At 41.8% G+C, this 144,179-nt stretch overlaps 1 protein-coding gene across 7 annotated transcripts; it reads left to right on the top strand.

Annotated features, from left to right (window-relative positions):
- Positions 1–36,580: 36,580 nt before the first annotated feature.
- Positions 36,581–112,093, top strand: SNX10 (sorting nexin 10). 7 transcript variants are annotated; one of them, XM_076006344.1, is made up of 8 exons: positions 36,581–36,957; positions 46,643–46,758; positions 83,349–83,395; positions 99,109–99,195; positions 102,895–102,995; positions 103,515–103,613; positions 109,619–109,831; positions 110,287–112,093. In XM_076006344.1, exons 3-8 carry the CDS (start codon positions 83,372–83,374, stop codon positions 110,366–110,368), a joined length of 606 nt encoding a protein of 201 aa, XP_075862459.1. In that variant the 5' UTR covers positions 36,581–36,957; positions 46,643–46,758; positions 83,349–83,371; the 3' UTR covers positions 110,369–112,093. The 7 variants fall into 7 exon arrangements, with proteins under 7 accessions (XP_075862459.1, XP_075862461.1, XP_075862462.1 ...); XM_076006346.1 differs by lacking the exon at positions 46,643–46,758 and having other exon boundaries at positions 36,581–36,757; XM_076006347.1 differs by lacking the exon at positions 46,643–46,758 and having other exon boundaries at positions 99,051–99,195.
- The last annotated feature ends 32,086 nt before the right edge of the window (positions 112,094–144,179 follow it).

The following is a 144,179-nucleotide window of genomic DNA, read 5'->3' as shown; positions in this document are numbered from 1 at the left end:
GATTGTCTATTTCTGATCTTCTTGCCTTTTGGTTATAGGCATTTATGGAGATAAACTTTCCTCTCAGAACTGCTTTATCTGTTTCCCAGAGGAGTTGATAACTTGTCTCTCCATTGTCGTTTTCTTCACAGAATTTTTTTATTTCCATCTTGATTTCTTCATTTATGAAGTAATCATTTAGTAGGAGGTTGCTTAATTTCCACGTTTTTGTGTAGAAATGTGAGTTTCTGTTAGGGTTGATTTCTAGTTTTATTCCACTGTGATCTGAGAAGATACATGGTATGATTTCTATTTTTTTAAATTTCTTGAGATTCACTTTGTGTCCTAGGATATGGTCAATCTTAGAGAATGTCCCGTGAGCTGATGAGAAGAACGTATATTCAGTGGATATGGGGTAGAATGTCCTGTAGATGTCAGTCAGACCCAATTGTTCCAGGGTTTTGTTTAAGTCCATTATTTCTTTATTAATTTTCTGTTTGGAAGATCTTTCTTGTGCCGTCAGTGGGGTGTTGAAATCTCCGGTGATTATGGAGTTGCTATTAATCCATTTGCTTAGATCCAGTAAGGTTTGCTTTATGAAACTGGGTGCACCTAAGTTGGGTGCATATATATTTAAAATTGTTATCTCTTCTTGTTGAACTGTGCCCTTCACCATTATATAATGACCCTCTTTGTCTTTCACTACTTTTGTTGATTTAAAAACTAAATCGTCTGAAATTAGAACTGCCACACCAGCCTTCTTTTGGCTTCCACTTGCCTGGAATACTGATCTCCACCCTTTTACTTTTAGTCTATATGCATTCTTGCAGGTTAGATGTGTTTCCTGAAGACAGCATATACTTGACCTGTATTTTCTTATCCATTCAGCCAGCCTATGTCTCTTGAGTGGAGAGTTTAAGCTATTCACATTTATTGAGAGAACTGATAGGTAAGGTAGATTACTGTTCATTCTGTTGGGTTGGATGTTGTTGCTTTCATTTCTCTCTTTAGCCATTGTATTATCTGGCCTTTAATCTTTGGGTTTTGGTTGTTTTCATATTCGTGAGTTTTTATTATGGGGTTCCGTGCGTAACACTGTTTTGAGTACTTCTTGTAGGGCTGGTCTTGTCTTGGTGAATTCTCTGAGACTTTGCTTGTCTGAGAATGTCTTTATTTCTCCTTCATATATGAAGCTTAGTTTTGCAGGGAATAAGATTCTAGACTGGGCATTGTTTTGTTTCAGAAGAGTGAGAATGGGGCCCCAGTCTCTCCTTGCTTGTAAAGTCTCATTAGAGAAGTCTGGTGTTATTCGAATTGGCTTTCCCTTGTATGTCACTTGCTTCTTTCATCTTACAGCTCTTAGAAGGCCCTCTTTAGTTGATATTTTGTTCAGTCTGATGACTGCATGTCATGACGTCTTCCTGTTTGCATTGAATCTCCCAGGGGTCCTCTGAGCTTCTTGAACTTGTATATCGAGATTTTGAGCAAGGCCTGGGATATTTTCCTCTATTATATCTTCAAATAGCTTGTCCAACCCTTGAGTGTTGTCTTCTTCCCCTTCTGGTAACCCTATGACCCTCACATTAGGTTTCTTCACATAATCCCACATCTCTTGTAGGCTTTGCTCTTTTCTCTTGTTTCTCTGCTCTATTTCTGTGACTGATTTATTTAATTGGAGGGTGTTATCTTCAATCTCTGAGATTCTTTCTTCTGTTTGATCTACCCCGTTCTTGAGACTTTCCACTGTATTTTGTAGTTCCCTGAATTGATTCTTCATTTCCAGGAGTTCAGTTAAACTTTTCTTCATTGTGTCTATTTCTTTAGTGAACTTTTCTTCTAGGTCCTGGAGGCTTTTTGTGGTTTCTTTGTGTTGGTTATTGAGTTGTTGTTTCAGCTCGGTGAGTGTTCTTATGATCCACATACGAAATTCCTCTTCTGTCATTTTGGTTGCCTGATTTGGGTTGGTGTCCATTTCTAGGGGGCTGGTGCTCCTCTTTGGTGGTGTGTTTTCCGTTTGGTTCTTCATATTTCCTGAGTTCCTTCACTGATTTCTTCCCATGTCGATCAGTTGTTGTTTCTTTCCTTTAGGTTTTTGTTTGGGTATTCACACACCCTGTTTAATTTCTGAGCTGTTAGGTGGTATCTGTGGGTGAGATTCGACTACTCCCTGTATAATGAGTCAGTGGGTGCTGTGAAAAGGCTGTGCAGGATGCTGTCCCTGTCAGTAGGTGGCGCTTGCTTGGAGGAACAGGCTATGCTGTTGATTTTGTGTCCTGTTATCAGCTCTTGTTCTGGGCGGAGCTGGTTTGGGTAAGCCTGCCCTCAGGCACCACCAATGCCGTTAGCAGGGGTCAACGTTCTGTTCTCTGCTTCCAGGAAAATCTGTCAGGGCGGGGCTGGAATGGTCCCGCTCAGCCAGAAAGTCTGCGTGTGGGGGTGGGGCTGTCTGAGACCCTCAGTCTGGAGCGGACCTCGCTTGTTTCCACCCTCCCCAACTCTGCAGCTACTCCTCAGCCTCTGCCAGCAGGCCAGACCACAGGCCACCAGGTCTCCCTGGACTGTGATGCCGGCGGGGAGGTTCCCTGCGCAGGAACGCCACCTGGGCTGGGCGGACGGCCTCCTTTTGGGAGGAGGGTTGCCCTCTAGGACGCTGATCTGCCCCTGAAGGCACACACACCTCAGTAGGCTGTTCACCTATATCCCTTCTGTGCCCCGGGCAATGCTAGCCCTCGGTGCAGGGGATCTGGTCTGCAGGTCCGACCCCTGGGTCTTAGAGTTCAAACTATATCCCCACCAGGGAGAGGAGTTCCGGTCCCAATTCACCCACAGGGAGCCCAAGGTGGGTCTGTTTCTCTCAGCCTCTGAGTCTACACCATTCTCCTGGGAACACCGTGCCAGCAGCACCTGGGAGGGCTGGCGGGTAGGGAGGTCACAGTCTGAGTTCCCCTTAGTCAGCTGTAGGGTCCCAAAAGGGAAGGTCCCATTCCCTGGAGGTGCCTCCGGCTGGTGGCTGTATTGTCTCTCTGGGTAGCCGCGGGTAGGGTCGGCGGAGGGGAGGAGGAGGCAATATGGCGCCTGCCGTGCTGCTCGGGTCTGTGCACACGGAGGTGCCCAGAGGGAGTTGGGAGCCTGGTGCCGCATCCGCTACAGGCTCACTGCTGGCTGGCGGCGGCCATCTCTGGGCTGGAGTCTGCAGGTCTCTCCACCCGCTGGGGAGCCCACCAGCAGTCCCAAATGCAGGGGAGGGGAAATGGCAAATCCACCTACCCTTGCCGCTGGTCTCCGGGCTGCTCCGGTGTTCTTAGCTTCCAGTTCTCCTCCGCAGCCTCCTCCCGTGGAGTCTCCTGGGGTCTCAGGTACCCCTCCTTCCGGCCCTCGTCTGCTGTATGCTCGTCTTCTTGCTTCTTTTTTCTAATTTCTGCTAGAATCTGTCTTTTCTGCAGAGACACTCAGTCTGGCGGTGTTTCTCGTCCGCCATCTTGATCCACCCCCTCATGTAACTGCCTCTAGGATCTTAATGGAAGGGGAATGACAATGTATCAGACTTTTAGCTACATTTGCTCAACATGAGCAAATCCCAATCACCCCCAAAAGAGGGTGTTGTCTATGCATTCTGAAATTATTAATGGAGACATTCAAAGTGTCCACGAGATCATGTCTAACCTATGCTCATTGATTGAAAAAAAGAGAAAAAAATTATTAAAAAAAAATAACAACAACAAAAAAGTGTCCACGAGGTATTGAGAGAAGAGTGTGGAAAGGATCATATGATAGAAAGGAAAGATTCCCTGGATGAAAGGTATGTGGGTCCTCTAAGAAGGACCACCAAAAATTTGTTCTGCCTGGTAGAAAAAAAATTGCTGGGTGTACCAGCTTCAAATCTTTACACAAGTTTATATTTGGCACCAGAGCTCTTCCATACTGCAGTCTGGGTAACTGTCCTGGCTACATACCACTCCTCTTTCTCAGCCCTACATGAAAGGATGGGGTGGCGACATTTCATTTTCTGGCAGGCCCACTGCCCTGGGAGGCCTGTGCACAATGCAGATTTTAGCTAATGGCATCATGATTTCCCTTAGGTTACTCTAGGTCACTTTCTAAATCCTATCATGCCTGGGCTGGGGAATTCCCAGGTTGAGAAAGCATGCCCTCCTTCCCCAGGTGTAGCAGTTGCTCAGGATAGTATTAAGGTTAGGACAACACCAAAATGGAGTGCCTGCTCTAATCCTTCTTCCCAGGTGGAGCAATTGCTGTAGACAGCACCAAAGCAGGGCACCTTTGTTCTTAGAAGAGCCGGAGATCAAATCTACCTAACACTACCTCTCCAGCATTATGAGAACAATATTCTTCTCCTCTGAAATGACTGCTGAGTAAACACCTTACAGTTAGCCACAACTGTCAAGTTAGACTTCTAAATACTTCTTAAAACTTTCAATGTTCTTCACACTCAACGTCCATACCCTACCCTAGTTACCATTTGTAATCACTTTCTTCTAACTAGTCTCCTTGCATTCACTCTCCTTCCAAATGCTATTCAGAGAAATACTTCTCAAAATGGAAATCTGATCATATTCCTGTTCTATCTAAAACTTCTCACTGGCTTCATGATGTTTAAGGATTTAGTCCAAGATCCCTACCTGGCTACAAGCCCCTATAAGCACTTTTGTAGTTTCATCTCTTATAACCACCTTCGCAATTTTGTCTCCAGCAGTCCTCCCAAGCCTATGCTGAAGCACAGGGCATTTGCACATACTATTTCAAGTGCCCAAAACACCAGATAGTATGTCAAATCTCATTCGTCAGTGAAACCTTCCCTGATTCTGCCAGACAAGGTCAGTACTCTTGGTTTTTACATTCATAACACTCTATATTTTTCCTTCATAGCACTTAAAACACATTAGACTTCATTGTCCTTGTGGTAATTTGATTAACATCCATCTCTCCTAATAAATTGTTAGATTCATGAAGAAAGGGACCATGTCTAGTGAAAAAGCTAGCTCATGGGCTGAAACTAAATACATGTTCAATAAGTACCTGCTGAATGAATGAACAAAGGAAGATAAATATAAACCAAAGAAGGAGCTAAGGAGAGATTATGATGGTCTACGGTTTTAGGTTTACTGTGATGGCCTTTCTTACACAGAAGGAACTGTGAAGAAACAAGAGACATGTTGATGTGTTTTAAATGCAAGTAAGGTCCAGGAATGGTGGCTCATGCCTGTAATTTCGGCACTTTTGGCTGAGTGGGAAAGATTGCTTGAGCCCAGGAGTTCAAGACCAGCCTGGGCAACATGGTGAGACTCTGTCTCTACAAAAAATAAGCCGGGTGTGGTGTCATGTGCCTGTAGTCTCAGCTATTCAGAAGGCTGAGGCAGGAAGATTTCTTGAGCCCAGGAATTTGAAGCTGCAGTGAACTCTGGTCATACCACTATACTCTAGTCTGGGTGACAGAGCGAGACCCTGTCTCTAAAAAAAAGGAGAAGAAAACACAAGTAGGTATGAAAGTGAATTTTAAAAAATTTTTGGTTTTGTTTTGAGATGGAGTATTGCTATTTTGCCCAGTCTGGTCTTAAATTCCTAGGCTCAAGTGATCCTCCCACCTCATTCTCTGGATTAGCTGAGATCACAAGAATAAGCCACCATGCCCGGCTTGGAGGTGATGTTTTACACTAAAATATTGATATATAACTGAAGCACATTTGATTTCTGTATAGGGAAAATACTCCAGAATAGCTCATGATTGACTTCCTTTGGTCCACACTAACTTCCAGGAAAGGTGAATCACAATGAGACTAAAGAAAGGTAAATGATCCAAATGAGCCACTGAAATAGGACACATGGCAATTCACTTCATCCTACTATTTCCTCACACAATTAACTGCTACCCGTGTTGATTACAAAGGAATGGAATATTTCTTTCTTTCTTTTTTTTTTTTTTTTAATGAGATAAGGGCTCGCTCTTGCTCACTCTGGTCTTGAACTCCTAAGCTCAAGCAATCCTCCTGCCTTGGCCTCCCAGAATGCTAGGATTACAGGAGTGAGCCACCATGCCCACCCTGGAATGAAATATTTCTATTGTTAATTTTATTTTCTCTCAACTGGAAACTGAGACAGTCTCTCTAGATAGTAAAATTTTAAAATATTCCAGGCCGGGCGTGGTGGCTCACACCTGTAATCCTAGCACTTTGGGAGGCTGAGGCGGGCGGATTGCTCAAGGTCAGGAGTTCAAAACCAGCCTGAGCGAGACCCCATCTCTACTAAAAATAGAAAGATATTAATTGACCAACTAAAAATATATATACGAAAAATTAGCCGGGCATAGTGGTGCATGCCTGTAGTCCCAGCTACTCGGGAGGCTGAGGCAGTAGGATCGCTTGAGCCCAGGAGTTTGAGGTTGCTGTGAGTTAGGCTGACACCATGGCACTCACTCTAGCCTGGGCAACAAAGTGAGACTCTGTCTCAAAAAAAAAAAAATTCCAGAATCAAGCTATAATCGCCTTAAGGCTTCACCACTGTGTTCCTGGGGAAGAAGAGAAGAGGCCTTTTCTTTGGATGCTTGGTGCACAGATACGGGCTTTTTTCTCATAAAATTTGTGTTTTTCTTTTCACAATTCTCTTTGCTTTATGAAATAGATATTACAGGGAAAATTCACACATCCTGTCTGTCTTCTCCACACAATCCTTTTATTAATTTGGGGATTTATTTCTATAGAAAAAAGATTGCCCTTAGGATCAGCCAACTGGGGCTTTCTTGGCAGGGTTTCTTCAAGAGTGTTCCTTTCAGCTTGCTCCCTCACTTCCCCCTCACTGTGGTGCTATGATATACATATTGGTTTTCATCCATGGTTCCTGGCTCATAACTCCCAAAGTCCTTATTATAATGTTGGGGAACCTTAGGCCTCAGGACTAGGTCTCAGGAGATGGAATCTCTCTTTCTGACCTTCTCCTGTCCGCCTTTCACCTGCCCGAGACAGGACTCTAATCTGATTGTGAGTCAAAAGACCCTCATTCCAGAAAAAGTCCTGCCCCATACCATGGAGGAAGGAAAGCTACTCAGAGAGGCCAGGAAAAATCTAAACACAGAGGCCTTGTTGGGTTAACATCATGCACTCTTTTTTTTTTTTTTTCCATTTCTTTTTTTCTTTCAGTCTCAATAAGTTCAGAGGGATCATGTACTTTTTATCCAATCACATTTCTACACGTGCCTAGGTAATGAAGCCACCATAAAATCCAAAAAAGACAGGGTTTGGAGAACTTCTGGAGAGCTGAACGCATAGAGGCAGACAGGAAGATGAACAAGAATTCATCCACATACTGGGAGGGTGGCGCACCCCAGCTCTATAGGAACAGAAGCTCCCATGCTTGGGACCTTTCTAGACCTCACCCCATATAGCTCTTCATCTGGCTGTTTATTTGTAACCTTTAAGATACCCATTGTAATAAACCTGTAAATGTAAGTAAAAGTTTCCCTGAGTTCTGTGAGCTGTTCTAGCATATTAGTCGAACCCAAAGAGGAAGTTGAGGGAACCCTACTCTGAAGCCAGTTAGAAATCCCAGAGGCCCAGACTTGTGACTGGTGGGAAGGAAGGGTCAGTCTTGAGGACTGGCCCCTCAACTCATGGGACCTGACTCTATCTCTGGGTAGACAGTGTCAGAATTGAAATAGAGGATGCCCAGCTGGTATCTGCTGGAAAGGGTATGGGGAAGACCCCCACACTTGGTCACAGAAATCTTCTGTGTTAATTATTGTGGTGTGAGAGCAGGGGAAAAACACAGTTTGAGACTTTTTTCGCATCCTCCCATCCTAATGACTATTTACTGAGGACCTAAAGTCTGTGTAAGGCACCGTATCTGGAACTTCAGCTGTCTACAGGAACAGTCCTTGCCCTCAGGAAGCTCCTAGTCTAGTGAGGAAGGTGGACATCAGCCTTGTGGTGTTGTTGGGACTTCAGGGATCTTTTCAGACTAGACTTATCTTCAAAAAGTTTTTATCTTTCCTTTCTGGTGTCATGATGACTACCTCTAACATTTCCTGTCCCCTTATGTGTTCTGTGCTACCAGATAGTCCAGAATTTCAGTTTTTGGGGGTTAGGGTTGAGACATGAGAACCTCAGGAGTGGGACAGGACTTTGCCAGAGAGCAACTGTGGACATGTCAGTTCACTGAGAAAAAGCTGGTCGACCTTCAGGGGGATATTCCACCAATCAGGGATGTCTGCAAATAGACTCTGCCTTGAAGCCTGAAGGCCACATCCTGGATGTCTGCAAAGGGACCAGGGCTTGTAATCTGAAGGTGGAGAGAATGATCAAAGATGTCAGCCCAGCAGATAAGAGCAGTTTGCTATTCTAACCCTGAGGCAACGTTCCTATCTCTCTCTTGAGTTCATGTCTCAGTAAATGAGGAACTAGATAAAGTAGAAAGAAGTATGTGGTCTTTTTGTTCCCATTTGGATTATATGCTTTACTGCTGACTCATCGTTTTATCTTTAATTTGTGTATACTTAGCTAGTTTATTGTTACTTTGGGAGACCTCAAAACTTAAACTCATGATATGTACATGTAAATAGGTGACTGACAATAATTGGCTGCTAGAAGAATAAATACTGATGCAGGACTCCACTCGTGGCCTCCTGGCTCACAGGAATGCTGGAGAACCCTTGATTTCCCCATCACTTTAATATAAACTTTGTCTCTGTCTCCTTTATTTCCAATCTCTTGCAATGTTCCTGCCTGGGTCCTGATTTGTTGGGAGAGTTGTGAACTCCCGGCATCAGTAAATAAAAGGAAAAGAGGTCTGACTGTGAGTTTGGGTCTCCATATATGTGAAGTATGGGACTTTAATAATGGGCTTATACCACCTTTATAATCATGGCTACGAATTTTGTTGTAGGCCATTATGGGTAAGCAGGGATGTTAATCTTTTTTTATCTCATCTCTTAATAGAAAATTTGTAACATTTTATTCTCCAACAATGTCAAGTAAATGGGTTACAGCAGTGGCAAAGCAATATATAACAGGAAATGCCTGTGTTTCCCCTTATTAAACATTTATGTACTTTGACCACTGGTGTGGCAGGAGTGTTGAAGGATTAAGTAAGATGATATATAAGAATATCTGGCACATAGGCCACCGATTCATGGCAGGTGTTAACAGATCAAAACAGATATGTTTTCTCAGCAACAACTAGTCTCATTGTGAGCCAGACCTCTGGCCGCCTCAAGAATCCTTTCAGAGGAACTTGGTGCCTCTAATTTTCAGATTGTTGTCCCTGTTTTACCAGATTTTTATTTTTTATCTTTTGACCATACATGTGACACAAATTCAACTAATGTCATTGTGAAAAACATGGGAAGAAAAGCTTAGCACCTGATAATATCTCTATACACTTGCTTTTGCTGGACATTCTATATAATTGGAATCATGCAATATATGGTCTTTCATGACTGGCTTCTTTCACTTAGTGTAATGTTTTAAAGGTTCATCCATGTTATAATGTGTATCAGTACTTAATTCCTTTTTATTGTAGAATAATGTTTTATTATATGGATGGATATACCACATATTATTTATTGTTTATTATGAATACATCAGTTGATAAACATTTGGGTTGTTTTCAGTTTTTAGCTATTATAAATAATGCTGCTGTGAACATTCATGTACAAGTTTCTGTGTAGACATGTTTTCATTTCTCTACAGTATATATCCAAGGGGTCATATGATAACACTAAGTTTAACCTTTTGGGGAACTTCCAGACTGTTTTCCAAATGGCTACACCATTTTACATTCCCACTAGCAGTGTATGGAGCTTCCAATTTCTCCACATCCTGACCAGTATTTGCTATTGTGCATCATTTTGATTTTAGCCACACTAGTGGTTATGAAGTTTGTGGCTTTGATTTGCATTTTCCTAATGACTAGTAATATTGAGTATCCTTTCATATGCTTATTGGACATTTGTATATAGGCATACATTGGAGATATTGCGAGTTCAGTTCTAGACCACTGCAATGAAGTGAATATTGCAATAAAGCAAGTCACACAAACTTTTTGGTTTCCTAGTACACATAAAAGTTATGTTTATATTCTACTGTAGCCTATAAATTGTGCAATAACATAATGTCCAAAAAACAATGTGCATATCTTAATTTTAAAATACATTATTGGCCGGGCGCGGTGGCTCATGCCTTTAATCCTAGCACTCTGGGAGGCCGAGGCGGGCAGATTGCTCGAGGTCAGGAGTTCGAAATCAGCCTGAGCAAGAGCGAGACCCCGTCTCTACTATAAATAAAAAGAAATTAATTGGCCAACTAACATATATAGAAAAAATTAGCCGGGCATGGTGGCACATGCCTGTAGTCCCAGCTACTCAGGAGGCTGAGGCAGCAGGATTGCTTGAGCCCAGGAGTTTGAGGTTGCTGTGAGCTAGGCTGATGCCATGGCACTCATTCTAGCCTGGGCAACAAAGCGAGACTCTGTCTCAAAAAATAAATAAATACATTATTGATAAAAATGCTAACTATTATTTGAGCCTTTAGCAAGTTATAATCTTTTTGCTGGTGGAGAGTCTTGCCTTGATGTTGGTGGCTGCTGACTGTTCAGGGTGGTGGTTGCTGAAGGTTGAGTGGCTATGGCAACTTAAAATAAGACAACAATGAACTTTGCTACATTAATTGACTCTTCCTTTCATGAAAGATTTCTCTGTGGCATGCAATGCTGTGTGACAGCATTTTACTCACAGTAGAACTTCTTTTAAAATTGGAGTCAGGCTGGGAGCGGTGGCTCATGTCTATAATCCTAGCACTCTGAGAGACCAATGCTGGAGGATGGCTTGAGCTCAGGAGTTCGAGACCAGATGGAGTTAAAGTGAGACTCCGGCTTTATTAAAAATAAAAAAAATTCTCTAGGCGTGGTGGCGTGTGCCTGTAGTCCTAGCTACTTGGGAGGCTAAGGCAGGAGGATTGCTTGAGCCCAGGAACTTGAGGCTGCAGTGAGCTATGATGACACCAGTGCATTCTAGCCTGGGCAACTGAGTGGGAGCCTGTCTCAAAAAAAAAAAAAAAAAAGAAAGAAAGAAAGAAAGAAAAGAAAAGAAAAGAAAAGAAAAGAAAAGAAAAGAAAAGAAAAGAAAAGAAAAGAAAAGAAAAGAAAAAGAAACCATAATTGGCATACCTTTTATAACCTGCCTTTTTTTCACTAGATGCTATAGTATGAACTTCTTTCCATCCTTACATATTTTCTCTTGCTTTTGTTAACTTCATTTTGTTAACAAATGAAGTTTTATTTTGTTCATTTTCAGATTAGTTGCTCCTTCATTTCCCCCATTTTCTCTTTATCCATTTTTGTTTCTTTAATGAACTTGCTTGAGGGCACCCCAATTTTGTCCTGTGGAGGGAAGCTGGAAAGTGTGCCCCAGCAGGCCTGTCCGTTGCTATGGAGACAGAGATGGAGATTTGTCTCATAGTGCTAGTGCCAGCCAGGGGATGGAGAGGAGACCACAGCTGGTGGGACGTAAGCCTTGCAGAAAACCATTCTGAAGCTGCCAAGCTGTCTGATTCCCTGAACTGCTCCTCAGGGCCTCCTTGTATCAGAGAAAGGGCCTACCAGTCCCCTCCTGCACAGTGCCATGGCAGTGTGCGGATTTGACGGGGGCCATCTGTGTCACGCACTGGAGAGCAATGTGGGACGACATCTGGGCTTGACCAGGGCTGAAGCTCACATACTGGGAAAGAGACAAAAGTTTCTCCCCCAATTTGCCTCCAATGACTGGAAACTTCTTTGAAGTAACTTTACGGGCAGTGGACATCAACATGTGATTGTTGGGGCAGGAGAGGAAGAATATGGTGGTGGCTGAGACTGACGAGTTTATAAACACACATGGGGACCCTCATGGGGGCTTTCAAAGATACTGGGGAGGGGTCTGGGGAGAGGGAAGCCGAGGTTCTGCTCTCACAAAGGTGACAACTCAAAGCATTATGATTTGGGCATTAATGCAGATGTACCTTTTTGTATACTTACAGATCAAGCTCATTTGTGGGCCTTCATCTAGGGTTATTTTTAAACACTCGTGCATCTCTAAGAATTTGAGACAAGTGGCATTTGTTAAGGGTACATGCTATGGCAAGTCGGAAGAAATAGTATGGACCCCTCCTTAAAATTTGGTTGGGATGTTGAGACTGATCCCCTCTCAAAAGGGCATGCAAAGGCTTATTACTCACACAATGAGACTTTGTGGGGAGAGTAGGGGCTCCCAAGCAGGCCCTAAAATAGCTTGAGAGAGTAGTGAAAAGAGACCAGCCTGGCGGTATAATGGAGGTAGGGCCAAGTGAAGGCTCTCTGTGTGTTTGGACTTCCCACTGGTGCCAAAGGGCAGAGAACCAGCTTTCCTTATCAGCTCGCCCACATGTGAAAAGAAGGGGAAGAGGAAGGTGTGAGACTTAAAAGCTGCCAGCAGTCGAACATGAAAAAAGAAAAAGGAGCCAGACTATATGTGACCTGTTATTACAGAATGTGACCCTGTTAACATAATTGTCTTGATGGCAGCTAGTTGCAGCTGAGGTTGATGTTTTGACCTGACATATTTTCATACAGACAAAATAACAAACCATTACATTTCAGTTTCCTTTTTTAAAAAAGGACTGAGTCATATACATAGAGACTCTCTCCTCCATCCCACCCCATCCCTGAGTCTTGCTCCATCCTACATTCTCTGCCTTTTGACTAGCTCCAAAAAGCTGTTTCTGCTGCTGCCCCTAGTAATAGTGACAATGATGCCACCATAACCTGCAACAGGGTACCATCGATTGTCTTTGTGGATCAGAGTGGCTTGGCAGTAGTTCAGGTTACTGCACACAAGGTGTGTTTAATGAGAAAAATGCATCACTCTTCAGGAATTAATAGTCACATCTAGTTGAGATTGTAGAAAATTTGCTCGCAAAGACCATTCCTCTTTGATGAATTCAGCCAAATAAAATCCTTTATTGTTGGCTCAAGTGTATTTCTAAGGGCTGTCAAGTCAGATTATGTTGGCCCAGGGAAAATCTGCCTGTGGTGAATGAAGACCCTCATGGAAGTTATATTCCTTAAGTTCTTGTTGTAATTCATGCTTATGCAAATGGGGAGCAGAGAAATTCTTGAGGTTCCATCTGTATTTTCGAGTGATGCTTATCAGGACACTTGAGAGGCAGGAAAAAGAAGTTGCCAAACACCTAGTAATGAAAACATGATCTTATGAAGGGGAGGCCAGGATCATTGTCAGGTCCAGAGGAACCACAGACTTGACCTCAGTGGTTATTCCAGGGTGCTTTTGTGTGTTTTGTATTTTATATACTCTTTGTGTTTGGCTCCTTTATCTAAACACCATGCTAATGAGAGTCACCCACACTGTTGTGTATAGCAACAGGTGTAAGTTCACTCTTAGTGTTATATGAATTACCACAATTTATTTATCTCTCCTGATGTTGATGGTCATTTGGGTTATTGACAATTTGGGGATATTATGAATAGTGTTGCTAGGAACATTCTTATACATGTTATGTAGTGAACATCTGTGTACATTTCTGCTGGGCATAAATCCAGGAGTACATTTACTAGGCCAACGGGTATGTATATCTTCAACTTTAGTAGGTCATACCAGATGATTTTCCAAAGTGGATTGTGAGTTCCAGTTGCTCTACATCCTCAGCAAAGTTTGGTATTGTTAGTCTAACTGTGGTTAGTGGTTTTAATGTATATTTCACTGATAAATAATAAAAGATTGAACACTTTTTTATATGTTTATATACCTTTTTGTTCATTATAATATCATCTTCTGGGGAATTCAAGACTTGGCCCATTTTTCTATTGAGTTACCTGGCTTTTTTAAAAAAAATTGATTTTTAAGAGTTGTTTTAAGCGGGGAGTGGTGGTAGACACCTATAGTCACAGGTACCTGGGTGGCTGAGGCAGAAGGATTGCTTAAGCCCAAGAGTTCGAGGCTGCAGTGAGCTGTGGTTGTGCCACTGTACTCTATCCTGGGTGACAGAGCAAGACCCTATCTTGAAAAAAAAAGTTATTTAAATATTCTAGATCAGGAGTGGGGAATCTTTTCATGTTGGAAGGCACCGTTAATTTAGCTGTAATCAAATAAGCCCGAATTCAAGACACTTCAATTAGATATACTTAAAAATGTACATTATTTTGTAAAAATCAAACTACTATGTACTTAGTAATTTGGGAAAGAATAAAAACTATCTGTTAAGTTTAAAGTTAATTAACCTTTTAAAGACTTTGTTGTGTCTGCTTTTTGTTGGAAACCATTTGAGTATTTGGTTGCAGCATGGAGGTCTGCAGTTTTAGTTGATCCTCTAGATGGGTGTCAGTCACTTGTGACCTTAAGGGCGTCTTGATTTGGGTCAGGTAGGGGAATGTAGATTCGAAGCAATAAGTGGTTGAAATGCAAGAAAGCACTTTTCGAGCATGTTGCCGAAGACGTGGGTGTTCTGCATTTTTCCATATTTCAGTTGGATCTTTCTTGGCAACAAACAATGACTTTAAAATGTCATCTTCTGAGAGCTCAATCAATTCCATTTATAGTTCTTTAGGTTCCTGGTGATATCAACTAAGTGAGGCTGAAATGCTAATTTGAGTGTGATGTCATGATTCTCAAAGTCAGGGAAACTTTCATTATATTCTCCGATTAATAGGTCTATAACAGCTATGTATTCTTCAAATGATTTGTGTATATCATCCTGCTCATCAGTGACCTTTGCTAACTGGGGAAAATGTGCAACTGAAATTTGCTTTTGAAGGAAGTGTTTTGAAAAAACATAACTTTCTTCGAAATGCTGGGATCTTTTTGTCAGAAGCGAGAGCATCTGGATATGTTAATATATTTTTTTTATCCGTGCAATAAAACCGCCATGTTTTCCTGTCATGGAAGGTGTACCATCTGTACATATACTCCTTAAATTTACCAAATTCAGTCCAACTTCTCAACATTTATTTTGCAAGTTGTTGAAGATACCTATTTCCCATGTTCTGTTCAGAAGAGTGCCCAAAGTGAGTAACTCTTCATAGCAAAGAAGGTCTTCTGTTTTGATTCAAATGAAGTATAAAACCTGTGCTGAATTAATAGTATTGATTGATTCATCTAAAGTGATTGAATAATATATATTTTCTTTTTGAGGTATTGCATGAAGTGGCTCTGTTGAAAGCTAAGTTGAAAGCTAATGCCACTAAACAGTTATAGTTCTCCTTGAAAGAGGCAATTAATTGTTTGTACTTTGAAAGGTTATCAGGGTCTAAGCATTCTACAGCTTTGGCAATGCATTCTTTCACAATTTCTACATCACTGAATGGCTTCCTTTTTCCCCTGAGTATATAAGCTACTTTGTAAGTCGCTTCAGTGGCATTTATTTCCAGGTCTTATTGCTGCTTGAAAGAATTGACTTTGCTTTTGCTTTTCATCTTTTAATTTCTGCAATGCAACCTTTCACACCTCTCCCTCTATTTTAAAATAATTGTGGTCCTTATGAGTGTTATAATTCTGATGAGCACTGGATTTCTTTAATGTTGATATTACAGTATCACAAAGCAAGCAAATCATCTTATCTTTAGCAGAAACAAGATAATGTTGCAATTGCAATTCCCAATACTCATTTAAAAAATCTGTTTTCTTCCTTCAGTGTTCTCTTGGTCTTCTTTGACATGATGGGCTGTTAAGTATTCAGAATTAAAAAATACTTTCGAGTTGTGCAAGTATTCACAAATTCCACTTCAAACAGAAACAGTACACCGTTATAAAAAAGCTGGTAACAGACTGGCATACTTGCTCCTCATAAACTCTTGCCAACCAGCCTCATGAGGTAGTGGCACCAGTCAGGCAGGAAAAGTTAGAACTTAATCATGAGTGTAGCAGCTGTCAATTTAGCCCTTATGGCTTACTAATGTTCTAATTGTTCCGGTCAATCTGGGAGGATTATTTCATTGAAGTTTCTTTTATTCTTTGGTATTTTAAATATGCTCATTTTAAAAATAAGAAATAAAAGATGAACAAAAATGTATTAATAAAAATAAAAGAATTTGTTCTGTAAAATTTGGGTTTAGTCAAAAGGCCACACTTAAGGACCTAGAAGGCCACATGTGGCCTTAAGACTACAGGTTCCCTACCCCTGTTCTAGATACAAATCCTTTGTCAGATTTATATATTGCAAATATTTTCTCCCATTCTGGTGAGTTTTTTCACTCTCTTAATAGTGTCTTTTGATGAACAGACCCTAATTTTAACGTGGCCCAATTTATCAAATTTTTCTTAATGATTAATGCTTTTTATGCCCTATTTTAAAAACATTTTGCCTGCCTCCAGCAAATAGCTCCCTAATTTTTCATCTAGAAGTTTAATAGTTTCAACTTTCACATTTAGATCCAAGATGCATCTTTAAATGTTATTTCTGCATCATGTGATATTAATTATATATATATATATATATATATATCTTCATAAATGTGCCTCTAACATTTATAGATCCTGGGACAAGTATAAAATGGAGACATATATATCAAATGTCTAAATATATACAGGTTATAAATCAAGCTGAAAAACTGTTAAATGAAATGTAATCTCTTCTCCTATCTTGATTGTTCTACCTTCATAATGTCAAAATTGAAAAATATATTCATAGTCATGTTTTTATGTGATTGACATTTGGTAAACTATCAAAGGTGACTGAATTTAATGATTACTGGGCATGTCTGGGTGTTATATTGATGGACAGGTGATATTTGTATGAGTGATAAAATAAATGAATTTATAATTCATAAATCATTATATATTTATTCCATAAAGTTATTTTTCTTAACTTTACCTAAGTCATTAATTTTATTGTTATAAGCAAGATTTCACATAATTTGTCTTCTATTGATAGTAATGATCTAAAGAATTACAAATAAGTTGTAGCTATAGTCAAATGAACAAAAGTTTTTTTTTTTTTTTGAGACAGAGTCTCGCTTGTTGCCCAGGCTAGAGTGAGTGCCGTGGCGTCAGCCTAGCTCACAGCAACCTCAAACTCCTGGGCTCAAGCAGTCCTCCTGCCTCAGCCTCCCGAGTAGCTGGGACTACAGGCATGCGCCACCATGCCCGGCTAATTTTATATATATATATATTAGTTGGCCAATTAATTTCTTTCTATTTATAGTAGAGACGGGGTCTCGCTCTTGCTCAGGCTGGTTTTGAACTCCTGACCTCGAGCAATCCGCCCGCCTCAGCCTCCCAGAGTGCTAGGATTACAGGCGTGAGCCACCGTGCCCGGCTAACAAAATTTGACTATAGTGTCAGGGTGGATTTCTTCCCCCAGGTCTTCGGCTCCTAGCTTGAAGGAATTGCAAGCCAGGGTTGATGTGGCAGAGAGAAAAAGACAGATGCTGAGTACTTCTACTTAAGCAGCTTTTATTATAAGATAGTATGGGAGAGGAAAGCAAAGGTATTTCCCAAGGAGAAATGGGTCTGTTTCTGAGACTGGAGAAGACCTTGTCTACTCCTATGTTTTTCTTTTTATATGCTAGTAGTTTATGTTTAGGTAAGGGTTGGTTATAATTAGGATTGAATTCCTTTCTGTGTTTGGACATGACTTTAAGGTTATCTTATATGGGCTGTGGGGAAAGTTCCATAACCTGGCGGTCAATGTTCCATGGCTGAGTTACCCCATTCTTTAAGACCGAAATAAGTGTCGGTTTCCTTATTTTTCTGTAGTCATTTCCTCCTTTTCGTTTTCCATAACTGCTTCCTCCTTCTTGTTTTTCTGCCCCTATCATTCCCCCCTGAGAGACAAGTAGGCCTGAATTCTTTCAGGGAAAAGAGACAGACGACCCATCTTCTGTGGCTACTTCCTGCTGAAAAGGGGTGTTGTCCCTACCTATGGTCCTCTTCTTGTCTCTCTTCTCACCTGTCCCTACACGGTATGTTCCTGGAGTCTGAAGGCAGAACAATGGAGGTCTAAAGCCTTCAGCAGTTGAGAATCTTGTTCCTGAGGAAGTGGTTGGAAACCTCTCACCATCATCAGTTTAAGATGAAACTGTTGAAGTCTGGAAGATGTAAATTTAACTAGAAGATTGAACAGACATGGGCCAAATATTAATAATAGTATAAATAATAGCAGGAGTCCCAGTAGTGGCAATAACCAAGTCATATTAGGTAAAAATGATGAAAACAGGTTCTCTGATTTTATGGGGGCATTGAATTTATGAAGCCATTTTGCTTGTCCATAGATTTGCTTAATATCAGTTTCTACTAGACCAGAATTGTTTATATATGTACAACATGTTTTATTAATAATAATGCAAACTCCCCCTTGTTCTGCCAGAATATAATCAAGAGCAATGCAGTTATCTAACACAACTCCAGCCAGTGAATCAAGCAATTTAGATAGTTCAGACAATGTGACAGCTGTTTTGGAACCAATCTCCTTCACCATCTTAGTGATACTTTGTAAAGTGTCCCCATGATAGTCAAATCTGGCCAATGGTGCTAGTGCCATTATGGCTTCCACAACACTATTATCGATCCTATATTACGTTTAGAACAGCTTAAACTGGTGGTAGATGGTGGGATTTCTTTAGTATTGTTCCACACAGAAATTCCCAAGGGAGTGATTCATCCTACCGTGCATTCTCCTCCATGTTGGCTTTTATCCAAGTGGGATAGAGCCAGGGCTTCTATTGGTTTTCCCTCAAGGAGGTTGTTGGGGGTGCCACAGAGCTAAACCATACCTGAAGGAGCTGCTATGAATGTTTTATTTGGGGTCAAATAGTGTTTCTTCCAAGGGAGTGTTACGTTCTGAACACATTTGCCTAAAGGGCTGAGGGTTAGAGGAGCGTTGTTCTGATAGGCTGGAGGTATCTGAAAGTGTGGTATGTGGTATGTAAATGGTAAGGTTTCTTCAGTTTCCAAGCAGCACAACTGGGAAGAGTTTTATTGATTCCCCGGGTTACGGGCATAATCCCAACAACAGTGGGGTTCGTTTGGGTGACAATGAGAGCCATAATTTGGCTTGCATACAAAGTGAGACCAGTTTATAGGCTTGAAGATATTTTCAGGTGTGAAAGTGGAGCTGTTTAAGTTTAGCATATTGCCTGGTAGGGAACTGAGATTGACCTGTGGCACACGAGTGTCATTATAACATGGAGTACAACCCGAGTGGTTACAGATAAGGGATGTTGTGGAAATATTAAGAGGAGTGTAAGTTTTGGAGGTTAGTTGGAAGCATAGAGGGGGAGGCATCTCCCATTTTAAGAGTTGTGTAAAAGTTCTACGGGGTACCTTAGGAATTGAGATGGTGAAATTCAGCTTTTGTATGAGAGTTTGATTTAAGGGGTTTCACTAAGAGGGAGTGGTAGGAGTTGTAGGATTGTTATGGCATACCCAGCAGTTAGATAGATTCTCCCCCTTCGCTATTACCTATGAGATATTTACTAGAAAGTTGTGACTCTAGTCTTTTCCCTTTGTAAAGGCTGGGATTAAGATAAGGAAATAAATCCACATTATATTAGTTAGGTTTCACCTTTTTGAATAGGAGTTTCAAATCGTCTGTTGGTTTGCAGTAGTATAAATCCATGGTCTCAGTTTTGTTGTTGGTTTCTGGTCTTGAACATCCAGCAGCCTGACTCTGGAGATATGTACCCTACTCTCAGTCCCTTTTAATTTGACTCCTGTGGGGGTAGATAAAAGGACTTGACAGGGACCTTTCCATAACGGTTCCAATTGGGTTTGTGGGCCCCTTTCTCTTCAATCTTTCAGCAATACCCAGTCTCCAGGTTGAATAGGGAAAACCACATCCTCTTTTTGGGGACTAGATATTACTTGCTGTCCAAAATCTAATATAGCTTGTCGTACCTTCCCCAAGTCTATAATATGTGTTAGAAGACAGCTGGCTTCTGTACGTTCTCAAAGTACTTGGACCTGGAAAGGTCGGCCATATAGAAGTTCAAAAGTGCTAACTTTTAGTGTCTCCTCAAGAGAGACCTGAATTCTCATTAAGGCAATAGGAAGGTTTTGAACCCAAGTGGTTCGGGTTTCTGGCATAGCTTGGCTAAGGTTCTCTTTAGAGTCTGATTGGTCCTTTCAATCTTACCTGAGGCCTGTGGCTGCCAGAAGGTATGTAAATGATAATCTCTTCCCAAAGCAGTAGCTAGTCCTTGGGTAATTTTGCCTATAAACGCTGCCCCATTATCCCTTTGAATACTTAGAGGAAGGCCAAAATGAGGTATGATTTTTTTTTTTTTGAACAGAGTCTCGCTTTGTTGTCCAAGCTAGAGTGAATACCATGACATCAGCCTAGCTCACAGCAACCTCAAACTCCTGGGCTCAAGCGATCCTTCTGCCTCAGGCTCCTGAGTAGCTGGGACTACAGGCATGTGCCACCATGCCCGGCTAATTTTTTCTATATATATTAGTTGGCAAATTAATTTCTTTCTATTTATAGAAGAGACGAGGTCTCGCTCTTGCTCAGGCTGGTTTTGAACTCCTGACCTTGAGCAATCTGCCCGCCTCGGCCTCCCAGAATGCTAGGATTATAGGTGTGAGCCACCGCGCCCAGCCAAGGTATGATCTTAACAATATCTTCCATACCTCTGTTGCTTCTTCAGTTTGGGTTGGAATGGCCTCCACCCATTCTGGGGAGGTATCCACTAAAACTAAAAGATATTTATAGTCTTTACATTTGTTCATAACAGTAAAGCCCATTTGCCAGTCCTCTCCTGTGAACTGGCCCAGTCATTAGACTGGTTCTAGCAATCGAGATAGCTGAGCTCCCCCTTGTGGAGTATTCTAGATACAAAGGTAACATGAACTGGTGACCTGTTTAACCAGTTTGTCCAATTTTTGTATAATAACTATTCTCTTAGAGCATCTTTAAAGATTTAGCCCCTACGTGGAAGGACTGATGAAAACTAGAGACTACTTTCCAAGAGATGTTAGAAGGAATAAAAGACTTCCCGCCATGTTCCCACCAACCAGTGGGGGTGAAAGAACATTCCTTTCCTTTGGCCCATTCTCCCTCCTGTTTGGAATACACTGACCTGTCCAGACTCTCTAATGGGGTAGGTATAACTGGTAACATGTATAACAGGTATAACTGGTAGATATAGGCTCAATTTCTTGGGCCACCCTTTGGCTTCTTGATAAGCTTTATTATTTCCTTGAGCCACGTATCCCTCCTTCTGGTGGCCCTTGCAATGTCTAACAGAGATTTCCCTAGGTAGATAGACTGTTTATAATAGCCTCTGCATTTCTTCTCCATGTTTTCCTTTTTCTTTTTTTTAAATAGAGACGGGGGTCTCACGCTTGCTCAGGCTGGTCTCCAACTCCTGATCTCAAGCGATCCTCCTGCCTCGGCCTCTCAGATTGCTAGGATTATAGGTGTAATCTTCTCTATGTTTTATGGAAGAGTTTCTGGCTGAGCGAAATCCTCTGTCTCTCCATATTTGACCATGAGCATGTAAAACCATGAAGGCATATTTGCTATCAGTATAGATCTGGATCCTTTCGTCCTTAGCCAGCTCTAGTGCCTGCCTTAAAGCAATTAATTCCTCCTTCTGAGCAGAAGTATTTGGTGGTAACGGGCCACTTTCAAGAATTTGAGTATGGGAAACAACAGCATAACCAGCCCTTTGGTGCCCATTAATTTACCATCAGTAAACTAAATGTCCTCTGGATCTGTCAGGGGGGTACCTTTTAAGTCCCTTCTCACAAATAGGGTTAATTGGATCTAGCTTTCCTAGTTCAATGGGGGTGAGAGTGGCTAGGTTTAAGATAGTGTGTGTTTCCAGAGTAATGTCTAGGTGTTCTATTAGAAGGAGTTGGTATTTTAACACCCGATTGTTGGAGAACCATCTCACTCCTTCCTTAGTGAACAGGAGTGCTGGGTTATGTGGGGTACAGACCTTAAGAGTTCTGGAGAAAACTAATTTCTGTGCCTCTTCAGCTAGGGTAGCCACAGCTGCCAACACTCTTAAGCAGTGAGACCAGCCTTCGGCCACCAGATCCAGGTTTTTAGAAACATAGCCCACCGGTCACCAATCTCCTACAAATTCTTGGACTAATACTCCCACAGCTACTTTCTTTTTCTCATCAACATACAGAATAAAGAGCTAGTCTAGGTTTGGTATCCCTAGGGCTGGTGCTTGAGTAAGAGCCATTTTTAAGTCCTGGAAAACCTTCTATTGTTCTTTTCCCCACAGTAAGATTTCATCCTCATTCCTTTTTTTTTTTTTTTTTTTTGAGACAGAGTCTCGCTTTGTTGCCCAAGCTAGAGTGAGTGCCGTGGCATCAGCCCAGCTCACAGCAACCTCAAACTCCAGGGCTCAAGCGATCCTACTGCCTCAGCCTCCCCAGTAGCTGGGACTACAGGCATGCACCACCATGCCCGGCTAATTTTTTGTACATATATTTTTAGTTGGTCAATTAATTTCTATTTTTAGTAGAGACGGGGTCTTGCTCTTGCTCAGGCTGGTTTTGAACTCCTGACCTTGAGCGATCTGCCCACCTCGCCTCCTAAAGTGCTAGGATTACAGGCGTGAGCCACCAGGCCCGGCCTCCTCATTTCCTTTTAAAGCCACACACAGAGGTTTGGCAATTTCTCCAAATGGGGGAATCCACACTCTACAGTATCCAGCCATTCCAAGAAACTCCCTCAATTGTTTCCTGGTACTCGGACTTTCCAGGGAACAAATAGTCTGTATCCTGTCAGAGGAGAGTCTCCGTTGTCCTGGATTAATGATAAACCCCAAATAGGTCACTTCAGACATACACAATTGAGCCTTTTCCCTTGAGACCTTGAAACCCGCTTCTCCCCCAAATTCCAGGACTCTCTTAGCATTTATAATTGACTCTTCATAGGAAGAACTGCAAATAAGAGTATCATTCATATATTGTACAACAGCATTGGGAGGTTCTAGTCTTAGCCTTATAAGTAGTTTTTGTAATGCTCCCTCAAATCAGCGACGGCTATCTTAAAATTCTTGGGGAAGGACAGCCCACATTAACTGTCTAGTTCTCCCTGTGGTTGGGTCCTCCCATTCAAAGGCAAATGGAGGCCTGGTGTGGTGGCTCAGCCCTGTAATCCTAGCACTTTGAGAGGCTGAGGCGGGTGGATTGCTCAAGGTCAGGAGTTCGAAACCAGCCTGAGCAAGACCAAGACCTCGTCTCTACTATAAATAGAAAGAAATTAATTGGCCAACTAAAAATACATAGAAAAGAATTAGCTGGGCATGGTGGCGCTTGCCTGTAGTCCCAGCTACTTGGGATGCTGAGGCAGGAGGAGTGCTTGAGCCCAGGAGTTTGAGGTTGCCGTGAACTAGGCTGACGCCACGGCACTCTAGCCGGGCAACAGAGTGAGACTCTGTCTCAAAAAAACACACAAAAAACAAAGGCAAACAGAAATTGACTGTCTGGGTGTAAGGGGATTGTAAAGAAAGCATCTTTTAAATTAAGGACTTAAAAGTAGGCTGATTCCAGTGGGATTTGGGTAATAATTGTATGGGTTGGGGACCACCGGGTGTAAAGGTATCACTGCCTCATGAATTACCCTTAAGTCTTGAACACGTCTGCACTTTTCACTGGGTTTCTTTATAGCCAACACTGGCGTATTACAAGGGGATGAACTTTCAATTAGCATTCCAGCCTCCAGTAGTTGCTGGACTGTTGGAGCAATTCCTTGTTTTCCTTCTGGGGACAATATTGTCCCTTATGGGGAAAAAGGATTCTTGGTTTGAAGGAAACCTGCACCAGCAGAACCCTTCACGGCTTTGCAGCAGCCCAGACCACAGGGTCTAAGTCCTCCAGACCTGCAGGCAATTTTTGTTCTCCATCAAAGTTGTTTCGAGGGTGCCCATCCATGTAATGGCATGGGGAAATAATTGTAATTGGAGACCCAGTTTAACTAGGAAATCTCTTCCCAATCAAGATATTGGGACTTCTGGCATAAATAAGAATTGGTGATCAGTATTCCTTCCCAGCTACATAACAATGTAGGAGCATAATATCTCTTATTTTTTATTTATTTTTTTCAGCATATTATGGGGGTACAAATGTTAAGGTGATGTATATTGCCCTTGCCCTCCCTCCCCCCTCGAGTCAGAGCTTCAAGCGCGTCCATCCCCCAGTTGGTGCACACCGCACTAATTATGTATGTATCTACCCATCCCCTCCCCCTCACCTGCCTGACACCCGATAAATGTTATTCCTATATGTCCACTTAGGTGTTGATCAGTTAATACCAATTTGCTGGTGATATAATATCTCTTAATTGGGTGTCCATCAATGCCTACGCCAAAGGCTTTGATGACTGAATAGGTGGCTCCCATATCGAATGAAAAGGATATTTGCTTACTGGCCACATCCAAGGTTACCCAGAGTTCTTCGTGGGAGATGTTGATGGTAGGGGCAGGAGCCTGTGCTGAACCTGGGCCCAGTCAGGCCTGGTTGCCCTGCACCGCTAGGGCCAGGGAAGTCCCCCCCGGTCCCTGGAGGCCAAAGGGCAGACCCTACCCCAATGGCCAAATTGTCCACATCTGGGACAAAGGGTCTGGGGCAGCACAGCTTTCCTCGCCCTGTTTCCTGCACAGCCGTCAGCCTCCGGGCATTCGTCCCTGAAATGCCCGGGTTTCCCGCATTGCTAGCATGTCTTTCCACCTCCCCTCGGGCCCTTTGGAGTGGCCAGGCCCGCCTGTGCAGCAACAGCCACGCCCAGCAATTTCGCCTTTTGGCAGTCCTCTATGTTACCTTCAAATCTCTGTTATTGTAGACAGTGGAGGCCACTGGGTAGGATCAGTTTGAGGTCCCAGGGCTAGTTTTTGAAGTTTCCTGTGGATAGTGGAGAAAGATTGCTTAACAAAATGAGTATTAATCACTACCACTGCCTCTCTGGAGTCTGGGTCCATGTTAGTGTATTTCCGAACAGCTTCCTTAAGTCTCTCTAAACGCTGCTGGACTTTCTTCTTTACCTTCTTGTACCACCTCAGTGAGTTTTGAGAAATTTGTGGGTTTTATTTGAATGACTTTCATTACCCCAGTTAAGCAAGGCAGCATGTGGATCACAGAGACATCGCCTGGGCCGATCTCATTGATAATTCCACCCAAGGTCTGTCTGGAGTACTGGTTGGTATCCTACTGGAAGATTTTGGTTAACAGAATGGAGCTGATCTCCATGTACCTGTACTGCCACTCAGATTCTATTTCTCTCATCTATGGCACAGCAATGTGACATCAAAACCCACACATGCTTCAATGTAAGGTCAAAGATGACCGACAAATGTGGAAATTCTTCTATACGCCTCCCTGGATCTGCTGAAAAACTTCCCAGTTTCTCCTTACATGTTTTTAAGTCCCCTATGGAGAAGAAAACATGTGATCTTACCGGCTATCTGGTTGGTCCTGACACCTCCTGGAGAGGACATATTGGAGGTGGGTGAGGAGTAGGTGGGTAGAGAGGAGGTGGAATGTGGTAACCAGGTGTCCCGGGGCCTAGGGTACAGTTTTCCCCTCTGCCTCCTCTGTGCCTTTTTTGCTCTCCTGATGGAGTGGCTGGTGCCCAGAAGGAGCCTGGCACTAACTCCCCGCCCCTTCCTCCTATCTCTTAATCTCACACCTCTCCACACAAGACTCACAGTATTGGGGATTATCTCTCAAATATATAAAAGCCCAAATATACGGGACCTCTGACCATTTCCCTTCTCCCTGGCAGAACAAATCTAATTGTAAAATGGTGTTACAATTTGAACTCCCATTTACTGGCCAAGATTCACCATCCTAGTTGATATTGAGGCCAGGCAGTGTTGCACAGAAAAACTAGCTTCTGTTTACAAAGGCCGTCAAATCCAAGGGTCTTCCAATTTTGTAACAGGCATCCCTAGGGCAAATTTGAGGGAATTGACACGCCTTGTCCCATGGCTATTTATGAGAAGAGAAGGGGGTAGACTACCCAAAGAAGGGTGTCCCTGTTCCTGTTGGGCCTCTCATCAAGGCTGTCCATGAAGGTGTCCCACTCTTGGACAGTAAGAATATTTCACAGGGAGATGTTGAGGCCATTTCACATGCCTGGAGCCTTCCTTGGCCCAGTATTTTCCCTCTGGGGTCCCTCAACTGACCTTGGAGGCCAGAAGCAGCACCTGGCTTGATATGGCTTGCTTAGTTAGGCCATGTCCCATGCAGGTGTGTGCCACCAATCTACCCCCTTCATTTCCTAGCCAGGACTCTTGCTGGCTGGGGATGCCACTTCTTAGCCTTCACCTCCCAAAGTCTCCTAGCCCAGGTGGCCTCCCAATCTGCCTCAGCTTTTACCAGGGACCACAGGGAGAAGGTGGCCCATTGACTCAACCTCAAAGGATTTTTTGGTGCCTCTGGGGTGGGGGGCAGCTTAAGGCAGCTAAGAAGATTTAAACCTATTCGCTTTCCTCAGGTGGAGAAGGGTGTAGGTGGAATGCCCCTGGAGCTCATAGTAAAGTGGGCCCGTAGATGTTTAAAGAGAGCATCTGTGAGCTGGCAAGTAAAATCCCAGGTTAAGAAAAACTCTGTCCAACTGTTGGCAAGAAATGAAACAAAAAGGGCAGAGGAGGGGTTAGGTGTTCCAGGCTTCATCCAAAGGCGAACACTGTCCAGGGTGGCCAGCGTCCCTACCCGGGGAAAGAGGAAAGGAAAAGGTTATGATGGAGAGCCTTCGTAGCCAGGCAGACAGTCTGCATTGCCCCAAGCTCCAGGCAAAGCAGAGAGAAGTAAAGAAAACCAAAGAAAAAGCAAAGAGAAGCAAACTCTCCATTGCCTTACCTGTCCAGCAGGTTTTCTATCCCAGGGTTTCAGCACCAAAATGTCAGGGTGGATTTCTTCCCCAGTTCTTCGGCTCCTAGCTTGGAGGAATTGCAAGCCTGGGCTGATTTGACGAAGAGAAAAGGACAAATACCGACTATATCTACTTAAGCAGCTTTTATTATAAGATAGTGTAGGAGAGGAAAGCAAAGGTATTTCCCAAGGGGAAATGGGTCTGTTTCTGAGAGTGGAGAAGACCTTGTCTACTCCTATGTTTTTCTTTTTACATGCTAGTAGTTTATGTTTAGGTAAGGGTTAGTTATAATTAGGACTGAATTCCTTTCTGTGTTTGGACATGACTTAAAGAGGTTATCTTATATGGGCTGTGGGGAAAGTTCCTTAACCTGCTGGTGGTCAGTGTTCCATGACCTGATTACCCTCTTCCTTAAGACTGAAGGAAGCATTCCTTTCCTTATTTTTCTGTAACCATTTCCTCCTTTTTGTTTTCTATAACTTCGTCCTCCTTCTTGTTTCTCTGTCCCATCAATTGCTTTTTATTAAAAGGTCCATATCTGTTTTCCAAAAGTTACTCTTCTTCTAAAACATTCAATATCACCTATTAAAATTAAACAGCAAAAATAAATTATAAAATTGTTAAAGGAAATTATTTAAATAGACTGACCTTTTTAACGTGATTTTTGGAAATATTCATGATGTATTATTTAATATTTCTATACAAATAAAGTTCTTCACAATTCTAATCTATAAAGAATTGGTATCATATTTCACCCATTATGTTTAAACCCACATATATAGAAATTTAATGGTATTTTGTTTTGTTTGTTTAGTATTTTTGAGACAGAGTCTCACTCTGTTGCCCAGGCTAGAGTGCAATGGTATCATAGCTCACTGCAACCTCAAACTCTTGGGCTCAAGTGATCTTCCTGTCTCAGCCTCCCCAGTACCTGAGGCTACAGGTATGTGTCACCATGTCTGGCTGTTTTTACATTTTTTTTAGAGCCATGTTGCCCAGGCTGGTCTCAAACTCCTGTCCCCAAGTGATTCTCCCCCTCCCAAAGTGCTAGGGTTATAGGTGTAAGCTACTCAGCCCAGGCTTTAATGGTAATTTGAATTGTTTAATGTTGCAAAACCTTTCTACTATAAGATGCCATGAGCGATTGCTGCAAATACCTTACCAGTTCTTCCTGTCTCCAAAACATGACTTGAAACAAAATGCAAAGAAAGTGGATTCCTGGTACTGAGAAATGACACTTTCTTATGCAAGAATTTACCGCTTTCCTGCTATCTGAAAGGAAGGATCTGAGAGGTAATTTGTCTTTTCTAGTACCCAAGCATGCTGCTGCCCAAATCTTCCCTGCACTTGGAAGCAGTGAGTATCTGATTTCAGCAATGATATAACCCACAATATAACTCACAAACCTCATCTCATTGAAACTTAGCCACCTTTGCATACTGAAATGTTACATAATAAATTTTAACACATTGAAAACTAGTGTTTATCCATATGGCCACATTAACTTATTTTGTATACATCTCAGAATAAAACTTGATCTAGATCTCATTGTAAGTTCAGTCATTACAGATAAAGAAAATATCCTCTAGGTCCACAGAGTAAGATTGAGCAGGTTGTGGATTTGAGGGTGGTCTGGCTGTGACATGTCACCCCATTGATTGACACGGTTGATTGTGTAGGTTGTACCATGAACAACCCCAGGGGGCACTATTTAGATGGTAGTAAATTTTTACTTTTTTTTTTTTTTTTGAGACAGAGTCTCACTTTGTTGGCCAGGCTAGAGTGAGTGCCGTGGCGTCAGCCTGGCTCACAGCAACCTCAAACTCCTGGGTTCAAGCAATCCTGCTGCCTCAGCCTCCCAAGTAGCTGGGACTATAGGCATGCGCCACTATGCCCGGTTAATTTTTTTTTTTCTATATATATTAGTTGGCCAATTAATTTTCTTTCTATTTATAGTAGAGACGGGGTCTCACTCTTGCTCAGGCTGGTTTCGAACTCCTGACCATGAGCAATCCGCCCACCTCGGCCTCTCGGAGTGCTAGGATTACAGGCGTGAGCCACCACGCCCGGCCAATTTTTACATTTTTTAATGATAGTTTTCCAGCAGATGGCAGTAAATTGTTTGGAAGAAAGGGAGCTTTTATTTTTTTTTATTTTTATTTATTTATTTTTTTTTGAGACAGAGTCTCGCTTTGTTGTCCAGGCTAGAATGAGTGCCGTGGCGTCAGCCTGGCTCACAGCAACCTCAAACTCCTGGGCTCGAGCCATCCTTCTGCCTCAGCCTCCCGAGTAGCTGGGACTACAGGCATGTGCCACCATGCCCGGCTAATTTTTATATATATATATCAGTTGGTCAATTGATTTCTTTCTATTTATAGTAGAGACAGGGTCTTGCTCTTGCTCAGGCTGGTTTTGAACTCCTGACCTTGAGCAATCCGCCCGCCTCGGCCTCCCAGAGAGCTAGGATTACAGGCGTGAGCCACCGCGCCCGGCCAGAAAGGGAGCTTTTAAAACATTCTCACAAAGGTATATGATATGGGCTAGTAGGAGTGTTGGGTCATTCTTCTCCCCAGAGGTAACCTCTTTTAAAAGCTTGAAGTTCACCAGCAAATTGGTATTAACTGATCAACACCTAAGTGGACATATAGGAATAACATTTATCGGGTGTCAGGCAGGTGGGAGGAGGGGATGGGTATTTACATACATAATGAGTGCGTTACACACAAACTGGGGAATGGACATGCTTGAAGCTCTGACTCAGGAGGGAGGGGGGGCAAGGGCAATATACGTAACCTTAACATTTGTACCCCCACAATATGCTGGAAAAAAATCTCAACAACAGTGCACAAGACTTAAAAAAAAAAAAAAAGAAAAGAACTAGATGTAAATGAAAAGCTAAAAACAAAACAAAACAAAAAAACTTGAAGTTGTTTATTCAGGAGAGATGAGACATGCATTAAAAACAATTATATGTAAATAATATTTATAAAGCTCTTTCTTGCTACTCTGCTGCAGTACTAGGTTAAGTAATTTATATCTATTATATTATCTCCTAACAACAAACCTATTGGATAGGTACTATTTCACCCACCCATAAAACTGAGGCTTGGAGAGTTGAAGTGACTTACTGAAGGTTCTCTGCCTACTAAGTAGAAACTCTGGGCTTAGAAGGAAGCTTTTTGGCATTACAGCCTGAGCCCTAACTATTGCACTCTACTACCTCCACTTGGTTATTGATTGTAACACACCCAATATCCAGAACTAGTACCTTGTGTGTAGTAAGTAACTTAAAGGCTACAGCACATGTAGAGCATGAACCCTGAGCTGCTCTATCCAAGTGGATGGCTCTCTGCTGGTCTTGTTCTTTGGTTGACTGATGGTGCTAATTCTACCAAACCGCAATTTATATCAGAGGCCTAGACATTAGATGATTGGGACTGGGTTTATGTTCCATATGCTCAGTAATGCTAGACTTTGTTTTGTTTTTGTCCGTTTTAATTAACCAATTTATTATTTTTAGTTGGTATAATAATAATAAAATAAAATTTCCCATTAAAACAAATGCTTTTAAAATGCAGTTTTGATAATGCAAAGCTTATTTTGGTTTTATTCCTTTCTTCTTCTTCTTTTTTTTTTCTTCTTTTAAGGAATGAAGCTATTTTGATAGAGCAAAAGGGACAGGACATCACTGCAGCATGCACCCCATGGGTGGGTCCTGGTGGGGCAAGGTACCTACCCCTCTACATACAGAGCATGTATTCCTGTTGTCGTGTGAGGAAGTGAACACACAGCACATCTTTTGGTGATAATTCCCATTATAGACATTTTAGCATTTAAAATAATTTGTCTTCTTACATGCATTTTCTCTTTGTGATAAAATGTGAGGATGTGTTAGATATTCTTAGTGCTTCATCTTTGAAAAAAATTTCAACTACTCCTCTTTCAAATTTATGAATAGTTTAGATTGAAGAAAATCTTAAACTGTTTACAAACTGTTACAACCGGCAACTACTCCTTTGATTAAATTAGAATTTTATCAGTGTTGAGCAATCAAATAGAGAAAAAAATGAGATGTTGGCCAGGCCCCGTGGCTCACGCCTGTAATCCTAGCACTCTGGGAGGCCAAGGCGGGTGGATCGTTTGAGCTCAGGAGTTCGAGGCCAGCCTGAGCAAGAGCGAGACCCCATCTCTACCAAAAATAGAAAACATTAGCCGGGCATGGTAGTACATGCCTGTAGTTCCAGCTACTCAGGAGGCTGAGGCAGAAGGATTGTTTGAGCCCAGGAGTTTGAGGTTGCTGGGAGCTAAGCTGACGCCATGGCACTCTAGCCTGAGCAACAGAGTGAGACTCTGTCTCACAAAAAAAAAAAAAAAAAAAAAAAAAAAAATTAGATGTTGACACTGATAGGAGATTCCAATGATCATTCACAAACCCCTACTTTCAAATGCTGGGGTTCACTGAAACAGTTTCCAGTGGTCATTGATTTCTTTACAATAAGCAAATGCAACAAAATTGAGTTCATCAAATAAATGTATAGTTATGAAAAACTATTTTTTTATTTTATAAATGGGGTTCATTCGACCAAAACGTCCTATTACTAAACATGTTTAAAAACTACTGAATTGAACCACTGAAGAAAGGCTGTTGTACGATTCTGAGAGTTGAGAGCATCCACAGAGGATGGAAAGCAGAAGGTGAGTTCCACGTTGACCTTGTTAATGAACTTGCAATGGAGTTTCTGTTCCTAGGCTCAGTTGCTCACTACACAGAAAGCCAATTACTGAGACAATGAGGATTGTCAAGGAAGAAAGGAAGTTTATTGCAGAGTATGTCAACTGGGAGGTGGGAGATCTGCCTCAAATCCACCTCCCCAACTGATGGTTTTTCTAGAGATGTAATGAATCATGCTTGAAGAGAGTAAGCATCATTACATGTTTGGGATGGACTACAGAGTATGCAAGTGCAGCGAGAAGTCATACTGGCACATACATCACGTGACCAATAAATGGCAGATAAACCCCTCCCAGAGCAGAGATTTTAGGGTTTAATGAGCTCAGGGGTAATATTTGGTCATCCTTTCAGTCTTGTGTACATGTGGGTTGTGGGAAGTAGGTTGCTCAGCGGGTCCTTGAGCAAGATTTTTCGGAGGAATGTTGCTTATCTTCACTTCTCTGAGCAATCAGGTGGTGTAAGTAAGGCTTTGTAGTTATCTCATGGCTTCAAGATGTTCTACCATTTCAGCAAAAACAATTCAAAAAGGAATGGATCAGTGAAACAGAAAGTTATAAAGTTCTGGTCAGCAAATCTTACTGGCCTGGAACTTAAAACATTAAGAAAACTGCAAAAAGGTGTTTTTGTTCATGGAGCTGGTTTTCATCTGGCCAAGCTGAAATGAATGGGGCTTGGACCAGAGTGGATCAAGGTAAAGGAATGCGTCAAAGGCAGTGCTAAAGTTAGCAGCTTTGGGGCTTTAACTGGGAGAACAGTAGTCCACTAACAAAAATAAGGAAGACAGGGGAGGTAGATGGATGTGAAGTCTAAATCTGTTTATCTTACAAATAGGTAAGCTGGCTCAAAACTTTTTTCCAGTCTTTTTTGGGGAGGGGTGCATAGGATAAATATTTTGAAAAACCACATTAGATTGACATTCAAGAGTAATTATTTTTAACCACATTAATCTATACATATTCATGCTTTTTAAAAAAGAATGATTATGATCACAAGATCAGACATCAAAATTCAAATTATTTGTCAATTAAAACATTTTTTTCACATCCCATTATTTTATGGCGAATGATAAAAACTATCTTCTGTACATTATAAATATCTCCTGTGATAGTGTTTCTCAAGAAGACAGGACCATTCATGTAAATTTAAAGTGTTTTAAATATTATGTTATATATAGTATCAGTTAATTATAATTTCTGAACACTGAGTCCAAACATTGAGTCCATTTTTACTGTCCATTTTTACTGAACACTGAGTCCATTTTTACTGTCTGTGGATTTTGCAATTTTCCCAAGAGATGGAGGAAGGACAGAGAGTAGAGGTGGCTTTCTATAATGTGTGTAAGTGCACTTGGCTTGGAGATGGTAGAGATTAGAGAAGAGGATCAAGTTATAGTAACAGCTAAAATTTACCAGACACTTACTATGTACCCAGCACAATTCTGAGAGCTTTACCTGGGCTATTTCATTTAACTTCCACAACAACCTGGTGAAGCTGGCGCTATTATTATCATTCGTCTTTTTCAGGTGGGGAAATGAGGCACAGAAAGTTTAGGTTATTTTCCCATGGTCTCATAGTGAGCGGTGGCAAAGCTAGGATTTGAACCCAGCTGGCCTGACCATGGAAGCCACACTTGAGGCAGGATTTCAGCAGGTAAAAGGCTGAGTGAACGCTTGTCAGTGGTATATCCACCACAAGCATAACAAGGAAGGAAGTTTCTCGAATGCTTCCATTACAATCCTAAATACAAAGAACTGAGAAAGTATTATATCAGACATAGATATAAAATGCCACCGATCCCCAGCATAAAGAAATTATGCCCAGAGACACAGAAATGGTAATTATTGTTATGTGAAATTTTTTGTTTTTTGAAACAAGGTCTCACTCTGTTGCCTGGGCTAGAGGGCCGTGGCGTCAGCCTAGCTCACAGCAACCTCTAACTCCTGGGTTCAAGCAATCCTCCTGCCTCAGCCTTCCGAGTAGCTGGGACTACAGGCATGCGCCACCATGCCCGCCCGGCTAATTTTTTCTATTTTCGGTAGAGATGGGGTCTCGCTCTTGTTCAGGCTGGTCTCCAACTCCTGAGCTCAAACAATCTGCCTGCTTTGGCCTTCCAGAGTGCTAGGATTATAGGCGTGAGCCACCAAGCCTGGCCTTGTTATGTGAAATTTTTTGTGCCTCTAATAGTTTTTGTACACAGAAAATATAATTTTAATGTTATTTTATTTATTTATTTATTTAGGACGGAGTCTGCTCTCTTGCCCAGGCTAGAGTGCAGTGGCGTCATCATAGCTCACTGCAACCTCAAATTCTTGGGCTCAAGCGATTCTCCTGCCTCAGCCTCCCTGGTAGCTGGGACTACACACACTTGCCACCATGCCTGGCTAAATTTTTCTATTTTTAGTAGACATGGGGTCACACTCTTGCTCAGGCTGGTCTCAAACTCCTGAGCTCAAGCAATTGGCCTGCCTAGGCCTCCCAAAGTGCTAGGATTACAGGTGTGAACCACTATGCCTGGTCTTGATGCTATTTTTAGAGTATTTGATTTATTAAAGTTACAAGTTTAACAGCATAATTTTTCCTTAGTTTTTAAAATTTGGTTTACTGTGTGGAAAAATAGTTTTTCCTCTGTTCTCACCCCATGATCAACAGAGAAGACTTCTGTGACCAAATATATGTGGTCACGAACAATCAAGTCAATTATACAGCAGACAGCAGCGGAGTGTCCTCCAACCCAGTTCAATTTTGACACTTTCAGGAGATAGCATCAGGTCCTGCAGGTTGAAGTTCAGTCCCACAGATCACCCCTTACTTCTGCTACCAATTGAAATCACTCCAGGTTGTTTCACCGGTGCTTGTGACTGACCAGCTATAAATCGGGGATCCCACGACCCCCTTCTTGGGTTTGATTAATTTGCTAAAGCAGCTCACAGAAATCAGGGAAACACTTACTTACACTTAATGGTTTATCACACTTACTTACACTTAATGGTTTATCGTGAAGGACATTACAAAGGATACAGATGGAGAGATGCATAGGTAGAGGGACAGGAAGGGGCCTGGAGCTTCCAAGCCTTGGCGCGCTAACCTCCAAGAACCTGCACATATTCAGATATCTGGAAGCTCTCTGAACTCCGTCCTTTTTGTATTTTTATGGAGTCTTCATTACATAGGCATGATTGGTAATCGAGCAACTCAATCTTTCAGCTCCATGTAGGATTTTAGGAGTTGTATGCCAAATATATATTTTACAATATCACACTAATCTCATTTTCTATTTATAACTCCAGGATATTTTAAGAAGCAAAGAGCCATTGGATTAATGTTTGATCCCATTAACAAATATACTCACCTCTAAAATGTTAAACTTCATTCATGAATATGTTTCCTTTATTAAGCTCTTTGTCTGATTAACAAGTAATTCCATATTTAATTAAATTTATAAATGTAGTAAATCTGCTCCAGTATTGTTTATTAACTTAGCAAGACTTTATCTTAAGATCATTAGCATATAGGTATCTATTAAATTACACATTTTTAAACTTAAAAGTGCAAGGCAAATGGTTACTCCAGTAGGCCAAGTTCTCTTTAATATTGTATGCACACAAAATTCCAAATATGCTCAGCATCTTTAAAACAAAGTATTAATATTATGGGCTTGACTCAGACATTTCATACTTAGTTTAGTCTTTCCAGGATTAAAATGCACATCTACTAAGAATTTTGATATTTCTTCTTAAAAGCAACTTTTATGGTGACCTTATCAGTAGGCAGGGTTTCTTAACCACCATTAGAATTCCAGTTTTTACCCATCCTCACTGATAGTAAAACAGAAATGCCTCAAGCTAAAAAAGACAATGGTCACTTGAGTCAGTTCCTTGGATTTGGGTTGCAAGTTATTATTCTTAAACTAGAAATACAACCCAGCTGCTGAATTGGATTAAAATAATTTCTTATTGCTCCATTCTATTCTGAAGTGTTTTCAAATTCTATCTTTCTGTTAGGACTATAATTTTAACAGATATTTAAATGACTTCCTTTAGACTCTCCAAAGGTTGTTTGTTGCTCTGTCTACAATTGTAAAATCATGCACTTGACAATAAACTCAGAAGGATTTTAATTTTGCAGAATCTCTGAGGATCTTCAATACATGCTGCATTTTGTTTTCCAGTCAATGCTTTTCTTTGTGGAGCATAGGAACAAGAATTTAGAAATACATTTTAATTTGATTTTCAAAAGTAATCAAGGTTACGTTCACTTGTGTGTTAAGACTTGGGTGCAATTTTAGGAAATTAAATACCAGTGATTCAGGGTTCAGCGGTACAAGTTTGGGATCCAAGATGTTAAGATACAACATTGCATATTTATAAGTTTTATTATGGAGTCAACATAGATGTTGAGTACAGACATATATGTTTTCAGGTAGGCCTGGAATAGATCCTGAATAATAATCAGCAGCAAGCTGTGTCTAATGGGAAAATTCATGCTTGAAAGGTGATATATTAGGCTACATTTATTAATTCTGTGTCATTTAGTGATTATTGCGATTTTCCATGTAAACAGGTGGGCCAGACCCAGTACAAGGTGACATTTGGGGAATGCTTTATTGCTTCAGGTTCCTTGGCAGATCTCAGTCCCCCCCTCCAAATGTTTTATGAGAAATTTTAAACATACAGAAAAGTTGAAAGAATTTTACATTAAACACCCATATGCCCACCACCTGGATTCCATTATTAACATTCTGCTCTCTTGTTTATCACGTTATTTATCCCTCTCTCTCCCCATGAGCAGTCCTCTCCTCTAGTAAAGGGACCAGGTTAGGAAGCTCAAGGTGGCTTTCAAGTGGCGATTCCCAAAGGTGCGGCTCGCACACCTTCAGCTTCTGCGTCCGGGCAAATGGGGTTATTTCCTTCCCCTCCATCGCGATTTCAGGGACGAAGGCCCCCGGCTCCGGCTCCAGAGCGCCGCGCGCCCCCAGGCGGCCTCAGCTGCTGCCCTGCAGGAGCCGCCGAGGGCCGGCCGCGGGGCGGGGGCCACACCTGGGCTGGGGACGGTGGAAGCGGGAGGCCGGGCGCCGGGCGCGGGCGCGGGGCCGCTACGTGCGCGGGGAGCGCGGGGCTGCGCTCGGGTGCGCTCCTGGGCGCTCGCCGCCGCCGCCGCCGCGCCTTTGAGTCAGCAAACTCGGCAGCCCGCCGGCCCTGCTCTGCCGTGCCCAGTCCTGCCCCGCGGGGAGGAGGAGCTGCCCGTAAGTGACAGGGGACCTGCCGGCAGGCCTCCCTGCGCCGCCCCGGTGGGGACCGCGGCCGGGGGACGAGCCGGCCGCCCCTTCCTTTCCAGAGGTGCGGGGCCCCCTCCCGCGGCGCCCGGGTGCCCGCTCCCCTGCCGCTCCGCGGAGGTTTGGGGCCCTGGGATCGGCGCCGAGGAGCTGCCGTGGTTCCAGCAGAGGTGTGCAGGGGAGGAGGAAATGGTGGGCTTGTTTGCTGGGGGTGGGGTGGGGGTGGGAGTGGAGGTGGGGAGGGGGAGATGGAACGCGTCGATCCAGGGGTTCCTGGCTAAAAGCACCTGGGGAGAGGGTGGGGCAGACTGAAATTCTGGATTCCAGAAGTGGTGCTGTGGCACCTTACACTAGGCCGGGTTTGGGTGTGTATTTTATTATAATAATAATAATTATTATTATTATAATCATTCCCAAAAGGGCAGCTTTGAGTTTAGAAATTAGGAGGGGTAGGCAGGGGTTTTCGTGGGATTGTGGGATTGAGGGAAAAGGCCTGAGGGAAAATTCGCAGTGACAGATTATCAGATTTGGTGACACGAAAAGCAACAGCCTGTTTTTCAGTTATGGATGCATGATACTTTTCTAAAATTACACTGATTATTGAGGGGGGGTGGTCACGGAACAGAGAGCAACATGTCCTGTTCGTCTGTTTCTGCAAGACACGTTGACAGTTAAGAATAACAGAATTAGAAATTTAGAGCGGGAAGGAGGCTTTGCACATGATCACCATCAAACCTTTCATTTCACAGACAGGGAGGCTAAGGCCCGGCGAGCGGAGACTGGAGACTGGGGTCATTCGGCCAGATGGCAGGAGAAACAGGCCTAGAACCCCGTGGGCTTCTGACCCCCCACTCCAGAGTTCTGTGCACTTGTTGGGTGGGGCTGTGTCACCTGGGTTTGGATTGCATGAACTCCCCCTGCTCTCCTGGGAGTAGGCTGGACCAGAGGGCGCTGAGCTGGTGGCCAGTGAGAACAGGGTACCACCCCTAGACTGCTGACCACCTCTAATGGGACTCCTCAGTGAGAGAGTGGATGGAGGTGAGGGACTCGCTGTCACTTCCAGCGATGTCTATTCCTAAGGCAGGTGTGGAGCTGGACCTTTATTTATTTATTTATTTAAAGGAATGATAGACTTGAGATTGGCTGATAGGTCTGTATTTATTTATTTACTTATTTATTTATTGAGACATGGTCTTGCTCTGTTGCATAGCTCACTGCACCTTGAACTCCTGGGCTCAAGCGATCCTCCTGCCTCAGCCTCTCGAATAGCTGGGGATCACACCATGCCTTGCTAATTTTTAAAATTTATAGAGATGGCATTTCACTGTTGCTCAGGCTGGTGTCAAAACTCCTGGGCTCAAGGTGCTAGGATTACAGGTGTGAACCATCGTGCCCAGCCAGGGCTGTTTTTTAAAATAAAGATACAAAAATAAAATACATTTAGAAGTAAATATGTGAAGATGTGAAAGGACGTGATGAGCACTGACTCAGCTACTCATCCTGTTTCTTCTGCCAGTCCATTTTATTCTTACTTCCTGGTTACCACATCAGGCTGATGTTGAAAGAGTCGGACCTGCTCAGGCTGCCACTGCGCCTCACGAGGGGGTCTCTTGACTGGCACACTGCTTCTCTGCCTACCCCTCTGGGGTGTGGTACACACTTCCTCTTATTTTACTAATGGGAAGGCCTTCTGAGCTTGCTATCCTGAAACTGGAGATAAATACCTTCCCTTTTTTTTCAAACAAAAGTGTATTAATTAAAGAGTAGTGCCAGTGTTCTACTACAGCAATTGTACTTTGCGTACTCTATATCTTTTCTAAGCCCTTAGATCGCTGCTTTAATTTTAAGAGTTCACTTTGCTAGTTAAGCTAGTGGGGGAGATGACTTCTTTTTCCTCTTTTGGTGTCAGGGCTGTGGTTTCACAACCACTTATGAAAGACAGAGAACCCGGTTCAGGGCAGGGTCTAGCCTACGTAGGGTTTTATTTGCTTAAGGCTTTGTGATTCTGTATATTTTTCTGTTGTATTCTCTTTGTTTTTAACAGTTTGTAGTAAGCCTCAGTGATCTAGACCCTAGAGATAGGCTTTAGGGGTCTGCAAACCCCCACAATTATGTGATTTCATGTTCACGTGCAAAAGTGCATTATTCTGGGGGAGAGAATCCCATAGCTTTCTTCAGATTCTTAAAGGATCACCCAGGGTGGGAAGGTTAGTAATGACTATTATATTCCAATAATCTCATTCTACATATTAGGCCACTGGGGTCTGGTGGAGAGGCAGAATAACTTAATCTGAACTGCATAGCCGATAAAGGTAGAAAGGGACTGAAACTCAGTTCTTCTGACTTCTAGTCTCATCTTCTTTCCATTATACCCCGATAGTTCCCTGTGGAGTAAGTGGTGCCAGGTGAATAAATTATGAAATGCCAAAGACCCCCAGCTCTCCCACCAGGCTGCCACAGCACGTGAGAGACTGTCGAAGCTTTCTGGAAGCACCTATCAAAATACAACATCTTTTGGCATGTTATCTTATTAGCTGAGCCACTGTACTCTGATTTGGGATAGGAATCTACAACTCTGAGATAAGCCAGGAGAATGCAAATTGTTTGGAGGGAAGGGGAAAGTTTCAGAGCATGCATTCGTTGAGGCACAAGGCAGCCATTCAGATGTCTTGGTAAACTTGTTGTGCTGGAATGCTTTTGCTGAGAGATTTATAAATACACATGAAATTCCCTGAACTCTGAGATTTCTGTGTAGCGTGTGACACACTGGGAAGTAAGGCCATCTCCTGGCGACAGGTTGATGCTCCAGCGACAAAAGAAGACTGAATAGGTCATGAGACCTTGTTTAGTTTAGGCCAGCTCATTAGTGTGGATTAAATTTTACAAACTGATAATAAGGTTTACCTAGAAAAATAGATGCGTAAAAATAGGCAATACATTTTGAAAGAGTACTGAGGAGGGGCTTGTGCAGCCAGCTATAAAAATATATCACCTGGGACCAGTATTACGAAGTCCAGAGATGGTTCCATTGTAAACATAGGAATTGAGTGTAAGATAAAATTGATTGTGGTACAGTCTGTTGGGACAGTTGGCTGTTCACTTGGGAAAAAATAAGATCCCTGCCTCATACCATTCACAAAAGTATTATAAATTCCATTTAGATTAAAGATTAAATGTCAAAATCAAAATTATAGAAGATGGTTTTTAGGAATAACTTTGGGGTAGGAAAGCCCTCAAGTTTAATAAAACTCAGAAACCATAAAGGAAAATATGGATAGACCTAATTTCATGAAACATTATACTTCAGTGAGGAAAAAGATGCCATAAACAAAGTTAAAAGGCAAATGACAAAGCAGTAGGGCAAATAGTTGCAATAAGCACAAAGTTTGAGAAATCGATAGGAAGAAATAATCTAATAGGGATGTGGACAAAGGCTATTAATAGGTAATTCACATATGTATACAAAAATTACTCAACCTCAATAATCAGATAAATGTGGATTAAAAACAGCCATAAAACCATTTTTGTTTAGGCTGATAATATCCAGTGTTGGTGAAAGTGTGGGAAAGTAGATTGTCATCATATATTTTGGGGCGAAGTATAACTTTGAACAATCTCTTGGAATGGCACTTTGAAGTGTTTATAACATTTTAAAATTTATCTACTTTCTGAACAGTACTTCCACTTCTAGAACCGTATCCCTCAGAAAAACTTGCCTACTTGAAAAAAAGAAGAGAGTTGCTATAAATGAGCTGATATGGAAAAATGTCCATTGTACATTATATTAGTCAGTTTGGGCTAATATAACAAAATACCATAGACTGGGTGGCTTAAACAACAGAAATTTATTTCTTACAATTTTGGAGGCTGGGAAATGCTGGCTGATTTGGTTCTTGGTGAGGGCTCTCTTCCTGGCTTGCAGAGAGCTGCCTTCTTGCTGTGTCTTCATGGTAAAGAGAGAAAGAGAACAAGCTCTCCGGTGTCTCTTCTGACACTAATCCTATCACGAGGGCCCCATCCTCTTGACCTCATCTAAACCTAATCACCTCCCAAAGGCCCCATCTCCAAATACGAACACATTAGGGCTCTACCGTATGAATTTGGAGGGGACACAGTCTATACCATGCATTAAGTAATGAAAGCAAAGTGTGGAACAGGAGGAGGTAAATGATCTCAATTTTTGAAAAAATAAAATCTGGAAGGATATGTCCTTAATCGTAGACAGTCATTACCTATGGAGAGTGCAGTTAGAAAGGGAATGGTAATATAGAGGATTTCAGCAATATGTTCCTATTTTTAAAAAATTTAAAATTTTAAAATAATTTTAAATTTATAAAAAGTAGCAAAATAATAAATCTTTTATTAAAAAATGAGTATGTAATACTGAAAAACAAAAATAATACTTAAGAATGCCTGTGAAAAAAATAATAAAAGTTTTATTAAAAAATAATAAAAGATTTAAAGTGTTAATAGGGCCCTCCTGCCTAGAGCCTCCCAGCGAGGCTTAATGGGCAGGGCATGGTCTGCACCTGAGTGGAAGACCCGGCCCTCTGGGTTTCCAGATGAGTATTCCCAGCTGCCTTTTTGGCTACTCATTCCAAAGGTTTGTCCCAGCCTCCATTCCTGAAGGTAGAAGTTGTATGTATTAATAGCAAGGATATTGTTTATTTCAAAAGGGTGTGTACCCAAGATAATGTGCTCCTTAAGCACTTAAAAAAAATCAGCGTGCATCTCTCAATTTAGTTTTGTTTCCTGGGTATAGCACAAAACTAGTTCTGTTCCCCTTTCATAGTTGGTGGTTTCTCAGCATACCTGCCCTCGTCCCAACACACACGCACGTGTGCACACACACATACACGCGCACACACACACATACACAGAGGGATTGTCTAACCTGGGCTTTCTGGCATTAACAGTCTAGATAGCATGTTATTCACCTGTGTAGTTAAAAACGTGTATATTCTCTTGCACTCAAGAAATCTGGGCCGGGCGAGGTGGCTCACACCTATAATCCTAGCACTCTGGGAGGCCAAGGTGGGCAGATCGTTTGAGCTCAGGAGTTTGAGACCAGCCTGAGCAAGAGCGAGACCCCGTCTCTACTCAAAAAGTAGAAAGAAATTAGCTAGACAACTAAAAATATATAGAAAAATTAGCTGGGCATGGTGGTGCATGCCTGTAGTCCCAGCTACTCGGGAGGCTGAGGCAGGAGGATCGCTTGAGCCCAGGAGTTGGAGGGTGCTGTGAACTAAGCTGATGCCACGGCACTCTAACCCAGGCAACAGAGTGAGACTCTGTCTCAAAAAAAAAAAAAAAAAAAAAAAAAAATCGGGCTGGTTAACAGTTGGACTTATGATGAACTAAATATATAGATAGGTGTCCTTGTGGTCCCCCCCCTCCCCCCGCCCCAGGCAGTCTGGATCTCTTAGTAAGATAAAAAAGGAAACTCTTGGGTCCCTTTCAGACTCAGGCTGGAAATTCCTATTAAATTCCTAATCGATGCCAAGGTGCCCTCCATTAGGAAGCTGTGGATTCCTGGTGGTGGGGGAACAGAAAAGGGGGTGAAGGGAACAGAAGGGGCACCAAAGGCCAAAGACAGACTTTGCTGAGGACCAGTCCTGTGTCCAGGGAGTGATAAAGCTTTCTGACTTGCTTCCAGGAACATTTTATATTAATATTTGTTTGGCATGCTGACGTGTTTTAGGAGAGAGAGGGGGACACCTGTTTGGTACTCATCATGTACCACGCACTGCCCTGGCCACTTTGATTTACATTGTCTCATTTAATCTTGTGAAATAGGAATTTTTGCAGCCATTGTCTCCAGTTCAGAGATATTTTGTGACTTGAACCCACAGCTGTTCCCATGCCCATTTTTTTCTTCAGCACTCTGTCTTAAGATTCCCACCATTGTATTTGCTTTAAGAGCCAAGATGACACTTTCTTGATAGAACTATTAAGGGAAAATGTAAAAGCCATACTGGGTACATTATTAGGTATAGGACTCTGAGGTTTCCACTTCTGATCCTCAAACATAATCCATTTAGGTTATAAAAGGCTATAATTTGGGGGCCGGGGTATACATTTTATCACTGATGTCATGGACAACCAGGGCTTTATCTTGGTTTATTTAGAAGAACCATGAGGTAGATGCAAAACTTTAGAGATTCTAACTTGAAGATCAGTGTGGCAAGGTTATTTTCATCTCCTTTCCTCCATCCTCCTCTCCTACTTTTCTGTCTCAGATAAGCATTTTCCTTCTTTGCGCCTCTTTATGCTTTTTTGATTCTCCAAAGGCCCCTGTAGCATTTGGCTGTAATTCCGTTGGTATCAGAGAAAATGTGGAAAGCCACAACTTAAGCTTCCTGGGCCCAGAACCTTATACAGCTGTCATCTGTGTGAGGCACTTGCCCTAAAATGGCCTTGGGAGCCACCTCCTTTGCAGGCAGGACACAGACCCTACCCAGCTTGACTCCAGCAGTGACAGGGGCAGGTACCTCCTCTGCAGCTCTGCGGCAACCCCACCTTAGCACTGCTTTCCATTCGGGTGGCCTCCTCTGCCTGCAGCCTCCTGTTTCACATGTTGGCTCGTCTCTTAAGCACAGAAGAACCCAGCCTGGCCTGCCTGGCCACTGAGTACGGCCCGGGCCCCTGGCGTGATCTCTTACTCATCTCGTGTGTTGTGTACTCTTGTCCTTCGTTTTCACCAGCGTGGCTTCTTTCCACACGTTTTCTGCTGCTTCCCCGCACCTCGGCTTTTGTGACCACTTTTGCTGCATACCGACAAGGGCTGAGCTTGGAGCCCTGACACCAGTTTTGCCATCTCTAGGCAAGATCTATTTCTGATAGTCTGAGGAGAGAGAGAGAGAGAGAGAGACAGAGAGAGAGAGAGAATGCTCAGGGGAGATCAGAGGTACCACTGTGGTTTGGATTCTCCTCAGCTAAAATCAGCTACTGAGAATCAGAATGCATTAGCATCAGCTCTGGTGGTGGCAGATCACCAAAAGACTTTGAAGGGCTTTTTCACTATTCTTTCATGATTTACAGTATTCCTGATCATTCATCTCTTTGTGCTTTAGCTGTGGCTGGTTATAAGGAAGAGAGACCCCCTGTCTAAAGTTAGCATCGGCGATGGGGGCTTATTGCAAGGAAACCACAGGCAACTCAGAGGCAACTATGTGGACCTAGAAAGTCAGAAACCGATGTTGCTCTTTCCCTCATCTCCCAAGGGCTTCTAGGTATCTAACTTCCTTTCTCTGTGCCTCTCCCTGGGGTTTCTCTGCTCACATGTGGCTCAGTGTGGCCTGCCTGGCCCTGACTTCATGTGACTTTCCATTCAAATGGTCATTGTCCTCTGATACATCTCTCAGGGCTCCACCCATCCCCCTTCTTTACTTTCTGCCTGTGTGACTCTGAACTCCTCGCTCTCCTCTCCTCTGGCCACTCCTGCTCCGTACCCTTGCTGGTGCCTCTGATCCCTGACCCTTCCAATTAGCAGCTCCTCAGGGCTTGTCCTGGGTCCCCTTCCTCTTCTCTGCACTCTCTCCCTAGATCTGTTTTCCAACATTTTCATGCATAGGAATTATCTGGGAAACTTGTTAAGGCAGATTCCTGGGTTTCAGTATTCTAATTCAGTAGATCTGGAAGGAGACCTGGGAATCTGTATCTTATTCCAGAGGCCATGACAAACACACACTGGACAAGCTGGTTTTATCCTTTTGTTAAGTATTGTTGATAAACCACTAATTCCTGGATGTAGATGTCTACCTGTCTCCCAAACTCCAGATTTAGATGTTGAACACTGAATTTGACTGTGGCTCCTTGGATGTGTCACCCAGATCTCAGATTAACTCGCCCAACGCTGTTGATCCCCGCCTCCCCTCCCCTGTTTTGTAGGGCCTGACACTTAGACCCCACAGAGTTCTTTCCTGTAAGGAAAAGAACACAGAATTGAGAAGACAAAATAAGGCAGGGGAGCGTGGAGGTGCCCGTGCAGATGTGGACTCAGACACTTGGCTTCTGTGGACCCTGGTCATTCCTCCTCTGCCCCAGTACCGTCTCCCCCACCCTTTCCTGTCTGAATAGAGGCCTCCTCCTCCATTCATTTGTGTGGGCTGGAAACCTAGGAGCCATTTCTCAGTTCTCATCTTCACCCCACACCCGAGCCCTCTCAAAGTCTTACTTGAGTCTCTGGTTCCGACCCCCTGTCGCCTAATCACAGGCTGCCCTCATTACTCTCCCATGGAATCTCTCTTGTTCGACTTTGCTCCCCTCGATCCATTTTCCCAAAGGCAATCATGGGAATCGAATGCGGTAGTCCCCAACCTTTTTGGCACCAGGGACAGGTTTCACGGAAGACAGTTTTTCCACAGACTGGGGGGTGGGGGGTGTTGAGGGGAGAGGCGGGGCTCGGGCGGTGATGCAAGTGATGGGAGCAGCTGTTGCATAGATGAAACTTCGCGTGCTCCACCGGTCACTCACCTTTGTCAAAGGGGGTGGTGCTGGCAGAGGTTTGTTCCTTGGTCCCTAATAGGCTGTAGACTGGTACCTGTCCACAGCCCAGGGGTTGGGGACCGCAGTTCTAAAGGACATACCGCTCCCCTGATTTGCTCCTGTTCTGCTGTGTATCGTGTAAATGGCTGAGCCTGGTGGCTGGGCCAGGGCTGTGGGCAGATGGGAGAGGGTTGGGGTGGGATCACACTGCACAAGCTTGACTGGGGACCAGTTTGAAAGAAGCAGGGGTGTGTCTGGGAGGCACACCAGAATTATCGCTTGCATTTGTTTGTCGCAGCCCCAGTTTACCACCTTTCCCTGGAAGAACTTGGGGCTGTGTGTGACCCGGGAGGTGAACACAGATGTGAGTGAATGCGCCTGACTTCTTTGCTTTTCAGTGCATTCCTATGTGTGGTGTTTAGATGTTAAATAGAAGAATCAGACTATGTTTAATTACTTTTGGGGAAGAAAGACACATTGTCTTTTAACACAGGTGTTATCTGGGTTCCTCAGAGAGCTTATTAAGCCCTGCCCAGGTTTTCTGCTAATTCCTTGGGGTGTGGGGGGAGGGTTCGTGTGGTCTTTGTCTCTTACCCTGGTGTCAGCCCTGACACAGCCTCAGCCCCTTCCCTAATTGATGGAGAAATGCACCCCACCATGTGACTTTACTGGGTTAGGGGAGGAGTCACCATGTAGGGTGCCTGACCTTGGACAGCCTCCTGTCCCTCTTTTCCCTGCCCCTCACTCCCCCCCCCCCCCGTCACTTTTCCCTGAGCTCCAATCTTTCCTTCTATAACCGTGGCTACTGCCCAGTTCCTCTCTTAGACTTGGAAATCCACATTGATCAAAGTACAGGGCAAAACAAAGGGCTTTGTAGGGAGCTTGCATTCCTTGGAAGATAACAAACACACAAGAAAGTTTTTTACCACACCATAATATCTTCCCCTTTCTTAGTGATACGGCAGCTCTTACTGTAGAGAGCCCCTTGGAAGAGCTGGGGAGGAGGTGGGCTGTTCTGCTGTCCCCAAAAGTCGAGACCTGGGTTGGAGGGGGCAGCGTTACCATAGCTCTGGTTCTTATCTTCGGATGATCAGATCCTGAGAAACTGAGCTCCTTCTGCCCAGACACACAGGAAAGTTCCTATTCCGGGAAACCGATTTAATGATTTACAGTCAGGTGCAGACTGGATGCTGGTTGGGAAACACAGTTGAAAAACTGTGACCTCTGTTTTGAGAACTTTGGCAAACTAAGTCTGTACACAGACACATGTCAGCTGCCCTTGGATTATGGTTAATATTGCCAGGAAATAAGAGATTAAGAATAGTAACTGGCATTTCTCTTACCTTTTTTTTTTTTTTTGAAACACAGTCTTGCTCTGTCACCCAGGCTGGAGTGCACTGGCGTCATCCTAGCTTACTGCAACCTCAAACTTCTGTGATCAAGCAATCCTCCTGCCTCAGCCTCCTGAATAGCTGGGACAACAGGTGCATGCCACCATGCCATGCATGGCTAATTTTTCTACTTTTTGTAGAGACAGGGTTTCACTCTTGCTCAGGCTGATTTCGAACTCCTGACCTTAAGTGATTTTTCCACCTCAGCCTCCCAAAGTGCTAGAATTACAGGTGTGAGCCACCACACCTGGCCTTTCCCTCACTCTTAAAAGGACTTTCCGTATGACTTACCTTAGGCTTCTTGGATCAAGGCCAGGCATTGGACAGCCACGAGTAAATGACCTGACACTCACAGGTGGCCACAGTGTGTGTTTCACATGCGTGGGCTGTGTTTCAGAGCACGTAGATTTGAAATATTCCGTTCTCTAAAAATTATTATCCCATCTGACAAAAAAAAAAGATACTTGAAGAGAAAATTTTTTTAAAGGAATAAATGCTCTGTGGTCATGAGGAAGGCACCTCAGCATTGTTCACGATGGGTAGGAGCCTGGAACAGTCTAAGGCAGAGTGTGAGCAGTGACAGCTTCTGGCACAGTGGGGGTTGGGCGCATGCTTCCATGTTTGCTCATGTCATCCTTAGAGCAGATCCATAAGGTAGGCAGTTATCCCCCTCTTAGAGATACAGAAATTGCAGCACACAGAGATTAAATAATTTCCCTTGGCAAAGGGCAGACTGTGAATTCACAGCCCGGCAGTTTGCAGTTGAACAACTCTCCCCCCTTTCCCATGCATTGTGCCCTTCCTGCGCATTTTTAGGGGGGAGGGTTCCTTGCTCGAAAGTGAAGTCTTCCTTCTTATTTGTCCCCCAAACTGTGTGCCAGTTCTTCGTATTTGGGCTGATGTCACTTTGGGTAGATATGATCTTGACAAGAAGATCCTACATAACTGCCCATGGTTCCTGTTCTTACAAGTAACTGAAACTGCTCCCCATCAATGGGTTACGACACAGACAGCCAGGGTGCTCGAAAGAGTGTTATTTCCAGTGTGCTGCAATGCTTTTCCTTTTTTTAAAAGAGAATTTCCCAATCAGTTTAAAAGCGGAACATATCATGTTGAATTTTTTCTCTCATCTGCATACCTGTCCCCTTTCCTTATCTCATCCCCAAGCTGTTCTCCAGGTGCCTGAAGACGGCTCCCTGTGGCTGTCCTCCATCATCCTAGCATGTTCCCAGTTGAACCTCTAAAAACAGGCCTCTCTTTCCAACTTCCCCAGTCTGCTGGGGACACCAGGCTTCTTCCAGTCACCAGCCCCATGAGTCACCTTTGACGCCCTTTTCTCCATCACGCCCCGTGTCCAACTTCTTCCTGTTATTTATTTTAATAGTCTTTATTTTTTAGAGCAGTTTTAAGTTCATAGCAAAAATTGAACAGAAAGTACAGAGTACTTACCCATTATCAACATGAGCACCAGAGTGGTACATTTGTCACAGTTGAAGATCCTGCATGGACACATCATTATCACCCAGAGTTTGCACTAGGGTTCATTCTTGGTGTTGCATGTTCTAAGGGTTTTGGCAAATGTGTAATGCCGTGTATCCAGCATTGTGGTATCCTACAATAAGCAAGCAACCGATTCTACAACAGACACCAGCTGGGTGTCCCCCATTTCAATTCTGACACTATCTACCTGGAGATAATGTCAGATTCCCCAGGTGGAGGCTCAGTCAGTCCCACCAGACTGCCCCTGCTTCTGATGCCAATTGCAAACCCCAGGTTGTTTATCCTGTGCTTCTGACCTATGGGCTATAAATCAGGGGTCCCAAGACACCTCCTTGGGTTTGAATAATTTGCTAGAGCAGCTCACAGAACTCAGGGAAACCTGTTTGCTGGTTTATCATAAAGGATATTACAAAGAATGCAGATACAGATACATGTAGGGTGAGGATCGTTTCACTGCCTAGAAAACCTCGGCTCTGCTTCTTGTTTTCAAGTGTGCTTTTCCATTCTTGCTGCCCATCTGAGTCCAGAAGCTCTTCCCTGGCTGGTGTGTTCAGGCAGCCCCTGATGGAGCTCGTGGCCTGTAGTTCTCTCCCTGGCAATCCATCCTCGCCATCACAGATCCATCATCACCATCATGTCAAGCTTCTGCTTACCCCATCCCTGCCTTCCAACAGCATAGAAGTCCATATTCCTCTTCTCATCCTTCAGGAACTTCCCCATCCTAAAATGCCCATCACAGCCTGTGATACGATGAGAGATACACACCGATATAGAAATACTATAAATATATATAGATGTTCATCCATGGTTCCTGGCTCTGAACTCCCACAGCTCTTGTTATAATGTTGGGGGTACTTTAGGCCTTGGGAACAGCCTCAGGAAACAAAATCTCTCTCTGACCTTCTCCTGCCCTCTTTTCACCTGCTCCTTTTTCTCTCCACTGCTAATCTTCCCCATCCTTTCCATAAAGAAATTCTCTGACCTACCTTGTCTGAGTGTAAGTCGTAAGACCCCTATTTTAGAAAGGGTCCTGCCCCGTACCCTGGGGGAAGGAATGCTGCAGAGTGAGGCCAAGAAGAATCTGCACAGATAGTCCTTGCTGGGCTACCCCTGCCCAGTCTATTAGTGTTGGATCGTACCCTTTTTGTCCAATCACGTTTCTACACGATTGTCAATCATGACTATCCAATGAAACCTCCATAGAAGGTCCAAGAGGATGGGGTAAGGAAAACCTCCCGATAGCTGAACATGTGCAGCAGAGGAAGACACGTGCTGTTTAAGGCATTCCACTCTCCGCTGTCGCTGTCTAAACGCTTTCTTTCCTCACAGGATGAGTGACTAAGCGTGTGGGCTCGTGAGTGGGTTGGTGGGAGGCGGGGTATGTTGTAAGAAGGCCAGTCTTGTCACCCCACGTGGCAGGGCTGCTCAGAAATTTGATGGTGATGCAGAAGTGGAGAACATTAGCGGGAACTAATTCAATCAAATTAATTTAATTTACCCCATATTTATTAGGCACTGATGGTATGCCAGGCATTGCACTAAGGGCTAGGGTTATAAAGCATAAATAATTTGGACAGAGTCCCTGCCCTCACAGGACTTTTGAGGGGACACACAATTCACAAGAAAATAGATTAATGGATAAATAATAAAATAATACCCACTGTGACAAAGTCTCAGGAGAAAATCAAAGGATAGAGCATTAGGAGCATTGCTGGGGAGTCTGCGTCAGTGGGTGGTCAGGGACTGGACTCTTTAAACCAAGACCTGAAGCATGAGGGGGAGCCGGCCTTGGGTATTGGGGGGGAGGGAGCAGTCTGGAGGGAACAAGAGGCCCAGAGGGCCTGAGGTAGGAAGTTTAGGAACTGACCTGGTTAGTGCCAATGGAAGAGCCCAGAAGAGTTAAGCCAAGGGGCTGGTTGGAGAACCCAAGGGATGTGGTTTGTGGGGATTGCACAAGTGCAGACCCTCTCCTCTGGAACAGTGGTGTAAATATTTTTCCATCATCGGCACAGTTGAGGGGCATGCAGCATGCTCCGGCGGTGGTGGGGTGTGCTGGGGTATGTGTCATTTGAAAAGAGGCCCCCTGTGATTTGGATACACCTTGCTTTCTCCACTTCCCCAGTTGAGAAGTGCTGCTCCTCACAATCCACTCAGAATCGCGGGGGGATCTGGAAACGTTCTTTGACTTTTCAATTTCATTTTGAAAGGCTATATATACAGGCACACTTTAGGAACATGGAATTCTGTCAATTGATGGGAACGTTGGCTTGGACCTTTGAAGATGAGTCACTGTTTAATTGGATTGCTGTTGGTGGCCCACTTAAATAAATACTGTTTTTGAATAGAAAGTTATTGTTCATATTCTCTTGAAGTTATTTGAAAAAGACTTTGGAGATGTCCTCTAAGATTTTAATGCATGTGGGTGTTGTCCTTTTGTTGAGAGAGGCAGCATAGGGGAGAGGAGAGACTTCCGGCGTTTAGGAGTCCTGAGTTTGTGCCAGTGCTATGTGGTGCGGCTTTGGGCAGTAATTTAACCTCACTGGTAAAATGAGACAAATAAATCTTGCACTGCCTGCCTTACCAGCCGTTGTGGGACAGTGCTTTATAAACTACAGAATATCAGAAAATAAGAATTACCTTAAAAAACTGAATTTAGTTTTCATACATTATGGCCAACAGCACATTGTGGGCAGGATTCATGACCATAGAACTGAACTTTTCACTGTTCACAGATGACAGGTCTCTCAAAGAATCTAGATGGAGTATATTTTTTATAACGTTGGGGTAGGAATGGTCTTTGTAAACGCACAAAACCTAGAAGCCATAAGGAAAAGCTTAATAAAATTCATTACCTAAAAAAAAAAAGAAAAAAAAATTGGCATAGCAAAACCACCATAAGCAAAACAAAAGAGATTATAAACCAGAAAAATATATTTGCACTTAATGTTATGTATTAAGTATTCATTTCCCTAATTAATACAAAAAGAACTCCTACAAATCAGTAAGGAAAAGAGCAAGAATTCTGTAGGAAATGTGATCAAAGGATATGAACAATTTGTCTAAAAGGAATTAGTAACTGAAAAATGCTTGACCTTATGCATAATTGAAAAAAATACCAATTGAATCACACTGAAAGAGGCCACTTTTTGCCTATCTGGGATTGGGAAGGATAAAACATTTTGAAAACTAATCATGTTTGGGAAGATAAGGGAAAACAACTCACTCATATGTTTGGTGAATATATATATTCATTCCCTGCGGAGGGCACCTACCAATATCTGTCAGGGTTAATAATTCACATGATCTTACTGAATCCAGAGATTTTCACTTATAGAAATTTATCCTTCGGATATACTCACATGAGTATTCACTGAATACTGTTTATAATAGTACTTCAGTGTCTGTCAGTGGGAGCTGGTGAAATGAAGTGTGATAGATCCACACAGCAGAATAGTATGCAGCCACAAAAAGAGAACAAAGCCAACTAGAAAACCACTTAGCAGGTCCCTCATCTTTTTTAAAAAAATTTACTTTATTGTGTTAAGAACATTTAACAGGAGATCTACCCCCTTAACCATTTTTCAGTGTATAATACAGTATTGCTACCTATAGGTACAGTATTATACAAAAGATCTCTAGAACTTCTTCATCTAGCAGACACCTGATCTTGTTAGAGCCTGCAACTGAAGTCTTCTCTTCCCAAGGCTATTGCTTCACTCCACCCACTGCACCTGTCTTGGTGAAGAGTTTGCTTAACTGAGCTTTTCATGCTTGTTTGCCAGCATGGGCGGACCTGCTGTATCTGGGACTCTCTGAAAAGAATATTCAGAGGATTTCTATGCCTGTAAAGGCTTCATATTAACAAAGGGTTAAATAATTTAGGCATTAGACGAATTTGGGGCCCTGCCAAACCAGGGTGGCTAAGTCTGTCTCTTTCTCGAACATTCATGTTAACAAAACCCCACCTCTTGTCTTCACATTCTCCTCTTAAAGATCATTGTTCCCTGTGGCATAAAAAAAAAAAAAAAAATTGTGAAATCAATCCTGTTATCAGACTGATAATCAAATCCTGAGCTCCTTGAGAATCTGAATTTGTAACAGGTAGCAAATATCCTTTTCTTTTTAAAAGAGTTATTCCTTTGTGTTTTGTTAGGCTGAAATGGCTTGTGGCTGGATATGTTTTCAAAGGGTAGTCCATTCTCATAAAGGACTTAATGCTTCTATTGGCTCAACATTTTTATATATGTGTGTCTTGTGTGGCTTGTTTAAAATATATTGCTCTGAAACCCTTGGGCTTTTCCTTGTGACACTGGCTTGTTGTGAGGAAGGGCTGAGATTTAGTAACTATTTTTGTAGTATATAGTTTCCTTTATTTCCAGTGGCCTTTAGTTTTGAAGTTGAAACTGTGAACTGCATGTGATTCTACTTAAAGTATTTTAAGAAAAAAGAAATCTGAGGAAGGGAATAGAAAGTAGATTAAAATAGCCGGAAGAATAATCAAAATAGAAAAAGCCATCTTTGTGAAAAGAGTCAACCAAAATGCATCGGAAAATCGATTCAAACAAAACGTGTTAATTGGGTTGATTAGGAGTAAATAACAAATCTGTGTGTTTGGGAGCACAGAAAGCTGTATAGATTCGATCATGGGAATATTTGTTTATAAGAATTCAGACCTAGGAACAAGGCCTTCTTCTATATAATGCCATTATCGCTCCAGGAAATTAAATTTTATACAATAAGCATCTAATAAGCATATCCACATTAAAATATCTTCATTTGTCCCAATAATGTCATTATAGCTTTTTAAAAATCACAAAATACTTGGTAACATTTTTAAATTGCAGGATAGCTAATATAATACAAAATTAAGTGAGTTTATATTTTCTATTAGGAAAGAAACTTTAAAAGGGGTGCTTTCTTTTACGCAAATGGAACTGAGGCTGCCAAATTTGAGGTTTTGATCCTTGTATCAAATTTATATTTAGAATATATATTTTTTAACAACTGATTTGCTTAATGTTATACCTAGAGTTAAAAAATAGAATCTTATTTTATCCCACAGATGATAGTTTTGGATTCTTGATCTAGCTTAAGAAGTAAATTGGCTTGGAATCACATGATTTCAGACCTGAAAGTTACCCAAGATTTTCCAGACACCCAGGGTATGGATGGGAACAATGAATCACTGATATAATTACATTATCTTTTAACCGTAATGGGTTTGCCTTGTATTAAGTGGCCAGAGGGAAAGAAAGCCCTTGTTCCTTAACTCTTGTAGCCTTTCAACAGCTATGTTCACTGGGCTTGTTCCAGTGGGGGGGGAAAATGACACACTGTAGTTCTTTTCTTTTTTATGATTTTTTTCCAAACCTAATAGTAATCATTAGCAGCAATTATTATGTGCTTGTTATAAACTAGGCTTTTGTCTAGTTCTTTTTCATGTATAGTTTGTCCCTCACAATAACCATATAGAATTATGCTCTGTTGTCACTCACTGTTTTATAGATGAGGACATTGAGGCGCACAGAGGGTAAGCAGGTGGCCCAGGGTCACTTAACAGGATTTGAGCCCAGGTGGTGTGACTCCAGAGGTGGTGGCTAAGCCCATCCTTCAAATGTGCAGATGCTGCTGTGTCTTACCACTGGGAGGTTTTGTATTTTGAGATTCTCTTCCAGGCCCCAAGAACACCTTTGCCTCAGCATCCTCTTGCACATGTGGGCAAATGTGGGGCGGCCTGTGCTTCCTTAGTGCAGTGTTACGTGCTTCTGAACACTGTTTTTCTCCATTTATTCATTCAATCAGTGTAAATGTGCATGGGTAACTGATCACATGCTTGATACTATGATAGGAGCTAGAGATCTTAAATAAACAAGAACAGTGAGGAGCTGGGTTGTCCAGAGCAGTTTGGTGAGGAGATAGATGTTAATTCAATATTTACTTGCATAAGGGTAATGATATTTTTATTCTCAGAATAACCTGTTATTCTTATGATGAGAGGTACAGAGGAGGATGATGGCACAAGGGAGGTCTACCCAGGGGGATTTGATGTTGTCGGAGGGAGTTAGGGCAAACTCCCCTGGGGTAGTGAGATTGCAACCCATCTGAAAAGTGAATATTGTTAACTAGTGACAGGTGAGTTTGAATTGCAGCATTGCCCTTGAGCAAGTTGGTGACCTTGTAGTGATGACCTTGAGCAAGTGCCTTCATCTCTTTTGTCTCTTCAGTTTGTAAAATGGGTGGCCGTGAGAATTCAATGAGGCAGTGCACATAACATACTCAGAACCGGGCTGACACATAGTCATGAATGGTAGCTGTTTTTATACAATTTGTGTTTTCTGGTCATTTTACTGGACACTTTAAAAAGACACTTATTTAAATCTTCTCTTATTCTGTAGGAAGATCCACTAAATACCTGGGAATAATTAATATGGAAAATGGGAGCCTGAAGGGAGATGTAATGATCGTCTTCAAATAGTCCAAGTGTCCTCAGCGTCTAAGATGTGGGAAAGGCCCATATGGAGCCATTGGCGTTAAGTCACATTCAGAGTGGGGCTTTCTTGGAACCAATTGTAATACATCTGTAATATACTAGAATTTTAAGACATAAGTGTTTTTGGATCACATCTTCTGTATTTCTTGTGGCAGTCAGTCATGAATAGCCAGGCTAATGCATATTTTCTGTACCAGTACTGTACTCCATTTGCCTAGTGATTTCTGCTGCAGTATTTGCAGTTATGTATGGCTATTTCTTATGGTTAAATGTGCAGGAATCCCTGTGCATCCTTTCAGAAAGGCAAGTCTTGCTTTTCTCTCTCTAATTTGTAGAGATGCACATGTGTATGCAAATATCCAATCTAGCTTTTTTTTTTTTTTTTAATTTTTTTTTTATTTTGGCATATTATGGGGGTACAGATTTTAAGGTTTCAATAAATGCCCATTTCCCCCCCTCCCCCCAAAAGACTGAGTCTCCATCATGACCATCGCCCAGATGGTGCACATCTCACTCATTATGTATGTATATACCCGCCCCCCTCCCCCCTCCCACCTGCCCAATACCCTATTACTGTAGCACTTATGTGTCCACTTAGGAGCTACTCAGTTAATACCAGTTTGCTGGAGAATATATCTGGTGCTTGTTTTTCCATTCTTGGGATACTTCACTTAGTAGTATGGGTTCCAGCTCTAACCAGGAAAATATAAGATGTGCTATATCACCATTGTTTCTTAGAGCTGAATAGTACTCCATGGTATACATATACCACATTTTATTAATCCATTCTTGGATTGATGGGCACTTGGGCTGTTTCCACAGCCTTGCAATTATGAATTGTGCTGCTATAAACATTCGAGTGCAGGTGTCTTTTTTGTAGAGTGTCACTGGATCATTTGGGTAGATGCCCAGCAATGGGATTGCTGGATCAAATGGTAGATTCACTTGTATCGCTTTAAGGTATCTCCATATTGCTTTCCACAGAGGTTGAACTAGTTTGCAGTCCTACCAGCAGTGTAGGAGTGTTCCTCTCTCTCCGCAACCACGCCAGCATTTATTGTTTGGAGATTTTTTGATAAAGGCCATTCTCACTGGGGTTAAGTGATATCTCATTGTGGTTTTGATTTGCATTTCCCTGATGATTAGAGATGTTGAGCATTTCTTCATATGTTTGTTGGCCATGCTTCTCTCTTCTTTAGAAAAATTTCTGTTCAAGTCCTTTGTCCACTTTTTAATGGGGTTATTTGATTTTTTCTTCCTAATTTTCGTGAGTTCTAAGTATATTCTAGTTATCAGTCCCTTATCGGATGCATAGGATGCAAAAATTTTCTCCCATTCTGTAGGTTGTCTGTTTACTTTCATGACTATTTCTTTGGCTGTGCAGAAGCTTTGTAGTTTGATCATGTCCCATTTATTTATTTTTGTTGCTGCTGTGATTGCCTTTGGGGACTTCTTCATAAACTCTTTGCCCAGGCCGATGTCTAGGAGAGTGTTTCCAACTTTTTCCTCTAGAGTTCTAATAATTTCATATCTTAGGTTTAAGTCTGTTATCCAGCGTGAGTTGGTTTTTGTGAGAGGTGAAAGGTGTGGGTCCTGTTTTAGCCTTCTACAGGTGGCTATCCAGGTTTCCCAGCACCATTTATTGAAGAGAGATTCTTTTCCCCAGCGTATGTTTTTGTCTGCTTTGTCAAAGATGAGATGGCTATATGAGGATGATTTTATATCAGGATTCTCACATCTGTTCCACTGGTCAATATTCCTGTTTTTGTGCCAATACCATATTGTTTTAATTACTACAGCTTTGTAGTATAGTTTGATATCTGGCATATTAATGCCTCCCATTTTGTTTTTGTTGCCTAGAATTGCTCTTGATATTCGGGGTCTTCTTTGGTTCCATACGAAGCGTAAAATTATTTTTTCTATATCTGTGAAGAATGCTGATGGGATTTTAATAGGTATTGCATTGAATCTGTAGATCAGTTTGGGTAGTATAGACATTTTGATGATATTGAGTCTGCCGATCCACGAGCATGGTATGGATTTCCATCTGTTTACATCCTCTGCTATTTCCTTCCTCAGTGTTTCATAGTTCTCCCTGTAGAGGTCTTTTACCTCTTTGGTTAAATATATTCCTAGGTACTTTAATTTCTTTGTTGCTATTGTGAAGGGAATTGAGTCTTTGATTTGGTTCTCAATTAGATTGTTGTTGGCGTATATGAATGCCTCTGATTTCTGTGTATTGATTTTGTATCCTGAGACTTTACTAAATTCATTGATCAGTTCCAGGAGTTTCTTGGTTGAATCTTTGGGGTTTTCTAGATACAATATCATATCATCAGCAAACAGTGAAAGTTTGATCTCTTCTGCCCCTATTTGGATACCTTTGATTCCATTTTCCTGTCTGATTGCTGTAGCCAAGACTTCCAGCACTATGTTGAACAGAAGTGGAGATAGTGGGCAGCCTTGTCTGGTTCCAGTTCTAAGTGGGAATGATTTCAATCTTTCCCCATTCAGTATGATGTTGGCTATGGGTCTGTCATATATGGCTTGTATCATTTTTAGGTATGTCCCTTCTATGCCTATTTTCTTAAGTGTTCATATCATGAAAGGGTGTTGAATTTTGTCAAAAGCTTTTTCTGCATCTATTGAAAGAATCATGTGGTCTTTGTTTTTGCTTCTGTTTATGTGGTGAATTGCATTTATAGATTTACGTATGTTGAACCATCCCTGCATCCCTGGGATGAAGCCCACTTGGTCGTGGTAGATTATTTTTTTGATAAGTGTCTGGATTCGGTTAGCTAAGATTTTGTTGAAAATTTTTGCATCTATATTCATTAGGGATATTGGTCTGTAGTTTTCTTTTTTTGTTGCATCCTTTCCTGGTTTTGGTATCAGAGTAATATTCGCTTCATAAAAGGTGTCGGGGAGGTTTCCGTTCTTCTCGATGTTGTGGAATAGTTTCTGCAAGATAGGTACTAGTTCTTCTTTGTAAGTATGGTAAAATTCAGGTGTGAAGCCATCTGGACCGGGACTTCTCTTTTTAGGGAGATTTTTAATTGCTGTTTCTATTTCAGCTGTTGAGATTGGTCTGTTCAGGGAATCTATTTCTTCCTGGTTGAGCCTAGGGAGGCTGTGTGTTTCTAGAAATTTGTCCATTTCCTCCACATTTTCCAGTTTGTGTGCATAAAGATTTTTGTAGTATTCGTAAATTGTATCTTGTATCTCTTTGGGATCAGTTGTGATATCTCCTTTTTTGTTCCTGATGGAGCTTATTAGAGATTTCTCTTTTCTGCTTTTCGTTAGCTTAGCCAATGGTGTGTCAATTTTGTTTATTTTTTCAAAGAACCAACTTTTTGTTTTATTAATCTCCTGAATAGCTTTCCTGTTTTCAATTTTGTTTAGTTCTGATTTGATCTTGTTGATTTCACTTCTTCTGCTGGGTTTGGGGTTGGTCTGTTCTTCTTTTTCTAGCTCTTTGAGTCGTTTCATTAGATTGTCTATTTGTGATCTTCTTGTCTTTTGGTTATAGGCATTTATGGAGATAAACTTTCCTCTCAGAACTGCTTTAGCTGTGTCCCAGAGGAGTTGATAACTTGTCTCTCCATTGTCGTTTTCTTCACAGAACTTTTTTATTTCCGTCTTGATTTCTTCATTTACGAAGTAATCATTTAGTAGGAGGTTGTTTAATTTCCACGTTTTTGTGTAGAAATGTGAGTTTCTGTTAGGGTTGATTTCTAGTTTTATTCCACTGTGATCTGAGAAGGTACATGGTATGATTTCTATTTTTTTAAATTTCTTGAGATTTTCTTTGTGTCCTAGGATATGGTCAATCTTAGAGAATGTCCCGTGAGCTGATGAGAAGAACGTATATTCAGTGGATTTTGGGTAGAATATTCTGTAGATGTCTGTCAGACCCAATTGTTCTAGAGTTTTGTTTAAGTCCATTATTTCTTTATTAATTTTCTGTTTGGAGGATCTGTCTCGTGCCGTCAGTGGGGTGTTGAAATCTCCGGCGATTATGGAGTTGCTATTAATCCATTTGCTTAGCTCCAGTAAGGTTTGCTTTATGAATCTGGGTGCACCTAAGTTGGGTGCATATATATTTAAAATTGTTATCTCTTCTTGTTGGACTGTGCCCTTCACCATTATATAATGACCCTCTTTGTCTTTTACTACTTTTGTTGGTTTAAAAACTAAATCGTCTGAAATTAGAACTGCCACACCAGCCTTCTTTTGGCTTCTATTTGCTTGGAATATTGATCTCCACCCTTTTATTTTTAGTCTATATGCATCCTTGCAGGTTAGATGTGTTTCCTCAAGACAGCATATACTTGGCCTGTATTTTCTTATCCATTCAAGCCTATGTCTCTTGAGTAGAGAGTTTAAGCCATTCACATTTATTGAGAGAACTGATAGGTAAGGTAGATTACTGATCATTTTGTTGGGTTGGATGTTGTTGCTATGATTTCTGTCTTGAGCCATTGTAATATCTGGCCTTTAATATCTTTGGGTTTTGGTTGTTTTTATATTCGTGGGTTATTATTATGATGTTCCATGCATAACGCTGTTTTAAGTACTTCTTGTAGGGCTGGTCTTGTCTTGGTGAATTCTCTGAGCCTTTGCTTGTCTGAGAATGTTTTTATTTCTCCTTCATATACGAAGCTTAGTTTTGCAGGGAATAATATTCTAGACTGGGCATTGTTTTGTTTCAAAAGAGTGAGAATGGGGCCCCAGTCTCTCCTTGCTTGTAAAGTCTCATTAGAGAAGTCTGATGTTATTCGAATTGGCTTTCCCTTGTATGTTACTTGCTTCTTTTGTCTTACAGCTCTTAGAAGGGCCTCTTTAGTTGATACTTTGGTCAGTCTGATGACTGCATGTTGTGACGTCTTCCTGTTTGCGTTGAATCTCCCAGGGGTCCTCTGAGCTTCTTGAACTTGTATATCAAGATTTTGAGCAAGGCCTGGGAAATTTTCCTCTATTATATCTTCAAACAGCTTGTCCAACCCTTGAGTGTTGTCTTCTTCCCCTTCTTGTAACCCTATGACCCTCACATCAGGTTTCTTCACATAATCCCACAGCTCTTGTAGGCTTTGCTCTTTTCTCTTGTTTCTCTGCTCTATTTCTGTGACTGATTTATTTAATTGGAGGGTGTTATCTTCAAGCTCTGAGATTCTTTCTTCTGTTTCATCTACCCTGTTCTTGAGACTTTCCACTGTATTTTGTAGTTCCTTGAATTGATTCTTCATTTCCAGGAGTTCAGTTACACTTTTCTTCAATGTGTCTATTTCTTTTCTCATATCCTGGAGACTTTTTGTGGTTTCTTGGTGTTGGTTATTGAGTTGTTGTTGCAGCTGGGTGAGTGTTTTTATGTTCCACATACGAAATTCCTCTTCTGTCATATTGGTTGCCTGTTTTTGGTCGGTGTCCGTTTCTAGGGGGCTGGTGCTCCTCTTTGGGGGTGTGTTTTCCGTTTGGTTCTTCATATTTCCTGAGTTCTTTCGCTGATTTCTTCCCATGTCGATCAGTTGTTGTTTCTTTCCTTAGGTTATTGTTTGGGTATTCACACACCTGGTTTAGTTTCTGAGGCGTTAGGTGGTGCCTGTGGGTGAAATTGGACCACTCCCTGTATATTGAGTCAGTGGGTGCCGTGGAAAGGCTGTGCAAGATGCCGTCCCTGTCAGTAGGTGGCGTTTGCTTGGAGGAACAGGCTATGGTGTTGATTTTGAGTCCTGTTATCAGCTCTCGTTCTGGGCGGAGCTGGGTTGGGTAAGCCTGCCCTCAGGCCGTTAGCAGGGGTCAAAGTTCTGTTGTCTGCTTCCAGGTAAAGCTGTCAGGGCGGGGCTGGAATGGTCCCGCTCAGCCAGAAAGTCTGGGTGTGGGGGTGGGGCTGTCTGAGACCCTCAGTCTGCAGCAGGCCTCGCTTCTTTCCACCCTCCCCAACTCCGCAGCTACTCCTGGGCCTCTGCCAGCAGGCCAGACCACAAGCCACTAGGCCTCCCTGGACTGTGATGCCGGCGGGGAGGTTCCCTGCACAGGAACGCCACCTGGGTTGGGCGCACGGCCTCCTTCCGGGAGGAGGGTTGCCCTCTAGGAAGCCGATCCGCCCCTGGAGGCACACAGACCTCAGTAGGCTGTTCATGTATAACCCTTCTGTGCCCCAGGGAATGCTAGCCCTCGGTGCAGGGGATCTGGTCTGCAGGTCCGGCCTCTGGGTCCCAGAGTTCAAACTGTATTCCCACCAGGGAGAGGATTTCCGGTCCTAATTCACCCACAGGGAGCCCAAGCTGGGTCTATGTCTCTCAGCCTCTGAGTCGGCACCGTTTTCCTGGGAACACAGTGCCAGCAGCACCTGGGAGGGCGGGCGGGGTCCCAAACGGGAAGGTCCCGTTCCCTCCGGCTGGTGGCTGTATTGTCTCTCTGGGCAGCCGCGGGTAGGGTCGGCGGAGGGGAGGAGGAGGCAATATGGCGCCTGCCGCGCGGCTCGGGTCCGTGCACACGGAGGTGCCCGGAGGAAGTTGGGAACCTGGTGCCACATCTGCTACCGGCTCACCGTTGGCAGGCGGCGGCAGTCTTTGGGCTGGTGTCCGCAGGTCTCTCCACCCGCTGGGGAGCCCACCAGCAGTCCCGAATGCAGGGGAGGGGAAACAGCGAATCCACCTACCCTTGCCGCTGGTCTCCGGGCTGCTCCGGTGGTCTCAGCCTCCAGTTCTCCTCCGCAGCCTCCTCCCGTGGAGTCTCCCGGGGTCTCAGGTACCCCTCCTTCCGGCCCTTGTCCGCTGTATGCTCGTCTTCTCACTTCTTTCCTCTAGTTTCTGCTAGAATCTGTTTTTTCTGCAGAGACCCTCTGTCTGGCGGTGTTATTCATCCGCCATCTTGCTCCGCCCCCCCAATCTAGCTTTTTATCGGAATAATATAGTTTTTTATCCATTGTCCTTACATTTTGAAGAAAAAGGTACCAAGAATTCAGCCAGTGGTCATACTTCATTTTTGTTGCATACTTGCTAAGAGCTGTAAGTACATTATTTGATTTAATCCTTATAAGCAACCCTATGAAATAGGCACTATTAAGATCCCTTTTTTCCCACATGAGAAAACTGAAGCTCAGAGAGATTAAGTCACTTGTCCAAGGTCACAAAGCCATGAGTGGCATAATTGGAATTTGAACCAAGATGTGAGTGACTCTAAATCTGAGCTCTAAGCACTTTGATGCTGCCTTTGAAGTTTGTTATTGAAGATGATCAAACCCCTGTGTCAATGGAGCAAGGGAGGTATGTGGCAAGAGGATTATTATTCCTTTATGGTCATGACAGTGGCTTATGAAAAGGTCAGAGGCCTCTAAACGATATAGGGAAGCTTGCTGAATTTAGATTTAGTTGCCTAATCAGTAGATGCGGGTACTATAGCAATGTCTTTCAGGATTGTTATTTTCCTGATTGTTATAAGCTTTGGTTTCACAGTGCAGACCTTAAGAAGCTCTGGTGTATGTCAACCGAAGATTAAATAGGCTCATGAAATGTTAGGAGTTTATATTTAAAATAGCGCTTTTATTTCTTCCTCATTCTTGCTATTTCTGTACCTCAATTCCTAAGTTAACAGCCTTACCATTTTCAGGTCAACTGTTGTTTGTTGCCTTAAATCCATTTGGGAACTGCTTCAAATCCATTTGGAAGCCATGCGAGGATAAATTGGAAATAAATGGGACATTCAGAGATGGAAGTAGGCAGTATGGGCGGAGTTGGAAATACTGTCAATTAGGCCTGAGGCCGGCCGAGCTTTGTCTGTTAGCACCTGACTCCACCACTGACGGGTGTTGGGCTGGGCTGAGCTCGCTTCTAAATAACCTGGATTTGCTCCACGCTTCTTATTTTGTTTTTCTTCTAATGTGAATCCTGCTTCAAAAAATAAGTGTGGATTTTGATTTATCGGAACTAAATAAAAATATAATCTCATGTGCCAGCTAAGGCAGGGAGAGATGTCAAAAGCCACTAGAAAGAGGAAGTCAACTGGTCACTTCCCCAGGGCATGTTTCCTTTGCTAATAATAGGTTTTTTCCTTATTCAGCAAAAGAGGAATAAAGATGACTGTGGGAGCTCTTATTTATGTTATATATTTCAATGTATATGTTATTTGTATTTATATATTTGTTTATATTTTTAAGTCACAAAAGTAATACATTTTTTTGAAAAGGTTGGGGGTTTTTTTGTTTGTTTGTTTGTTTGGTTTTTTTTTTTGAGTCAGAGTCTCACTCTGTTGCCTGGGCTAGAGTGCCGTTGAGCAACCTCAAACTCCTGGGCTCAAGCAATCCTAATGCCTCAGCCTCCCGAGTAGCTGGGACTACAGGCATGCCCCACCATGCCTGGCTAATTTTTTCTATATATTTTTAGTTGGCCAATTCATTTCTTTCTATTTTTAGTAGAGACAGGGTCTCTCTCTCTTGCTCAGGCTGGTTTCAAACTCCTGACCTTGAGCGATCCTCCCACCTTGGGCTCCCAGAGTGCTAGGATTACAGGCGTGAGCCACCACACCTGGCCTGAAAAAGTTGTTAATCGAGGAACGTACAAAGTAAAAAAAAGTCAAAATTCCCCCTTACCTGCAATTCTTATTCACTTTGGCATATGGCCTTCTGGAATCTTTTTCTGTGCATTTATAAGCATAGACATATGTAGACACTTAACAGAATCACACTACATATTGTTCATCCATTTGCTGTTGCCACTTTGTGTATCGTGGACATCTCCCCACCTCAGCACTTGCAGATTTACCTCTATCTTTTGAGCTACTAGGTATTCCATGAATGCGTCGTAGTTTATTTAACCATTTCCTTACTAATGGGCATTTGGGTGGCCTTAGCCTGTCCAGTTGTAAACTGGGCTCCGTGAGCAGCCTTACACAGGTGGCTTTGCCTCAGGGTGTGAGTTTTTCTGCAGGTTACCTTTCTAGAAGTAGGGATGCTGAGTCGCTCACATCTGGATAAGGGGGGAAGCCTGACCGGTTTCTGTGAGGCAGGCAGAGCGGTATGGAGCTCAGAGCCCCGTGCCTAGGTAGAATTACTAGGGATGATGATTGCCAACTGTCTCATCTTTTCAAACTTATAATTTAAACCTTGAATCTTGCTTCAATCCAGCTGAGCAGAGACCTCAAATATGTCAAGTCTGCTCCTGGGTTTTCTTTTCCCCTCCCCAAGTGCATTTGTTTTCCTTCTTGGTATTTTGTTAATCTTTGGACTTTGGATTGCTGACAAGATCACAGGATCGGCTTTCATTGAGGAAGATTCCCGCTGGCTTTGTTTAATTTGGTCAGTTTTGTGACTCCTTCCCACTGAGCCTTTTCCTGGCCAACCTGCTGTGGCCACGTGTTCCTTTCTAGGTGTATTGCAGACCCTCCACGTAATGGATTTAGCATTGACAGCATCCTGAGGTTTAGTTGAGGCTGGAAATGAGTCATGTACCAGGAGGGAGAGAGTGAGCCCCATTGACCACATGACTTCATTGTCCTCTCCTTAAAAGACTGAACACATCACTATTTTTTTTCGGTTATATTTTACCAAATAGTTTTGATATTGGGTCTGACATGTTTTAGGCCAGGGGCAAGGGTTACCTTTGTGAGATGCGTTGATCATGCCAATCTCCCTTGCCTTCTTCCCCCGTTTCTCCCTATACTCCTCCCCACCATGGCAGACATCACTAATTGATTGATTCCTTTTCCAGTGAGCTAGACAGGCCCTCAGGATCTTTCTTAGCACTCCAGGCAGGCAGCCAGTCCTACCAGACTGGAGTTGGTACAACTAGGGTCTAGGAAAACCCTTTCATAGTGCACACTTGGGAGGGGGTGTGGGGAATGCTGAGATGAGTGGTACCCAGATCTGTGGAAATCTTGGATTGCCTAAAATTTAAAAAGGAAGGTTGAGCGTCTTGTACAGGATTGATAACTTTTTGCTTTTTATGTAAAAGACGTAAATACCTTCCAAACCTATCAGATACACTCCCTGTCATTTTATAAAAGAAAGAATATTTCGGCACCCCCAAAATAGGAAAGACATAATCTCAGAATAAAGGGAAGTTCTTTAAAATTGAGAGATTTTAGCTTTACAGAAAGTTTGAAGCATAGTTTTTCTTATTTCCATTTTGCTGTGGACCTTTAAAAATTTGATCATGGACCTAAGTAGCATTTAGGAACCTCTGTTATCTATCTCAGGCTGCTAGAGGTTTTTTCCTTTATGTTTTGGGGGTCTTAAAAAGCAAAAATTTAATTCCTTGAATCCTGGTGATATTGCTTATTGGTGTTGATGATGTATACTCAGATGAACATTTTATTTTATTATTTCCACTTAATAGTACTAATTGGTTATTTTCCAGAATAAACAAAAAGGTTTTTATGATGCTTTGAGGATGGAATAAGGATCTATTCTCATAGTGACTCTCTTATCTGGTGTTAGCTCATCCATTCTGGAGGTATTTGTTGCCCACCTACGATTATGTGCTGGGCACTTGGGTGCCACAGTGAACAAGCCAGAGTCTCTGCCCTCTTGGAGCTCACAGTACAGGAAAAATACATAAAAACAATCAAATAATATAGATTCAGTTTGTGTTAAGTGCTTTCAACAACAACAACAAAAAAAACCAGGGTGGTCCGAAAGACAGTGACTTACGGGAGAAAACTTTGGTTAAGGTACTGCAGCAAAGATGATTTTGGAGACATATGAGCTGAGGACATACCCAGAAAAAAAATCTAGGGGAAAAACATTCCAAAAAGAGTGGGGAATAGTAAGTGCAGGGACCCCGGGATGAGAATGAACTTGGCATGTGTGAGGGATTATCTAGAAACATGGAATGATATTTTTGTTGTAATGAGGATTGAAGGAAATAAAATGGGGGCTTGTAAACACACAATTATATGGATAGAAAATATGCACGTGAGAAGAAGACTGTAAGGAAATAAACCAAAATTGTGATAATGATTGCTTATTGTGATAATCTTTGGGTAGGGTGACCAGAAATAATTTATCATCTGAATCATGACACTTCTGAGCACTCTTCAAGTGTCTGTGAGGGGGAGGGGAGTGCTATCACACAGTGGCAGGTGAGAACCAGGACTGCCCCAAGCAACTAGGTCTATGTGGTCACCCTCGTTATGGGTGACATTTTCACTTTCCTGTTTTTCAAACTTCCTGAATTATATTATTTTAAAATTAATTCAAATTTAAAAAGAATGATCTTGCTTTAGAATATTTACTTTCAGAGGTCAGAGAACATGTCTGTGGCTCTTTCACCCGGCACTTAAGTGTCTTCTGCTTCTTGATGTGGTGGGGATGACCATGGGGATCTTGGTGTCAAAGGATGGCTGTAATCAACCTGAGAGGCTTTGAAGCTGTGGTAATTCCCTCCCACCCCAGATTCTCATGAAGGAAGGGACTAGAATAGCACTTGCACAGACTCCACCATGACTTTTTCCTGTAACTGATAAGATTAGGATCCTAGTAGGTTCAAAATGACCCAAAGGCTTGTTTACATTACGGGGCAGGCCTGTTCTCTTTTGCCTTTCCCAAAGCAATATTAAAGCTAAAGGTTAGTTTTCAGGATCAGCCTTTTAATTTTTTTTGTACTAAACTTTGCCGAATCTAAATTTATATTTGATGGACTTGCATGTAGCTTCGTAGTAGTGGGGCATACAAATGACAATTTAATTGGTTCACATTTGAAGTACTATGAAACAAAGTTAGAGATTTAAGAATAAAATGGTATAAGTAGTCTTTTAAAACTAAAACTGTATTAAAAATAAGTGCCAAGGTTTTCAGGCCCATCAGAGCTGGGAGGAAAAAAAGGGAAATAAAAGAGAAACAAATGCGGAGAGGTCAGGGTGCTGCTATTTATCTCCATGGACTGTGGGGAGGTTGTGCCAGTTAGCTGATGGTAAGACCTTGAACCAATCAGTTATTCCTTTGCTTTTTAGCTTTTCCACTTTCAAATATGAGAGAACTAAATACTTTGGTTAAGAAAAGAGAGCGAACACTCTATTCTAACTGTTCACTACCTTGTGAAAGAGGGAGGCACTTTAAATATCAAACAAGACAGGCATATGGGCCCCAGTGGTTCACACCTGTAATCCCAGCACTCTGGGAGGCCAAGGCTTGAGGCCAGGGGTTTGAGACCAACCTGGAAAATATAGTGAGATGCTGTCTCTCCAAAAAATAATAATATAAAAAATTAGCCATGTGTGGTGGTGTGTACCTGTAGTTCTAGCTACTTGGGAGGCTGAGGCTGGAGGATTGCTTGAGCCGAGGAGTTTGAGATTGCAGTGTGCTATGATCGTACCACCGTACTCCAGCTTGGATGACAGAGCAAGACCCAGCATCCAAAAAAATAAAAATAAACAGGCCTATGGCCCTGCACCAGGGGGCAGAAAGCCTTGTGTCTGATCCTATCATTTCTCTGGAGTCTCATTTTCCACCACCCCCTTGATCCAGGCACAATGAATCACCTCCTGTCCACAAACATGGCTTGCTCCTTCTTGTCTCCCTGCATGAAGTCATATTGTACTTTGCACCTGGAATGCCCCTCTTCCCGTCTGACCTCCTTCATTAAGGCAATAAAACATAAGGTTATAGGGATGACCAACAGGGAAACCAGAGCAAGGCTGCCTGGGTTCAAATCCCAATTCTGTTGCTTAGTAGCAGTATGACCTTTGACACATTAACATTAACTTTAATGTGCCTCTATTTTCTTTTTTTTTTAGTTGGCATATTTAAATTTAAATTAAATTAAACTAATTTATTTTTTATTTCGGAGTGTTAAGGGAGTACAAATGCTTTAGTTATCTATATTGTCTTTGCATTGCCTGAGTCAGAGCAACAAGCATGCCCAATCCCCAGACATCATGCACAGCACCCATCAGGTGTGAATTTACCCATCCTCTCCTCCCACCTGCCTGACACCTGATGAATGTTACTTCCATATGTGCACATAAATGTTGATCAGTAGTACCAATTTAATGGTGAGTACATGTCGTGCCTGTTTTTCTATTCTTGTGATACTTCACTTAGAAGAATGGGCTCCAGCTCCATCCAGGATAATACAAGAGGTAGCTTTTGTATTATCATTCTTGTATTACCATTCTTTTTTTGTGGCTAGTAGTACTCCATGGTGTGCATATACCACATTTTGTTATTAATAATTCACTCATATATTGATGGGCACCTGGTTTTTTTTCACATCTTTGCAGTTGTGAATTGTGCTGCTATAAACATTCAAGTGCAGATGTCTTTATTATAGAATGTCTTTTTTTCCTTGGTAGGTACCCAGTAGTGGGATTGCTGGATTAAATGGTAGTTCTACTTTGTGCTTCTGTTTTGTTTTTTTTTTTTTTTTCTTTTTTTTGAGACAGAGTCTCACTCTATTCCCCAGGCTAGAGTGCCATGGCATCAGCCTAGCTCACAGCAACCTCAAACTCCTGGGCTCAAGCAATCCTCCTGCCTCAGCCTCCCATTTGCCACCATGCCCGGCTAATTTTTTCTATGTATTTTTAGTTGGCCAATTAATTTCTTTCTGTTTTTAGTAGAGACAGGGTCTCACTCTTGCTCAGGCTGGTTTCAAACTCCTGATCTTGAGCGATCCTCCTGCCTTGGCTTCCCAGAATGTGTGCCTCTGTTTTCTTGACTGTGAAAGGGGGATAATGTTAACACCTACCATTTTTATAGGTGTATATATAGAGTGCTTAGAACAGTGACTGTCCATCAGAAGCACTCTGTGTGTGTTAATTACCTTTTGAAGCGTGACCCTTCCAGTAAGCCTATGTCCGCTAACCAGCATGGGTTATGTGATGGATGACTTGGCCAGTTACCCGACTTATTTGAATATCAGTGTCCCCATCTAGACTGCAATATATCATGTGGCTGCTGGGTGAGCTGCGTGGGAGACTGTGTGTGAAGTACCTGGTTTAGTATTTACCAACTGGAAGACACTCAGCAGGTGTTAGTTTCTGTCCTCCTCCCCATGTAACACACGCTTTGTCACCTGATGCCTTGTACCTGCTTGGTTGCGTCTTCTCCATCAGGCTATATATGCCTTAGTTTTCTTTGTCTCTGTACAACATGCGTTTTTTCTTTTGTTTATTTATTCATTGATATCCTCACTCATTTGCGCACTCATTTTATTCCTTCAGTTCTTTTTCTCGTTTATTCAAAAATCACATACGGAGCTCTTGTGTGTGTTGGACCCCACCCAGGGAATCTGCCATTACTCCAGCTAGAGTCCAGAAGGGAACGGGTGACAGCTTGACCTATGCCAGTATGTTTGCGGCTGAGAGAAGGGAATGGACTTAGGAGGCATTTAACGAGCGGATTGTCAGGGTTTGCTGACCAATTGGATTGGGAAAGGAAGGAATCAAAGATAGTTTCTAGGATTCTCACTTGAGTCACGGTGTGGATGCTGACATTATTGATTAAAATGGCCAACACAGGAGTTGGGAGAATTGGCTAAGCTGCTGAAGGGCTGGGAAAAGTTATCATGTGGCAGCCAGCCTGGTTTCAACACAGTAAGTTTGAGTTATCTCTAGGATTCTGGATGGAGACGTCCACTAGTCTAGTTTCAAAGGCAATTCGCATTCTGGCCACCTTTGGACGTGATGTGGGTAGCCAAAACAGAGAATGAGTGTAGAGTGCAGGAGCAGAGGGCTGCCAGTGGCCTGTTGGGGAACTGCCCTGATCAAAGTGGAAGGTGACAATGAGTCTGTGGCTTCTGCTGGGAGCTGCATGTGGTGCCTCACCACTGAAACTGCACCTGTCCCCCACCAAGGACGTGCTGCTGTCTGTGCACTTCAAGGCCAGCCATGGAGAGGTAGTGTAGAAGTGAGGAGGATGCCTTCTCCTGGCAGCCACCCATGATCATTTTTGTCCCCTCCACTGGATGAGCACAAACAAGGGAACACATCAACACCCGCTTCCCCTTATACACACCCTGCTGCTGCTCCTCTGTCTGAGCCACCATCTCCTCTGGCACGTGCTGTTAGTAGCTGCCACAGTGCTCCCTGCTTCTGCCCTGGCTCCCTACAGTCTGTTCTCCCCCCAGCAGCCAGAGAGATCCTGTTAAAACATGTGTCGGGTTAGCTCACGCACATGCTGAAAATGCTCCAGTGGCTTCTAGATTCCTCACTGTGGTCCGTAGGACCAGTGTGACCAGGCCCTGCTTCCTCTCTGAGCTCCTCCCCTCATCCCCCATACTCCTGCCACACGGGCTTCCTTCTGTCCCCCAGATAGCCCAAGCTCCTTCTGCCTTCGGGCTTTGGCATTGGCTGCTCTCTCTTCCTGCAGTGTCCTTTCCCCAGACTGCCTTGTCACTGGCTCCCTCTTGCCTTTCAGGCTTCAGCGCAATGTCACCTCCTCTGAGAAGCCCTCCCTGATCACCCAGATCTGAATTAGTCCCCACCAATGTCACCTCTTCTGAGAAGCCCTCCCTCACCATCCAGATGTGAATTAGTCCCCACCAAGTCCCTGTAGTCACTCTGAGTCATATCTCCCTATTTTGTTTTCTTCATTAAGCTCATTCATTATGTTGTTCACTTATTTGTTTACGTGTTTACTTTGTCTCCTCCCACTATGATGCAAGTGAAGTCAGGGCCCTGGTCATCTCTGACGTCTGCAGTGTCAGGTACTAATAGGTACTCAGCAAATCCTGGTTCAATCAGTGAGCCAGGCTGCCCATCTCTGCTGGGATGAGAGGAGCCTGAGCTTGTTTGTTGGGGAAGGAGGAAGGGCCTAGACGTTGGGAGTCCAGGAGAAAAGCTCTTGGAGGTGGAGTTATTGAGTGATGAGATAATTGATGGCTCGAGGTTTTAGAAGAGGTAGGGGACAAGATCCTGAAGAGGGGTTAGTTTGGTGCTTTCCTTTGAGACTGAGGGGAAGAGGGTGAATATATGGGTAGATTTCAAGGAGGCAGAAAACCAAGGTGGAGAATATAAACTTGGTTTCTTACTATTTTGAAGAAGTGGGAGGTGTGGTTGTCAGCTAGGGGGAGCTGGGTACTTCTGGTGAGGGGAAATGGGGGTGGGGAAGAGGTGGGAGGCTGGAGGTGAGAGGTAAGGTCCAAAGCTACTGGCATGAGTGGAAGGATTCCTGACCCTGGAGAGCCCCATTGAGGTTGGACCCTGCAGCCTGGTCCTGGAGCTGGTCACAGAAACGGTGGGACTTTTCTTCCACGGTGGGTGGCACGAGAGAGAAAACAGAGGAGACAAAGGTTAGGTGGGGTTGTCAGGTCCAAGCAGCTGGTGTGTCTGTGGGGCAGGAGACTCAGGGTGCCACGGAAGGGCCTTTGTAATGGTGGAAGGAAAATGAGAAGGTCAGAGTTCTGGTGGCTTCCTTCAAGTGGAAGAACAGATTGGGTGAGAATGAGGAAGTGAGATAAGGCCGGGTGGGCTGGAGTCAGAGGGGACTTCTAGCTTTACATTTCAGAGAACTGTAGTTCCTGGCCAGGGTTGTGGCCCTATGGGGGGTGGGGAACAAAAAAAAAAAAAAAAAAAAAGGCTAGGTAACAGGTGAGGGAGCTAGGCCAAGGCCAGCGGGAATGCTAGGTCATTACTCAAGAGGAAGGTCCTCCTTGCAGTAGATGAGGAAAAAGTGGGGAAGACAGTGTGAAGGGGTCGGTTAAAGCAAGGGACCAAGAAGCTGGGACCTGGAGAACAGCAGGTCCTGCTGGGAAGGGAGGAGGAGGGAGCTGGTCACACTCTGAGGTTCCAGGTTCTTCTTGGGTGGTTACTGTCTAGAGATAATGATTACATGGAGATTTGGTTTCTCCCGTCCTGAGTGCATGAGGACTTGCGCAGTTTGCACTTGGGAGGGTTCCAGGGAAGGGGAGAGGCTGGGGCCAGCTAAGATAAAGTGCTGAGATGGGGGTGCTCGTGGGCGTTTCCTGGATTTAGGATGCGTTCTGAGGCATAGTGGAAGGAAGGATTAGAAGAGGAGAGCTCAGATAAAGGCTGGGGTGGTACCCAGGTAGGGATGGGAGAACCCCAGAGGATGGGTGTTGCCTGGTGGCCATTCAGTTTGGACGGATTGGCTCTGAGGGTGAGGGAGTTCTGGGCGCCACGCATGAAGTGGGGTGCGCCCAGAGTTTCAGGTGGCACTTTTTAAAAACAGCTTTATTGTGAGATGAGTCACATACCATGCAATTCACCCATTTGGAGTGTACATACAACTCAGTGGTTTTTAGTATATTCACAGAAGTGTGCAGCTACCGCCACAGGCAATTTTAGAATATTTTCGTTACCTCAGGAAGACATAACTCTGTGCCCTTTAGCCGTCACCCCCATTCCTCTAAATTTTTCCCCTTTCCACCCCTGCCCAGCCCCAGGGAACAGTCATCTGCATTCTGTCTCTGGAGTTGTCTCTGTTTTCACCTTTCGTGTGAATGGAGCCATATAATATGTGCACTTAAGTAACAGGCTTCTTTCACTGAGTGTGATGTTTTCAAGGTTCATCCAAGGAGTAACATGTATCAGAACTTCATTCCTCTGTTAGGGTGGAAAGGCCAGTAGGTGCCATGGCGCAGGTAGAGAAAGATTTCTCACACAGAGATTAGAAATGATTTAGTTTTAGTCCCTGTGTGGGGACATTTCCGCCAAATGTTAGGTCGGAAATCCCGGTGCATGCGGGTTTTGAGAAAGATTTCTCCAGCCAGAGATTAGGATAGAAAGAAAAGATTTATCTACTTTTCCCTGGGGGAAGAGAAAAGGACCAGCACAGAGGTGGAAAGAGGAAGAATGTGCTGGATAGTTGAGAAATCGCTGCATCCACTTCCACTCCTTTCCTTCTTCTTGGCAGCAGGGCAAAAACTGCAAGCATGTCTTGTTGGGTTCCTGCCTTCCTTGGAGAAGGGATTGTCACAGGAGATGTGACTGTGTTCTCGAGATGTGTTTGAGGCTGTAGCTCGTTCTTCTGCTGTTTACTCAGGAACTCTGTAAAAGCAGATTCTCAAGAAAACAATTTTGAAAGAGAGATTTACCTCGTTTCTGTCCATTAAGCTTTTTCAGAAGTTGTGTAAAACAGAACTCCTGCAGGGTGCCTGTTAGCGAGAGAGCTCATAGGATGGATCTTTAACCATTACTGGGGAAATTGTAGGATTAGGTATTTTCCTGTTATTTTTGCAAGGCCGCCCCTTTCACCTTTGTGTTTTTTAATAATAACATTGTATGTACCATAATTTTGTTAGGGACCGACCTTCCACAGCCCCACCGGACAGAAAAGCAGAGACATTGAGGATGCAATCACACAAGAGGAGGTTTATTTTCTGGCTAGCCAGGGTCCAAGCCCCAGAGCACCAACGCAGTGGCCACTCTCGCAGGCAAGAATCCCGACTGGAACAACAGCATGCCTTTTATTCCCATGGTGCACAAGCTGACAACGCATGATCCATGCGTAGACCTTTAAAATGATTGGTTCCCCACTATTGCCTTTTGAAATAATTGGCGGGTTGGTTGCCCTCTATTGCCTGATGGGCCAGTCGCCCATGCTTCAATGACCTCATCCCATAATTCCCCTTACAGCAGTGTAGCAAGCAAGCAATGACCAGAAGCAAAGGTTTGCGGTTAGCTCATTGCCTCACCCAAGTAAATTCCCAACAATTGGAAGAATTCCTCTGCCCTTCCTCTGTCCTACAAATTCCTCTGCCCTTCCTCTGCCCTACAATTTGTTTGCCTGTTGATAGACATTTGGGTTGATTCTGCTTTTTGGCTGTTATTAATTATGCTGCTGTGAATATTCATGTGGTCAAGTTTTCATTTCTCTTGGATATATACCTAGGAGTTGCTAAATCAAATGATAACTTTATATTGAATCATTTGAGAAACTGCCAGATTGTTTTCCAAAGTGGCTGCACCATTTTACATTTCTACAGTTATGTATGAAGGTTCTGATTTCTCTATCTTCTTGCCAACATTCTTTATTATTTGACTCTTCTCTTTTTTCTTTTCTTTTCTGACAGTCTCGTTCTGTCACCCCAGGTAGAGTGCAAGTGGCATTATCATAGTTCACTGCAACCTCAAAAACTCCTGGGCTTGGTTGGGCACTGCAGCTCACACCTGTAATTCTAGCACTCTGGGAGGCTGTGGAGGGAGGATCGCTTGAGCTCAGGAGTTTGAGACCAGCCTGAACAAGAGTGAGACCTGTCTCTAAAAAAAAATAGAAAAATTAGCTGGGTGTGGTGCTGTGTGCCTGTAGTCCCTGCTACTCAGGAGGCTGAGGCAGAAGAATCACTTGAGTCCAGGAGTTTCAGGTTGTTGTGAGCTACAATGATGCCACTGCACTCTAGCAGGGGCGACAGAGCAAGACTCTGTCTCCAAAACAAAACAAAACAAAATAAAGAGACAAAACAAACCATCCCCCAAAACTCAAAACCAAAAACCTCCTGGTATATGATGTAAGGTAGGAGTCCAACTTCATTCTTTTGCATGTGGCATCCACTTGTCTCAGTCCCATTTGTTGAAAGACCATTCTTTCTCCATTGAGTGGTTTTGACACCCTTGTTGAAAATCAGTTGACAATCAGTGGGGCTGGGTTTGTTTCTGGACTCTTCATTCTATTCCATTGATCTATTGTTTTATCCTTGTGCCAATACCACCCTGCATGAAATACTGCAGCTTTGTGGTAAGTTTTGAAATTGGGATGTAGCAGTCCTAGTCCTCCTACTTTGTTCTTCTTTTTCAGGATTGTTTGGCTATTTTGGGTCTCTTGAAATTCCTATCAATTTTAAAATTGGCTTGTCAATTTGTACAAAGAGGTCAGCTGGGATTCTGATAGCAGTAGCATCAAATCTGTAGATCAGTTTGGGCAGTATTGTCATTTTAACAATGTTAAGTTTTCCAATCCATGAACGTAGGGTGTTTTTCCATTTATTTAGACTCCTTTAATTTCTTTCAACAATGTTTTCCAGTTTTCAGAGTAATATATTTTGTTAAATATAATCCTAGGTATTTTATTCTTTTAATGCTATCATTCAGATAGCACTTTGATGGGAAGTTGTGATAGTACTTCTGCAAAGTCTTCTTACCAGGTGAAGAGGTTGAGTGAGTAGAATTGAAAAACCATCTTCTCGGTTGTTGGCAGGACAGAGGCCAGGGCACTTTGTGCTGTCCTTCAGGAGGCTGTGTTTCAGGTCTCACCATCCTGGGGCAGGATACACCCTCCTGCAAAGAACTCCATGCACCCAGCTACAAATGGTTCCCTCTTTTCCATCCTGATCAGAATCCTGTTGGGGCGGGGAAGAGGGAGGAGGTGCTGGGGAGTGAGCAGTTAAAGCTAGCTCTCAGTTAATAGGAAGGCAATCCCATTGGACTAACTCACACTAATATTTGAATTACTAATACCACCTCTCCAACTTCTGAGCTTTATCTACCTTTCCAAAAGAGTAAAATTATTTAGCCCAAACCGGTCACTAATTAAGAGAACTTTGGTAGCATAAACAGAGAAGTTAGCAGTGGGAAAAAACACTTTTGGATTCGATCTGGGAGGTTGGGGCAGTTTTTGAGGAGAGAGGATGTCACAATACAAGTTAGGAAGTCCTATTACTCATGTGCCTGCTCCAGTGGTCAGTTCCCCTCTCCTCTATCTACTTTTTGTGGCTTCTTTCCTTCTATTCTGTTTGTTCTAGTAACGGTGGTGGCTCTCCTTAGTGTGAGCAGGAAGGGAGTTGAAGTCAGGCCTGACATGCACGGGCAGTTATGTCCCAAGCATCTGCAAGTCTAAGGTAGCACTTTTCCTAAATGACACTTGTCAAGGGAAAAGAAGGCAAACTCTAAAATAATTTAAAGAGATTTATCCTGAGCTAAATTTGAGGACTGTGGCCTGGAGCCACACCCAAGGACTTGCTGTGGTTGGGTTACAGTTTGGTTTTCTACATTTCGGGGACACAGGAATTACAGGTAAAGTCATAAATCAGTACGTGGAAGGCATACTTTGGTTTGGCTGGAAAAGGTGGGACATCTCAAATCCGGGGGCTTACGGAATCATAGGTGGGTTTAGGGATTCTTTAGCTGACAGTTGGCTGAAAAAGTTAGGCTTTGTCTAAAAGACCAAGAGTTAGCAGAAAGGAGTTAAGATAAGGATCTTCTATCTGTCATGTGATGCTATACTGGAATCAAGTTGGGAAGTAAGCCACATTATGTTGGGTTAATAAAACCTGTTTAGTGAGACTTTGTCATTCATAGGCATGACTCATGAGGCCCCCTTAGAAAGGAATTTGGGCAAAACAAAAAGATCAGAGTTTGGTTCTCACACAAAAATAAATGTGAGGTTAAAATTCTATAGTTTTTTTTTTGTTATTCCCGGATTTTAAACCCTAAATTTGGCCTACCATCATGTTTATGACCATAAATGGAATTCATTTGTTGTAGAGATTAGCAAATTAGTAGTTTCATGGATTTGTGTCCTATGAACCCTCACCAGTATTTTTCCCTCGCCGGTATTTTTTTACACCGCTAATAAGCCTTAAAAAAAGAAATGTTATATCCTCTTTATTCTTTTCTTTTGTGATAAATGGTGGAGAAACTTAAATGCAATTTTATTTGTATTTCTGACTTTAGCTGAATTTCGGAGTTCTGCTTGTTTTTCCATCTTAGTTTGTCTTCTTTCAGTTCTAAGCTGGGACTGAGGGAGACAGTGTGGGTCTGGTTTGGAGATGATTCTGCGTGTATTGCAGACCTTTCCCCAACGCGCATGGCTGCCCAGTTCAGCCCAGCTTAGGTGTTTTGGTGCAGCTCTACTTTCTTTTCCTTTTTCGTTGTGCAACCACTCTATGAACAATTTCAATGACCCCTATCTATTTTTTAATAATCCTTTCCCTTAACTAACTTTTGACCTTTTGAGTTGTTTACCAGGAATGGTGGATTTTCTGCAAGATGAAAGAGCTGAGATTCAAAAGGCCCCAGGGCAGAAATCCTGAAACCAAGGTTGGCCATCCCCCCACAACCTGCCCCAAGGCACATGGCTGCTCCTTTAAAAGCCCAAGGTCTCTGGATTTGAGGCAGCTTCTCACATTCTCCCCAACAAGATGACAAGACATCTGTTGTCTGTCATATTCAAAATTCCTTTCTGGCAGTTGCCATGGCTCACGCCTATAATCCTAGCACTCCGGGAGGTCAAGGAAGGAGGACTGCTTGAGGCCAGGAGTTCAAGACCAGCTTCAGCAATATAGCAAGACCCTATATAAAATAGAAAAAGTAAACAGGCATGGTGCTATAGTCCCAACTACTCGGGACATCAAGGCAGGAGGATCCCTTGAGCCCAGGAGTTTGAGGTTGCTGTGAGCTAGGCTAATGCCATGGCACTCTGGCCTGGGCCACAGAATGAGACAATGCCTCAGGAAAAAAAAAAAAAATTCCTTTCGTCCTTGGCAATCCTCATTGTCTCATTAATTGGATCTTAGTTCAAGGAGCAACTGGGCCGAGGCTGGAATCCCCTTGTGGTTTCCACAACAGTCAATTTTTTCGATTGCACAAATTGGGGTTTCCCTCAAGGACCACTGTGCGTCAGAGCCCAGGAGATGCTGGACACTGGAGCCACTGGTAAAGTGAGATCTTTGGGTGCTGGGCTGGCCCCACGCAGCCCTGTGGACTTTAGCAACTGAAGCCGACTCCTATAATTCAGCTTTTCTGGGGGCCAATTTCTTTGGTCTTTAATATCTTTTACCTGCATCATGTATAACCTCTGGTCCCTCAGAACTCCAGCTGCGACAGCATTATCTCTCCAATTTCTGTTTCATCACTTTCCATCCTCAGTTCTGAAAGAGCTGCCGAGTCTCACGGTGTTTTTAAGTTCAGATACTAGGAGGGAGCCATTGCCCAGCCCTTTCTTCTTTTTGTGCCAGGCTGTGCCTTAGCCACCTGCAAGCCTGTGGATTGGCTTCCCTGGAGTCTGACGCCCATCCTTGATGTAGTCACCTGTGTCTGGGGAGGGTTACAAAAATAGCTCACCTATAGAGCTGCCGCAGGAGAGATCTGGGAGGGCTCTGGCACTGCCACAGCCGTGCCTAGTGGCCTGCAAAGGGCGTAGGTCACATCTGCTATCGAGTAGATATGAGAAAACCTGGCACTCAACTAAATCTTGAATTTGAAATAAACTCGCTGATGGACTCTCCTTGAGAGCTGAAAGTAAAAGCCAGTGATTTTTAAAATTTAAATAGAAAAATAGCTGAACATTGTGGGAGGAAGTGAAACACATCAAGAGCGAAATTAACTTAGCTGTTCGTTTTTTTGAGAGAGGAATAATAAAAAGTACTTGAGCACTTTGGGTTTTACTTTCTTTTTAAAAATGTGCCTTTTTTTTTTAGTTTAAAAGTAATAATTGCATCATAATCTTTTAAAAATATATAGAAAAGAAGGAAGTGAAAATCAGTCATAATCCTACCATTCAGAAATGACCACTGTTAACTTTGTCATAGGCTCCAGTTCTTAAATGAATAATAAATACATATTTTAAAAAATCACTTAACAATACTGTTTTTAATTTTTTGAGGAACTGCTATCCAGTTTTCTATAGCATGTGTACCATTTTATTTTAGTTGGTCGTTTGCCTTTTTTTTTTAATCAGAAAAAAGATGGTCTTCATTCACGATTTTGCATTCCCACCAGCACAAGAGTTCCAATTTCTCCATATCCTCACCAACACTTTTTTTTTTTAAGTAGCTATTCTAATGGGTTTGAGGTTGGTTCACATTGTGGTTTTGATTTACATTTGTGTACTGATTAGTGATGTTGAGTGTATTTTCATGTTCTTGTTGACCATTTATATAACATCTCTGGAGAAATGTCTATCAAGTCCTTTGCCCATTTTTTAATCAGGTTATTTGGTTTTTATTTTGTTGTTGAGTTTGATCTTGTCAAAAGACAAAGTTACAACAAATTTAGTTTAAAAATATAATTAGCTTTTATTAGTGATTCATGAAAAGGCTGTAACTGGCTCTATGAACAAATTTCAATAACCTTTATGTGTTTTTTATAATCCCTTCCCTGTCCTGGTTTAGATTCTCAGGTCAGTAGGTCAACTCTTGACCTTTCTGAGTTGTTTCCCAGAAATGGGGGCATTTCTGCAAGACGAGGAGCTGAGATTCTGAAGGTTCCTAGGCAGAGTTCCTGATGCCGAGACTCACCATCCTCTACAACCTGCCCCAGTGCCCGTAGTCCCTTGTTAATTACACCACTACCTACCCCAGTGCACACAGCCCTTCCATACAAAGCCCGGCCTCTCCACTAGTGGCATAGACGGATTTGAAGCAGACGGATTTGAGAACATCTTGTTCTCCTCACAAGATGTCCTTTGTATTAAAACTTCCTTTATTCTTTGTCCTTGTCATCTCAGTAATTGGCTGTCTGTGCAACAAGTAACGGGACTTAGGCTGAAAAACCCCTTGTGGTTTAGATAATAAAGCCTTTGCCATTTTTTATTTTATTTATTTATTTATTTATTTATTGATTGATTGATTGATTGAGACAGAGTCTCGCTTTGTTGTCCAGGCTAGAGTGAGTGCCGTGGCGTCAGCCTAGCTCACAGCAACCTCAAACTCCTGGGCCCAAGCGATCCTCCTGCCTCAGCCTCCCGAGTAGCTGGGACTATAGGCATGCACCACCATGCCCGGCTAATTTTTTTTTATATATATATATATCAGTTGGCCAATTAATTTCTTTCTATTTATAGTAGAGACGGGGTCTCGCTCTTGCTCAGGCTGGTTTTGAACTCCTGACCTTGAGCAATCCGCCCGCCTCGGCCTCCCAGAGAGCTAGGATTACAGGCGTGAGCCACCACGCCCGGCCCCATTTTTTATTTTAAAGAATTTTGTAAACCATACTTGTTATTACTTATTTGAAAAATAAGAAAAAGTTTGAAAAATATGTTATCGTTTGAAAAAACGTTTGAAAGGTCATTTCTCACTGTGCTCATATATATAGTCCATACACTTTCTGTCAGTAGTTTCCTTGCAGAGAAGAGAGTGCCCATAGGCTATCGACCAAGCTTAGCATGTTTCTTTCTGTTGATCTCAGAAAGGGCTTTATTAAGGTTTAGTATCGAAGGCACAATACTCGCTTGCTATAGAGCAGAGGTCTGCACACGACTGCTGCCACTTTTTGTAAATAAAGTTTTATTGGAAGCCAGCCATGTTCATTCAATTAGGCATCATCTGCGAGTGCCTTCTCACTAGACATTGCAGACTTGAGTGGGTATTGCAGAGACCTGTGGCCCACAAAGCCTCAAATATTTCCCATTTGGCCCTTTATAGAAAAGGTTTGCCCACCCCAGCTCTCTAGGGTCGGCAAATATTTCCTTGCTTCACAGACATTGTGCATTTTATAGAAAAAAATATTCCAAGATAGAAAATAGAGGCAATTTTCGGCTGAAGATCTTGGATTTGGCAGACCTGTGTATCCTGCTCTCAGGCAGTGGTGCAGTTGTGCAGAGACACATCGAGTCTCTTAGATGAGTCTTCAGAACTGCCATGTGTCCCAGTGAGGGGACAACCCCTGTATCTGTCATCTGTGTGTATCCAACTGTAACGTGGCAAGCAGGTTTGAGAAATCATCCCTGTTGTTTGATATAGCTGGGAGATTTAATAATTCTTGCAGTGTAGGTAAGAGGGGAAGAGAATGGTGACCATCCAGGTCGATGTAGTTCCTCAGTGGTGGAGGGGAGATACAGTACCCCAGAGACAGCCTAGCCGTAGTCGCTGGGAGGTAGACCACCATACTTGTTGGCGTAAAACTCTTTCACGGAGACAAGAATTCTCTATGTACATTATTATGATAGACATATAGACTCGTCTGGGAAAATTGGGAATGTAAACAGATCTAAAATTGTACAACCGACCTAAAGGGCAATAGTTTTGTCAGGGGACAGTTTCTGATGGGCAGCTTTGGCTTGCTAGATTATAGACGATTGACCTTTTATCTCAAACCCTACAATTGTGCTATCATTTAATTTCCTTCTTTCCACCAGTGAATGCCATGGCATGGTCTAGTACCAGTTGACACTTTCTCTTGTTTATAGAGGTGGTATCTCTTCATATATTTGAATCTGCTGTTTATTTCATATGAAATAAAAATCATCCATAATTTATGTTAGAATCAGTATTTCTTCTGATAGCATTATGGTACATAACTTATTTTAAATAATTATTACTTTAAAAGTATAAAATTAATATGTGTTCACAAGAAAAATTCAAACAATATGGAAGTGGATAGAGTTTTAAAAATGAAAGTGTCTCTGGTCTCCCCTTCTCCCCCCAATCTCACTGTTCTCATTTAAACTATTAAAGGTTGACTGTGGTGGTTTGTTGTTATGTTTTGGAACCTGGTTTAAACTTTTCATAGTTTCCTGATTTCATAAATTGACTTGCTCTATAGCATCTTCAGGCTAATTATCAACTCCCTATTAGAACTACAGAGTCCTTCTGCCCGGGTGGGAAAATCTCAAGCCCTTTGGGTAGAATTATGACCCTAACCGTGAAACATTTTGTCCCTATCACATTCTCAGGGGCAGCCTTAGGTATTGGAATGACAGTGTTGAGAAGCAGACTGGTAATTGAATTTACACTATCTCACTTTTTCACTCCTTGTTTACCTCACACAACTGAATCCCTCTGACCTTCCATTTTCTTCCCTGTGAAGTGAGGATATGCAGATCTCCTCACAGGGTAGTTATGAACTTCAGTTATACAAGAAAACACAGATATGCTTTGTTGGAGAAATTCAGTCAAAGGGGAGAGACAGAGTATACAGATATGATGCCAGTGAGGTTAACATTAACAGGGCCGAGGTGGGAGGATCACTTGAGCTCAGGAGTTTGAGAGCAAGAGTGAGACCTTGTCTCTACTGAAAATAGAAAAATTAGCTGGGTGTCCTAGTGTGCACCTGTAGTCTCAGAAACTCAGGAGGCTGAGGCAGGAGGATCGCCTGAGCCTAGGAGTTTGAGGTTGCTGTGAGCGAGGCTGACGCCTTGGCACTCTAGCCTGGGCAACAGAATGAGACTCTGTTTCCAAAAAAAAAAAAAGAACAGAAAATTGACAGGAGACTGTACACTGTTGTGTGGCGGGGCAGAGAGCAGGGCAGGAGAGGAGTGCTTTCTCTGAAGAACAGTGGGGAGGAGAGGAGGCTTGCTGGTGTCTGGAAAGGGTGAAGGTGTGAGGGCAGAGGTCTGGCTGTGTGCAGCCACGTGGTGTGTGCAGGGAACATACCAGATCCCAAGATGATGGAAGCCACGGCGACCTTGGATCCGAGGCAGGGATCCAGGGATTACCGGGGCTCTTGAGCTGCTCCTCCTGGCCTCCGCCCCTGCGCACGCGCCAGGCCCTCTGCTTAGAGTGTCTTCGTCCTTTCGCTTTACTGGCTAACCCACATTATTCTTTTATGCCTCAGCTGAAGTCTCACTTTCTCAGTAAAGCCCCCCTTCCCCAGCTTAGTCCATTTTTTAAAAAAAAATTTTAAAAATTGGGGTAAAATGCACATAGCCATTAAATTTACCATCTCAGCCATTTCTGTGTGCTGTGTACTGTTTCAGTTGTGTTGAGTCCGTTCACATTGCTGTGCGTCCAGTCTCCGGAACGCTTTCCATCTTGCACAACCGAGACTCTGTACCCACTGAACAACTCTCCTTCCCTCTCTCCCTCCAGCCCTTGGCAAGCCACCGTTCTTTTCTTTCTGTCTCTGAATTTGACTACCCCAGATCCTTCATATAAGTGGAATCGTACAGTATTCATCTTCTCGGGGCGGCTTATTTCACTTAGCATGGCGTCCTCCAGGTTCATCTGTGTTGTCTGATCTTCCCTTCTTCTAACAGGGCGCCCTGTCGTTCCTTTTCCACTTCATAGTTATGAAGTCACGTTGTCAGTGACTGCAGATGGGACCAGAGGCTGGAGCTTGTGTTCCTGCTTCTTGTGTTCCCTAAAGTGCCAAGGATATTAGTAGAAAATCTGGACATATTTGTGGGTGAGAATATGTATCTAGAAAATGGGTTCAGACATAAGATATTAAAATACAAGCAAATAGTGAACCTGCGGTCATAGTCACCTTTCAGTTGTAAGAATACATGTGTGTGGGTAGAAACAGGGAATGTTAATTTTTTTTTTTTTTGGTGTGGGAGCAGGTGTTAACTCCAATGAGCTTATGTAACTAATGGGTTTAAAGAACAATAGACAACCCGGGGACATGCATGGCCTGGGATCAAGCGACAGGCTGGCTGCACTGACTGCAGGGTCTGAAGCGGGTCCTGACATCCCCCCTCTTTGGGCCACACCATTTCTCAGCTGACCTCAGCAGTAGTTTAAATGTCACAGGATGACCTCATCCTTGAAGGTCTGAGTTTCTGGTACAACCACCAGGGCTGCTCCTAGTGGCGGATCTCTGTGGGTGTCGTTTCCATTCCTCCTCCTTTCCTGCTGCCTCCCGGCATCCCCCACGCTCAGGGCTGCTCTGACTCTCTAAGCCTTGCAGTTTGAGAGCTTGTCGTCATCCAGCTGCCGTGGACTCGCCGTGGTCCAGACTCCCCATCCCCAGCGCGGACGACGTTCACCTTGGTCCCGCCAGCAGTGGCTGGGAGCCAGGGAGGGACAGAGGTTCACCTGTCAGGGACTGGGGGGCGGCTTTCTCACAGGGGTTTGGGTAGGGGGTTGTGAGGGCGTCTGTTTGGAGCTTCCAAATCACCTACTGTGGATATCTTATTTTTCAGATTGATCGTGTCCTGTGCTGAAGATGTTTCCGGAACAACAGAAAGAGGTATGTCAGCACAATTCCAAACACAAATGACCCATGTGTTTTGGCTTACACAGGTTAGCTCTTCATTCACTAACCGTAAAGCCATCCTAGAGGAGGGCTAATCAAAGAGCAGGATGCCCACCGCCCATGCCCAGTCCCACTGCTGGTGCACCTGTGGCCTTCACCTCCTGGCTCCCATGACTGAGCTGTGTCATGCTCTCCCACCACTGCTCATACTGAGTATTTTCCCCCATGACTCAGAATTTTCCCAGGCTCTGCCTCCCACCTGTGCTTTTTTTTTTTTTTTTTTGAGACAGAGTCTCGCTTTCTTGCCTAGGCTAGAGTGAGTGCCATGGCGTCAGCCTAGCTCACAGCAACCTCAAACTCCTGGGCTCAAGCAATCCTCCTGCCTCAGCCTCCCGAGTAGCTGGGACTACAGGCACGAGCCACCATGCCCGGCTGATTTTATATTATATATATTAGTTGGCCAATTAATTTCTTTCTATTTTTATGGTAGAGACGGGGTCTCGCTCAGGCTGGTTTTGAACTCCTGACCTTGAGCAATCCGCCCGCCTCGGCCTCCCAGAGTGCTAGGATTACAGGCGTGAGCCACCGCGCCCGGCCCCACCTGTGCTTTGAATGGGCTCCCTCTGGTCGGCTTTCTTGGTTTTCTACTCCATTGCATCATCCCTGAATTCTTTCACCTTTGGGTAAAAACCCAGGGGAATGCCCTGCTGTTAGTTTCACTTTTGCCCTCCATTGCCTCTTGGATCTCTGGGCTTGATTTCATACTGTCCTGACTGCAGCCTGGCTTACTGAGCTTCTGTCTGACAGCGGGGGAGGAGGGTGGGACAACTGCCAGGCTCTGAGTGTCCCTCCCTTGGATATACTCCTTGTCCTACCCAGCCTGCTATGGCACAGTGCACATCATCACTTGGTGAGCCTGAGGAAGTGGGAAGGCAGCACAGGGCCTGTCTAGGAAGTGTGCACACTCACATGCATGCACACACACGTGCACATGTACATGCACACACAAATCACACAGTCACCTCACCTGAGTTGAGAGCACTAACCAATCCATGTCAGAGAATCTACCCAGAAATGCCTTTGCAGGGTCTCACATCCTTTCTTGCAGCCCTATCATTGGGTTCAGGTTCTCCTTAGGAGTCCAGCCCACTTCCACCCTTTCATAACAGGGTGGGCTCCCCCATTTTCAAAGGCAGTGTTTTTGGTTTGTTTTTTAACTTTTAAAAACTGGGCTATAATATGTATAGGAAAATGCATACAGTGCCCTTATCTGTGTGGCTCAATGGATTTTTACTTATGTATACACCTGCATAGCCACCACTCACATCAAAGTGTAGACCAGCACCCCAGAAGGTACCCTGTGCCCTTTCCAGTCAGTCCCCCTACCTTCCACCCCCAGAGGTGACCCTACATAATACCAACACCAGGCATGTTTTTTCCCCATCTCGTATCAAACAGTTCTGGGTCCAAGCTGCTTGCTCCAGGTTATACCTGCTTCGTGAAGTTAACTAAACCGTAAGGCTGCAGGCACAGTCCCCACAGGATGGCTCTCACTTCCAACATCTATTGCAAATCTGAGGGGCTTCCAAAACCACCCTCAGGTTCGGTAATTCATGAGAAAACTCACAGAACTCACCAACAGCTCTTACACTCCCAGATGCTGTTTATTACAGGGAAAGAACACAGATTAGAACGAGCCAAAGGAGGAGGCAGATGCATAGGGTTAAGTCAGGGAGGGCCCGAATGCGGAGCTTCTGGTCATCCTCTCCCCGGGGAGCCATGGATGGAGTATTGTCCCAGCATCGAGTTGTGATGGTGCACAGTAGTTCAGCTTGCCTGCCTGAACCTGTGGTGTCTAGAGTTTTTATGGGGGTTCAATCACGTACTGTCGATGTGGCTGGCTTTTTGTCTCCACCCTTCCTGGGGTTGCGCTGATACCGTTAGTCTCCATGTGCCCTGGAGGTCAGTAGTGACACAAGCATGGCCCAGAGTCTCCATCATAGTCACATCATTAGACTGTCCGCTGGCCAAAGCCCCAGGCAAACAGAGATGTTCCCATCAGGGCATTCCTGGCACCTCCCAGTAGCCAAGGGCAAAGGTCAGACCTTTCTTTGGGTGAGGTGTACTCCTCGCCACACCTCTGCGCTGGCCTGACACTGCCGGCCAGGCTGTGCCAAGGCAGCGGGGCCATGCCCACCACCTGCACCATTCCAAAGCCACATTTTAAATGTTTCTCTGTTGGTGAGGGTGGGTAGAAGTGGGGACTACCTATCAGTGAAGCCAACAAAGGCTTTTTTCTAATTATAAGAGGCATTTTTTTTTTTTCGGTTGGTTGGCTTGGTGTCTATTATAAATTCATTTCAGTGAATAAAAACTAGACACAGATTTTACCCAACTACATAAAGAAAGCATGCCATTGACTTTGAAATGATCCTTTCTTATAACTAATTATATAATAATGTTATAACATTAAGGAATTTTAACCTGGAAAGTCCTTCGATGGAAAAGGAAAAAATACTGCAAGTAGAAAGAGGTAAAATGTTCAAAAATTTACTTTAGCCTCTGTCAGCAAGAAATAAACGCAGCACAGCTATATTCTGGATGTATCGTAATGTATTACAGTTCATCAGACATCAATCCATTTTCCACATGTAGCCAGAATGATCTCCTGGCTTCTAATCCATGGCTCCTAGAACAAAGTCAAAACACCTGCAGGTGGTTTCTAGGGCCCTGCAGGATCCAAACCTGCTTTTTTTCTCCAGATTTATTTCCTGCCTCCCACCCCTGACCTTGTGCATGCACTTCTCGCTCCTTATTTCAGAGCCTGTTTTAGAGCCTTGAATGCTCTATGCACTCTCATGCCCTGGACTTTCACAGATGTTTTCCCCACTGCCTAGAATAGTCTCTTCCCCCAGCCCTCACACTGCGTTGACTCGCTAACTTCTCCTTATCCTTCAGGCTTCAGCTTAGAAGTTAAGAAGAGGCTTCTGAAAGCCTCAATTATAAAAGGTATTTTTATCTCATTGCCTATCCCAACAGCACCCTGTAGTTAATGCCAGTTAGAAGCAGAGGAGGTGTCGCTTGAGCTTTTCGGTATCCTGGTGGCTGGTTCTTGTTTAGCGGAAAATGACTTGGGTCCCACCTACTTGAATATGTAAGGGTCAAATGCAATATCACGGATTGTTCTGGAATCTAGACCAAGGGTGCAATGGGTGTGTGCTCATAGCAGACATTACTGATTATTCATGAGGTTGGCGTGTGATCTGAGACCCATTTACCATCTTTGTTCAAGATTTATACAGCCTAGGCATGACATCTTGGTTCTGCCTAACTGGTAGTGCCACCCTTGAAGTAATTTTTTTTTTTTTTAAGATTTGGGGGGTGAGGAATCAAATGCAGCCTCTCTTGTTAAAACAGCTTTATTACCATAATAAATCTAGAGAGAGGAGAAGAAGGAGTGAGAGTCTCCCTTGTTAGTTAAACATGTTCCATTTGCACATTGGTTTGAATTCCCAGGAGAGCAGTATCCGAGCTGATGGATCTTCCCCATAAAAAGGCCTTGGCACTGGGCCATTGTAAAATTAAAATGAATCCGGATTCATTCATGCATGCAGCTTTAATTTACAATTAAAATATTATGGTTACATATTTTAATAAGAATAATTAGATGGACCCAACTGAATCAACTCTTCTGTTTAATGAGACAGAACCCAGAATCCAATTGGAAAGGCAGGTGGCTGTGACAAGAAGCACGTTTCAGACGGTGTCTTTTGTGGAGCGAGGCAGTTCTGTTCTTTTTAATTTTTAACATCCAGAGTGAGCAGTTTGATTCTTCTGCACTACTAAGGACCCTTCCTCAGCCTTGATGAACTCGTTTTCTGTGGTGTGTGAATCAGCAGTTTCCTCCTGCTGGCTACAGTCTGTCTCGCAGAGTCCAACGTGCTAGCCCTGTGCCTGGTACACCGCTCCCTCCATAAAGGCTCTGTGTGGGCTCGTTCCTCGGCTCCCCAGGGCTCACTTGCTGTAACTGGAACAAAATTCCTGCCTATGTGATGTGACCTGAAGGGTGGGAGGAGCCCCTCGTGTGTGTGTGTGTGTGTGTGTGTGTGTGTGTGTGTGTGTTGGTCGGGCGTATCTGTCCTGGTCTCTTGGGTCATGATGGCTGCATTCCCCCATTAGAGATTTATGCCTTTAGGATACGGGTCTTTCCCCCTTCAAAATGTGTGTATTTCTTACTGGTATAACAGCAACTCCTGGGCAACTGTCAGTTATTGTCACCTTAGTGACAATAAATTCATCAGTTCCTTGGGAGGGAATACCCCGAGTGGAGCACGGCCCAGTGGGCTGGGGAGGCACCACGAGGATCCTACCATTGAGGGAGGAGACAGGGGGCTACAGGGAGAGCTGGGAGGGATGTGTTGCCATTTTTGGATGCATAGCTTCTAGGGGTAATATTAATATGTTCAAGAGATGCTTATGCCGACCAGTGGTAATATTTCAGACTTGCTCTAGGAAAGCATGGTTTTGATATTGGGAAACTGATTAGAAACTGTCTAGGGTAGAACCAGTGAATATCATTAATGAATAAAGGATACGACTTGGTGTCTTGTAGCATTGGGTACTTTGAAGGGAAGCAATAAGCAAAATAAAATATTCTCCCACTCCCCAGAACCTACATTTGTTGTTCCCTGTCCCCTCCTTCCTTCCTTCTTTTCCCTCCCTCCCTTCCTTTTTTCCTTTTCTCAGTCTCTATTATACCCAGTTATTAAGTTTGCCTGTTTGCAAAAATAGTTTGGTTTCCGTAAGAAGCAATTTATATTCTTCTGTAAGAAAAGAAAACCAGCTGGGGATATTATCCTCACAACAGACACCAGGTTTCTGAGAACGTGCTATCATTCTGAGCAGTGCATTTGTGTCACAGTTACTTTGAGGACTCTGATATTTTTTCTGAGCCTGTCCCAAAGAAAGATCCTCCTTCCATTTTATATTCTTCACCCATGTTTTAAAAGAATTGTTCATTGCAGAATATGTCTGAAAAAGTATAAAGGAAAAAATAAGTTTGGGAGTTTGGGCTGTTTCTTCCAGTCTTTGTCTGTACAATTGCATATATCATTTTAAGGAAATTGAGATCATATAGAATTTATAGTTTAATATCTCACTCTTCCCGTTTAGCATTCTAACACGTTTCAAGAAAAACTTCCGCTGGCTATGATTACATTAGAGGTGACTTACAAACAGAGAAAAGAATTAGTAAACATAAATTCATCTTCACATTTGTTATGAAATGAAAAAAGTAACTTTTCAGTGGAGAAATCTGACAGACACCGCCTCAGCCAGGTGACCAAGGTTAACGTCCGCAGTGATAAGTCACGTTGACAATATGTACCCTCGATACAATGTTATGAAAATGTCACTTTACCTCTATGGTCTTCCTCCCTAAAACCTGTAACACCACTTTAATCCTGAGACAAACATCAGAAGAATCCCAGTTGAGGGACAGTGTACAAAATACCTACCAGTGCTCTTCAGAATTGTTCAGGTCATCAAAAACAAGAAAGTCTGAGAAACTGTCATAGATAGCCAAGAGGAACCTAAGGAAACACGGTGACTAATTACAACGTGGTGTCCTGGGTGATCCTGGAAGAGATAAATGACATTAGGTTAAAACTAAAGAAATCTGAATAAAGTATGGATTTCAGTTAATAACATATCAAGAATGGTTCATTAACTGTAACAAATGCACCATAGTAATATAAAAGGTAAATCATAGGGGAAACTGGGAGTGGGCTAATAGGAACTGGGAGAGTTCCTAATAGGAACTCTCTGTGCTATCTTTGTGATTTTTCTCTACATCTAAAACTTGTAAAAGAAAAAGTTTATTTTAAAACAAATAATGTTGACCCACACATGCTCACATATAACAATTTCTGAAAGACTGTACAGTGTATAAAGCAAGGTACAAAACGATATTTATGGCATGCTCTCATTTGTGTTTAAAAATTGCATAAGCTAGGTGTGGTGGCACGTGCCTGTAGTTCCAGCTGACTGGGCAGCTGAGGCTGGAGGATCGCTTGAGCCCAGGAATTTGAGACCAGCTTGGGCAACATAGCAAGATCCCATCTCAAAGAGAGAAAAATTACATTATATATATATATATATATATATATATAAAAGTCCTGGATAGGTGGACAAAAACCCTGGAAATCCAGTAGGAGGGGGACTTCATTTTCATGGTGTACTTATCTGTATTAGTTGGAATTTTCTCTTTCTCTCTTTGATCTCATACATGTTTTGTTTCTATTGTAATGAAAAATCTTACTTGTTAGTGGCAGATCAGTATTAAGATATCATTATTTAGCAGTATTTGTAAATGTTGAACAAATGATTAACCTTTTCAGACCCATGTTTCTGACTTGTACTTCAGAGTACCACATTTGTTTTTTCATAAAATAGTCTGTTTGGGATGACCATCCACCCTTTTTTTTTTTTAACTTTTTTTGGTTTTAACTTTTTATTATGATATATTAAACATACACAAAGTAAAGCCAGATGTGCTGGCATGCGCCTGTAGTCCCAGCTACTACTCAGAAGGCTGAGGTAGGAGGATCTCTTGAGGCCAGGAGTTTGAGGCTGTAGCGCACTATGATCACACTTGTGAATAGCCACTGCCCTACTCCAGCCTGGGCAACATGGGAACAAACAAACAAAAAACCAAACATATATATAAAGTAGAGAGAATAATATAAGGAAGCCACATGTACCCATCACCCAGCTTCAACAATTTACAAACTCATTATTAACTTATGGCCAAGCTTCCCCAACCCCCAGCCTCCTTCTGCTATGACACAATTATTTAGAAACAAATTCTGGACCTTGCCTAATTTCATCTGTAAATATTTCAGTATGCATTTCTAAAACATGATCTCTTTAAAAAACGAACCACATTATCACGCTTTAAATAATTAAACAGTTCCTTCACATCATCAAATATTCAGGCAGTGTTCAAATTTCCCTGATTATTTAAAAAAAAACATGTATATGTAGTTGTTCTAATTATGAGTCACATAAGGACCACACATAGCCTTTGATTGATATGTTGCTTAAAGTCATTATTTCTTCTCTTTTACAGTTTATTGGTTGAAGAAGCTGTGTTGTTTGTCCTGTAGAGGTTTTCACACTCTGGATTTTGCTAATTGCATCTTTGTGGTGTAATTCAGCACAGGATGCCAAGTATTTCTTATTGCAAAAGATGAGCGTTTTTGTTTTGTTTTTTTTAAAACTATACTTTTCCTAATGTATTATGAGATACAAATATCTAACTCTCCCCGATTTGAGACACTACTTGTGCGAAGAAACTTGCAACATCATGAGCTATTATAAGTCACATCAAAGGGGGGGGGTCCTAGCTAAATCTCATCCACAGTTGTTTATCCTGCAGTAACAAAAGCTTTGTAAGATGTAATTATTCAAAACCACCAGAGGATGGCATTTAAACACACTCCAAGCTGTAAAGTGGCAAACAACATCCCTTGTGTGTCTTTTATTTATCATAATTGTTATTAGGAAATAAAGGAAGGTTATTTGATACTTTCTGTCTGCCTTTCAAGTGTGTTAGTTGTAAAGAATATAGTGTGTGAAATGAACTAGATTTTAGTTGTGAGATTGTTATGTGGAGGTTTTGAATAGAATTCTGGTGATTAAGAAGACATTGATACAATAAATTCTGTAATTGTTAGTTGTGTAGGAAAGTGCCTAGCACATAGTTAGTGGGCAATATATTTTGATTGAATGAATGAATGAGTCTCCAGTTTAAATACATAAACATGGAAAATACTACATTGGAATAGGGAAAAAAAATATCCCAAATTGTAAGAACAAGTTGAAACAAGTTTTTATTTTTATAATAGAAAGTTCTCATCAAAGGTATGAAAAATTAATATTCACCTAATACCTAGACATTCTGCTTAATTAGTGTTGTCTGTACTCATCTTATTGTAATCTAAATAAATATTTTTACAATTAGCCCCTACTCATCTTAGGCTATGATGAAAAACTAAAAAACCCACACCTATCACAATGGCTGAAATAAAAAATAGTGATAATACCACTAGGAGCTGTAATAAGAGTATATGATATATCATTGTGGTGCTAATTTCTATTTCCTTGATGGTTAATGATGTCGAACATCTTTCCCTGTGCCTGTTTGCCATCTGTATGTCCTCTTCAGTGAAATGTCTCTTCATGTCTTCTGCCTGTTTTCTAATTGAATTCTTTTTTTTAATGTTGAGTTTCAGGAGGTTTTTTTTTTTGTTTGTTTGTTTAAATAAATTCTAGATACAAGTCCTTGTGGGATGTGTGATGTGCAAACATTTTATTCCAGTCTGTAATTTGTCTTGACAGGGTCTTTGCAGAGCAAAAGTTTTTAGTTTTGGTGAAGCCCAGTTTATCGCTTTTTTCTTATATGGATTGCCCTTTTGGGATCAAGCCTAAGAACTCCTCACCTAGTCCTGGGCTTGAAAGATTTTCTATGTTTTTTTTCTAAAAGTGTATACTTCTACATTTTACATTCAATCTGTGATTCATTTTGCGTTAATTTTTGCATCAAGTGCAAGATTTAGGTGGAGATTCATCTTTTGGCCTATGAATGTCCCCTTGTTCCAGAACGATTTATTGAAAAGGCTTTTCCTCTTCCATTGAATTGTTTTTGCGCCCACATAAGAAGTCATTTGAGTGTTTTTGTGTAGGTCTTTCTCTGTCGATCTCCGTGTCTGTCCCGCTGCCAGTATCCTACTGTCTTGACATCTGTAGCCTTAACATCAGGAAAAGGAATTCTTCCCACTTTATTCTTTTTAAAAATTATTTTGACTACTTTAGAGTCTTTCTCTTTCCATGTAAATTTTAGAATAAGCCCATCTGTGTCTTCAGAAAATGTTGCTGGGATTTTTATAGGAATTGTGTTAAACCATATTGATCAATTTGGGGAGAATTTATCGCTTTATTATGGTGGGTCTTCCAATTTATGAACATAGTATGTCTCTTCCTTGATTTCTTTCAACTGAATCTTATAATTTTCAGCATAGAGAACCTGTACACCTTCTTTAAAAAATCTTCTTTTTAATCAATTGGTTAACTCTCAATATTTAATATGCACTTAGTAAGTGCTTGGTGCTAGAAATACAAAAACTAAATACAAAACTTTGAGAGGCCAGAGGAACAGTTTAAAAGAATATATTGTCTGAATTGTTATTTTAATTAATAGGAAAAGAGATAATTTTCTCCTCTCCAAAACAATATAATTATAGTGAAATTGGAAATTACCTAATATTTATTATTGTTAAAAGAACCACTAGATAGAACATGTTTGAGAGTACAGGCTTTAGAACAAGGCAGATCTGAGTTTGAAACCTAGTTCAGCCTTACTGGTTATTTGGCTTTGGGCCAGTTGCTTAAGCTTTAGAAGCCTCATTTTTCTTATCTGTAAAATGGGATTATACTGAGCTCTTAGGGTTTTTGTAAAGAGTAAAGGAAAACATGAGAAACAGTGCAGTGCCTAGAACATTTTAAGTGCTCTATACAATATAGCTATTTCACTATTCATTTCATATCAGGGCTAAAGAAAAAAGACAAGGAAGAAATGGTTGAACCTGGAATTTCTTAATTACTTAATGCCAATTAATGTGCCATGCACTGAGGTTGAACCTGGGGTAGGGGTGGGAGAGAAACCAGGTACATTGAAATCAAATCATGATTATCATAAGAGAACACGGGAATTAGCTTTTCAAAGAGTCTAGTAGTCTGTCTTCAGAACTCTGTTTTCACATAGAGAACGGTAAGGATCAGTTAGTTTAAATTTTTAATTCTACTCTGCCTAGCTTTTTCTTTTATACTAGATATAGTCATTAGGCCCAAGGAGTCATTAAAGTGTTTAATAAGGTTATTAAATTGACTAACTGCTGCTGCTGAAGCAATTTTCATAGGAAATCCATATGATTCTAGGTAAGGGGCTCTGGAGCTTTCCTCTGTGGCTGACGGGCTGTCAACATTCCCTTGAAGGATGGTGGGCAGTGTCGTGAGGGATGTGTCTAATTAAGAGATTATAGGTGAACCTTGGCTTCCTGGGTGTGCTGTTCGTTGCTGGGAGTACGGTGAAACTTCACTAATTCCTACTAATTGCAGGGCAGGGGAGGGAGAGCCATCTGAATTATAGAATATTTTAAAATAAATGTACTTTTATTACTTTCCAGTACATATTTTAACTCCAACTAGGCTAACAAATTGTTGCCTGGTACAAGTCTTAGGGGAGTAAGTTATTGAAGTTATCAGAATGATTTTCAATTATTTCTGTGTAAATAGGTGCTTCTGGAGTTCTTTAGCGTGCTAGGAACCAGTTTGTCCTCATAGATCTTAAACATTGCTCTTGTATCCTTCTGCTGTTAATTGGCACACCCTTAGAGGAAGGAGTTTGTTAAATTAAGATAAACTTTAGACTAGCTGCTAAGTAACTTATCATTAATTCATGGAACCCAAGAACCCAAGTAGATGAGGTTTTCATTTATTTCAGCTGAAGTTTGATCTCGTGTTTTTTTTTTTTTTTTTTTTTCTGAAGGCAATTTGTTTATTCCTGCAGGCATTCATTTATTCATTCAATGATACTATATTAATGGAATGTATTGAATGTTTGAGGCACTCAAGTCTTACAAGACAGTGTAAACTGCCCTAGAGGAGCTTAGCGTCTGGTACAGGAAGCCTCCAGGTAATTATAGAGCGGTAAGCTGATGGTGAGGTGAGTTGGGACTGTGCCCAAGGTGTGCCCAGAGGCGTTAAGGGCTCAGAGGAGGGTCAAAGAAATCAGACCAGGTGAGTCTGAGAAGAGTTTCCAGAAGGAGTGGTGACTGAATTGCATTTGAAAAATGAATTGGAGTGAGCAAATAATAGTAAAAGGAAAGAGAAACCAAAACCAAAAAAAAAAAAAAAAAAAAAAAAAAAGAAAAGAACTAGGATGCGGCTAGCAATCCAGGCAGAAAGAACAGTGTGTTCCAGGGCAGGGAAGTGTGAAATGGCGTGTTGTGATGGGGACGGGGACCCAAGCTGAGACTTTAGAGATAAGTAGAGCGGAAATTATGAAAGGCTGTTTTGTGCTACCTGAGGCGTTTAAACTTGATCTTGAAGATTATGGGGCAGCCTTTGAAGGATTTTCAGCAGGGAAGCAAAATCATCAGGTGCAAATTTTAGAGCCACTTCTGTCTTAGTGTAGGGGGCGCATTGGGTATGGATTCAGAGTTACATTAGCGGCTCTTGCATTCATGTTGGCCAAGAGGCCCCTGAACCAAGGCAGCAGCAGAGCGAATGGAGTCGTGGGTGGTTCCAAGGAGAGTGGATCGAAAGGACTTGGTCAGTGCGGTACTGGGGGACGAGTGAAACAGAAGTCTGGGGGAACTGGGTTTCTGGCTGGGGTTGGTGGGGAGCAGGGTGAGGTGGGAGGGCTGTGGGTGCTGATGCTCATGGGACTTCTCGGTGGATCAGGCCAGAGGCTGGATACCTGGGAGCGATACTGGGACTGGGATGGAGCTGTGGGAACCATCAGCTCATGTAGGTTGGTTGAATGTGTTTGGATGAGGTCACCCTAGAACTGCAACAGGCTATGAAGAATGGCAGCCTCGGGCACGGCAACGTTTCAGGGACCAGAGAAGGAAGAAAAGCTTGCCATCGCAAAAGAATAGTGACGTTTAGCACTTCAACCGAATTAAAGATGTTCGGGATTGAAAAAAAAATTTAGAGTCTTGCTGCTGCAGTGATTTTGAGTATGCATTTAGAATACATTGCTGTGTTCTTAGAAGGCGTCTTTTTCCAGCATGGCTTTAGAATTTGTATTCAACATAGTCTCTCCTCGATAATAAATTAGACTTAAGGAGTAATAATAATGGGAGAGTCCGAGAATTCCAACCCATTGAGATGAGGAAAATAGATCCTTTACCACAATTTGTCATTATGATGTCTGTTCCTTTTACACATATTAGGAGGTGCCTATTCTAGGAAGTACTGTGAAATCATTAGGTCACTCTGTCTTTTACTGAAAAACTACACTGTTAGAGTATTTGCTACTGGGTTTTTGAATTAATAATTTTTTTTTAGCATTTCTTAATTACTTAATGCCAATTAATGTGCCATGCACTCAAGTCATATAAGACAGTCTAAACTGCACTACAGGAGCTTAGCATCTGTGGCAAGGCCTCAGTGCTTTGGGTTGGCAAACATTTTTCTTTGTATGTTATAATACTTTATACTCATATAGCACTTAATGAAAATTTTCCCATTGCTCTTACCAGTATTTTATAATTTGACCCACGTAACAAACAGCTGAGAGAGCTTGGACAGGAATCATTCCCATTTTCCAGATGTGAAAACTAGGCTCAGCAAATAAATTCATAATTTAGGGAGTGAGTGAGCCAGAATTTACCCCTGGTTTTGTGACTATAGATTCAGTGTTCTTTCCACAAAATGGGACATGCTGCTCAAAGTCTCTCTGTTAATACCTGGACAATAGCCAACAAATAGGGGGGGAAACCCTGATTTTTTTCCCCAGAACTATTTGTCCTTACTACCATCATTGATTAATAATATGTTGAATAGTCAGGGGGAATGTGGCATTGTAGTAACTGTGGATTTTACAGTTTCAGTTCAGAAACCTTTTTGAAAAAAATCACAAATTGTAGCAAATCGAAAAATGTTGTTTCCTTGCCTTTTCATTTTTGTTTACTCTCTGTGAAGGCCCACGATTTCCGTAACAGGTGCATGTCTTCTGCTGTTACTGAGGAATGTAGAGCTCTTGGAAATAGTTAATTTCCCTTTTTTGGTATATCTAGGAACTTCTGCCTCTTCAATGGAAAAATGGAACTGCCAACACCCTCTGAGGGAGCATGGCTCACATGTGATCTGGTGGCTGGGACCCATCACTGTAGTCTGGCTGGAAGGGCCCAGGGTGGCCTGGACTGCTGTTGTCAGCATCCCCCCGGCTCAGAATGAAGGCAGGGCCGACTTCTTCATCAGACTCGGTGCCCAGGGCCCACATGACTTTTGGGGGCCCATGAAAATGTTCTAATTTCTTTTAAAATCAGAAGAGTGAAATGAACTTTCAGGTCAAAGAAAAGATTTCGGTATATACTGTTAATATATTCATCTTTATACCAGTGTAGTTTTTTAAAGTATGATTTTTAATATTTTTTTTTCTGGAGGAAAGGACCCGTGGAGGCCAAAGTGCCCAGGGCCCCTGCAGGTCAGGGAGCAGCTCTGAGTGTGTGTGTAGGGTTGGGGGTGAGGGTGGGCAACAGGATCCACTCTGAACTTGTGGTCTTCTCTCCTTTTCCAAACTTGTCTTTGTGTTCCTTGATTCATTGATGATTGATTGATTCATTCATTCTAAGAACTGTAGATATGTGATGGCCGGGCGAGGTGGCTCATGCCTGTGGTCCTAGCACTCTGGGAGGCCGAGGCGGGAGGATGGTTTGAGCTCAGGAGTTTGAGACCAGCCTGAGCAAGAGCAAGACCCCATCTCTACTAAAAAATAGAAAGAAATTAGCTGGAGAACTAAAATATATATATAAAAAATTAGCCGGGTGGGGTGGTGCATGCCTGTGGTCCCAGCTACTTGGGAGGCTGAGGCAGAAGTATTGCTTGAGCCCAGGAGTTTGAGGTTGCTATGAGCGAGGCTGACACCACGGCACTCTAGCCCAGGCATCAGAGTGAGACTCTGTCTCAAAAAAAAAAGAGCTGTAGATATGTGATAAGTACTAAAACACACACACGTACAGAGACACACACAAACATACACACTGACAGGAGACTGAGGTGAAAAACAAAGACTAAGAGCGGAGTGCCTGGATTTTGCTTCTGTCTCTGGGCAGAATCTACTTTATCGCAGACTCAATCCCACTGTATGTAATTAGGGGATATTACAGATGCTTTGCTTTAAAAATTATTTTTATAGTCCCTCTTATAACTTAGAATGTACTTTTAAGAAATAATGACCATTTAGAGCATTGATATACTGTTATCTTGTTTTTATTCTGTTTCTGTGTCTCCTAAATGATTTTTAAAAAATACATAATAAAAAGATTTTAAAATAAGACTTTTTGGGACATTAACTCATAATACCTATCTACTGAGAACAACCAGTGGGACAGAAGTCTTAAATGCAAGAACGAAGTGTATGTTGTCCTAGAAGATGAAATTTGATAGGTGGTGAAAGTTATTTTCGGGCCATGTAGACTGTTTTTCTGATTTTTTAAAAAGTCCTCTGTACTGAAAATTATCCCTTTATTGTCTGCATAACAAAGTGGAGGTGCTTTGTCCAGAAAATACTCCTCTCTAGAGCCTTTGCAGCCTGCCTCTCAGATGTGCCCAAAGCAACGAGAGGCCTAAATGTCAGCCTTGAAGCTCCAATCTTAACAAAAAGTTAAAATATTTAAAATGAAATTCAGTTAGCAAATTTATGATCACTGAGTAAGATATACTTTAAAATTTATCATGCCAGCTTTTTCATGCTAACACTTTTTTGCTGTACATTTTCATATTTTTAAACTGAACATATTTACTTAAGAGCACTTTTTGGAACGTGTTGTTTTAAGTTTTACCCTGTATTTCTTCCTGTTATTATCTTTACAAAGGAACAAAATTATAATATCTACTGTATATTTTTTTTACATCTCTAATTTTTACCTATAACACAAAGATGTTACAAAGATGAAATGATTTACTATATGGGAAATGTATTTTTTTTTTGAGACAGAGTCTCGCTTTCTTGCCTAGGCTAGAGTGAGTGCCATGGCGTCAGCCTAGCTCACAGCAACCTCAAACTCCTGGGCTCAAGCAATCCTACTGCCTCAGCCTCTTGAGTCGCTGGGACTACAGGCACGAGCCACCATGCCCGGCTAATTTTATATATATATATGTATGTGTGTGTGTATATATATATATATATATATATATATATATTAGTTGGCCAATTAATTTCTTTCTATTTTTATAGTAGAGATGGGGTCTCGCTCAGGCTGGTTTTGAACTCCTGACCTTGAGCAATCCGCCCACCTCGGCCTCCCAGAGTGCTAGGATTACAGGCGTGAGGCATCGCGCCCGGCCTATGGGAAATGTATTTTTAAAATAGAAAAAAGTATTGTGTAAAAGAAGGTGTTCATCTTTCTATTAATAAGTTGTTACCACTTATTCTCTGAGGCTGGGTTGTATGTACAAAAGTTAATTTCAACTCTCATTGCTTGCCTTTCACGGGCCCTTTGTTACCCTTTCTTATTTGTGTTCTAAAAAGTGATTTACCAGGCAGGGCCCATAATTTTAATTTATAGAGAAAAAGCAAGTAAGAAATGACTGCTTTTAAAATTTGAGGAAAGGTGAATCTATTTTTCATGATTAAAAATTAAAAATCAGTTTCAGAGTATACTCTGTTGCCTTCCAATAACCTGTAAAACTATTGAAAAGTGTGTCCAACTCAGTATTGCATTATTTAAGAAATTCCATTTGTGGCAAAAAAGTGTTTTCTGGACTTATTTGTGGTGCCTGATTCATGAACTTTACTTCTTGTTTTTTAAAGGATTGCAACCACGTTTCAGTTTTGTTCTAGTGCAGTCATTTCTCTCAGCTCTTTCTAGCCCGGCTGGCAATTCTGAAGCAGATTTCTGTTCATGATGCCGTTACAGGAATTTGTGAGCGTCTGGGTTCGAGATCCTAGGATTCAGAAGGAGGACTTTTGGCATTCTTATATTGACTATGAGATATGTATTCATGTAAGTATGCAGTAAGTCATTAATAGAAATCGTAATTGTTACGTAGCATACTTTTTTTTTTTTTTTTCTTTTTGAAACAGAGTCTCACTCTGTTGCCTGGGCTGGTAGCATACATTTTAAGGGATACTGTTATGTACTTAAAATTGAAATTTGTGAAAGCTTTCCTAATTCAAACAACTGAATTGGAATTATTACAACTAATGCTTGTATCTTAAATGAAGTAGTAAGATGGTTCCTAAAGCTGAAAAAAATACTTGTTTGAATTCCTTATTGTAGCTTTGTTAATATTCATATTAATGCTTATTGCATCACATATGAAGGTGTGAATAGATCCAAAATTTGTGGTTAAAGAATATTTATAGCTCATTAACGGTATTTCTTTGTGATCTGCTATAGTATATTTCTAGATAATATAATGTCTAAAAAATAAATTTTGAGAGACTATAGAGTTCTCTGGAAAAGTGATGTGTAGTGTTTTATACTTAGAATCAGAAAGTAGGAAATGAATATGTGCAATTAATTTGTCTACACTGTAATTAAGTTGTTAGTAAACAACTAGAAATGATATAACTTGCTTGGATACTACTGTATCCAAATCTCTTGAACAATGTGTATGTAGTGTATGGCCCTTTGTGATCATCTTGAACAAAGGTCTGCAGATGTTTTCTGTAAAGGTAGTAAATATCTTCAGCTTTGTGGGCCATGCAGTCTCTGTCAAAACTATTCGTTTTTGCTATTGTAGGTGGAAAGCAGCCATAGATGGTGGACAAATGAATGAGCATGATTATGTCCCAATAAAACTTTACTTGCAAAGACCAGTGCTAGACCAGATTTGGCCCTCAGGATAGTTTATTGGCTCATGGACTCGTGGTCTTGAAGATAGTCACTTTTTGCATCTAAATCGGATGCAAATCTGAATTCAAATTTGGGAGCATAGATACTAGCTCAGATTATATCTGTGACTTCATAGCACAGGTGATTGAAGTAAAATTTAGCCATTATTTAATCTTCTCATTGTAAATGACTAAATTAGCATATTGGACTCCCAAATGCTAGCCATAAACCTTTTTTATCTTATTCTGTCTTCTCTTTTTTCCCCTGAGGTTCTCTAACTTAGGAAATAAACAAAGTAAAAGCTCAGAACTGCTCTTTTGATTGTGCTAGAGGCCATTGCCAGGATATGCCATGTATTTTTATTTGTTTTGGTTTTACTCACACCGGAATTGCATTCTGTGTGGAAAATTATGGGCTTATAAGAATAAGCCCTTGAAGTAAAACGAAGTTCTTTAGTTGCCTTTTAACTTTCTGTTAAAAAAATTTGTGAGTCCTTATCGCATACTTTATGATAGGCATACATTTAATTATTTGCAGGAGTTAATGAAAGTGTAGATTCTTCTTTGCTGTATAAATAGCATGACATGAATTCAGAAATCTCCACCTGGAGCCAGAAATGATGGCTTCCACAAATATTATTTGATGATGTTTGGCACTTCTCTGAAATGCTAATAAATTGACAATGGATAAATCTTTTTGGCTTGGTGGGTAGCAGAAACAAGCAAATAGATTTAGAGGAATTTGTTCAATCAGTGATCTCAGTATAATCTAATCGTGAAGAGGCTTCTGCCCATTGTGCAATGAAAAGTGGATGGTGGGCACTTTCAGATGCCAAGGCTGGAAGATCACTTGAGGCTGGGAGTTTGAGCCCAGCCTGGGAAATGTAGTGAAACTCCGTCTCTACAAAAAATTTAAAAATTAGCCAGGCATGGTGGAGTGCACCTGTAGTCCCAGCTACTTGGTAGGCTGAGGCAGGAGGATCCCTCGAGCCTAGGAGTTTGCAGCTGCAGTGAGCTATGATCATGCCACTGCACTCTAGCCTGAGTGACAGAGCAAGACTCTGTTTTAAAAAAATAAAACAAAATAAAGTGAATGGCAAGGCTAGAGAGTTGTAGTTGGCCTCTTTTAAATGCTGTACCACATAGAGCTTTGCAGAGAGAAGCTGGGGCTTAACTCCTTTAAATTAACCTCAAGGGAAATGATATATTAGTTAACTCTGAAATCTTAACGTTTGCTTGGAATGTTAAACTAGTAGATTGTAGAGCTGGGTAGTCCATCATGGATACCCCCCTAACTTCTCTGCAAATGAAGTACTTATGGGTGGTCCTTAGTCTGATGTAGGTACCAGGTAGATCTGTGGTTACTGACATGCATGATGATTGTGAGCAGAGAAATTAGAGGGAGTTTAAATTGGCCCAGCCTGCACCTGAGATGGCAGGAGTCCCTGCAGTGGTCTGGTACTCTCTGGGGAGAGGGTACTGAGAAGATACCTGCTCAAACCTCATTAAGGCACTGATTCTGCTGTGAGACGGTCTGCTGGCTTAGTCCCTAAGGAGCACATTAGAGCGAGGCCCTGTTGTGCTTTGAAATTCACCCACAAATGTTATTATGCCACCAACTCCTTCCACCCAACTCCTGTTTTGCTGCCGTATCGTCAAAGATAGTGGGATTTAGACCGGTAGTTGCTTTGGGGGTGAGTCTCTTAACTTCGCTGCATTCTGAGGTCTTCTGAACTTTACGTAAAGTTCAGGAATACCAGGAACTATGCCATACATTTCATGGGAACATTTAAAAAACTAATGCACATAATTACTTAGATTTCCCAAGCAAAACAAGTGCTGGGCTTATTAAGTGGTATAATACTAATTTTTGAAATAATATAAATCTTGAGGGCAAAAAATTCTTATTTGGTAATGTAAAGATTAAAAAATAGAATTTTGAAATAAATAGGGAGACTAGGGATGTTCTTATTTTCAAAAACCAGTAGACACAAATATTTGCTAGTTTCTTATTTTACCCAAAGGAGAATATTTACCTGTCTTGTGGTTTACCCAAAGGAAAAGCATTATGGCTTAGCTTAGGATGAGGACTCTATAGGTGGCTTTTTCCAAGTCTGCCTTAGGGTAGCTGGAAAGAAACCAACACTTGGTAACTAATAAGACTATTAATAGATAACATTTGCCAAGTGCTTATTATCAATCCTGACAACCACCCAGTGAAGCAGATACATACTAGCTGATCCCATTTTTAGCACTCAGGGAACTGAAGTGTAAGCGGCTTGCGCTGTGGCAGAGCCAGGCCTGCAGTTCTGGTCTGTGTGTCCTTTACACCAGATGCTCCACAGCCACCATGGATCAGGTCACACCCCCTGTCACAGCTAGCAGAGAAGGGAAGTGCTGTTCTCTAGTTTAAAAATGGTTTCTGGATTCCTGATGATTTGAGTGGTCTGTAGGGACGGTCATGTCCAGGAGATGAAGACTTCCGTGATGTCTTGTGAAAATGCAATGCTTGATCCTGAGCTCCTACCAATCATTTATACCTTAGGATTTGTTTATTTTTGTGATTCATCTTTGAAAGTAGTGCTCATAGTCAGGTGAGCAGGAGGCGCCTTTAAGACACAGAAATTGGCCAGGTCACCCCTTGCCTGGGACAGCATTGCTCATTCATGTCATCCTGGCTGTCTTCAGGGGTGTTATGTTGGTGGTGTACGTGCAAGATTTCAGAATACTTGCATAAATGTAAATATATATTTTTTTGTGGTTTAAATCCTATTTAGGATGGATATTGGGATAATATAAGTTATGGATATAAGAAAAGCATTTTTTCCTTACAATGAGGCTCATATTTTTCTCTTTTTCTGTGCAGACTAATAGTATGTGTTTTACAATGAAAACATCCTGTGTACGAAGAAGATATAGAGAATTTGTGTGGCTGAGGCAGAGACTCCAAAGTAATGCATTGCTGGTGTAAGTGATTTTATTTATTTATTCATTTATTTTTATTTCAGCATATTATGGGAGTACAAATGTTAAGGTTACGTATATTGCCCATGCCCCCCTCGATGGTGTAAGTGATTTTAGAGTATATTGAGCAGACTTTATTATTATGTTCAATATTTAAAAATTGATAGGCATTAAGATATATAAGATATGAAGGATTTTATAGCCTTTCTTTTTGACTACAATATATATAGTTTGAGTTAGTTTCGTAGCTACTGCATCTGAATTTAACATTTATCACTTGGATTTCACTAGGATTTTATAGGTAATGACCATGAAAGACCTCTTTAAATGTTTAAAGATGGATTTTTCTTTAACTGATTTACTCATATCCTTATTATATAGCTATAGCATGTAGAATAATACCTAAATAATAGCTACGAGATCATCATCATGCATAATTTGCCCTCACTTTGAGGGATTTCTGTAATGAAACCACTTTGATTTGATCATTTAAAAATGTTTTTTTTTTTTCTTTCTTATAAGACAACTGCCAGAACTTCCATCTAAAAACCTATTTTTCAACATGAACAATAGCCAGCATGTGGATCAGCGTCGGCAGGGGTTGGAAGATTTCCTCAGAAAGTAAGTGTGTGGAAACTCCCGTGGCTGGACAAGGGAAGTGTGCAAAATGCTTTGGAAGAACTGTGTGATTATATAGGGGAAATTATTAGTTTCTGAAATGCTGATAATCTGCTCTAGGGCTGAGCTCAGCAGTCCATTTCCTATATTAGAGCGCCATCTTGTGGCTCACATCATATGGTACATAATTGGGACCAAATCTTCTAGAAAGAAAACAATGAACTACAATAATCGAATCAGATAATATATGGACTCCTTAAGCTGTAAAGCAGATCCAAATTACTTGGGAGTGTAGCTGACAAAAGTAAAAATTTCCAGGAAACATGTGCCTAATTATACAAAGGCACTTCTTAAAAACGGTCTTCGTTTACGACATTTAGGATTGACAGACCAAAATAAGGTCTACGATGGGCTGTTAATACCCTTCCGGGCTCCTTTAAATGAATGGCTTAACTCTGATCTTCAGAGGGAATGTTTATAGAGCAGTATTTGGTGGTGTTTGAATAGTCTCAGTGGGTTATTAACGCTGGATTACTCTGTGATGGTGGGTACTGCAGTTAAAGCTACTTGAATTCACACTACCGTGATTTCCCTTCCCCCTCCCCCTTTGGAACACTAGAATAGTTGTTCCATGGGAAGCAGTGTAGTTTTCATATAGACTCCAAGGCCAGGCTGCCTGGGTCCAGATCCTGCCTCTTCTATGCCTGTGTTTTCCCATCTATAAAATGGGGTAATAACAGTACCTACATCATAGTTAATGAATGTAAAACATTCACAGTGGTGTACCGCAAATAATGTGTACTGTCTAAATGTTGATTGTTACTGTTTTAAGGCAGTTAGGTATGAAGTAGCTTTGAGCTTGTTTTTCTAATTTCCTATTCTTTATAGATAAGGAAATAGGCTGAGTCATGTGAATGCCAGGTAGCAGCAGGGCCCAGTCTCCTGATCTCTCATTCTTATTCTAGCAGTTTTTTTCCAGGATCTGAAGTCATTTCCTTTTTGAGTTCACTAAATAGGACCCTAGAGCAAGCCTGAAAGAATATACTGCCTTCTTCTAATTTGGCTCAGACATAAAGGATTTGGGTATTAAGGATACACATGAATGTTAATATTTATTTCTATTACATTGACATAGTGCCTTTCCTTTGAAGGTGTGGTAGAGACATCTAGAAAGATCCAAGATTATAAAACAAAGGGAGAGTGGGAAAAGGAAGAGAAGCCAGAGGAATAAAAATGAGAAGAGACCAGAAGGACTGATTAGCGGAGCCAAAATCCTCCAAAAACATTACAGTGGAATTTTGGGGGGGTATCACAGGCATGACAGAACAAAGGCCTGGTCAAGTTTTTCCTGCACTTTCCCTCTGAAGACAGCTCTCATTTTAATTGTTGTCTCTATAAGGCCCAGGTGGCTGATGGCCTCTCCCTTTAGATGTGGTCCCTCCAGCCCAAGTTTGCAGAGTGGCCTGTCACTCTAGATGCTACCCTGGGGAGCTGCAGCCTGCCCCTCACCAATGAGGCCTGGGAAGGGCTGGCTGAGTCCCACAGTCCCTGCCAACACTAGGAGCAGCTTGTCTGCCATAGAGAAATCTCCTTATTTGAGGTGAAAAGACAGCATGGGCCGTGAATTTATGTTGGTAGTTACGCACAGTGCATGTTTTTGACCAGGGATCACTTCATTGTTTAAAACATAACATTTCCATCCACAGTTGATCTACCAAAATTAATGATTTCATTTTGATAATGATATCATTTTGATATCAAATGATATCAAAATAATAATGACCATCTTGAAAATGATAATCGTTTTAAGGTCATTTGTAGAGGAATTAGCAAATTCTTTCACTAGGAACCAAACAAGAATAACTTCTACCATTTATTGAACATTTGCTACATGTTTGGCATTTTACATGTTTTATCTCAATACTCACAAAAATCGTAGGAGTTGGGTATTATCTCAGTTTTACAAAGAAGGAAATAATACGAAAGGTGGAGGCACTATCTTCATCCTAGGAACCAGCACATTTTAAATTAGCAGAACTCTTAAATACTAGCTAAATTTTGTCAGTATGATTGTGAGACTTTTCAAATATATTCATTTTTCTTCAATCACAACCATAATCTGCCTTTTGCATTCTTTCCCCTGACTAATGATAAATTGAAAGCCACTCCTCATTGGTATGGAAAAAGGAAGTTATGGACTAAAATTATAAATGCTGTTGGTAAGTCTCCAACTACGAATAATGGAATTCCTACTGATTTTTTAGGTTTGAGTGGGATTTTAGATTTGAATGGGATTTTCAATTTAGGTTTGTATAGGTTTATTCATGAATCGGAGCCAGCTCTCCTTCTTCACTGAATCTGTACCATTAATATAACCACCTTTACCCTACAATTTAGACTTTTGTATAATGGTTTTATATTTCTTAAAAATTTAAAGAATATAAAATTTGTTACAAAAGGCCACCATTAAAACGCTACAGCTAGTTTTACACACACACACACACACACACACATACACACACACACAGAGACACACAGACACACGCCTTTTGTAAGTCTTTGTGTTCAATAGAGGGCACCACAGCACAGATCATGAATGTCTTCAATGAAGATTTGTAGGTTTTATGTTTTTCAGCTGTTTACTTTTAAATTAACTCAGCTAAACAGGCTGAATTAACTTTTTTCTACATCAAACTGCTAATCTTCCACATACTATATACAGACGTGTATGTATGTCATCATATTGGGCTCAGTGGACCCAAGACATCTTTTGCTAGGACTAAATGATCTTGTATACCTATATATTGTTCTCAATTAAACCAAGATACAATAATACCTAATAAAATCATGTTGAGGAAAACCAGATTTTCAACTGTGTCCAATTCAAGGAAAAAACAGGTTTTACTTTGTTTAAAGTTGTTATGAGGAAGGAAATAACTTTTGAGTCATGTTGTACATATCTTTTTAGAAATTCCTTTAAAATCCTAGAGACTATTTTTTGTTCCTTTTACAAAGGCTTGAAAATGATATACATTTTATTTTTATGAAAGCTTCTAAAAATGACATTTTATTGACTGTTTTACAAAGTACTCTTTATATTAAGTTTGAATTTGATTTTCTGCTATTCGATTTGTTTGTGGAACACGTGGCACAAATGTGACTAAGGAAAAAATAGTATTTAATATTATAATAGTGGTAATCACAACCCTCTATGATAGATAGTAAACCAAATAGTATTGAGAATGAACTAATTATGCTTACTGAATGAGATGGGAAAACACACTCAAAAGTTTGCATTTTAATTTTTTAATTCTTCTTTTTATTTTCCTTTTTTTTTTTTTTTTTTTTAAGAGACAGAGTCTTACTCTGTTGCCCAGGCTGGAGTACAGTGGCACAATCTTAGCTCACTACAGCCTCAATTTCCTGGGCTTGGGTGATCCTCCTGCCTTAGCCTCCTGAGTAGCTAGGACTATAGGTGCACACCACCGTGTCTGGCTGATATTTTCAATTTTTTTGTAGAGATGCGGTCTCACTCTGTTGCCCAGGCTAGTCTTGAACTCCTGGCCTCCAGGGATCCTCCCAAGTTAGCCTCCCAGAGTACTAGGGTTATAGGCAGAAGCCTGATTGAATTTTAAATTTCAGAATGAAATACCTGACTATAAAATAAAAAGCATAAATTAAAAAATTACTTTTGCTTATTTAAAACTCATACCCATAGAGCATATATTTAGCCAGTGAGTGAGAGAGGGGATTCCAAAAACCAAAACTGTGCCTAGCAGACCCGCTGTGTTTGAAACGCTGGCCCTGTGTGAGTGTCCGGGTGTTCCTTCCCCATCCACATCTTCAGAATTGTGAGCTGGGTGGGCCAGGTTCCCTCTTTTTTCACCTGGATGTCCCCCAGATGGCAGTATTGAGCAGAAAAGACTGGGAAATAATGAGTCTAATGTACAGTAAAATTGGAAATTGAATTATAGCGCAAGAAAAAGGACAGTAGCCTTGAGGTCCCGATCAACCTGGACTCTGATCACTTTTGTTTGCTGTACCCATGTGTTAGGTTACTAGCAAGTTAATAACGGCGCGTGAGCGGTTCAAGGCTCAGTAAAATTGCTTCAGACGTGAAATAAAGCTAAAATGAATTTGTGTCCAATATCATTGGCATTAGTGCTCATTACTTTTGTAGTGTAATGCCTCAAACCATCTAAAATCAATTTTAAAGATTACCCATTATTTTATAAAGAAAATAAAACACAATCCCAAGAGAAACAAAGCAGTGCGTATAATCCTATGAACAGTTACTTGTATTATGGCTGGCAGGAAACCACTGACAGAAGGCCACGGGAAACACTCTGCTCAAACTTTACAGAGAGTCCGAGTTAATATTAATGGGTTGTTGCTATATAACTCTTCTCTTAATTTGATGTATTTAAAACAAGAATGGTAAACACTGGTAAATGTAGAGAATAAATCTTGAAGAGTAGTAAAAAGGGATTTACTACTTAGCTACTTGTACTTGGTAAATTAATCTATATCATGTGACATGATCTTCTTCTGGGAGAACCCAGGGCAGAGGACACAGAAGGAAAGGAAGTATTTAGCTGCTTTGCTTGAGATTTTGCCTTTTAAAAAGCACAAAGGTTTTACTTTTCCTTTTAGTAGACCAGTAAAGAATATTTTCTCAAACTGTTTGTAAGCCTGTTGAAGCAAAGAGGATGGCTAGGTTTTGGTTTTGATACGGTGCACTTTTAGATATTTGCCTTTATCCAGAAATGATTCTGTTTTATTTTGAAGAAAAGGACTTGGTTGGTATTCTAATGACCTTGGATTTTAACTAAATTGATATTAATGGCCAAAGAGATTTACTTTCCTAATTACTTGTTTAAACATGCAGGATATAAGGTAAGGTTCATTTGGTCTGAAACACATGATCTCTTTTTCATAGATCTTTATATGAAAAATCCCATGTTGGGCAAAATTATACTTGGATTTTAGTGTTCTAGTTTTGTTCCTTACATCTGGTCTTAGTGTCTCGTATTCTGTCATTATTGAACTATTAATAGATACTAAATTATCATAATGCCAAAATCTTTGCTAAAAAGATAAAACTAGTTTTTATTTAAATATAAAGGTACAGTTTGACTTGATTTCACATGCTAAAACATGTATTTCAGAAAAAACACATTCACCGATAGTATGAATTTGTACATGTATAGATTTTGCTAAAGGATAGTTTTTACTCTTCTGTGTAGTTCTAATGCACTAGTTGAAATTTGTACTATCTTTGTAAACTTTGATCTGGAATGTGGGAAGACCAGTATGTATGTACTCATCACAAAATTATATTTTAACTATATAAAATTGGCTGGAATCAATTTTATTAGGTTACTCATTTTGGCAATGTAGAGATGCAGTGCCACTGAAGTTCTGGAGAAATTTGTAGTCAACTTTAGATATTAAAAAAAAAAAAAACCTACCTCTTACACGAGCCCTTGTAAACATGTACTTATGTACATAAACGTACTTGTAAAGTTTTAAAATGTAAAACATGCTGAGAAATGTATTGACTTTTTCATATAATTTTTAATAGTAGTTGAAAGTTTTGATGTTTCACGACAGCCTATCCAGTAAAGATCACTGAATTGACATGCTGTTGGCAATAAATTTTTTTTAAGTAGAATAAATTTCTATGACTATATAAGCAAAATATTTCCATAATTAATCCACATGGTCATAACAGATGGTTAAATTGAAGAAATGTCCTTGAAGTTATTCTTTTAACAGATGTTCTTAACTATTGGCTTCATGTTTTTACTCACCTAAATTTCCAAATAATTGAATAAAAGTTAGCATATGCTTTCATCCCTTTAATAGGCAGAGCTCATAATTGATGCAAAGTTTACCATAGTAGAGAAATTGCTTCAGTGGTACATTTCTAATGTTTTTCTTTCTCCTACCCTATAACTGACCATTCCTGTTCACCGATTGTTTTTCCTTTTTTTTGTTTTACACAGAGTCCTACAGAATGCACTTTTGCTTTCGGATAGCAGCCTTCACCTCTTCTTGCAGAGCCAACTGAATTCCGAAGACATTGAGGCGTGTGTTTCAGGACAGACTAAGTACTCTGTGGAAGAAGCAATTCACAAGTTTGCCTTGATGAACAGACGTTTCCCTGAAGAAGATGAAGAAGGAAAAAAAGAAAATGATATAGATTATGATTCAGAAAGGTATTTCCCTGCGTTTTGATTTAACGTGTATGTATTTATATAACACACAGCGCACATATGCATGCGTATAGAAATATACGCATACTTCACTTTTTTGTTGATGTAATACTAAGATAATGAAAAAATTAATTGACTGAGATTTTATTGAGCTGTGACAGCTCATCATAGTAGTCTTCACACACACCTCCACACCGAATTAATGAATGCAGTAGAAATTCAATTATCTGCATTCTGATTATGTGACTTTCATTTAGTCAGACTTGAATTATTCGCGTTTAAATTATCTAGCTAAAAAAATATCCAACTGCACTCCAAATGGCTAATTAAAAGTCCAAATTTCCTGTCTCTCTTTGTGACTGGAGATAATTAAAGTTCTCCTCTGTTACTCAGGCTTTGAGTGTGTTGTGAAAACCAATTTCCTCTTTTTATTATTTTCCCCCTCTCTTCTTTTCCAGTTCATCCTCTGGGCTTGGACACAGTAGTGATGACAGCAGTTCACATGGATGTAAAACAAGTACAGCTCCGCAGGAATCCTGAAAAATAATTCTAATGTTACTATCTTAGGAATAGCAAATTATGTCCAGTCATAGGGAAGAAAAGCTTGCTAATAAATAATATATTCTTACCTAAAGCTCAGTCATGATGTTAGGTATTTAAAATTCTTAAAGACATGAAGTTATTTATTAGTGGTATTTTTATGTTGTCTTATTTTAGCCAAGCTTCTGTATCAAGCTAAAGTCCTGTGAATGCAATAGTATCCTTTATAGGCAAACATTATTGGTAAACAAGATCCTGCCCTCAAATGAAATGATTTATATGTTTAAAAAAAAAAACCTACTTGGTTTTATTGAATTTTAAAAGATAGGTAAATAGGTAGCATTTAAAATCAAGATAGAGCATTCTTTCTTGTATCAATGGGGCAGTGATATCGTAAACACAGCGTATATATTAACCACTTTGAAGAGTAAACAGCTTAGACCAGACTGCTTCTCTCAGACATGTGGCTGATATTTTGTGGATATCTTCTGTGCACTGGCAAAACACTTTGCTTTTGGGTGTTTGACTGATATATTTTAAGAATATTTAATCTTGACAGTATTCTATTTCACACTTAGATGGAAAATGTATCTTATGAATAGAGATGTATTAAAATAATGTTTACATCTTAGAAAAAACAGAAATAGTGCTAGTACTTTTACTTATAATTGCAATATAATATAGATTCAAAAATACATTTTCATTGTCCAAAATCAGCTTAAACAAATGGTTTCTGGAAATAATTTGTTTTCATTATTCTTGTGTAATTAGAATTACGAGTTAATGATTTATTTTCTGATACCAAATGTGCAATTTCTAATCACTAGATAACATTCAGTATCAGTGGTGGCTACTTATTGCTTATCTTAAGTCAAAAGAAGGATCTTATAAAATTAATAAATTTAATTTTACCAATAAATATTTCCAAAATTTAGAAAAAGATGTCAACTTGCTAATTTCAGAATTAATCATTCATTTTTTTAAATGCCCTTTACTTTTAAACATGTACATGTAGATTGGTATAATTTTAATGAAATGTCTTTTTTGTTTGTTTTCAGTGGCCCAAAGATTGTATGTCTTAGATAAACTACTTGAACTTCAAATTTCAGATGAGGCAGCATTTTCTTGAGATAATTACTCAAATTTCTTCTTTGCTGAATGGAACAAAAATATCTCTGTGAAACTAACAGGAAGATATTTTCACATAACTGGATAACTTGTTGCTTTAATTAAATGTTACTCAGCCTAATTGGAGAGTAACAAAGGCTAGTATAAAAAGTAACCATTTCATTTTAACTATTATTGTATTTTTAGAAAGTCTTTACAATACTTGTTTCAAAGAACCAACAGAAAAACAAAACAAAACAAAACAGAAAACTACGAATCAACAGAAAAAAATTAAATTTAGAGTAAGAATATTTCTTTAATTTATCCTTTTTATGGTTTGGATTAAAACATTATTAAATTTTTATAAACATTTTGATTAAATGTGATCTTCATTATTTTAACACAGGAAAAGAAAAGATTTAGCAATTTCTTATCTTGCTAAGATGTAAAGTTTGCCATCTGGGCATTTAAGAGCTATCCCCAGCCCCTCAGCAATATGTATTTGAATTCACAATGTTTCTGTTTTACAGCAGTTTTGAAAAGCATATACTGTGCCACCAATTGTCATGTTACTTTTAGATGATGTAAGATAACCATCAATAATAAGTACTGCCTCAATATTTGGTATGTAAATGTCATGAAATCGTCATTTTCACATTAAAGGTGAAAAAAAAATCAACTTTGCCAGATCATTTATTTTATACAAGAGACTATATTTATTCTGACTTAGACCAAAACTCAGTGTGTTTTTGAATTATCAGTAATTTTTTATGAGGAACTTTGGTAAAACTTGGTTTAATATTCACTATTGCCATACATATTTGAGGCTTTTAGCTGTGGTTTGGTTTTGCTATCTAAACACTGGTATCTTAAAACAGATTTCTTGCAGCTGATATATTTAGTTGAACTTCAGCTCCCAGTGGTTTTCTTGCTTTGTCTATTTTCCTCTGGCATATTTTTATAAAACTTCTTCCAGGAAAAGAAAGTAATTACTTATGTAGCTAAATAGAATAGAGGTTTATTTAGTACTATTTTTAATGTGACTTCAGTTTAAAGAATTCTAATCCTGGATGCTTTATGATTTACATACAGCAAAACTATTCCCTCACTAATTCTGAAAGGGTAAACTATTTGCCTGTAAAGGCAGCTTATGTGTTTTATTTTATAACTGGATTTATATATAACTCAGAGGTGTCAAAAATGAAAGTAGACAACCTGTTACTTAAGGCCTCTTTCAAAGTCCCGCTTAGAAGAAAGTGATTTATTTCTTGTTAAAATTTCAAGTTTTAAAAATTACTAGGGAAAAACACAAATGTTTATCTTTAAGCAGTTATCATTCCTTAAGATATTAAATATCTTGCCATAGCTTTTCAAGTCTAGTTCACGTTTTATTGAAAAATTAAATATAAACAAGTGACAAAGTAAAAGAACAAAATTTCTTTTATGACTATTAACAACTTAAACAAATTCATTTAACCTACCACAATTACTGTTATATCCAACAGTAAACTGGATATTGTTTTGAACTCGTTTGTTTTTTTGGTGCCTTAAGGATTCATCGTTATTGAGCTACTGTGGTACAAAAAAGGTTTTCAGTATTTGAACTGTAAAGAAAGACCCCTTTTCATTAGGAGGCCTTTAAAATTTAAAGACAAATATAACAAAACCTTATTCTGTTTCTCAACAATCTTCTTCTTAATTTTTAAGTTACTTAGTTGGTATCCTATGAATACAATGCATCTTTTCAACGAAGGAAAAAATTTAATACAATTTTGTGTTTTTGTTTGGAATATAGACCTTTTCTTAGTTTATTATATATAAACACATTTTCAAACACAAAATGCTGTCTGAAATTAGTCACTGCAATTTGATATTCAAAGCATAAATACAATTTTCCTTGCAAATAAAGATCATAAGAAAATACATTTTAATAGAGTGGAATTAAAAAATTTTAGAAGGATGTAAATAAGCAACAATTTCTTCAACATTGGATACATTTACAACGGACTTTGGTTCTATTCTTTGCCATATGCATCTTACAAATGAGTCACCATTGTTCCCTTAAGTCTGACACAATTGCTCTTCACTCTTACTGGAAACTTTTCTAGATCACTGTTATGAACAGTGCATTGGACACTAATTTATTTTAGCTGCACAAACTCTGGTAGTTAATGACCCTTTCTCTTTCTCCAAAATTGCAAAGACTTCTTTTCATCGGACAGAGAGGAAAAGAGGAAGAAAAAAAAAAAATATATATATATATATAAATAAGCTGCAATTTTCTGCTGAATTTAAACTCTGATCTAAAGACACTATGCAAATGGCTTATGCTAAAGAGGAAAATACCCTTTCTCCCCCGACGAGAAGTGTAGCTTCCTCCAAAACCCCACACCGCTCGTCTTTGCTGCTAGAGGCACAGCACGGGCGTAATTTGTGGTTGTGTTTTCGCTAGTTTCTTACCTCCGGGCCTTCTTTATAGCTTTGCCCCCCACCCCACCGGCGGAGGCGCCCCCGCGGCTGCACCCTCGGCCGCCCGTTGGCTGCGGGGCCTGGCGGCTCGCGCGCACTCCCCGCGCCGCGTCCCGCACGCGCGCCCCCGCCTCCTCCCGGCCGGGCCGCTCCGCCGGCGGCGGCGACTGGGCGGCAGGTAGCCAGCCAGCCAGCCGGCCGGCCCCGGCCGGTAACCCATGGCAACCGCCCTGGTAACCCATAGCAACTGCGCTATGGAAAAGGAAAAAAAAAAAAAAGCTGGTGGAGGGGGGCGGCGGGTGGTGAGTGGGAACAACAACAACCACAAAAAAAAAAAGACAGCGATTTACAGCCCGGCCCGCAGCTCCCCGGCCCCACCTGCTGCAGACGCGGGCACGCGGGCGCCGGCGGCGTTAGGACGGCCCCTCTGGCCGCCGGGGGGAAAGACAGCGACAACGATAACGCTCTAAGGCCGAAGGGCTTCGGGGCAGCGGGTCTGGTGTGGGAGGCAGCTTCGCATACTGACGCCCCGCGGCCTCCGGGTTCCCAGGCTGGCGGGGCCCTCCGGGTGGCCAGTGCGCGTGCAGCGGGCCGCCGCCCGACGGCGGGGTGCGGGCGGCCGCGCTGGGGCGGGCGGGGCGGCGTCCCCCAGCCTGGGCCGGCCCGCAGCCTTTGTTCTGCAGACGCTCGCGCCGCGCCGGCCCGGGCGTGGCTGAGCCCCGGGGGGTCCCCGCGGGCGCCCGCGGGCGCGGCGGGGCTGCGGGGGAGCCGCCCGCGTCCCGGGTGTTTTCAAATGCACGCGAACCGCACACAGGAGTTAACCCCGTTCCCCTCCAGTCCGCCCGGGAGCCTAAAACCTGCCCCGTGGGCGCGCCGTCGGCTTAACCTGCTCCCCCGCCCCTCCCCCATGTCTTGAGCGGGGACGACAGTCGCGCCTGGTGGCGGGACTGGGCCCCCTGGGAAGAAGTGCGTGCCTCCGGGCCCAGAAGCGGCCCTGGGCCAGGGTGGTACGTGTGCGTATTGGTGGGTACAGGCGGGAGGTCCGAGCTCCCCACCCACCCTGTTAGCCTTGGGGCCCAGAAGCCCAGCTGTGTTCTTTGCCCCAGAAAAAAAGAACCGCGCGGCCGGTGACATCGGGTGCAAGGCGGCCGGAGGACAGAAGGGGGCGCTGGCGGGCCGGCGCAGCGGCTGCAGCCCCGTCTGGAGTCCGGCCGCCTGGGCTCTGGCTGTCTCCTGCGCGGGGGAGTGGTACTAGGCTCCCAAGTAGAAAGAGCCTGCTCCCCACATGGGTTTCAGAGTGTGCTTAGGAACATCACTTGCTCACTCGTGTATTCGTAGAAACCCTGTCCCGCAAGAAGATGATTCGGGAAACACAACCGGAACTGTTTCCCTTTGGTACACAGCACCCCAGCGTGCATGAAGGTCCACCAAGAGGTGTAGCGGGGTGACGAGGGACTGCACTAGGAATCTGGAGGTTGCAGATCCAGGTCGAGTTCTAACTAGCTGTGATTCCAAGCATATTTTGATGTTTTTTAAAAGGAAAAGGCTTGGCCTGGATGCTTTTGAAGTCCTCTGACACTTCAATTATTCTACTCTCTGCAGGTGTGTACCTAAATCCAAATAGCAAAGCTATCAGGAACATCTTTTGAAGGCAAAGACCTATGCAAGTATAATATAGACCCACTTGTCTAGTATACTTCCTGAAAGGTGATTAAATCAACTGTGTTTCATATAGCTTATACTTTTACTGGTAGACAAAGGAAGTTGGCTATGTAAAGAATCTTATTTTAATGTTTCATATAGAGACAAGAATCTTAGCTCTCAGAGAAAGCGTTTATTTTCCCAAATATGCACATTCTGGGTTCTGCTGCCTACAGAGCACCCAGTCCCGGGGCATCTGTGTGAACTGTTAAGAGGTAAAACACGGACACTTGCCTGGCCTGGGATCTATGCAGTGCACTCCCAACCCTCTTGCATAGCGGTGTACTGGGAGCCCTGTGCTTTCATTTAATTTTTTTTTTTTAACAATAGCAATTATAGAAAAGTGCAAATTTAACGTGTGACATTTAACATTTTGCCGTGGCAGGCAGCCTCCACTTAAATGGGGCCTTTCTGCGGAACAACAGGAGCCAAAAGGCCTTGTGTCATGGAGTAATGTAAGACACAATCTGAGCTGCAAACGCACAATGAATCGGGAAGGATTTATGTAATTAATTGACCAGTCTTAACCTGTTATCGTGATGTAAGGAATTTGGAACTCATTAATTTGGGCTCTGACAGATTTCATATTAGAGCTGGCAAATATGGATTGAGCCTCTTATTCTTGTAGCAGCTGGAATTTCCATGACAGTGAGGATTAGTGAAGAAGACCTATTGCTGGAGTCAAACTGCCTCTTTGTAATCAGTAGCCCTGCTCTGCATTAAAGGGATAATGAAAAAAAAAAAGAAGAAGAAAAAAGCATATTACCTGGCCGAGGTTAGCAGTAGGGCCCTGTGTTCATTCTGCTAGCATGAGGGTTGAGCTCAAACATTTGCAGTTGAATGAAAACATTAATTTCAATCATAAAGTTAGCTGATTTCTCAAGCACCTTGAGAGAAGAGAAAGTAGAAGGGTCTCAGGGTCAGGTTTGGTATTGTTGTCAAAGTTAAAAAGGGATTCAAAGACAGAGCCTTTGAATTTCCTCTATGTGCACACAGAGATTGTACGAAGAAGGTAATAGAAGTCTTACGAGGGGCAAACAGGATTTTTTTGTAATGTCATAGCCATAAATGAGTTCAGAGCCCTGAAGGAGAGACTGGCTTTCTCAGGAACCACTTCCTGTCTCCTGGTCAGAGCACTTTAGCAGACCCCATGAAACCCAGGACTCACATAAAGAGCATTTAGCTCATTTAGTCAATAATCTAATCTGTGTCCTCTTTATGTGATATGATGTTTAAAGAATCACCCATTTGAAAATGCCCAGTTTCTTATTTGAGATTTTAAGAAAACTCAGTAAAAAAATCTAACTTTCATTTTTCCCTCCCCTGACAATCAGAAAATTGCTAGGTTGAAAAAAAGGTCCCGTAGATTAAAGGAAATGGTTTTTCTTTTTTTTTGCTTCCTTCACAATAGTTTCCCTTTATTGCTGTACTATGTGATAAGGTTAATATAACAACTGCCATAAGGATCATTAATACAGGAAGATAAGCAAAGTTGCACGTTTAAAACATTTGCAGGGAATCATTTACCTCCTTCTGCTGATAAAGAAGCCTTTGGTAACAAATACAAAGCTCAGGCTCTGAATATTTAACTTTCCAGACAGAAAGCCCATTGACCTTTCCTAATATGTTATTACTCATAAATGCTGTTTAAATTTGGGTACTGACTGCTTCTGAATTATATTTATTTAATTTGTATATTGCCTTTTAAAATTTCCAGTCAAACATAATTTACATTTTAATATAACAAATATTGTTATAAATCTTTGCAAAAACAGAAAGATCTCCAAAGCTCCTTTCCCTCTCTTTTTTTTGGGGGGGGGGGATCTTGAATCAACCAAATTCCAAAGTAAAGATTTTTTTTTTAAGTTAGTGATAATGGGATTTGATTTATCAATGAAGTACTTGGTACAAAGATTTGTTTGCGATTATCTTGTTCACAAGTGATTTCTTCAGCTTTGGCTCCATTTAAATGAATACATAAAGACAAATGCTAGAAATCTGCATCAATATATTAATGTTATCCTTCACATTGAGAAAAAAAAAGAGAGCTAGTAGTTGTTATTGGTATTATTATTTCAGTGGGAAGGCAATGAAGATAAACAACTGGTATCAGCAAGGCTTGGATAACTAGTGTAAACCATGACAAGGGCGATTAATAGTGTATATAAACACACTTCAAGTTTATATACAAGATCTCAGCTCTCACCTAGGGATTTCTTTGTATTTTTCTTTTAAAAGAGTGATTTGTAAGTTGGCACCTCCCAACCTCTCTGGATCTCAGTTTACTCATCAGTACAATAAAAAGATTTGATACAGAATGTCCTAAAGGCAGCGGTCCCTAACCTTTTGGGCAGCAGGGACTGGTTTCATGAAAGACAGTTTTTCCATGGACTAGCAGGGGGATGGTCTCGGGATGATTCAAGCACATTACATTTATTGTGCAGTCAAACCTCTCTGCTAATGATAATCTGTATTTGCAGCCGCTCCCCAGTGCTAGCATCACCTCCTCAGCTCCACCTGAGATCATCAGGCATTAGATTCTCATAAGGAGAGTGCAACCTAGACCCTCGCATGCGCAGTTTGCAGTAGGGTTTGGGCTCCTATGAGAATCTAACGCTGCCACTGATCTGACAGGAGGCGCAGCTTATGCGGTGATGCGAGTGACGGGGAGGCTATAAATACAGAGGAAGCTTCCCTTGCTCTGGCGGCTCACCTCCTGCTGTGTGACCCAGGTCCTAACAGGCCACAGATCAGTCCTAGTCCGAGGCCTGGGGGTTGGGGGCCACAGCTGAAGGTGTTCTCTAAATCACTAGTTCTGAGGGACGCTAATAAATATTACTAGAAAAGGCAGGGATGTGGTAGGATGGTTTCCATGGTCAATTACATTTCAGACGCATTGAGTTAAACAAAGTTTAACGTTAATCTTCGGCAGGACTTCTCAGGGCCTTTCATATATTAATGTTCATTGTGAATCTCTCTCGAATTCCTGACCTCAAGTGCTCTTCCCGCCTTAGCCTCTGGGGAGTGCCAGGGTAGTAATAGGCGTGAGCCACCGCTCCCAGCCTCACTGTGAATCTCTAAGTGTGTGCTTGTGTGGGGGCACTATGTGCACTTTTCCTAAACTGATTCAAAGGAGAGAGGCTAAACTTCTGTGTTCCTTTGAATCTAAATATTTTGGGTTTCTTCTCACAATGATTGAGGAGCACTTGCATTCCCTCTAGGTGATCATGAGGCCAAGGTGTGGGGCAAGTGTGTGGATATCACTAAATGAGGATTCCCTTTCAGAGACCGGGTTCTGTAGACAGGCAGGCAGTTTGGTGTGAAATTTCAATTTCAGTTTCATTGCTCACACCTGGGGAAAGTCACTTATCCTTCTGGAGTTTGTTTTCATGTTGTAAACATGACAGTAATACTACAACATGGGGGTGGGTGTGAGGTGCAAATGAAATCGCTGCGTGTCCCCTCTGCTTGGAGAGGTCTTTTCCATTCCCCCTCCCAGTGAAGGCCCTCTTGCTCAGCTAATTCCTGCTAGTTGTTCAGGACTCTGGTTCAAAGTCACCTGTGCTCAGATGCCCACTCTGACCACACCCAAGACAAGTCAGGTGCCGGTTCTCAGTGTTTCCTAGCACAACCGCCTGGCGTTGCCACATGTCTTTCTAGTAGCCCTGCACTGCATGGTTGGGTCACCTGTCTGTCCCTTTCTTCTGGCATAGTTCCTGGAGGGTGAGGACTGCATTTCATCTCTGGCCTCCTCCTCCCTGCCCCTGTCCCCAGCCCACAGTTTAATACAAAACATATTCTGGAGTCCACGATGCATTACTGGCATGTGGTAGGCAAAAGGCCCACAGACCCTTCCTGAAGCTCCCTTCCTGTGGTAGAACCAGCCAAAGCAGCAGAAAGAGAGTTTAGAATATGGTATTAGGTAAGTCAAAGATGTGTCTCTTGGCCAGGCGCTGTGACTCACGCCTGTAATCCTGGCACTCTGGGAGGCCGGGACGGGAGGATGGCTCAAGATCAGGAGTTCGAAACCAGCCTGAGCAAGAGTGAGACCCCGACTCTACTATAAATAGAAAGGAATTAATTGGCCAACTAATATATAGAGAAAAAATTAGCCGGGCACGGTGGCCCATGCCTGTAGTCCCAGCTACTCAGGAGGCTGAGGCAGCAGGATTGCTTGAGCCCAGGAGTATGAGGTTATTGTGAGCTAGGCTGACGCCATGGCACTCACTCTAGCCTGGGCAACAAAGCAAGACTCTGTCTCAAAAAAAAAAAAAAAAAAGATGTGTCTCCTTAAATTTGGGAAACCTCAGCTGCCTTGAGGGCAAATGAGAATCCTCTGTGTACCCTATTTCCAAGTTACAGCAACTTGTTTTCCATTTCTCTTTAGTAAGAGACCTCTGAAATGGTGATAGAGTGTCCAATCGTGACGTCTACCTGGCAGTCAATAAATGCTTTGCTGGAAATTACTCTTTTCCTTGATGAAAGATACCATTGAATGAAATATTTTAGTAAAATAGTTCTTTTGGCCAACTTGTTTCTGAACTACTATAAGTTGAAATACTATATAGTATTGGCACTCTCTCCAAATGTCTGCTGCTATGTCATATAATCCCTTATAAAGTTGAAGCCCAGTCTGACTTTTAAAAAGTAATTGAAAAGTAATTTAAAACTTTACTCGGGTCTCCTAAAAAACACCAAAGAAGTCTCATTTTAACCCCCAAAACTTCGTAAGAGCCTCTGTCCTCTCTCTCGCTTTCTTTCTCTCTCTTCTGATGCTACTCGACTTTTCTTGGGGCGCCAGTCCAATAAACCCATCATAAGTTGAAAATATTGTAAGTAAAAAATATATTTAATACACTAACCTACTGAACATCATCGCTTAGCCTAGCCTACCTCAAACATGTTCAGAATGCTTATGTTAGCCTATAGTTGGGCAAAATCACCTAACACAAAGCCTATTTTATAATAAAGTGTTAAATATCTCATGTAATTTATTGAATGCTGTACTGAAAGTGAAAAACAGAATGGTTGTGTGGGTACTCAAAATACGATTTCTACTAAATGCATATGGAGTTTACACCATTGTAAAGTTGAAAAATTGTAAGTCATATCATCATAAGTTGGGGACCATATATAGTCATGTGTTGCTTAACGGCAAGGATGCATTCTGAGAAATGCCTTGTTAGGTAATTTTGTTGATGTGTAAGCATCATAGAGTGTACTTACACAAACCAAGATGGTAGCACCTACTACATGCCTGTGCTGTATGGTATAGCCTGTTGTTCCTAGGCTACAAACATGTACGGCATGTTACTGCCCTGAATACTGCAGGCAACTGCAACACAATGGTAAGTATTTGTGCATCTAAACATAGAAAAGGCACAGTAAAAATGTGGCATAAAAGATAAAAAATGGTACACCTGTATAGGGAAGCCTCATTATAATTTTTTGGGACCAGAGTTGTATGTGTGGTCTGTTGTTGACCGAAATGTCATTATGTGGTGCATAATTCTTTCTCTCTGTCTACCTTTCTTTCTTTTTTCTTTTTTTGAGACAAAGTCTTACTCTATCACCCAGGCTGCAGTGCAGTGGTGTCATCATGGCTCACAGCAACCTCAAACTCCTGGGCTCAAACAATCCTCCTACCTTAGCCTCCTGAGTAGCTGGGACTACAAGCACATGCCACTGTGCCCAGCTATTTTTTTCTATTTAGAAAAAAGGGTCTTCCTCTTGCCCAGGCTGGTCTCGAACTCCTGAGCTCAAGCAATACACCCGCCTCAGCCTCCCAGAGTGTTAGAGGAGTGAGCCACCACACCTGGCCCTGTCTGTCTTTCTATCTGCCATTCCTCTTCAGCTTCTTTTCAAACTCCTGACAACTTTTGCCTCTTTAAATTTCCAAACCCAGCAGCCCACACTGGCTCTTGTCTTTCTCCTTTTCTCTAACCCTCCTTATCCATTCCTGGCTCTTCTTCCAATACCTCCCGGTGTAACTCTGACATGGCATCTCTGCTGTGCTTTGCTCCTCCCCACTCTGGTTCCAGCCCATGAAGCCACAGCCTAGGAACTAACTAGTCTGACAAGGACGGAATCCCCCTGAGGAGTTAGGGGGCTGGGAGGGGAGGGAGCAGGCTGGCAGGACTGGCTGTCGCAATGTGCAGCCTGCAGTCTAACTCTGTAGATAGAGCTTCCTGAAACTCCTAATTTGTTTAGTAATAAGGAACACCAGCTTGTATCCAACTTTTGCTTTCCTGTCTGTCTGCCAAGTTTGTCCCCTGATCTTCAGGGGACCTCACCTAAAAGTCACTGTGTGAAAATCAACCTTATTTCCAAGGACCACTGGAGAAGGAGTCTGTGACCTTCTTTGCCAACCTTCTTTGGCAATCCATGACAAGGATTAACCACTCATTTTAGAAAATTATTTTAACTCTATGTGCCTCATGCTCCACGCTGAGCCCAATCTATGGCCAGATCACTGAGGCCTCAGGGTGAGTGTGTAAGGAGGCCTCATGTGAGGCCACAAGGGAAGGAGGACACTCTGGTGCCCTCTAAGCACACTGAAATTTTAAAAGTCCTGAGAAAACTGTGTTGAACTATGCCACATTTGGGAAGGGGAAGACAAAACATGTCTACAGGTTGGAGTCAGCCTACAGTGTTTTTATAATATTTTATATTTTTTAATTTATGTTATTTATATTATTATAATATTTTATATTTTCTGAAAAGAAATTAAAGTTTCCTTAACTTTTTATTTTCTAGTCAAAACGTTCTCAACATTTGCATTTCATCCTACATTTTGCTATAATTTATGGTCTTTTTCTCAATCTAAAGTTTGTACCTAACTATAAATAATAGACCTCCAAACTGAAAGGTGACATCTGTGTAAAGGTTTTTTGCAGTGAGTTGTGTTGTGAGCGGTTTAATTTCAGGTCGAGTGGGGCCTAGGTATTTGTGTGGCTTATGGTTCAGCCTGACCTCCAGAGCAACAAAAAAATGTAACCACAGTAAACGTTGATTGAGTTCTAACATTGGGCTGACCTATAAAGAGAGCCAGAAAAAAGTAAACAGTTGGTAAAGGCAGGTAAGATTACACTGTCTGTTACAGGAGACCGTTTTGAAATAAAATGGAAATAAATAACGACCAGGGGTCCTCATACTTTTTAAACAGGGGCCAGTTCGCTGTCCCTCAGACCGTTGGAGGGCCGTTGGAGAGTGCGGCGCACATTCCACACATGCGCACTGTGGGCCCTGGATGAGTTGGCTGCTAAGCAGGACAGGCAGTGGCGGCAAAAACACCTGACAGGCCGGATAAATGTCCTCAGTGGGCCGCATGTGGCCCGTGGGCCGTAGTTTGAGGACACCTGAGCTAGACTGTAACAAAGAGACCCAGATTGCAATGGCTCAAAGGAGTGAGAAATCAATTTCTCTTTCAGGTAGCTCTCCAAGGCAGGTGGGAAAGCCCTGCTCCAGGAAGTCATTCAGGAACCCAGGCTGGCGGAGTGGCTCTGCCACCCCCAACATATGCTATCCAACACTATTCCGGTCAGCTTTCCCTTTAGCTGATAAGAAGGAAACACCAGAACATGACTGGGGCAAGTGCCTTTTAATTTATTTTCTAATAGGCATTTTCAAACATACACAAATGTAGGTATAATGTAATATAGCACATCCCTGTGTGCCCATCACTCAGCTTCAACAGTTGTCTTCATATGGTCAAATTTATATAATTATGTCCCCTAAATATGCTCTCCACATTTGCTATATTATTTAAAATCAAATCGCAGACATCTTTAAGAAGATGATCTGGAAGTTGTACACATCACTCCATCACTTAGTGAGCACTCAGTCACGTGCTCATGCTAGATGCAAGCAAGGCTGGGAAATGTCTCCAGCTGGGCAGTGGTGTGCCCAGGAAGAAGGAGAGAATGCCACCCTTGGGATTATAGGATTTGAGGAGATGTCCTTGAATAAGGCTGTGGGGATTGAAATCAAGTTACTGAGGGAAAGAGCAAGGACATTTCTACACTAGTAAGATCCAAATGATGCCGATGGCGTACTGACACCTTGTGAAGGGCTAAAGTGAGTCTTACACACTTGCATTTTCAGCAAATGCAACATTTGCTGAACAAAAACAGAATAGCAAAATGAAGTGACTTGGAAAGGCATCACTTACTGTTGCTCTTTTTCTCACCTGGGTAAATTAGCTGAGATAATGATTTTAGATGAGAGAATGTCAATATATATGTAAATTATGAAGATGGTTTATTTGCTTCTGTTGTTGGATCCTATGTCTGTCTTTCAAGGTGTTACAAGGTGCATGTGTGTTTGAGACTTTATGTAATTTCATGTAATAAGAAGAGAACAATACACCATGGAACTTAAAATGAGCAAAAGGAAGAACTAATTTAGACTGGTTTAATAAATCAATTCATGATTTAAAAAAAATTATCGAGCATGTACTATATTCAGAGGATTGACCTGGGTCCTCCAGCAGATACGATGATCACAAACATTCAGTCCTTGTTCTCATGAGGGCAGATACACAGGAAAACATATAACCATAATGCAACATAGAATGAACCAGGTACCATAGTTGAGGGTAGTGAACATCTGTTGTCTTACCTGCCCACTCCCCATTTTCTTCCTGTAAGTCTCTTTATATTCATCAGGGGCCACTTCTCTTCACTCTTGGTCCCTATGGTTCAGGTGGAGTTGATTCAACCCCCTCCCTAGGGGGGCTGTATCCCAAACCTAGCCAGTTAGAGCAGTGGTATTTTCCTGGCCCACATTATTGGCTCAGAAGTGGTCACATGACCCTATCAAAATTAATGACTTTTGTGCAACTGTTGAGAAAAGAAACTCTCTTTCGTCCCAAAGGATGGCTGAATAGGATGTAAGCCTGGAACTCTGGGAAGCCATCCTGCCACTGCCTGAGGTTGGAGCAGGCACAAGGGTAACAGAGCTGAGAGATGAAGAGAAGGGGTCTTGATGACATCACTTAAGCCTAGTGGGTATTTCTTATGTCAAGCACTGCAATAAGCACACTGTTCACTGATTTATCCATTCATTCACTCACCTGTGCAGTTGCAGCTAATCCCTATACAGTAGTCCCCTCTTGTCACTTTCTGCAGTTTCAGTTACTGGCAGTCAACTAAAATCCAAAAATAAGGTGAGTACAGTATAGTACAATAAGATATTTTGAGAGAGAGAGACCACATTCACATAACATTTATTACAGTATGTTGTTATAATTTTTCCTTTTTTTTTTTTGAGACAGAGTCTCACTCCTGGGCTAAGATTGCCATGGTGTCAGCCTAGCTCACAGCAACCTCAAACTCCTGGGCTCAAGCAATCCTTCTGCCTCGGCCTCCCAGAGTGCTAGGATTACAGGCGTGAGCCACTGCACCCAGCCAATTATTCTATTTTTATGTTAGTTGTTAATCTCTTACTGTGCCTAATTTATAACTTAAACTTTATCATGGACATGTATGTTTAGGAAAAAAGATAGCATATATAGGGTTCAGTACTATCCCAGGTTTCAAGCATCCACTGGGGGTCTTGGAACGTATCCTCTCACATAAGGGGGGACCACTGTAACATTAATGTGAGGTGGGTACCATTATTCCCATTGTATAGACAAATGCTGATTAATGGAAGAGGGGGATTGAACACAGGTCTGTTCCTAAACCCTTAATCATTTCCCTCTATGGTTTCCCTAGACACAGCCTCTTAAGGGGAACATAGCTCTTATGAGACCAATGTATTCTCTTAGCACCTAGCATAGTGGATTCACTTAGAAGGCGCTCCTTATATTTACTATCTTTACTGGCTGAGTGCAGATTTGTGCTGTAAAGGAGGGTGGTACTGTTAATCAGAGTCGGGAGCACAAGAAGGAGGACGAGAAAGGGAAGATGAATTCAGGTGCAAGCTAGGGTGACTTCAGCATGTGGGTACAGGAGAGATGATATGCCCAGAGGTGCAAATGTGTGGTTGGAATCAGGAGAGAGGTCAGAGATGCAAATTTGAAAATCCTCGGAGAGGAGCATTGACAAAGGACATCTTTACACAAATGTTAACTCAGTGAGGCCTTCCTTGACCCCAAATTGCAATCTCCTTTACCCCTGCCCTCCGCATCCTTCTTCCCTGCTTTCTGTTCTCCATAGATTCACCACCTACATCTAAATAGATATCTCCTCTGCCCCCCTGTGACAATATAAACTCTCTGTGAGGAGGGAGATGGGCCGCTGTGCACGGTGGCAAACCACACACCTAGACTAGCGCCTGGCATGTGGGAGGTGCTCAAAACATTTTTGTTGAATGAATGCATGAAGGAATGGAAGTTGGTGAGATTGTTCACTGATAGCAGAGATTTGGAGTAGGGTGGACAGAACACCCAGGAAGAGGAGATCCTGGAGGTGACTGAGAAAATCTAAAAGGCAGAAGGCAAACCAAACAGCAATCCCCAAGACTAAAGAAAGTGGAGGGTTTCGAGAAGGCAGCAGTGGGCAGCATGGTCCAATGCTGCTGAGAGGTAAGAAATGGCCAAGACCATGACATTTGGAGTGAGTTCTCTTTGGTAATGTTGCATGGCTTCATGGTGCGGAGGCTCTTGGGATTCAGAGTCAATCCTGGGAATTTGAATTTCAGTCCTGCCACTTATCAGTTATGCAAATTTGGGTAACTCTCTGAACTACCGAGCCTCGGTTTCTCTATCTATAAAATGGGTATAATACTGACCCTACTTCAAAGCATAATTTTGAGAATGCACTGAATGCTGTATGCGAGAGACATGTATATGTGTGAATTATTGCCATTATTATTGATTTGCAATGGGTAGAATAAATGCATAAGGATAAAGGAAGTCATGAAAATTTCTATAACCGTTATTATTTGGGAATGATTGATTTTAAGAGAAAAAAAAATACATGAAGATTCTTGCTGTCATTTTCAAACACCATGCATATATATTTGAAAGTGAGCACATGTATTTATGAATTTGAATGTGAGGCATTTTTTTTTTTTATCATGCCTGTTTTTCTGATTTTCCCTACCCCTTCTCACCCAGGCTATTTATGCAAATGCACAACCTTGCAGACAAGAGACAACATTTCAGTTCTCTGTCAATTGGGCTGGAGAGCTGTGTGCAACCACTCCCTTCCCCTGCCCCCTCACAAGCCCATCTTGGTTTTTACCCTTTGTAGCCAGGAGGTTGCATGTCTGTGTCTTTCTAGAAAATCACTGATTTTATTTATGCAGTGATCTTTTATGTCATAGGTTTTGACTTAGATTTAGTCCCAGTGGCCGAAAATTCAACATTTTCTGAATATTTTCCTCCAAAACCACAACCACATTTGGCAGCAAAGAAGCTGGAGGGATGAATAGGGTTCCATGTTGCTTGGTTATAGACAGGGAGATGCTGGCAGAAATTTGCAAGCATTTGCATATATACAATTGTCTGTCTGATGTTTGCTTCCGTTCTGGCTCTCCTCCTCTGCTCCTGTTCTCTTTGTGCAGTGAATTACTAATACAAATACAGATAATGAAATTTCTGATCCCAGCCTGTGTACATTTTGGAAGGTATCTGGGGAAAATGGATAGGTTCTTTTGATCTTGTTGCTTTATCCAGACAAGGAAATGAGGAGAGGAAAGTAATTACAGGGCCTTGTCTTTGAAGGTAGAATGAGTGGCACCGACAGGGTTTCTTTTCAGGGAATCTTGTAGAGATGCTATTTTCTTGTTAATACCAAGAGGTATTATTCCTGGAAATAGAGTTTACGTATCAAAATGTGTGTTCACCAGATGGGACACTGTCCATAGGAAACAGAACAAGTTCCATCCCTGTGACATCAGAAAAGAGTGGGTGTAGGGGGCAGGTGCAATTTGCCCTCACGCTTGAGGCATTTCCCCAGGCAGCTGTGATAGCACACATTCTAGAAGTGGGAGGAAGGTGAATTTGTCCCCGAAAACATCTTGTAGTAAATCACTGCTCCTGCAAATTCAGGAAGCATCAGTTTCTTAAGCAGAAGCATGACTTTGTTGGGCAACTGGAGGTGGTGGTTCAGTGGCCCTGATTAGGTGGCAGTGATATCAGGAATGCTCAGCTTGCCTGACTTCAGAGTATGTTCCTATTAGCTACTAGGAAATTCCCTGGAGAAGAGCTGAAAAACAACTTTAATTGGAAACATTTTAGGGTAACAAACAATATTTTCTTATACTTATCCCTGTGGTGGACCTAAAGTTAATACATTGGTAAGCACCCAACTAAAATTAAGCCTAAGCTTTCTTAAACAAAGAAGTTTTAATCATCAATATCCTATATAGCATAACATGGTCACTTTGATTCAAAAGTGCACGTCAACTCTTTTTCCCTTTTTAAATAATTTTTTTTTTGAGACAGAATCTCCCTGTCGACCTGGACAGAGTGCAATGGTGGAATCACAGCTCACTGTAACCTCAAACTCCTGGGCTCAAGTGATCCTCCTGCCTCAGCCTCCCCAGTAGCTGGGATTACAGGCATGTGCCAGGACACCCAGCTAATTTTTCTATTTTTACTAGAGAAGGGGTCTTGCTCAGGCTGGTCTCGAACTCCTAAGCTCAAGCAATCCTCCTGCCTCAGCCTCCCAGAGTGGTAGGATTATAGGTGTGAGCCACTGTGCTCAACCCTTTTAAAATAATTTTGATTTTACCTAATGTTGACCTTTTATCGTATGTCATGTAGTAAACACCAATTCTGTTTGTCTGAATGAGTTTTTGAACAACCCAAGTTTTTGCTGACAGCTTGTATGAAGAGAACAAATATTTGCTTTTTATTTCATGTAAATATTGCATGCTGTCAAACAAGACAGGCTTAAAGAGGCTAAGATTTTGTCTTTCATAGCTCACAAAGGGACAGCTAATCTATAGCAGAAATAATTTTAAATGTAAAACTGCAGTGTGGAAAATATAGACCTCCTACTGGTTGAAATAACATTAGTAGAAAAAAATTTTATCTGAAAAAGGTTATGAAATGTTTATTTTGTCATACAGCTTAAAATATGTTGGGAATAGAATAAAAAAAGAGAGAAATGGTTTAGAAGACTGTGCTAACAGCTATTACTCTATTGGAAATTAGTTTAGTGGTATTATAACTCTTTAAATAGACATATATGAAATGATATAGATTTGCATTGAAACATGGTTAAGTAAAAAATAGCCATAGCATTATTCTGGATAAAGTAGTTCAGATCCATCCCTTGAAATTACTGATATTAAGGAACTCATTGGGCAATCAGTGGGTTCTTTGCTCTCTTTCATTTTTTTCATGGCATATCCTTTATGGCCCATAATGAGGTAGGTAGAGGCACACTGTTATAGTTGCAGTTTTGTGGCAGAAAGTGAATGGAAGAAAATTTCTCTTAAAAATGAAAACAGTGTTCATCCTAATGATGCCTTTGAACTATACACTATGGAGATTTAAGCTCTTATATGAAATTTACTTGCAGATACAATGGATACCAATCTGAATATGAAATATTCATATGTACCATATTACTTCTGTTTGGATTCCTGCTGTCTGCCATTCTAGGTGGAATTGTGGACTGATTTTCCCCTCTGACTCATTTCCTGTGTCATGATCCCACTGTGCATTATGACTGGGCTGTGTCAGCTGCCGAGCTACCTTACTGGTGTGACTGTTGTCCCTCCTTTCCTTTAAACAATGAAGAATTAACTGTTCGGGTACTGTCACCTGCCTTAGACAACACACTTTATAACACAAGAGGAGAATTTTAATAAGACCTCCAAGGGGCCTGCTGCCATTTTTAGAGGGAAGGTTTCCTACAATGGAAGTGCATGGGAACTCCCAAGAGAAAGCTGTTTAAAACACCCCCACTGAGAGGAACCCGTGTCATCCCATTTTATTGTCTGCCTGTCACCACAGCCCTTGCATGATTCTGACAGGCTGCTCTTTTCTCTTGTAGCCAGTGCTGCTTAATGTCATTTTCTTGGTTGAACATCTTTATTTCTGACTTGTTACAAACCATTAACTAGTTTCCAGGTTTCAATGTCCTGGCTACTTTTGACTAGTAAGTCATTTGGCATAACAAGGTTTCCCTTTATCTTCTTGCTAAAGAAAATCTCTACAAGAAATGATCAATGTTCCAATTTTTATGAATCCTAGCAGATAGGAAGTGCCTGTCATCAGATGCAAGGCATCTTTCTGAAAGCATATTCTAGTTCATATAATAGAACTTGACGGATGCACTAGGTAACCATTATACTGTTTGTAGAAGGCTTCAAACAATTTAGGTTAAAAGCAGAAAATTTTACAAATATACTTGCTTGGGATGGTTTCAAATAGACGTAACAGCATTGTTTATAATTAGATTTCCTAGATGTAATGTTTTCACACATACATTTTTTTGAATATAGTTTAACAGCTGTCAATCTCTATAAATGCACTTTTCAAATGTTAGTTGCATGTGGTATTGCTAAAATGAAGAGTGGCTGCTTTGGACATTGATTTAAAAATAATATACACATATACATATGGTTTGATGACATATTGCTAAAGCATTAAAAAACTTAGACCGTAGTTTGCTTTTACATAAAGCTACTCACATATGAAAATAATTTAAATTTAATCTTTTTCTAAATTACTCCATATTATTAAAGTTTTAAAAGTATACTTTTTTAACAAAGTACTTAAATATTATGAGCATATCTATAAATGAAATGTTACATTATTTAAATCTTAAATAGGAATATTTATGTATCCTTGCCTAATTAATGGATCAAGTAGATATAATCTAATCACTAAGCAATCTAGCAATTCTACTTTTATGACTCTAGCATAATAAAATAGCTGAACAAGTGAATAAGCATGTGTGTTAGTGTATGTGGCATTTTTTTTTAATTTATGAAAAATCTGAGACATTTTGGCAATCTATTAATAAGGGAATTGATAAATGAGCCATGGTACATCTCTAAAATGGAACACTACATTGTTGTTTAAAAAAATAAGCTACAAATGTATGTGCCAAAATGGGAGGAAGTCTTTGATAATATTGTTTAGTGAAAAAAACAAGCTGCAGCACAATATGTACAGAGTGTGATACCATATCTGAAGGTAGGGGAAACTCTCTTTCTACCTCTATCTTTGTATGAGCATAGAAAACAGTCTGGAAGGACACACACCAACCTTTGGGTCTGAAGGAATGTGGGAAATAAGAAGAAAGACTTGATCGTTTGTTCTCTATATCACCATATTATTTGAATTTAGATTCTCTAATGTTTATGGACAATATGAGTTCACTTGACAACCTGATTAAATAATTTAAAAAGGAAATTTCATGTCACAGAAAGGATAGGATGAAAAGACATAAATGTAGCTACTTGAGATTTCTAACAAAGAAGCATGGCTTCCTTCCATTCGATTAATCCTGGCATTTAGAGCATTTGTGCCTCTCTATGTATTTTAACAAACAGAAGCTCAAAATCTGGGTGCACATGCTGTCAAGCCAGAGTCTATGTCATCCTAGGCGGCTTCTGTGGTCCTTAGTTGGTTTCTTGGTGCTGCATTTCAAATCAGCTCATAAATTATTAATAGTACATGTGTAGGTCAGAGACACACTAACCCTGACAATCATTTCATAATATTCTCTCTTTAGCATTAGAAGAGAAGAGAAGGGAGTAATCAATATGCAACATCAGGGGTACATTTCACATAGATATGGTATATGCACTTAGAAAAAAAAGAGTCAGATCTTTACAAAAACCTGTCAGCCTGGCATTAATCTTGTATTATGAATAATGTGGCTATCTATGAATCTTTAATATTTTTTAAATGACGAAATTGTATGGTATGCTCTACCAAAGCAAATTTGATAAAATGTGAGAATTGTTTGATCAATGAAGATGTTGATATACATGAATAAAAAACTTTAAACCTGGCTCATTATAGTGGAAAAAGCAAAAGCTATTATTTGACCTCAGGGTAAATTTTCAGGCCCAATAAATTGAGTTTTACCATTATCCATAATGCCTAGAAATGATTCTTTAAACAAGTTATAAAATTATTGTTTGGTTAAAACTATTATCCCACAAGACAAGGCATCTCTGGAAATATACCATTAGCAACCAACATGGTGCTGGCTTCTGGAATATCATAAAACTATATTTGAAGATTTCTAACAAACACAGATTAATGTTTCATATATAAGATACAGCAGTGCTTGTGAAAGATTACAAATCCAACAGCTTGTTAGAAATACTGTTATAATCATTTTTTTCCATGAAGTAATCCTGGAATAATTTCAGGTTTAATTTTCAGTGAAAGTAAGAAAAGTAGATGAAGAACTTAGCTTATGAAATTTGCCTAATGAAGAAATTATAATCAGTGCTTGTTGAACTGAAGGTAAAAAATATAGTTTGTTTCTATAGATTTGAGGAGAATTAACATGTATCTGATTGTTAATATTTGATTCTTGTTTAATTATTTATTATATCAAGGAATGAATCTGTCAAGTAAATAATGAAATGCGTACATGCAGCATATGTAATTAGGTTAGGTGCATAAATCCAAAGTGTTCACTTTATAGTTGTCAGTGCAAAATTTATTAATAATGAGAAATGTTAAGTGAAGAAAATTCTTAACACGGTCTACCTCATTAGTGTGGATTATAGCAATTGTTGGTTGAAAAAGAAGGAGGAGGAAAAGATGGGGAAGAATAGGAGTGGTTAGGCTTCATTTTCTCAGTTGCATTTTAATCATTTAAAAATAGTAGTGAATTGGAACACATTTTGCTTTCTCCTATTTAGAAATATGTGATTGAACAAATGAGTTGTGGGTTTGAATGAATGCTACAAATTCCATATTGAAAAAAAATACAGACCCAAGGATGTCCAAATCCAAACAATTATTTAAGAGGGAAAATTCAGTTAACATTTCAGAAGTAAAAACCTACATTTATGATGGAGCTGTCAGATTCGAATCTTAAGATTTGGCTTTAAATTCACCGTGAGGGTCCAAATATGGCAAGCAATGAATTACCAGCTGCGCTTCTCCATTTCCAGTTTCTTCATCAGCTGAGTGGGAAAGGAGGGAAACACTTTGTCAAGTGCATTCCTTGAACCCAAGGGCTTGCCTGGGGTACCGGCACACGGAATGAAACAGGGGTCTGAGGAGTCCTCATTGTACCTATGAATGGGGCTCGATGGGTTTACCAAGCGGGGTCTCTGGGTATGTCATGCTGGAGATTAGAGGACACTCTCTCTGTCCCTGAATGTAGAGTGTGAGTTCTGCTCCTGCAGAGACCTGGCTGAGTGGGTGCTACCGACTCCATGTAAAGTGTGTGACTTGATCACCTGGTTAGACTTAGTTCTGTCCTTAATGTTAATCATTAATAGCACTGTGTGGTGTAAAGGGCAATCAACCAGAAAACAAGATAATGAGATCCAACTCGGTCACTAACTAGTCTGGCAACTTCCAGAAAATCTAGAGCCTCAGTTTCTCCACCTATCAAATTAGGGAGCTGTCATTCTGGCTTTACTGGTCTATGATTTATAGAGATGGTATTGGAATACATCAGATTTTTGTGCAAGGAGATGAACGTTTTGAAAAAAAGGGAAAAAAAGTATTATTGTACGAACATTCATCATCTAAGTATTGTTATAGAGGCAGTTATATACTTATTAGAAGATGAAAGATATAATCACAAAAGAAAGTCCATGTGTTATTTTAGTAAATGACATGAGTCTAACTATAGGCACCACTTAAGAACTTTCTTGCCTTACATATGTAAAAATTAAATGAGAACTAGAAGGCCTATTTAGGATAAGGAAGTAACATTATGAAACAAAGAATATATGATGCAATTTTCCTACCTGCCTCAGTGAAAAGAAGGAAATGGCTATTTTATAATTTTATTTTCAAATGCTTCTGTGATTTACACGTTTTCAAAAGAGTAATATTCTGATGGTGAATAATGTAGTTATCAATAATCTAGTTATTCTTTGCTAAATTAAAGGGATTATTTGTTATCCTCCTGACTTAGTTCTCAAATGTCTACAAGCTAAAGCACTTAAAGCAAAAATGGCTTAATTCAGGCCTGGCTCATGCCTGTAATTCCAGCACTTTGGGAGACTGAGCTGGGAAGATCACTTGAGACAAGGAGTTTGAGACCAGCCTGGACAACATAGTGAGACCCTGTCTCTAAAAAATTTTTTTTAAAATTAGCTGGGCATGGTGGAACACACCTGTAGTCCTAGCTACTTGGGAGGCTGAAACAAATGGATTCCTTGATCCAGCACAGGAGTTTGAGGTTACAGTGAGCTATAATCTAGCTACTGCACTCCAGCCTGGGCAACAGAGTGAGATCCTGTCTCTAAAAAAAAAAAAAAGCCCAAACCAAAAAACAACAGGCTTAATTCAGTCAAGCATTAATATCATTAAAGGAAGAATTCTATATGGGTCCATAACACAGCTAGCTATTTAGGGGGGAAAAACAAAGCAAAAGAGCAAATATGATTTTACCGTGCCCTAAGAAAATAAGCAGTTGATTTCAGTCAATCAATTTGCTATTGATTAACTCAATAGATACACTTTGTTTTTACTTTTTTTTTTTGTAGAAAGAACCAATACAAGAACAATCAAAATGTAATTATTTTTGATTTTCAAGTAATAACCCATTATAAATTGCTGATACTTTTAGTGCCTACTCAACAACAGTCCTCCCTTACTCCTTGGGAGCCCAGCCCAGATTCTGGAGAAAAAATAAAATATTTTTAAGTCACTATGCTTTGGAATGTTTCCATGCAGGAATAGATGACTGGGAAACTGGCTAAAATTCAGCTTTTGTTTTGGCCTTGCCTCTCCTGTCTGTTTTCTGCTCTCTTGCCGCTCAGCCCTAATATGACTCCAAGGTCAATCCTGAATAGTCATCAATTATGATAATCTCTTCTCCTTTGCCAGTGATAATTCAGAGATAGCCATATGCTTTAGTCTGGCTGATGAGATAAGAGAAGAAGACTTCTGAGGTATCTTCTGTTATAATTTCCCCACTCTTAAGAAATTTAAGAGAAGAACAGTGTGTCTTTTTTGGTTTACAGGATGATGCCAGGAACTGTGGCAGCCATTCTGAGACCTTGAGAACTAGTTAAGCACAAGGCCAACAAGCTGAGGATGACACAGTGGAAAGATGAGAAGAACTTAACAACATTAGACATTTTTGAGCTGCTGAATTAACCAACCTTAGCATAGGCTACTTTGGGACTTCCTACATATATACCACATTTTCCATGTTTTTAAAGCTAGAACAGATTTTCTATTTCTTCAGTCAAAGTTATCCTAACAAAAACAAAAGGTATAAGGAGCTTTATTTTAGCACATCTAAGAGAACAGCTCATCCTTAAGCTGGGACTGAGGTTTATACAATTCTGCTGATAAAATTTATCACCCATTTTACTTATTTGCATGCTAATATTTAAGCCCTCCAACTGTTTGGAAATGTGCATTATTTTAAGCATACTGAGTGTCAATAAATAAAACATATGCTAAATATTGCTGAGAACAAATACTAAGTAACTCAGTATTTTGTGTCTCTATAAGTGAGGAATGGGAAAAGCTTCTTGGAAGAGGTGGTGTTTAATCTGGACCTGGAAGGGTCAGTGATATTTGAACACTGGGACAAGGAGTGCAAGGGCATTCTAGAGAATATAGGCATCCAACATACCGAAGTCTATCTCATGGGAGTGGAAATGCAACAGTATGATTTGGAGGTACGGTATATGGTGGCAGACAAATAAGACTGGGGGGGTGGGTTAGGTGCAGATTGTAAAGGGTCTTGAATGTCTTGCTAAAGAGTTTGGGCTTCCTTTCCTTGTCAGTGGGAAACAAAGATATTTAAGTTAGTCACCACTTGCTGACTCTGGATGCTAGTAAAGCATACAGTATGCATTTTATATAGTTTTTTCCCATATTTTAGTGCAAAGTGTGCATAATTTTAATGAAACAATAAACAATTTCATTCTAATTTAGATTGTTTTAAAGCAGTTGCCAAATGGTACCACATGTACTTACCAGCAAATTGGTATTAACTGATCAACACCTAAGTGGACATATAAGAATAACATTTATTGGGTGTTGGGCCGGTGGGAGGGGGGTGGAGGGGACGGGTATATACATACGTAATGAGTGAGAGGTACACCGTCTGGGGAACGGTCACGCTTGAAGCTCTGACTCGAGGGGTGGTGGGGGGGCAAGGGCAATATTCGTAACCTTAACATTTGTACCCCTATAATATGCTGAAATAAAAAAAACAATAGTAAGTGACTGGTTAAGTAGCCATTGTTTTCCCAAAAGTTTAAAACTAGATGCACATTCTTCCAAGAGACTACTTGCTGAAGGCCTGTAAACATTTCAAAGGCAGTCAAGCTCAGATACCTGGGTGTGTGGGTGCAGGATGAGGGGTCTGATTCTGCTAAGTGCCTTTCCTGTGTAGGCGGAGAGATGCTGTCTTGAGGGAAGGGGGAGGTGGGAAAAGCTGCTTTAGAGCCCTGAGGCTGAACCAGGTTAGAGGTGAGTGCCCAGGAAGAGAAGCTGGAAGTATGAGGCTCCACTGAAGAGCCCAGAAGCAGATGCTCTCTGATGAAGAGACAGAAACATAGAGCAGGGAAGAAGAGACAGGACCAAATTTCTGGAGTTTTTATTTGCTTATTTCTTCTTATCTTCTCTTGCTTCAAAAAGGAATTAACCCCTAAATATGTTCCTGAATAAACATGAGGCAGCACGATTTCATCGATGGGAGAGATAGGACTAGAACACTATTCTCCTAAACTTTAACTCTCCTCTTAGCTGACTTAACTCTGAAAACCCTGCAAATCTCTGCAAGGCTAGCTTTGTTGCCTGGCCCCTCCATGGTTACCAGGTGATAGACACATGCCATCCAGCAGAAAAAATGGGAATGGCTTCCACGGGTGTGTATGTATGTATATATGTATGTATGTATGTTTCCATTTATTTTAGAGACAGGCCATTGCTCTGTCACCCAGGCTGGGTTGTAGTGGCATGATCATAGCTCACTGTAGCCTCCAACTCCTGGGATCAACTCCTGCCTCAGCCTCCCAAGCAGCTGGGACTACAGACGAGGCACCACCACGCTCGGCTGGGTCTTTTTTGGAGCAAGGAAGCATTTCTCAGAAACCCCAGCTGGTGTCCCCTTGTGTGGCATTGCCCAGGACTGGTCACATGCTCTTTTCTAAACCAATGCCTGGACAAGAGAAAAGGTTGGTCACAACAGGTTTAGACTACTCAGGATTTACCCCTGGACCCGTAAGAGAGAGGGAGGAATGAGGAATGAGGATGGGGTGGGGAGAGAGGAGTGTGGACAGCTGTGTGAGCTGCAAGAAGGGCCCAGAAGAGAAATATTGCAGAGTGGTTGAGAGTGCACAGGGGCCTGGTCTCTCAGGTGTGCTCCACCCCTTCCTAGATGGGTTACCCTGGATCCCCCACAAGGCTTTGCTAAGCCTCGGTTTCCAGGAGAGCAATAGGGTTGTTGTGACAGAAATAATGTAAGTAAAGCAGTTGGCATAGTGCCTTGCATAAAATGAGTGGATTTTACTATTATTATTGTTGCTGCTGTTATAAAAAAAAAAAAGTGACTTATCTTCTCCCCTAAAGAAGTCCGCAAGGGGCCCAAATGTGACAAAACGGGAGCTGTCAGAGGCAGGGGGTGACTTCTTGCCAAGGAGCGAGCCCTGCCCTCTTTCTCTAAACCAAAGGAAGAAAGGCGCTGTAAGACTGCTTCCTGCCCGCAGGACTTGCCTCCGTCGTCCTTTGTGGAGCTCAGCTAGGCTGGGGACTTGGGAGGTGGGATCTGCACAGTGACACAGATAGTCCTGGTGACAGCAGGCGCCACAGGCCTGGGGAGCAGGAAGCAGCACGCCCCCGCCCCCCCCAGTGCGAAAGTGGGGCGCTAGGGATGCTGACGTCCAGTGCGATCACCACGGGCGTGCGGACGGAGACAGTGGGTTCCAGCCTCATCTGTCAGGGTTCAAGGTTACGCGTCACACCCACCGGGCACTCGCACCTGCCTGGCATTTCCGTAGCATTAATTGGGTGCCAGAGTCAAGAGGCAGGGCATTTGCTTGCCAGCGACGCGACTCTCCCAGCTACCCAGTGCTCCGCTGCCCCACCCTTCGCTTTCCCGCCCCGGGCCCCGCCGAGGGGGTCTCCCAGCCCGGGGCGCGGGGCGGGAGATGCGGGACAGCGTGCGTTCCGGGGCCTCCGCCCGCAGCCGGCGGCGGGACCCGGGCGGGCGGCCGAGACCGCGGGCCATTTGCATTCCCCGGCAGTCATTTTTATACGCGGAGGTAATGAAGTTGTCAGCGGCGCCCCGAGTGTGGCAGAGCCTGATATTCAAATCGACCTGCCGTCTCGCCGCCCCGGCCCCCGCCCCGCCGGCCCGCGCGTCCAGGGGTGTGCGCGCCCGCCCCCTGCCTCCCCCGCGCCTTTGTCTCCGTTTCCCTCCCCTCGCTCCTCCCTCCTTTGTGTCTCTGGCAAGACTCAGCCTCAGAAACCTGCGACCCTTCCAGAGCCGGCTGCCGGTGACCCCACGGCCGCCCGGTGCACGGCCCATCGCCCTGCTGGCCGCACATTTGGGGAAAGGGCTAGTGGCTGCGGCGGGGCCGCCGCCCTCACACTCGGGCAGCGCCACGACTGCCCTCTCTCTTCCTCCCGCGCAGCCTCTTGCTCCCCGCTGCTTCTCCATCTCCCAGAAAGATGACCTAATGCTAGCGTTACCATTCGGGCCTGTAGTAGCTTTCTTCCCTCTTCCCGAAAGCGTATTTGTGGTCGTTTTTTATGGTTGCAAAATACAAAACGTAGCCATGCACTCAAGGCTGCTGAGAAAAGGCTGTTCAACAGTTGCAGCACGGGGAGGGAAATGAGGTGGAAAGACACGCAGGCCTGCCCTGAGACAGGTAGTTGAAGGAACAGCGACCATTTAAGCTCCAGGGATTCCTTTTCCTAAGCCTCCAGCTGTGCCGCCCACGGGGGCAGCCACTGACCACAGGAGGCTATTGAGGGCTTGAAATGTGGCTAATCCAAATCCAGATGTTCTCCAAGTGGAAAATACACACCTCATGATAAAGACTCTGTATGGAAAAAAAGAATGTGAACTATCTCATTGAAATGATAATATCTTTTAAAAAAATGTGGCTACAAAGAACATTTAAAACTATGCCCATGGCTCGTGTTGTATTTCTATTAGACCAGCAATGGTGCAGAGGGTTAAGGCCCAAGGAGCTGTCCTCTGACCCTGCCCTCTCACCTTATGCTGCAGATGCTTTGGGATAGAAGAAAAGTCCTTGGATCTTAGGCATCAAACATCCAGAAAAATAATTAGGAAGCATTTGGGATTATATTGAAAACCCAGACAACACTGAGTAGAAGCAGTAGCCTAGATTACAAGACTGTTCCTTTTCCCTTTGTTGACGGTAAAGGAAAACTCACACCCCCACACGGCCGCTCCACAATGCCAGGGACCAACCATAGTGTGTGAAGGTGGGCCTCTAGGAGTCTTTTGTGCCTTTTAGGAGTTATTTTGTTGCACACTAAACTTGCTGACATGCCATTTAGAAAAGTGAATACTGTGTATGCACTGTAACAACTATGTCATAAGGATTTTTGGTGTACATTGTCCCGCACGGGCTGCGGAGTGAGCCCTCCGGGAGTATGCATTGCCACGATGCGCTGCAAACGATGCAGGCATGAGGGAGTCCCCAAGTGTGCATTGATTCCATACGCGGCCATGGCTCCTACAGGGCTTTTATGGCGCAGCTCGCCAATGATCCGTGTGTTAAAGACTCCCAGAATACACATTGACACGATAGACTGGAGTTGTTTGGGTCTATCGTGGCAATGATCCGGGGATAATGGTGGTGTCTTATGCACTTTCATTGAGATTGGAGTGTTCCTGGTCCTAATGGCAGAACCAGAACTGCCCCAGTTAAGTCCCACCGTGACTCCCAGTGAAGGGTGCATGGGTCTTTGACCTCCTGCTTCGTGACACTGTGGCATCGCTAATGTTTGTTGATGTTTTAACTGATGCAATTGAGTTAGCATTTTTTTTTTCCCTCCAAATGTCCTTTTTGTAATTCAATACCTGGATGGGGGTCCAAGTCCTGATGGTTTCATCTGGTTAATCATCGCTAAAGACCTGGGAAAGTTCGTATTAAAGAGAGAAAGTGGTTTGGGGAGAATAAGCTTGGGAGATGCATATGAGGTCTGGAGTTACAGGTAATAAATAACCTCTGTCCTGAGAAATCCTAGTTGGCTAGACTGAAATAGGTAAAACAAGACGAAGATGGTAAGAAGATGGAAGACACCTTTAAAAAATCATAAATGTAATATGTTCAAGAGTAAAATAATTGAAACACTGCAGAAGTATATGAAATAAAAAAAGAATTCTCCCTCTCCTTTCTCTCTTCTATACCACCACTGTTACAGTCAACTCTATGGGGCACGTGACTTTGTATTATTAATTGAAATTATTAATTTAAAATATAAGACATTAAAAAGCAGTGTTTGGCATTACCCATTTGTATAAACAAAGAGTAGATATAAAGTCATGTGCCAAATAACAATGTTTTGGTCGGTGATAAAAAGTACATATATGATGGTGGTCCCATAAGGTTATCATGGAGATGAAAAATTCCTATTGCCTAGTGCTGTTGGAGCGATCTCAACATCATAACGCAATGCATTACTCATGTGTGGTGATGCTGTTTAAACATACCCACTATGCTGCCAATCTATAAAAGTATAGTATATACAATTATGTACTGTACTTCATACTTGATAATGATAATAAACGACTGTTACTGGTTTATGTACTTACTATACTATACTTTTTATTATTATTCAGAGTACATTGCATATATATTTATAGACACATAACTTTACATGTAAATATAAAATTAACTGTAAAAAAGCCTCAGGTGGGTCCTTCAGGAGCTGTTCCAGAAGAAGGCATTGTTATCATAGGAGATGACAGCTCCATGTGTGTCATTGCCCTGCAGACCTTCCAGTGGGACAAGACGTGGGAGTGGAAGACAACGATATTGGTGATCCTGACCCTGTGTAGGCGTAGGCTAAGGTGTACGTTTATATCTTACTTTTTAACAAAAAATTTTAAAAAGTAAAAAAAAAAAAAAATGAAAATAGAAAAAAGCTTGTAAAATAAGGAATTAAGAAAATATTTTTGTATATCTGTACAATGTGTTTGTTTTAAGCTAGGTGTTATTATAAAGAATCAAAAAGTTAAAAAAATTAAAGTTTATGAGGTAAAAAATTATAGTAAGCTAAAGTTAATTTATTACTGATGAAAGAAAAAAATTTAAAAAATAAATTTAGTGTAGCCTCAGTGTACAGTGTTTATAAGGTCCACAGTAGTGTACAGTAATGTGCTAGACCGTCACATTCACTCACCACTCACTGACTCACCCAGAGCCACGTCCAGTCCTGCAACCTCCATTCATGGTAAGTGCCCCCTATATATGTATGCCATTTTTTGTCTTTTAAACTGTATTTTTATGGTACCTTTTCTGTGTTTGGATACGTTTAGATACACGAATACTTACCACTGTGTTATAGCTGCCTCCACTATTCAGTATAGTAACATGCCGGACAGGTTTGTAGCCTAGGAGTAATAGGCTGTGCCATATTGCCTTGGCGTGAAGTGGGCTGTATCCTCTAGGTTTGTGTTAATATGCTCTATAATGTTCACACAACGATGAAATCACCTAATGATGCATTTCTCAGAAAGTATCCCCATCGTTAAGTGACGCATGAGTGTACATTGAGCATCCCTTCTTCTCAGCACATTAAGATCTGTTGCATCCTTTGAAATGACTGCATGCAATTCCAGGGTATGGATATAACAATTCTAAAATTTATGCTCTTTCAACCATCACTGTAATGAATATCCTTATACATTTGCACTGGAAAATTTGTGCAAGTATATTCACAGGATACATTTTTTAGCAGTGGAAATGCTGGGACGAAGAGATGTACATTTAAAATACATATATTGCCAAGGTGATCATCTTACACTCCAACTAACTCTATGTGCACCTATCTTCCCACTCCAGGCCACCATGACAGTTTATCCTGGAGGGCACTTCTAAAGTGTGAGAGTGAATTTCCCCAACAATTTCTCTGCCCAGCTGTACACTGAGAACCCAGCAGTGGGGGCCGTGATAAATGCAGCGAAGTGAGGAAGTCAGATTACAAAGTAGTAAGTCCTGTTAGTCAAGATTAAAAAAGATAAGAGTCACAAATCACACTGAGATCCACTGAATTTTGGTAATAGCCTATCCACATGGAAGAATTGGGATTAGATCACAATTAATTTATGATTCAGCAAACACTTAATGAGAAGTTATGAGTGTCTCCTCCCCTGGATTGTAAGTCCTGTGAGAGCAGGAGCTTTGTCTTCTTATCTGCATGGCTTCCACAGAATTGTGGCATAGGGCCTGGTCTAGAGTCGTTTTCATTGTTTTTGTTTGTTTGCTTGTTTTACTTGGCCATTTACTGTCTGCCATATGCCTGGCTCTACCAGAAGCTGCGCATTCAATGTGGCTCACATGGAATCTTTGCTCCCAGGAGCTCAGAGTGGGAGAGACAGTGGGATGTCAACCAGTCTGGAAATTCACACGCGAAGGCAAAGTGATCGTCGAGCAACTAACTCTGATGGAGTAAAAAAGTTTCCCCAAAGTTTGATGCTTGAGCTGGGTCTTGGAAGATGAGTAGGGAATGGTTTCCAGACCAAGGAAGAGGAAAACTAGACAAAGGAAACTGCAATGAAAAGGGTGGAGCTTTGGGGGAATGTTGGTGTGGATGGCTCATAAGGGTTGTATATTGGGGATGGGAGAAGGAGAGCAGAGGGGAGGAACCTACATGGAGGCACTGGGCCAGGTGTCCTGGAGCATAAAGTGATGACAACAAGGGAAGGAGTGGGGGTTCTCATTCAGACTCTATAACTGAACCATAGTGGGGCATTTGTAAGTCATGAAAATCCCATAGCGTTATAATGCCTCCATTGTAAAATGGCTAGATAATTTTTAATATAGTCTAGATGATTTCTAATATTTTAATTAGCTCTAAAATCATATGGCCTTTGAGCCACAGGTCTTGAACTTGCCTGCAAGGACTTTATCTTCCATTCTCTGTGCGGAGGAGCACTGTGTGACATCTCAGAGGGTTCCTTTGAGATGGTAATAAGCGGCTGCCCATAACTAACTGCTGCAACTAACTGCTATGTGCACCTCCTGTGACCTCAAAGGCTTCATACACTTTTTGGATAAAAAAGAAAAAAGAAATAAGATACTGGTAATAATGAAGAAAACAAAATGGCAGGCAGTATAAATCTTTCGGTAATTGCTCTTTGTGTGCAATGGAATCGTATCTCCACCCTGAAAGTTGAATAGACGTTGCTTAAATGGTTTCTCTGAAGTACATTACAGAGTCGATGTCAAGTGTCCTGTTTCTTGGGATTCACGTGTGGAATGAATTTTATTGGACTTGATAAGCTTGCCATCCATATCCTCTTCTGCGGCAAAGGGGAACATTTTGACTGAGGCAGCGTCTAAAGATAGAGAGAACCCTGTGGCCTATTAATTAGAGACCTCCCTTCTAGCTGACACAAGCGCTCTTTGAGAATTATTCCTCGGCCCATCTTGTCCAAAAGAATGAGGGACTTGTTTAAAGTCTGTGCTAACTTTCAGATGAACTTTACATAATTCCCCCAATTTTTAGAGTCAGAGTGCTCCGTGTTGTTTTTGAGGCTATCTAGAGGCAAATGAACAAGCAGACTGCCCATAGGACCAAACGTGTGCCACAATAACATCTCTTGTGACCGGTGTCTTGCCTAAGATGAGGGAGTTTGATGGAATTATTGACTTTTTTTCTTTTATTGAGACAATGTCTGGTTTTGTTGCCGGGGCTAGAGTGCCATGGCATCAGCCTAGCTCACAGCAACCTCAAACTCCTGGGCTTAAGCAATCCTCCTGCCTTGGCCTCTCAAGCTGGGACTACAGGCATGCGCCACCATGCCTGGCTAATTTTTTCTATATATTTTTAGTTGGCCAATTCATTTCTTTCTATTTTTAGTAGAGAGAGGGTCTTGCTCTTGCTCAGGCTGGTCTTGAACTCCTGACCTTGAGTGTTCCGCCCACCTCAGCCTCCCAGAGTGCTAGGATTACAGGTGTGAGCTACCGTGCCTGGCTGGAATTATTGAATTATTGAAGAGGGTTGTCTTGCCGGCCATGTCGCTTACTGTTTAGGGTCTTGAATTTTACACATGGAAACAAGAGGTCTGAGAGGCTCTGCTGAAACCTCACAGAGTCAAGCCATCTGTCCCAGGTTGATACTGGGGACTTCTAGAACAGTTTCCTGTGAGATCCCCTTGTATGTGGAACCCATGGCAAAGACCTCCAAGGGGACTCCTGTCTGAACCAAATTTGATTTTTTCATTGACATGGAGCAAGGCCTGGCCTGTGA

This window comes from Microcebus murinus, chromosome 9 (assembly GCF_040939455.1).
Source record: "Microcebus murinus isolate Inina chromosome 9, M.murinus_Inina_mat1.0, whole genome shotgun sequence".
NCBI lineage: Eukaryota > Metazoa > Chordata > Mammalia > Primates > Cheirogaleidae > Microcebus > Microcebus murinus.
Note: the sequence above shows the minus strand (reverse complement) of the source record. Positions and strands in the feature narration are given on the sequence as shown.

What these genes read in the sequence shown, in the direction of transcription:
- SNX10 (XM_076006346.1), top strand. Translation starts at nt 83,372, where the DNA reads ATGTTTCCGGAACAACAGAAAGAG. An exon ending in TTCCGGAACAACAGAAAGAG is followed by an intron (nt 83,396 to 99,108) that starts GTATGTCAGCAC and finishes ATGCCGTTACAG; the next exon opens with GAATTTGTGAGCGTCTGGGT. An exon ending in ACTATGAGATATGTATTCAT is followed by an intron (nt 99,196 to 102,894) that starts GTAAGTATGCAG and finishes TTTTCTGTGCAG; the next exon opens with ACTAATAGTATGTGTTTTAC.